Source organism: Panicum virgatum, chromosome 9N (assembly GCF_016808335.1).
Source record: "Panicum virgatum strain AP13 chromosome 9N, P.virgatum_v5, whole genome shotgun sequence".
NCBI classification, from domain to species: domain Eukaryota; kingdom Viridiplantae; phylum Streptophyta; class Magnoliopsida; order Poales; family Poaceae; genus Panicum; species Panicum virgatum.
In genome coordinates, this window is record NC_053153.1 from 22,256,805 (window position 1) to 22,400,983 (window position 144,179).

The 144,179-nt window shown below is 46.2% G+C and overlaps 6 protein-coding genes, 1 long non-coding RNA gene, 1 other non-coding gene and 2 pseudogenes across 8 annotated transcripts; 5 read left to right on the forward strand and 5 right to left on the reverse strand.

The window, feature by feature from the left end:
• Positions 1 to 34,977: 34,977 nt before the first annotated feature.
• Positions 34,978 to 36,098, reverse strand: LOC120691529. Its single transcript, XR_005682275.1, has 2 exons — positions 35,890 to 36,098; positions 34,978 to 35,395 (listed from the first exon to the last, which is right to left on the reverse strand). It is a non-coding gene; the product is annotated as an uncharacterized LOC120691529 (long non-coding RNA).
• Positions 36,099 to 41,924: 5,826 nt separating this feature from the next.
• Positions 41,925 to 42,689, forward strand: LOC120688857 (putative F-box protein At3g52320). Its single transcript, XM_039971217.1, has one exon. It carries the CDS (start codon positions 41,925 to 41,927, stop codon positions 42,687 to 42,689), a length of 765 nt encoding a protein of 254 aa, XP_039827151.1.
• A 12,145-nt stretch (positions 42,690 to 54,834) lies between these two features.
• Positions 54,835 to 56,003, forward strand: LOC120692931 (putative GEM-like protein 8). Its single transcript, XM_039976316.1, has 4 exons — positions 54,835 to 55,049; positions 55,142 to 55,222; positions 55,321 to 55,595; positions 55,718 to 56,003. Exons 1-4 carry the CDS (start codon positions 54,938 to 54,940, stop codon positions 55,892 to 55,894), a joined length of 645 nt encoding a protein of 214 aa, XP_039832250.1. The 5' UTR covers positions 54,835 to 54,937; the 3' UTR covers positions 55,895 to 56,003.
• Positions 56,004 to 58,493: 2,490 nt separating this feature from the next.
• Positions 58,494 to 58,880, reverse strand: LOC120688858 (uncharacterized mitochondrial protein AtMg00810-like). The gene has a single exon (XM_039971218.1). The coding sequence runs from the start codon at positions 58,878 to 58,880 to the stop codon at positions 58,494 to 58,496; it is 387 nt and encodes a 128-aa protein (XP_039827152.1).
• A 2,906-nt stretch (positions 58,881 to 61,786) lies between these two features.
• LOC120688859 lies at positions 61,787 to 62,524 on the reverse strand. Its single transcript, XM_039971219.1, has 2 exons — positions 62,480 to 62,524; positions 61,787 to 62,335 (listed from the first exon to the last, which is right to left on the reverse strand). The coding sequence occupies exons 1-2, from the start codon at positions 62,522 to 62,524 to the stop codon at positions 61,787 to 61,789; spliced, it is 594 nt and encodes a 197-aa protein (XP_039827153.1).
• Positions 62,525 to 66,989: 4,465 nt separating this feature from the next.
• LOC120692932 lies at positions 66,990 to 68,996 on the forward strand (annotated as a pseudogene).
• Positions 68,997 to 92,765: 23,769 nt separating this feature from the next.
• Positions 92,766 to 94,984, forward strand: LOC120692742 (hexokinase-7-like). Its single transcript, XM_039976125.1, has 8 exons — positions 92,766 to 92,941; positions 93,137 to 93,284; positions 93,379 to 93,558; positions 93,668 to 93,742; positions 93,854 to 94,009; positions 94,114 to 94,212; positions 94,308 to 94,438; positions 94,585 to 94,984. The coding sequence occupies exons 1-8, from the start codon at positions 92,766 to 92,768 to the stop codon at positions 94,982 to 94,984; spliced, it is 1,365 nt and encodes a 454-aa protein (XP_039832059.1).
• Positions 94,985 to 96,022: 1,038 nt separating this feature from the next.
• LOC120688861 lies at positions 96,023 to 102,138 on the reverse strand (annotated as a pseudogene).
• Positions 102,139 to 103,528: 1,390 nt separating this feature from the next.
• On the reverse strand, positions 103,529 to 115,238 carry LOC120693311 (myosin-1-like). The gene is given in 24 exon segments (XM_039976735.1): positions 103,529 to 104,442; positions 104,564 to 104,643; positions 104,740 to 104,886; positions 104,996 to 105,125; positions 105,345 to 105,480; positions 105,555 to 105,760; positions 105,855 to 106,058; positions 106,159 to 106,317; positions 107,351 to 107,428; positions 107,710 to 107,799; positions 107,878 to 108,030; positions 108,123 to 108,241; positions 112,204 to 112,342; positions 112,437 to 112,540; positions 112,715 to 112,799; positions 112,889 to 112,902; positions 113,006 to 113,069; positions 113,142 to 113,307; positions 113,410 to 113,437; positions 113,518 to 113,668; positions 113,746 to 113,889; positions 113,970 to 114,071; positions 114,832 to 115,067; positions 115,070 to 115,238. Coding segments are annotated over 24 exon segments (3,564 nt in total). The 3' UTR covers positions 103,529 to 103,782.
• A 15,071-nt stretch (positions 115,239 to 130,309) lies between these two features.
• TRNAA-AGC lies at positions 130,310 to 130,382 on the forward strand. Its single transcript has one exon. It is a non-coding gene; the product is annotated as a tRNA-Ala (tRNA).
• Positions 130,383 to 144,179: the final 13,797 nt, after the last annotated feature.

Genomic DNA, 144,179 nt, shown 5'->3' on the forward strand with positions numbered 1-144,179 from the left:
TGTTGCTGTTTGTTCCTTTTGTGGAAAATTTGTGTCCCGGTGTGGTTGCCTGTTCACTACTCCAAAGCTTCCCGGAGCAAGGTGGAGTGGCGGAGGCGTAGGGTTCCCAACGGCAACTGATCCCGGAGTCCGGAGACCAAGCAGGGAGTCGGAGTTGGTCGGGAAGAGCCTGTGAGCCCGAGCAGCCAATGTGCTGAACCGACTGGGAGCGTCCTTCTTTCATGACGCTAGGCGTCCCACACGCCAAGACACAAAAATTTTCAATTTGCAGGGAATTCAAAACATGCTTATCATAAATAGGAACATAGGTAGGAGGGAGCCCCCAGGTTGCTTGGTCCTTATGCCAGAGCGTAGAGACTCTCCCCTATCTACGGGTAGAACTTACGTACTGATAGCGAGCCGCTCTCTGCGTCGCTTGGCAATGAAGTTCCTCCAGATCGAGCACACCTTATTGGCATCATTGATCCTGATATTCTTCCTGGTTAGCCCGTACGTGCGGACTTCCCAGGTTACTTTGACAGGGAGGACTGCTTCGGAGCCATGTGCGAGAAAGAGCGGCGTAGGAAGCTCCTCGCGGCAACTTCATGTGTCTGGGTTCATCACATGTGATGTGTACATTCCAGAAAAAACCATAAAGTTCTCCTTTTTTGGGATTCTGGGATCCCGGTCTCATTCGACCTTCCTTGTTGGTGGAAAACTTTATTTGTGGCCGTTGTTTCCTATGTGGAAGATTTGTGTCCCGGGGTGGTAGCCTGTGCACTACTCCGGAGCTTCCCAGCGTGAGGACTGGTGTGGGCGTAGGGTTGCCGATGGGTAACTGGTCCCGGGGTCCGGAGACCAAGTAGGGAGTCGAAGTTGGCCGGGAAGAGCCTGTGAGCCCCGCAACCGATATGTTGGCCCGGCCGAGAGCGTCCTTTTTTCATGATGCTGGGAGTCCCACATGCTGAGACACAAAAAAGTTGTTGAATTTGCAAGGAATTCAAAATGTTTATGGAGAAAGTGCATAGATAGGAGGGAGCCCCTGGGCCAAGCTTCCCGAGGTGATCTCGGGTTGCTGGGTCCTTATTCTAGAGCATACAAACTCTCCCCTATCTACATATAGAACTTACAGAAATGCTCGATGTTCCAGACATTGGGTACCTGTCAGACCCGGGCCCACAGGACTGTGCACACTGCATAGATGTGAGGCCGGGACTGTGTACACTACAGATAGAACTTACAGAAATGCTCGATGTTCCAGACATTGGCTACCTGCCTCCCATCCTCGTCAGTGAGCCTAAGCGCGTTGGGCCGGTATTTGTTCCGTTATACGGATGGGACTTTCTCATGCGGGCAAAAGTTTGTTCGTCCCTTCGCGTGTTTGGAAATGGCGCAGTGCTAGGTCCCCGATTCGGAGGGATCTTGGTAGTATGTCACACTGCGTCTCCTTTATGAGATGATGCGCAGGTTGCTGAAGGTTTCCGACAGATCTCGCAAGAAGGTTTCCTGCTGCCGGGTCTCGACCACAATGTCATCGACGTATGCCTCGACATTACGGGATTGCAAGTCTTGTAGAGTGATGCGCATGGTCCGCTGGAAAGTCAGACTAGCATTTTTTAGCCCGAAGGGCATGCAGACGTAGCAGTACGTTCCCACCGGGGTGGTGAATGATGTTTTCTCCTCGTCCTCCTTCGCCATATTGATCTGGTGGTACCCAGAGTACGCGTCCAGAAAGCAAAGGAGGTCGCATCCCACCATGGAATCGACAACTTGTTCGATGTGGGGTACCGGAAAAGGATCTTTTGGGTAGGCCTTGTTGAGGTTGGTGTAGTCGACGCACATGCAGTGTTTGCCATTGGCCTTCGGGACGACGACCGGGTTAGCCAGCCACTCGGTGTGGATGACCTACCGGATGAAGCCGGCCTCTAGAATCCTCCACACCCAGTCGCGGATGAAGTCTTGCCTCTCTAGGGCCTGGCGCCGGATCTTCTGTTGAACTGGCCGTGCACCGTGGTGCCCGACGAGATGGTGCTCGACCACCTCCCTGGGGACCCCGGGCATGTCCGATGGTTTCCACGCAAACACGTCGACATTCGCCCAGAGGAAGGTGATGGGCGTGCTTTCCTATTTCTCCCCCAGCTCGGCCCCTATGGTGATGGTCTTCTCAGGATCATCTCCGAGACGGACTATCTCGGTGAGGGCGGAGCTGTTGGGAGAAAGGCGTTGCTTCGCCAACAAATGGGCAGACAACTCGGGGCGTTCCACATCGTCAAAGAACGCGGTCGCCACTACCTCATAGAGTCGCTCAGCACGGTGTACCGAGCCCTTCACGTTGGCCTTGATGGAGATGACCCCGGTTGGGCCATGGAGCTTGAGGGTGTTGTAGGCGTAGGGGACTGCAGCCATGAACTTAGCGAGCACTGGGCGCCCAAGTATGGCGTTGTAGGGGAGGTCAAAGTGCGCCACGTCGAACGTGATGTTCTCCATGCGGAAGTTGTCCCTTCCTCTGAATGTGATGGGCAGCTCGATCTGAACCAACGGGATGGTCTTCCCGTTGGTCACTCCGCAGAACGGGGCAGAAGGAGTGAGATTACGCTCCCCGATCTGCATCCTGCGGAACACTTCCGGCGACAGCAGGTTGAGTCCTGCTCCACCGTCCACTAGGGTTCTGCCGACCTTGATGTTGCAGATGGTGGGCGTCATGACAACCGGGAGAAGGCCCACCCCCGCCGTGTTGGAGGGGTGGTCACTCCGGTCGAACGTGACGGGGGTGCTCGACCACTTGAGAGGCTGGGAGCCCCTGGGTGCCGGGGACGCCGCACAGACCTCCCTCCAGAGGAGCTTGACCCTCCTCCAGGACAGTGGTACACTCGCCCCACCGAAGATGGTGGCGACCGCGTGCTGCGGCCCCTGGAAGCCCAGGCCTGCCCCTCCTGGGCCAGCCTGGTCGCGATCGTCGTGGCGATGGTTGCGGCGGACCCGCTGGCATTCCGCCGTGAGGTCCTTGACGAGACGGCACTCGGTGAGGTCATGCCGGTCCCGATGGGGAGGAGAGGGGTTCCTTTCGCAACCCATAGGGTTCCCCCTGGGAGGTGGTTTCGGGCACCCCTCCATAGCCAGTACATCAGCAGCCTTCTTGTCACAAAACAGTCCAAATAATACCGATCAAGTGCACTAATTAACCATTTAACTTAATCCTCCGATACTGCACTTCACCAGTACACCCAGACTGCCTGCTATAACCAGGATCGATTACATGGGAACTCTCGCCAAAAGACGAGCACAGGTGATTACAAACAACAAAAGTTTTCAAACTTACCTTACAACCAGAGTTAAACAAAAGTCTCCAAATTAACTTACAATAAAGTTTTATAAGTCAGGGTTACATATTGTATACAGAGTTCAAACGCAGCGGAAAATACAACCAGTTTGAAACAAGCTTCAAAATACAGTATGGTAGGTAATGTCGATGACAAAGGAAGAGCTTCACATCTTGCCCACTGATGTGAGGCTCACCTGCCTGCACTTCACGGAGAAGACGGAACCCACTCGACCGTCCAACCTGGAGGAAGAGGCTGACCAATCCGGGACACACCGATTTCCTCGAAGTCTTCCGGAATACAGCCTGCTCAGAAGGGTTACAACCAAACCCTGAGTACTCTAATACTCAGCAAGGCTTACCAGACTATTGGTATATACTTAGCCGACTCCTAAATATGCACGGCTTTTGGCTCTGGAGTTCTTTTGCTTTAAAGCTACTAATACTGGATTCTTACTTTCAATATTTTAGCTCCAATTGTGTTGATAGCTAGAAACTAGGTTTGCCTAGTTCTCTAGAGCATACATGGTTAATCATATTATCTTCTCAAGAACATCAACATAAATCCATCTTTTCTCTTTCTGTCCTTTCAATCCTTACTACGATGAGACGCATTGACCAAGGCTCTCATATCCACGAGTCACGGCGAATCGATCCGATTTAACCTTGCAAGGTGGACCTAACTCACACGACACGTGAAAACCCCGTCGGGCCACACACGTCAACTGTTCCCATAATTACCCCGAAGTCTGAATCAAGCCCGCAAACACCCAGATGATGAGCACCGCACGTGCGAACACCCGGTGAACCCGTGGGCCACTTCACCATCCGTCAACCCTACCCAGCACCGCAGGTCGAGACTCAGATTCCGACGCAATTTAGGTAATTAGTTTACCGGTTTCGACTACCTCCTATTTCCGGCATGTGGTTAGTACTATTCAATCCTCAGTCAAAGGGCCAACAACAGAACGGTCCTCAATCGACACAGGCGGAGACTCAACTTTCTTTACTCAATAATCATGTCCAACTTTCCCTTCGCCCGGTCTCCAATTCCCTTCTCATTGCATTATTTCTCATAACACTGCCTGAAGTAACAACCCTATATCTCGCGGGTGATAGGAAATCACCCGTCTTCTACCGAGTTTACTTAAGCATTGCGGTGCTAGCGATAACTGCACTAGTAAAGACACTGGGTATTCAAGATTATGCATCTATGGTTCCAATCAATTCCTTGAACGTAAATGCACAATACTTTAAATATAACATGGAGTAATTAAAATAAGGGTTATGCTCCGGGGCTTGTCTTGCAGGTCAGCAGGGTTAGTGGCTTCTTCGGGAGCTTGATCAATGACTTCTCCTGGTTGCGGTTCTCCTGCGGAAGGCTCCGGGACCGGCTCGGCAATCAGCTTGTATGCGACTTCGGTTTCCACGTCTATACGATTAAAATATGCCATGCATGAGACTCATGAAATGATGCAAGGCAATGCAGTAAACATACAAGAATGCATGGATAAAACGATAACAACAGCCCTAACTATGGTTCAAAAGGGATGGTTCAGTGCTGAGATGATATCCGGGTCCAAATGTCTTTTAGCCTGAAGTGTTTCCTATCAAGCAAAAGTTACTAAACTCGCTTCGAAGTATTAATTACAACCCTAGAACAACATGGATCAATTAACCAGGGGCTTGTTTGGTTGCAAAAACACATGCATGAAAGAATTAATTACCACAATTATAAAAGAAACAAGCCTAGCTAGGAACAAAATAAAAGCAAGCACCTAACTTGTAGATATGGTCAAGCCACAAGAATTGTTAGAATAACATGATTTTGATAAACCATGCCACATAAATTCTCCAACATTTATTGATGACCGAAACCATTTATTTTAACCCTAGAAAAGAAATCAAACAACGATAGATCCACAAATATGCACATAGGCTATGCACCTGAAAATTTTTCAGTGAACTACACATACAAAGTGTAGCTTACCATAAAATTTTCAGGATTTTTAGACAAACAGAACAACCGATACAAAATGAATTAGCTTAAACGCAAACCATAAATTTAGCAGGGGCAAAAGTGACATTTCACAATCATAAGTATTTTTTCTCTGAATATCTGGACTTAAGAAACCCAACAAAATTTATTTTGCATTTTTGGCATTTTTCCTTGATGTTATACGAATTTTGCAAATCTCACTCAAATCAAACAAAAACAAAACAAAACTACCCCTACCCCCCTGACCAGCGGGCCCCACCCTCAGTGGAACAGAGGGAGCCGGGCTGCTTTGCTTTGCCCGCCTGCCCTGGTCGCTCACGCCGGCGGCCGGCCGGCTAGCGGAGTAGCGCGGTGGGCAGCGGTAGCCCGCGCACAGGGAGGCCCGCGCGCTTGCGGCCCGTGCAGGGGCAGCGCGAGGGCGGAGCCCGGTGGCGGCGTTGGCACGGCGGCGGTGGCTTGCGGTGGCGCGCGGCGTTCCGGCGGCGGGGAAGCAGGGCGGCCGTGGGAGGGAGCGGCACGACGTTGAGGGGAGCTCGGCGGCCTCGAGGCGCGCGATGGTGGCCCGCGAGCTCGCGCCAGGGTAGCCCGCGGCGGCACAGGCGGCGATGCAAGGCGGCCACGGCAGCGCGACAGCACATCAGTGGGGACAGCACTGGAATCGAAAGGGAAAAGGCTCGGGGAACACGAGTGGGTCGCAAGGGAGCTCACCGGGGGCTCGATTTGAGCGGATGGAGGCTGGAAGATGGAGCTCGACGGGAGGGGGGCGGAGCTCGGGCGGCAACAATGGCGGACGGCGGTCTGAAGCTTGATTCGGCCGGCGGAGGGCTCAACCGAGCATGAGATGGAGCGAAGGAGGTGGAGGGCGAGGTTGCGCGACTTGAGGCGCGGGGAATCGAGGCACGGCGGCGAGGGGTGGCCAGAATCGGCACCGGCGGCAGCTCTGCGCGAGCTCAGCTCCGCTGCGTGCTCCGCACGGGCGAGGAAAGGGGAACGGGGAGGTGAAACTGGACTTGGCATCCGACTCGGCAGCGGGGGCGCTTAAGCGGCGATGGGCTCACCGGCGTGACGCGTGGCGATGCCGACGTCGAGATCGGTGGGGTACTGTCAAAATAGGGGAGGCATAGTGACCATTCAAATGTATTTGAGCTATTTTTGACCATCCAAAACTTGAAATTTCAAATAAGCACTTGAAATTTGACCAAAATAAAAGTTGTAGAGGACGAGATGATCTACAACTTTGTTTTTGGGCACAAGTTGATTTGAAGATCAGATTAGAGACAAAAACACGATCGAACTGGCTAATTCGACATTTACCGCGCGAACTCGATTAATGCTAATAACAAGATTAAACTCCTAATTAGCAAATCTAAGCTCATGATTAGTGCCGAGCTTGTTTGCCTTGGCGCCGAGCTTTGGGCCGTCGCGCGCCAGGGGATCCTCAGGGGCGCCACGACGCTTGACCCTGGTGTACGCCTCGGCCTCCCAAGTGTATTTGTCCGCCAGAGCGAATAGCTCGAAGACGGTTTCCACATTGTGGGTCTCTAGCTTACCCACCAACCGCTTGTTGGTGACGCCCTTTTCTGAACGCCATGATGACGATGATCGACGAGATACGGGGGATGGTGTTACGTACCTAGCGGAAATGTTGGATGTACTGTCGCAGTGTTTCGCCCTTGCGTTGTCGGACGACAAGGAGGTCGTCGCGGGTTCCGGGTCGGGTGAATGACCCAGAGAAGTTGGTGACGAACTGGTCGCACAGCTCCCCCCAGGACCCGACAGATCCCGACAGGAGATTCATTAGCCATGATCAAGCGGTGCCTCGAAGGGCAACGTGGAAGTAGTTGGCCATGACATTGGGGCCTCCCCCGTAGCCTGGATGGTGGTGGTGTAAATCTGGAGAAATTCGTCCGAGTCGATGGTGCCGTCATACTTTTCGGGCAGGTCCGGTTGGAACTTGGTGGTCCAATTGACCCACCTCAAGTTTGCCATGAAAGCCTGGTAGCCGGCCCCATACGGGCCGATATCGCCATCGGAGGTGGTGCCGTTGCCCGTGGGCAAGCCAGACGACGCATATTCGTCGGTGGCTTGGCGCCGCCTCTCCCGCGCTCTCTCCCGCATGGTGCAGGCGTCCTCACTAGCTCTCACCTCGTTGAGGTGAGATCGGAGGTCAGGGGTTTCCCTGATGTAGGTAGCAGATCGATGGTGCTGTGCCGTGGGCTCCCCACGGGTGGTGCTAGAGCTTTGTGCCTTGGGTCCTGGCGCGGCCTTGCGCACCATGCTAGCCAGCTCGTCGATCCATTCACCCTCAGGGGTGCCCGCTCCTGCCCACAATGGAGGGTGGTGAAGCAAAGCACGGGCCACGGCAAGCGCCTCCCCAGGGGGAATGCTTCTGCGGCTGAGGCGGCTGCGGGCCGGAGGACCTCGCCGTGCCGCTTGGCCCCGTGCTTCGTCCCAGAACCTGGCAACACGGGCGTTGGCCGATGTTGTTCCGCCGGACTCGGCCTTGGGGGCATCTGTAGCGAAAATGGCCTCTCATGCCATATTTCAATATAATGTTTTGGTGATTGATATAGACAACACAACACTTGGACTAATATGATTATTAAGATGACCATTCTCAGGCTTTTAGGTTCAAGTGATGACAAAGAGAAGATAGGAGTAGCTAGGCCCGTAGGGCCGCCCCTACGGTGGTTCCGCTAACCGATTAGCAGACGGGGGTTGAGGGGGAGGCGCCCTTCTTCAGTCCAAGGGACAAGAATTGAAGAGACCGTGAAGAAATCCAAGTCGAAAAGATCAAGACGAAGACAATTTGCTATCACCGGTTAAACCGATGATGAGCAAATTGCACTCATCGGTGCAATGAACTTGGCACCGGATTAACCGACGTTGGGTGTTTTACACTCACCGGTGTAATGGACTTGGAGGCCGAAGAGACAGCAGGAGTTTTACAGGCACCGGTTAAACCGACGATCAAGGCAAAGTGAGCGTTGGTGCAGTTGTCCAGAGACTCCATTTTTTGGGTGGTTTCTGAGCTTCCGCTCACCGGTTAAACCGACGATAATTTCAAGAGCGTCGGTGCAATTGATCAAGTAGCCGTTGGAGCAGTAACGGCTAAGTTGCTGGGAAAATACACTCACCGGTTAAACCAGTGATGACAAAAACTGAGCGTCGAATCAACCAGCGTTAAGGGATTTCGTCAGCCTTTTCCCAACGGCTAGTTTGAAGGGTTGGGCTATATATATGCCACCCCACGCCTCATTTGTGTGTGCTGGAGTTGCTGAAGCCTACTATATTTGAAGAACACCTCCAACCACCATAGAGCATCATTGTACATCATAGAGGCTTAAGCACACTTGTGAGAGTGCTTAGTGCTTGTAATAGGGATTAGTTCTTGCGAGAGCTCCCTTGAGAGAAGCCTTGCTGCGGCAAGCAATCATTGTACTCGTCGTGTGACCCTCCGACTTGGTGTGGAGTGGCAACGACACTTTGTGCGGGGAAGGAGACCCCTCTTGGTGAGAAGCTCCGATATTGAAGACTTGGTGTCCTAACCGAACCACGTTAAATCGTGTGTCTTGGTGTCTTCACGGGAGTATGTATATTCTCTCCCTTACCTCTTTACTTACCGTATTACGTTTCCGCATTTACTCTATCTTGCGTGCCTTTACTTTCCTAGTTAGTTTGATTAGGATTGGCTATATATTGCAAGTCTTTTAGGGGTAAGTAGAGAGTAGCATAGATAAATCTTAGTCATAACTAGCATGTGTAGGACGTGTTAGGTTTATCTCATGCAAATAGATTGAGCCCTAGGATAGAAAGCGATTAGCGACCCTATTCACCCCCTCCCCCTCTAGGGTCGGACACCCCGGTGATCCTTACAATTAGTATCAGAGCTTGGTCTCACACCTTTTACGAGGATTAGCCAATTCTTTTGGTAAATTTGTGAGAAAGCTCGTAGGAGACCCGTCGACTTCGCCGTCGAGTGAGTATCATGTCCGAGGAAGGGATGAGTACCGATAGGGCTCCGTTTTTCGATGGCACGGGTTTTCCATGATGGAAAGTGCTTATGCAAGCACATCTCCAAGCCCGTGGGCTTGATATTTGGCGTGTCACCGAATTAGGCTTGAAAAATGAGAATAAGGCCGAGAGACAATATGATGCCATTGCTAAATCAATTTTATTGTTCTCGTTATGTTTTTGCTAATGAAAATGCTCATAAGCTATGGAAGCAAATTGTCGAGAATCATGAGGGCACAAAAAATGTTGCCAATCAAAAATATCATATTCTCGGCGAGGAGCTTAGTAGCTTTAAGTAACTTCCCAATAAAAATGCTCATGACATGTACTCATGATTAGACACTCTTATCAATGAAATTAATGCCTTAGGTCTCAATCAAGTTAAAGATGAAGAAATCAACCGCAAGATTCTCCGAAACCTTCGCAAGCCCGACTACGACATCATCAACACACTCTTGCAAAAAGAAGACTTGGTCAAGCTTACACCCAACCAAGTCATCAATCAAATCATTGCCCATGAGTATAGTATGGGAATGACAAAGAAGAAAGAGCAAGAGTCCAACTCTTCTTCAAGCAAAAAGAGTCTCGCCGCCAAGCACTCATGCAAGCACCAACCAAGGCGACAAGACTCATCAAGCTCAAGTGAAGAAGAAGAAGAGGATGATGAAGATAGTGATGATGAATCAAGTTTAAGTGATGAAGAATATCCAAGTGCCGTGCTATACCACCACCGCAAGATTGCCGAGCATGTACATGAGCTCTATGAGCTTGGGTACAAAACACTAATTAGAGGGAGTGCGGTTGGGATGGAGAAGATGGTGAAGAAAAAGAACAAGTCAAGATCCCAAGCTCTCTCCGCCATCTACAAGCCCAAGAAAAGTGGTGAAAGCTTAAGTCACAAGAAAAATTCCAAGAGCTCCACCACCCATCGCCCTCGGAGATTATCACCACCACCCATGTGTCTTATGGCACTAGGTAATAATGATGTAAGTGATGACTCCTCCTCAAATGATGAATCCGATGTTGAAACCGATGAAATTAGTGAGATGATGACACTCCTCCATAATCAACAAGAATATCTCACTAAACAAAATGAAGAAATCAAAACTCTCAAGGCTAAAGAAAAACTTCATGCTTCATTTGTCTCAAGATATGAGAACTTGCTAAACAAATACAATTTGTTAGACAATGAGCATGAAGAGCTTAAAATGAAATATGAGAGTCTTGAATCTAAAAGTGAATCATCATCGGATAAATCTTTTCCTTGCAATATTCCTTGTGCTATTCCTATCATCAAGGTAGATGCGTCTACCTCTTGTGATCTAACCCCATGCAATGAGGATGTGATTGTAGAAACATGTGATGATCTCATTGCTAAGAAAAATGATGAGATCAAACAAGAGGTAGAAAGGCTAATGGCGGACTTGAGGCGGCTCAAAGGAAAGTACACTCAAGAGCAAGTCCAACCTTCTCAAGATAACACCTCCGCGGGCGTGAAGAAGTTTGAAAAGGGAGAAACCGTGACTTGCTTAAAGTGTCACAAAAAAGGCCACAAGTCCTACCAATGCAAGGAAAAAGAGGGCCAAGCAAAGGGCAAAGAAAATGGCAAGCCCAAGAACTTGAACAAAAGCAAGAAGGGACACAAGAAGGCTAAGGAGATCAAGAAAAACACATCTCCATACTTGAAGGCTTCATACATATACACCAAGCCCACCCACAAGAACCAGCAAAAGAGCAACCACTACATACTTGAAAAGAAGAAAAATGGCAAGGTGGTAGCTCATGTCATGGGGTGGAGAACATATGGATGGAACCGGTCTATTTGGGTGCCCAAGGATATTATTCATACCATGGATGGCTCTCAAAAGGTTTGGATCCCTAAGACTTAGGCGCCAAACAAGGTGTTGACGTTCACTAACGCCCCCGATTTGTATACCGCAAGCGCACGGTTTGTGGTAGCTTTTCCCTTAGAGTATTCCCCCAAGGTTTATCAATCCGTGGATCGACAATGAACTTACTAGGGTTTTCCATCTAATCTAACGGATTTATCCTAACATGAAGCATTAATTGCATATAAAAGGTGAACCTTTGATAAATATGAGTGATGTACGAAGGTTGATCTCATCCATGAACATCGGTAAGGATAAAGCATGACCGAAGGCATGACTAAACCTATCACACGCATTCTAGTTGTAGTTCTAGCTAAACGAGTAAGATCAACATGCATCTCATCCAAAGCCTCTTTAAATCAAAACCTCCAATCCGATCCCTCGATACCAACCTACTTAGTGGCAACGGCCTGTCACGACGCCACCCCTTTCAACGGGATACCCTGAAGCAAGTCGAACCCCCTTTGGGTAGATCCGGTATGAACTCCTAGCCACCATAGCTACAAGAATACCCCATGCAATCTATCTCGAGAATAGATCTAGGAATAAGCGCACCCAAAGCAAGAACGAAATCGAAAGAGGAGAGACATGATCGCTAAATAGATCGGATGACATGAAGACATTACTCACATAATAGATTCGTTTGGATCGCCACCACCGCGTATACACCATTGACGACTCCAACTAGCTCATGAACTCCACCATGACACAACCACGCAGGGAGGCCATGGCGGCTAGGGATGGCCTAAGCCATCTCCTAAATAACTTCGAAGACTTGCGGCGGCCGTCGTCTCCCTCCGGTCTTGGCCCTAGGTTTTCGTCGAGTTCTGGTTGGATGGATGTTTCGAGTTGAATAAGGTGCGAGCTATTTATAAGCCGAGGAAGCCACCGGTCGAAGGGGAAGGCAAACCGCCTCAGAAAAGGGCTGGGCCGGCCGGCCCCATGGGCCTAGGCCGGCCGGCCTACCCCTTTTCGGGCTCGCCTCGGTCTCATTTTTGGCGTGTAGACTCCTCGCATCTTCTAGAGTTTCTGTCCTTCACGATTGCACCCCTTTGGACGTTGTTATCTTGGAGATATCTTCGAGGAAAGGATAGGATAGGGAATCCTTCCTTAAATCTTCATTTGCTTTGCTTAATCCCGAAGTATCTTGATCTCATCTTCGTGGGCTTGGTTCTTTGGGCTCCCTTGGAGGATGGATGTGCATGAATGTGCTTCGAATCAACATGGGCTTTGGTCCTTCCTTTGGGCTTTGGCCTTCGTCTTTCTCCGTGTTAGCGCTCGATCACGGGCCTCGTCATTTCATGCTCCAAAATAGGCCAAAAACCTGCAAAAAACGAAGTTCCTCCAAAATATATGTGCATATGTGAAAATGACCAATAATTAGGCCGGGGTTAGGACAGTTAGTGATTTTGATATTGAATTCATGCCATTATCAAGGATAAACAAGGGATAAAACGGGTACTTAAGGAGCGCCAACACAAGGTGAAGGGGAATTTGGAGGCTTGACAAGGTTTGTGATGCATGAGTAGGGATGCATCATGCAAAGTTGAATTAAAGCCAAGTTATGGATTAAAGATTAGTAACCCAAATTCCCCTCCCCTACATATGAGGTAATGAGCAAGGTAAAAGGATGATCTCAATTTCATTTGATATCCTTCATGCATCATTGTAGCTCAATGCCTCTCTAGGAATGCATGATCTTATCTTTACTATTGGTATCTTTCATTTAGTATGCAATCCTAGACTATCATATGGTAGTTTGCTTGTACTAATAATTATTCTTGAAGCATTCTACATGAGCTTAATCTTGGTGTGAAATACACCACTCTTGCATGGCACATGTACTTCAAAATGGTACCACCTTCCACAAATAAAATCTTACAAGTGATATCTCAAATTCAATAAAGGTATGTTGTTTCAATTGGTGCCATGTTTTTCAAGTTGTAGAGTTTGATCCCCACTATGTGAAATACAAGTACATACATTTGGTTAGGTGATTCTAACACTATTGCACACATTTAGGGGGAGCTAACTCTATAGCTTGTATTTTTGTGACTAACATGTGTTCAAAGTGATATTTGTTGTAGTCACACTCCCTTAGTCCATATGATAATACACTCAATCCTTCGATATCAAGATGATGCACATTGCAGTTAACCTTACAATTGGTATCAATTGATCAAGAAAGATTGGACAAGGGAAGAAGACCAAGCCATAGCTCCCAAAGGTTAAAGAGATAAATGATATAGGGAGGCATGGCTAGGTAAAACACCTTTCACCTAGTTAATTCATTTTGCTACTAATGCTCCTTGTTGCTAGTGGTTATGAAGCTTTTAGGTGTTTGATGACAAAGGGGGAGAAATGTACCCTAAAAGCAAGCAAATAGTTTGGAGTAAATGATGCCATTAGCAAGGGGGAGGAATGGAAAAGGAAATGCAAAAGGATGCATGGTGATAGGGGGAGGTACTTAGTCAATGTGGGGGAGAAGTGCAATTTGATGATCCCATGGACTAAGGTACAAAAATTTTCATTGCTCATATGGTTCAAACCACACAATTGTCTTATATTGGCCACAAGCCATTGTTTCACAATTGCTATCAAGCCGGAAGCATTTCGTCCTATGGGCTAATCAAATGCTGGTGGCTTTTTAAATGAGCATTGAAATGTCATCCAAGCAAGCTAAGTAGTTTCTAACTTTTCAAATTGGTATCAATTTCATATTCTTGCAATTCATCTTGCATGCTTTGGTTGTGTTGTCATCAACCACCAAAAAGGGGGAGATTGTAGCGAAAATGGCCTCTCATGCCATATTTCAATATAATGTTTTGGTGATTGATATAGACAACACAACACTTGGACTAATATGATTATTAAGATGACCATTCTCAGGCTTTTAGGTTCAAGTGATGACAAAGAGAAGATAGGAGTAGCTAGGCCCGCAGGGCCGCCCCTACGGTGGTTCCACTAACCGATTAGCAGACGGGGGTCGAGGGGGAGCCGCCCTTCTTCAGTCCAAGGGACAAGAATTGAAGAGACCGTGAAGAAATCTAAGTCGAAAAGATCAAGACGAAGACAATTTGCTATCACCGGTTAAACCGATGATGAGCAAATTGTACTCATCGGTGCAATAAACTTGGCACCGGATTAACCGACGTTGGGTGTTTTACACTCACCGGTGTAATGGACTTGGAGGCCGAAGAGACAGCAGGAGTTTTATAGGCACCGGTTAAACCGACGATCAAGGCAAAGTGAGCGTCGGTGCAGTTGTCCAGAGACTCCATTTTTCGGGTGGTTTCTGAGCTTCCGCTCACCGGTTAAACCGACGATAATTTCAAGAGCGTCGGTGCAATTGATCAAGTAGCCGTTGGAGCAGTAACGGCTAAGTTGCTGAGAAAATACACTCACCGGTTAAACCGGTGATGACAAAAACTGAGCGTCGGATCAACCTGCATTAAGGGATTTCGTCAGCCTTTTCCCAACGGCTAGTTTGAAGGGTTGGGCTATATATATGCCACCCCACGCCTCATTTGTGTGTGCTGGAGTTGCTGAAGCCTACTACACTTGAAGAACACCTCCAACCACCATAGAGCATCATTGTACATCATAGAGGCTTAAGCACACTTGTGAGAGTGCTTAGTGCTTGTAATAGGGATTAGTTCTTGCAAGAGAAGCCTTGCTGTGGCAAGCATCTTGTGTACTCGTCGTGTGACCCTCCGACTTGGTGTGGAGAGGCAACGACACTTTGTGCGGGGAAGGAGACCCCTCTTGGTGAGAAGCTCCGATAATGAAGACGGTGCCGTGGGTGACGCTTCGAGAGAGACGGTGGCGGTGGCCTTGTCTTGGTGACTTGGGGTCACTTAGCCTTTGCTTGTCGAGAGCCTTGGTGGCGAACGCAAGACGGTGATCAAGAGGAGAGACTCGGCATCACATTTGTTCGTGTTGGACAAGTGGCCGTGGACGTAGGGAGGGACTTGGTGTCCTAACCGAACCACGTTAAATCATGTGTCTTGGTGTCTTCACGGGAGTTTGCATATTCTCTCCCTTATCTCTTTACTTACCGTATTACGTTTCCGCATTTACTCTATCTTGCGTGCCTTTACTTTCCTAGTTAATTTGATTAGGATTGGCTATAGGTTGCAAGTCTTTTAGGGATAAGTAGAGAGTAGCATAGATAAACATTAGTCATAACTAGCATGTGTAGGACGTGTTAGGTTTATCTCATGCAAATAGATTGAGCCCTAGGATAGAAAGCGATTAGCGACCCTATTCACCCCCTCCCCCTCTAGGGTCGGACACCCCGGTGATCCTTACAGCATCGAGCCGCGGCGGCGCAGTGACATGCGATACCGCCCGTCGGACGGGCAGAATCGTAGTTGATGAGCCCCCAGTCCCCAGACGAGGAGGGGCGCTGGAGATCCATGGTGCGGTTGCGCGCATTCGTTACTGCTCTCGCCGTCAGAACGGTCGGAGCGGTCCGCCATGGATTCTACGAGGTGGAGCTTCGCAGAAAGGAAATCTTACGCGCTATACCCGCTACCTGGCATGCCAGCTGACGGTGGGTGATTACCATGAGCAGGGATTCGTGGGAACCCCCATTTAGATATTCGGCCAAGGGTATAAACCGCACAAGAATCTCCCATAAGGAAACGGGTTGAGACAGTGGTTTTTAGATAGGTTCAAGCCGCCCGGAGGCATAATACCCTACGTCCTGTGTGTGTTGTGATTGGTTCTTTGGCCATCCCGAGTTGGGGAGCCCAAGCCCGGAATGTCTGTATGAGTTTTGGTACTGAAAGACCCGGTCTCTTTACATGTCCTGGGACCTTTCTATTTATGGACTATGTCTGCCTTCTCTGTTGCTTCTCTAACTAGTGTGAACACCCTCTTGGCATGGTAAGCGCCATCTTCCAGGCTGCCCTACCTCTATCAGGCGGGCAGACGTCTCGTCGGGCCCACCGTAGTAGGCTTCTGGGGTCCTGCCAGTGTCAGAGGCGTCCCGAGGTGATCCTCGGGGCATCCCGGGATGGCCGTAGACATTGACCGATGGGTCTTCTCATCCCGGGGTGATCCGGGGCAGCTTGGCCGGTCCTTGCGCTCCCGGGGTGTCCAAGGGATGTTCGGGGTGGTGTGATGCGGCCATGTGGCAACTTCCGCGGTCATTCCGTGGACCCTCCTGGTCCGGGGTGACCCCAGTCAACCCCGAGGTGTTGCCCGGGGTGGATTTGGTTTTTACCGTGGTGGAGGTGCGGTAAATGGTGGTGAGTCCCGGCCACCATCTATCTTCTAGCCGATGGGACGGGTAGCTCAGGGATAAGCTATCCGCCGCCTATTGTCTTATCTTGTGAGCGCACGGCACCCCCGTAATCATGATGTTCTTACGGGGAAGCCGCGCACCCCCTCGGGCTCTGCATGGAGTCCGGCGGCGAGGCACCATAACCGCCTAGTAAAGATCTTTTTAACGGGCGAGTGTCTTTGTGGGCAAGGAAACGTCCCCCCGGGCTTCACGTGCTGGGTCATGCCCGGCTCGCTCCAGTCGGGTGCCCACCTCCGTGGGCGGATGTCCCTGGCGGGGGCCCACGGCTGCGCTCGGCTGACGTCGTCGGCTGACGCAGCTGGTGGGTCCCATCTTCCTTAATCGCACATGAACCCGGGGTTATGGGGACCCATTCCTATTACGCTGATAGTAGGCTAGCAGGCTGAAGTGGCCGGGCGATTAGCGCCATGAAGCCCAGGCGAGGCGCAGGCATTAGCGGGTTGTGGTGGAAGCTGGGTTAGCAGGCTGGGTCGGGTTTAGGGTAGGATAATGGGTAGGGTAGAGGTCTAGGATCAGGGCTGGATCAGGTTAGGGTCGGATTGGTTTTGGGTAGGGCTAAGCTCGTGTAGCTGTTAAGGCTGGGTTTAGGGTTTTGGTGGGGGCCATGTAGGGTAGTTGGTTAGGTTGGATTAGCTTTTGAATTTAGATTTGAAGGGCACTCTTCAGATCTAAATTCCACACAATTTTGAGAAACTAATAAATAAATCATATACGAAATCGAATAAACAGGCTATAAATAAAATCCGAATACAATCACACTAGAAATAATTTTCTTAGTTCATTTTCACGTTTTTAATTACCAAGAATTTTAGAAGTGTAGATTTCACACTTAAATGTATTTAACTATAACATTACCGCAAAAAAATTTTGGAACTCACATTTTTCAACTTAATACATTCATCCTGGATGTTACAAACATATCCCATCCGCAAAATTGTGTTACGCCTATTCAGAGTTGGCTCTGTCTATAAGAAGGATATTACACTTCAAAACACTAATAATGTTCATAGGACCATGAGCAGCCTCAATTAAGTCCAGGTGTACTCAATCTTACTGACACCATTCTTGAGCATCACTATCTTTTCCATCAATCCGAGAATGGAGGGGCGGGAGTAGAGGTGGATGTCGAGATGGCTTGGCTTGTTATTTAAACGAGCAAAAAGTGCTGCTTGGCTCGTCGATAGCTCGAGCCAACTCGTTTTGGCTCACGAGCTAGGAAAGAGAGTGTGTACCGCCACCACACATGAGGTCAGCAGGCTGCTGCAAGTGGATGTAGTGCAGCATAGGGACCGACAAGGTGATGCAGAAGTGTTCGCATGAATCTAGCACAAGCAGCAGGATTCAACAGACAGCCGCCAAAAGAAATTTTCCATTCGAGAAGAGATTGTAATTTCTGAGAGCAAGTTCACACACCTGGAACTGAACCTTACAAAAACATCTCTTATTGAATCTCGCGATTGGATCAACAACAAAAGGAAAAGCATGAAGAATAGATATCCCAGCCAACAAGAAAGATAAATTTCAAGCCCCTCATGATCCGGCCTGTCCAGATGCAACTTTGAGGCCCCTAGACATACCCTTGTAGACGAATTCTGAGCGCGGAAGCACATTGCAACACCCACATCCTCAATGATGTTGTTGGCCTATTGCAAACAACATGAATTTTTTTGATCCTATGGCCTGCCTTGTCCCACGAGATCAAAATCCTTGTGCAGCGAGCAAGCAATGTAGAGAGCAGAGAGGACTTGTAGTCGGCCTACGGCAGTAGAGGAAAGGGAAGGTGATGGGATGCACGGCAGTAGATGTTTGCTGCAAGCTCAGACGGCTAGGGTTCTCAAGGATTGGGTCAACGGGTGGATTTGTATTCAGTGGAGAGCTAGTAATTGGGATGGGCTATTGGCTGTTGGGCCACTAGTTGTGCTTGAGCTTGTAGAACTCATGAGCTGCTCGTGATCCAGCTCGAACAGGCTCGTTTTACAAACAAACAAAAAAGTTAGCTCAGCTCGCTTGAAAAACGCAATGAGCTGAGCCCAGCCGAGTCAGTTACAATCCAAGCGAGTTAACGAGCCATGAGCTTTTCATCCAGCCATGCGGGAGTGCGAAGTAAAGAGCATCATTGGATCGGATCTCGTGAAATGGGCAGCTAAAGGAGAAGCAGTACGAGCCTAGAGGCTGGCGAGATCATTGGGTTGTCTTGCTTTTATTTATTTGGCCCAGTCAGGCATTTGGACTATCTGGATAATTTGGCCCACAATCCACAACTGATGGCATCGGGCTGGATTTTGCCTCAAGGGGGCTAGTTGAGGGGCGTTTGATAGAAAATGAATCATTCTAATTATTGTGAGTGACTAGACAATACACGAGTAATTTTTATTTGTGTATCAATCAAAATTTTCAACATATATAATTATGCCATGTAGCAACATTGGGAGGAAAATCCGAGTGATTAGTAAACAAATTTCAATTGATTTTATGCACACGGATGGAGAAAAGTTAGATTCAAAAGCAAACCACCATCAACCTGAAAATAAGTGTCAAAGACCTTCATGTATATATTTAAATTTGTTTTCATTAATTTCCTAATCCGCATTTGTTCCAGGGACATTGATGTGAATTTTTAGTGATGCAGATTTTGAAGATAGAGCATGACTAGATTATATAGGTCATGAGTTATGTCAATTGTATTGTGTTAAGAAATCATCACCCTAAGCTTAATACCAATTTTCGAGTAACGATACCAAAATTGTGGTACCACTATTGTAACTTGATATAACATAAGATTTTTGTATTTTTTATGGGGCTATCCTATCACGATACAATAACACTATATGCCTATCTTCCGTATTATCTTCTACTTGAGACTTTTTATGACATAGTATAGCAAGAGAGAAGGGGAGCACCTCTAGTTATATGTGCTCATGATTGTTGTAATATTACCATGTGGTAACTTTCACACCATTCTTTACAAAATACCTAACTCTAGAATTTTCTCTTATTCACTACTATATCTTAATATAATAAAAGACTGTACTTTTTATGTGGTTATCCTATCATAATACAATAGCACTACATGGCTAACATACCATCTTCTACTTGAGACTTCGTATAACATGATATAGCAAGTGGGAAGGGGGGAGCACCTCTATTTATAGGTGCTAATGGTTGTTGTAATATTACCATGTGACAACTTTCACACAATTCTTTACAAAATATCTAACTCTAGAATTTTCTCTTATCCTAATCCAACCATACTAAATATCTAATTTTGTACTAGTAACCCATAGTCTAGTTTATCACTATCGGTTGCATGACCGGGTAAAAGTTCCTTTACCAACCGGAACCAAAGCGTAAAATGTTAAAAAAAATATCTGAATTCGGGAGAAGGTCTGCACATGCGCGATGTCCAAAGTCCAAGTCACACAAATTTTAACATGAAATACACGCGCTTGCGGTGCTCAGGATTCAAACTTAGGCTCTCTTGCCTCACACGTACCGGACTTACTATCTCACCTACTCAATAATTGTGATTGGAAGAGATACTTTTCTTTTGAACTAATCCATGAAGGAATCTTTAGTACCACGTAGTAACACCAACCTATACTAATACGGGTGTAGGCATTAGTACTAGATGGTAACATCAACCGGTACAATATGGACCCTTAGTACCGGTTGACGTTACCACCTAGTACTAAAGTGCTCCTTATCCTTTGTTAACGCAGAAATCCGCAGATTGGGTCTCTACATCAGGACACACGAGGCCTTGGGAGACCCACTTGATGCCGTGATGGTGCTAGGCATGCAATCAATTTGACCTGCAAATGACAATGGAGGGTAAACGTCAAATTCTGAAACATATCGGCCAGGACCGAATCGCTCCACCAGGGTATCAACTATGCAGCCGATATGAGTAAGAAGGGCAATTGGCTGGGGAACGGCCGATTCAGCGGATAACGTGTAACTAATTGCTTAGCGACATGTGGTCAACACCTAGATCCAAACTCGATCAGCTCTAGTGATAAGATCACATCAAGAAGCCGATGAACGTAATAGACCTAAACTGAATAACTTGTGATAAATGCTAAAAATGAACTAGATTAAATGGATTAACCGCAAATCCTCTGTCTGGGCTACCTTTGATGAGGTGTTTGAGGAGTCAATGGTAAGCGTACTTGCACTAAAGCTAGGTGTAAAATCTGCAAGGGTACTTTGAGTGCCAGATCAACTGGTGGCACTGGCCATTTGCTTAGGCATAAGAAATCCTGCGTTGCTAAGGTTGATCGAGCTGCTAAGGTTCAGGCTAGGCTCCTTTGGGTGTTGGTGAGACACATGCCTGGGAAGAGTACATTGTTCGTGCTCATAACCCCAGGTTTGCTAAGGCATCTAGGCAAAGTACTACTAGAGATCTTGGTAAGCTTTTCAATGAACGTCGTGATATTCTTAAGAAATATGTGTTGCCTGTTGCTTCCTCTATTGTTTTGACTTCAGACATTTGGTCTGGTGATGCAAAAGAGGACTACATTTCTGTTGTTTCTCACTATATGAATGCTGATTGGGAGTTATAGAAAAAGGTTATAGGACTTAGGTTGATTGAGGTGAAACATACTGGTGAAAATATTGCTGAAAGAATTGCTACTGTTGTTGAGGAGTTTGGTCTAATTGATAAGATTTTCTCTGTCACTCTAGACAATGCTTCATCTAATTCTAAGGCTATGAATGAATTGACACCAATATTTGCTGGTTACTTGGGTCCTGATCCTTCACCTGAACCTCAAGATCCAAGTAACCGTACTTATAGTCTTGTGCATCAAAGGTGTGCTTGTCATATCATTAATCTGATTGTGAAATCTGGTTTATAAAGATTGAACCCTTTTTTGGAGTATTTCAGAACTGCAATCAATTTCTTAAATTCCTCTAATCAAAGAATTGCTATGTTTAAAAACTATTGTAAAGCTCAAGGTGTTAGGCCTAGAAAGTTTGGCTTGGCTATGAATGTCAGGTGGAATTCTACATACCTTACGCTTAAACACTTGCTTCCTTATAAACAAGTGCTTACTGTGTTCATTAACTCCAAATTATGGTTCATCTTTGTTGAGTGCTAATCACTGGTATGTTGCTGGTAAGATATTGTAGTTTCTGGAATTATTTCATGACTCTACTGTTGTTCTATCTGGTGTTTACTATCCAACAAGTTCATTAATTATGCACCATATTCTTGCATGCATGTGAAAGAGATCAGAATCTAAGAAATATTGTATATCCTATGATGCTTAAATTCCTTAAATATTGGCACTACATACCACTGTTATATTCATACTCCCTCTACGCTCGTAAAAGAAGTCGTTTAGGACAATCACACGGTCTCCAAAAAATAACTTTGACCCCTTGTTATTATAAAAATATTTATAAAAAAGTGAGATATGTATACTTTTATGAAAGTATTTTTCAAGAAAAATCTATTCATATAATTCTCACATTTGCAAACTCAACAATTTAAAAGTTATTGATGATTTATATTCCCAATGTTTGACCCAAAACATGTCCAAAACGACTTCTTTTACCAATACCGAGGGAGTATGCATTCATTCTTGATCCAAGAGCTAAGATGAGGGGTTTCTTTAAAGTGTTGCAATTACTTAGTGAATGCACTAGCACTGATTACATGTCATATTATGCTGATGTCGAAACTGAGTTGTATAAATTGTTTAACAAATATGAGAGGAAGTTTGGTGCAGCTAGGTCTCAAAGGGTACCACAACCAGCAAGTCATACAGGTAAGAAAAAGCAGGTATGGGATAAAATCTTTGGAGGCTGTGGTTCAGGTGTTGTTGGCCCTTCTCCTTCCCTTGTCTCTGCTTCCCCTTCAGCTGGTTCTGTTTGTGAGCTGTTAGCTTACTTAGGCAGTGACAATGTTACTACTTATGAGGATGATTTTGACATACTTCTCTGGTGGTATGACCACAGGCTAACCTTTCCAATTCTGTCTATAATGGCAAGATATGTCATGTCTGTTCCTGTCTACTGGCTGCTCCGAGTCTTGTTTCAGTTTAACAGGTACAATCATTGAAGAGCGGCGGCGGCGCTTGTTACCGGAGACTGTCGAGATGCTAGTGCTGATCAAGGATTGGGAGTTAGAAGAAACAAGGCAACAACATGTGTTGACAACCCAGAGTTGGGGGAGGCCTTTGAGAATCTCTACCTTGATGAAGAAGGAAGCATTGTTGGGACTTAGTGTGCTGGTGTAGTGACTGTGAGTGTGAGACAGAGAGAGTGACTGAGTGACTGTGAGTTGTGCTTGTGCACTTGTGGTGCTATCTGTGTTGGACTAGGGTTTCTAAGACACTAGACTATGGTTTGTAAGACTTAATTTAAGAGTTGGCTACACTCTTTTTTTTTCCTTTGTAGGGTTTCTCACGAGGATGAGTTTTACCTACAAAGATTTTTAATGAGCCAGCATTGTACAAACAGCTCATATTCTATCTAAATTCTGTCACTTATGAATGTTGTGAACTTGTGATCTTTGATATGTTCGAATGGAGTTGTAAATTTCCGCCACTTTGATCTGTTAAAACTAGTATGATATTGGTATTTTTTCATATATGTGAAATTTAAATTTGAGATTGATTTTTTGTGTGTGGCGGGCTATGGGTCAGCACAGCCCGGTACCTAGGGCCGGGCTTCCCGAGCTGGCCCGGCCCGGCACGGAAAACGGCCTATAGTGCCAGGCCTAGGCTGACCTTGGGGCACGTGGCCCTAAGTGGCATGGCACCTAGTGCCGTGCCAACATGACCCCCATCAAGCCGGGCCAAGCACGGCTCGGGCCGGCCGGATCGGGCGGTTGGACATCTATAATGAACCTTCGCTAGCCTACTAATATTTTATGTATGGAAATCACCAGCAAGCAGCAGTTTTGCCACCAGAACAGCAGCTGCATGCCAACTGGCCCGCATGGCAGAGGCTAAGATAATCAAGTAGTATGCCATCTTTTTATTCTTATTTTAAACTATACTAGTAATATATTATCCTCCTAAATATTTTGTGGCTAAACTCAAAATATTAAATGGATATTATCAATATTTTTAAATATTAGATGCAACATTTATTATAACATATTTTTACATTTCTAATAATCTAATTCAACATTTTACGTGAATGTTAAAGTATTGTATCAAAGATGTTGAACATGCACATTAAAATGTTGAATTAGTACACTTCGAATATTGATTTTAAAAAATAAAAATAAATTATCTATATCGGATATTTTTTTGTTGTATAAATGGTAAATAATACGATTATGCAAACGGAGCACAAAACACATTTATATTTGAAAAAAGATGGAATCAAAGCTTCAAATCCAATGAAATCCCTTCCGTCAACCTCCACACATCCAAGAAAGCTCACACGTGTCCCCTCCTTCCCATACAAATTATAGCTGGTGCTTTTCATCAAATCCATTCATCTAGTTTTGCACGATGAACAAGGAAATATCTTTCCGAAGATACATAGGTTTCCCGCGTTTTAAATGTTTAATAGAAGTTGCTAAGCGGGCTCCTTCTGGCCCATCGATCGAACACCTCGCTTGGCAGCTTAGCTTCAATCCCCGTTTCGCCTGCACGCAGCGCCAACCGCTGAACCGCCACGCCGCAAACGGCAATCCCAGTTCTGGCCATGTCGTTGATGTATAAAGTCTCGTCTCCCTCCTTCCTCGTCGTCGCAGCCCCTCCCATTCCTTCTTGTTCTCGCGCTTCCTTGAACACCTCGTCTGGGCCTGCCGTTGATCACAAGCAGAGGTCTTCGGAGAAGCAAAGAAGGTGTTCGAGAGAGTTCCGACCGATTGCAAGGCCTCGGTGAGAGGAATCCGAGGGGGACGAGATGGGCGACCAGGACCCCAAGCACGGCAAGGGCAAGCGGAAGGCGGACAAGTACGAGGACGGCGAGTCGTCGGCTGCTGCCCGAGGGCGGTGCGGAGGTGTCAGGGCAGTCCGGCGGCAGAGACGGCATCCCGGGACACGGTGATCCGAGCCCGCCTTGTTTCTTGGCTTCTTGCTTCGCTCTTCTTGCGGTTTTGAAGCTCTGGTTTTTCTTCTCGTTTTGCAGGGAACCTTGGCCAGGAGCCAGGAGTCCAGGACGCCCCCGCTCCTCGTCAACTAGCCGCACGGCCACCTGATGGGGCCGCAGTCTCCGGCGTCGCTCCTGGAGCGAGCACTTCCGGGCTTCCGGCCGGTTGGATAGTGCGGTGTAGCACCAACTCGGGCAGGCCGCGGCCTTAGCCGGGACAGCAGGCGCGTCCAGTGCTCCCCGCCGACCAGCCGGTGGGACTCCGTCGCCAGACCGCACCCCCTCGTACGTCCTCATCAACACCCGCGACCTCCTCCACCTGTCGGTGCCGGCGCGCAGCAGTCCCAGAACCAGCTCGCAGTCGCCATCCGCCCGGTGGGACAGCACGGACGGTCCGCCTTCCAACCCTGGAATCCTGGCCTTCAGCAACCACCGCAAGCGCATCCCTGTGCCCGCTCGTGGTGGTGGTGCCATGGGGGTGAGGCGCGACGGGAGGGACTCTTCGTTCCCCTCCCCGAGCACCTTAGGTGCCCGTTTTGCCGCACCTTACCTATCCGGGATGGTTGGACTCGCTCGCCTCCGCAATATCTGCCGCTTCTACGGCGTTGTGTGCCAGGTTTGCGCTTGCGCCTCCTCGCAAGGAGGCGTCTAGACCTGCTCGTCGCCAAGGCCGTCGGATTCAGTGAGAACGATTGTGTCTTCTCTGATGAGTTTTCTGGAACAGATTAAGCAGTTGTAGGCTTGTAGCGTTTGTTCAGCAATTGGCTCTTTGTGATGGGGTGTTTTAGGATTGTAGCAGAGATAGATGTTTGTGCTGCAGCATGTGGTGGATAATGCAGTAATTTTGATGCATATTGCTACTAAGTGATGCTGTGAGAGTAATTTGACTCAGCTGCATCCTCCGTTTTGACATATCTTTGTGACTGTGAAGTATTTTGTTGCTGCATTCTTTGATGATATATCTTTGTGATTGTGTACTATCCTGGAATGATGGTTTATTTTCTTGTAACTGAACTGTATATGGTGTTGGATTGTCTTATTATCTGTTTTTCCACAGAAAGGAGGAGCACGATAATTTTATTTGCCATGTTGTTATACTGGAACCTGCATAAACGGTATTTTGGTTGTTTGTCTCGGCCTCTGAAAAGAGAGGCACATACAATACAACTACCATACTTTCCTTTTTATGTCAGCGTAACTGTATAACTGAAATTTGAGGTCCTACAATCACATTTCATACTCCTATGTGAATGTGCCAAAGAAAATATATGCTAGTATAAAGAATGGTCGAATTCCTGAAGAACTTTCCTTTCTATTAGTGACATAATTTGAATTGAAAAACCTCTGTCAAATATCCTTTTCCTCATACGACGGATGGGCATTGAGTTCCCATTCAGACTCCTGTGCAAACTAATGGTTCTTTGTGATCGGGTTTTTAGGCTTCTGTCATAGTTTGTTCGTTTGCAATGTATTAGCATTTTGGTTAGTACAGCAGCTAGGCGACTTTGATACATGTAACTGTCTCGTTCAGATTCTTTGTTTGGACATAAATCATCATCAGTCAATGCTGGTCTCTGTCTGTAATGCTATATGTGTGTGATTTTGAATTTGTGAATTCTGGTCAGCTAATGTCCTTGTGAATGCGTAGCTGAGTTCACTTACTGTCAGTTTGTCACTGAAAAGAGAAGCACATTTGTTATAAATTTTTGCCACGTTATGTCAGTGTAACTGCGCTGCTGATGTGCAACTGGTATCTGTTTGTTTGCCTGAACGTAATTTTTTGTTTGTTTTGGATTGGAGGTGAGGAAGTCCTATAATATCATCTTATGTTTGTTAGCAGAGTTAAGACGTTTTGTTCTGTAGGAGTAGATAATGCAGTTGTTTTGATGCATACATACTACTAACAATTGTGATGCTGTGAGAATAGTTGAGGCGGCGTTTAGTTCCCTAAAAAGTGACTACAGTACCCGTCACATCGAATTTTTGGACACATACATGGAGCATTAAATGTAGTTGAAAAAATAACTAATTACACAGTTTAACTGATTAGAACGAGATGAATCTTTTAAGCCCAATTAATCCATGATTAGACATTAATTATTAAATAACAACGAAAATGTGCTACAGTAGCCAACCCCTAACTTTTCCACCAACTAAACACCGCCTGACTCATTTGTATCCTCTGTTTTGACATGAGCATATCTTGCAGATGCTGGTTTGAGGAGTAATGGTTCATGCAGGCTTATGATGCTACTGTCGGTGTTTGTGATTTCTGAATGCGTTGGTTAATTTCCTTTTGGTGATCGAACTGCAAATGGTGTCCGATTTAAGACATGAACATTGCAGACCTATCCAGCAACAGCTAACCTACAATCTCACGATCTGACTTTGCATGGGAAGCCCATAAATCGGAATGCGAAAATTTATTTGTTTCTTGTGAGAAGTCAGCAAAGGACAAATTCTACAAAATTCGTTTGTTCTGAATATGCCACAGTAAGCAACTGCATGAATATTTCAAAATGTCCTTGTATGATTCTTGTGGGCAAACATTTTAATTTCTGCCATTAAGATTATATCTAAAGAAACACACATGGACGATTCTTGGAATCGCAGCGCCAGCGCCAACCGCCAAGCCGTAGCCGGCAAGCCCAGCGCCGGCCTTCTATATAGCTTCGTCCCCCTCGTCGGGGCAAAGCCAAAACCCCCCTCTCCCCCACCCACCCCTTCCCCTTCTCGCCCTTGCCTCCTTGAGCGCCGCCCTCGACGAGCACACGAGGTGTTCGACTGATTGCTCGGCCCCCAGCTCGGTCGTTCGGCAAGGAGAGGATGGGCGATCGGAAGGGGAAGGGTATCATGCAGTACTGGGTCGACGACGACCCGGCTTGCCAGAGTGTCGGGAGCACGTCGGCCAGGGCGGCGCCGGCGGGGACGTCTGGCGGCGAGGACGGCAGCAGCTCTACCTCCACGAGGACCACGAGCGCGTCCGAGGGCTCGCCCATCCGAGGTGGGTGTCCAAGACGCGCGCCTTGTTCTTGCTTCTTCCCTCTTGTTGCGAAGCTTTAGCGTTCTTCTGGCTCATTTCTTGGTTTCTGCCGCAGTCAACCGCTGCCGGAACGCCTGGCTCTCCACCTCGCGACACGGGGGAGCAGAGACGTACGACGACGAGGACGTCGGCAGCTCCACCTCCAGGAGCGCGCTCGAGACCCCGCGCTCCATCAAAATCGACGCGCGCCGCGTTCTTGTTTCCCTCTTTCTTGACGCAGTTTATGGAGTTCTGGCTTGGTTTGCTGCAGCCAACCCCGGCCAGAACGCGCGGCGCTCCGCCCCGGTCGCCGACGAGCCGCGCGCCCGCCCGGAAGGACTACAGCACGGCGTCGTGTTCGGATGCAGGCCCAAGGCGTGCCCGAGGTGCCGCCACACCGTCTTCTACAACCACGTCTGCAGGTACTGCAAGAACCAGGCGTTTATCGCCCGTGGGGAGCCGGCGCTCAAGAGGTCGCGTCTCGACCTTGAGGGCCTCGACAGCACCGGCGATCCCCTCCACCCGTCGGCGCCGGCGTGCTGCCGGCGGGACGGCGCGGTGCGGCGCCCGGCCGACTCGGGCGACACGGCCTCCAGCCGCGACAGCAATGCCACCGGATGCCCGATCACCTTTGTTCGCGATACAGGTTAGTGTCGGTCTGATTCCACCCAGTTCTTCCTCCCTCTCGGAATTCCTCCTGAGCAACGAACAACGCTCATCGTTTTCTTCTGTCGATCAATTTTTCTGTGTTGGTTCCAGTTCCACCACCTTCCCGGTTTGCAGTCCATGGGAGCACCGATTGCTATTTTGCGGCCCATCATTTTTTTTTTGCGTGGGAAAGAAAGGAGGGAGGATGCCGTTGTGCTGCTTGGTTGGGCCGGGACGTGTAGATTGGCCTTGTTCGTACGGAAACGTGTCTGGGTAGCCTGCTAGTGCTCGTGATTTGGTGAAGTCGAACTAAAAAAGGGCGGTTTTTTTATTTTTTTATTTATTTTTTTAAAAAATATATTTTCGATTTGGAAATTTATAGGAATATACCCCGGCCGCCCCGCTGCCGGGCGGTTGGGACCTGGCCGCCCGACAGCAGGGCGGCAGTGGCATTTCTGAAAAAAATTTCGTGAAGAAAATTGCGCACAGGTCCCTGGGGGCCGGTCGCCCGGCAACGGGGCGGCCGGACCCCCAGGCCGCCCGGCTGCGGGGCGACCGGCCGTAATTTTTGCAATTTAGCTCTTTTCGCGAAAGAATTTCACATGTGGTCTTTTCGTAACTTTTTTGTAGAAATAGACCCTGGGGTCGGCGCCGTAATATGTGGCGCTCAGATAACACGTCTTGGCGCCACAGATCACGGCGCTGAGGTGCCACGCACGCACAAGCAATCTAGTGAATCTTCGAACTTGCCTTTAATATTTTCGGACCTTTTCAGGAGACTAGAATACTGTGAACCACACATCAAATATAACGGTAAGAATTAAGAACTAAAAATTGCAATACACAATGTAAATCATAGTAATTACATCATAATACAATGTTAATGAAACACACATCAGACATGCAGTGACATGGCAGAACCCGTTGCAACTACGGTAAACAGATTCTTAACTAAGCTAACATGCCTTAGGTAATTTAAAAAAAATACAACAAACACAACGATTCAACATGTCACAACCACTAGGTAGTCCTAGTAGCCGTACCCCCACGTAGCAAACTGCATTGAGCCTTCTCCGCAGTATCCACCCATTGCAGGTGGTGCAGACGGTGGTGCCGGAGGGGCAGGGCTCTTTTTCTTGTGACAAGGGCAGTTGCAGTAAGGAATAGTGCATGGTTCATCCTGTGAAGCGGCAGCATTGCTGGTATCATCATCTTCGTCGTCTTTGTTACCCTCGCTCACTTCCTCGTAATGGTTCACCTTGCATTCCAGATCAAAAATCTTTATCTGGAGGTACTCGATGAACTCCTGAACTGAATCAATTGGTGCACGATCGACCCACCTGGTAAAACCACAGTTTTCTGGAGCATCTAAAGACTGCAAAATAAATTTCATATAAGGTGTCTCAATAAGGATAAAGAAACAAAAACAACCGAGTATTACCCATGCGTGTGGGCATTTGAAGAAACGCCGACCGCCATCCATCCCGTCGGTGCACATCTGCACTAAGCAGTCCTCACCATGTCTGCATTTTGGCCACGGTTCTCTATGATTATCGTATTGTCGAAGAGGAGTTTCATTGGTAAATTCACTCTTGTGCTGTGGCGGAAACTCAAACACTAGTTCCGGAAAGGAATCAAGTCCAAGAGGCCCCTCCCATATTATGGGGTCTCCCTTTCTCGCCCCCTCCCCCCTTTTCCTTTCCCAAAACCGTAGTAATTCTTCCCGCTAGACCCACCTCCAGACATTGGGTATACAATGAGCTTTGGTATTTGAGTGCTGCTGGGAGTTCACAAACTTCGGAGTATTTATAGGCGCACAAAGTTCTGATACCCGGAGTGTGGAGTGTAAATGCACCTGAAAAGCCTACATGACAACACAGTGAAGAGGCTAGCTGACCGAACACTGAAAAGGCTAGATTCAATTCTCGAACTGACTACTCAATGCATCTCTGTGCATGCAGAGCATCTAAAGTGCATGCAGACTCATAGCACTGCATCGCTGCCGCTCGGTCGATCGTGCCTAGATGCCGCCTTCCCCACTACACGCCACAGACCTTCGCTGTAGAATGACAGTTCCGTCGTCCTCGCCCGAGAGACTGCTTTGAAGGTGAGCTGGGGTGGTTGCCGTGTTGTCACATCTTTTTGAAATGGTGAAAGGGCACTGCTATTGGGCTGTCGTCTTTTGTCACGTTTATCTGGGCAAACAATGCGACATATGGGAAACCCGTGATCGCCGTGCTGAGCAGTGGCAACCTGTGATCTCGTACTCGCAGCTAGATACACTATGGTCTCTATTTTGAGCTATACGAGCATGTTACGAAGTTTACGCTGTATGCGGTAGTCGTCATCATCGTCGGCGAGATCTCGGCCGCTAACTCCTCCCGCACCTAACTTGTCCTTCATTAAATCACGGAAAAAATTCGCAAGAACTTCCCTTATTTCACGAGCATTATGGAACCCACAAACATAACAAGTTCACATCAATAATATCTATAGAAACAAATGACAAGTAAACTACCACAATCATAAACAACCATAATCCGAACAGTCGAAACAGTCCATAATAACAATAGAGAAACAAGTGTCAACAACTAACCACCCATACCATTCCGACCTCTCTTACGTTGTGCGTGTACGTGATTTGTAGGGTAGCTATGACGCTCCGGTGGCCCAACATCTCTGGCAGGACGGCGTAACAAAGCCACAGGTGTATGCAAGCTGGGATCATCATCTTGGGCAGGCGTAGCAAACAACCGTGTAAAGTCGTCGAAGGAGACCGCGTCGTTGTCTTCAGACCACCCTACAGATCACAAAAAATTTTTAAGCAACATTCAATAGGTGAATGCAATTCCGTACAAATTATACTACGTACCCTGTGTTTCAGGTGGTGGTGGTGGATAGGAAGAAGCTCCGGTGAACTGTCGTGATCCTGAGTATAAATAATAACGTATGAGCCTTCGACCATAAAACATAAGCAAATAAAATTATGCACCACATATTTACCTAAAGTCCCTCCAGCTGGTGGCATAGAGGTAAACTGGGTTCCTTGAAATTGAGCCCCTTGCGAGGCACCTGGCCCACCATAGGGCTGAGAACCGGGGTACCTGTACCCTGTGTGGAGTCGTATTTAAATACTGCATATAAACATACAGATCGGTAAATAGCAAACCATACCTTCGTACTGTCGGTGGTATAAGGGAGGCTGCTGCCATGCGGGACCACAAGGAACCGACGTCGACGCTTGCGACGATCCGTAGGAATCCTCGTACTCCGTCCGCGTACCAAAGGCCTGAAGGATGCCTCGGGCTCTATCACGTTGAGTGGTCCAGGCCTCGAGTTGTGCCGGCATGCTCATCGTAGACCCGCCATGAATCCTCATTACATTCAGTGAGCAATCTAATTCAAGCAACCTACAGGCCTCGAACTGCAACAAAAAAAACTTAGTATACAAATCTTAAAAGATCGAAAATGCCGTCAACATTTACTCACCGCCCCAGCTAATGCCTCTTCCCTGTGTCGTGCATAGCGATCCTGTGAAGTCGCAACATGCGGCTGTGGATGCATGTCAACATACGTCAAACGGCAACGAGTCTTCGGTTCGTACTAGGTCAGGTACGCCCGAAACGAAGGCTCAGTGTGTGGACCGGTATCCTCAGCCAACTGCTCGCCTGCATCATCCCACGCATCCACCCATGGTTGTAATCTAGTGACCCACATTGTCGAGAAAGGATGTCCAACCCTTGATAAACTGCACGTTAAATAGAAATTAGTTTCATGTTATTAGTACATTGGGACTTATACATTTTTGTTACCTATGATCGTGGCGCTGAACACGATCCAACGCTGAAGACATAGGGAAAGACTGGCGTCGACCGAACTGCCTCATGACTCTATCAGGGCAGTGGGCCTCAACTGCAACGTCGTACACCAAAGCTGCAGTAGTCATCCATAGGCACTGGTCCTGTGTGCACACCGAAGATATCCCAAGTGGTGCACGTGCGGCTATAGCCGAAGGACTGTATGGCTTCCACACAATGTCTTCTGGGGTCAATCGATCAAATTCGGCAACAAACACAGGATAAGACCGCCGGGTCTGTACATGTGCCCATGTTTTCTGCAAAAATAAAAATTATGTGTCCATAAGAAAGGTATTGAGGGAACAATGTATGACCATAGTATGCATAGAATATAAATTTTTATCGGGTCCATACCTGTCGAGAGTACTAGAGAGTCCCCATGGTGGGTCTGTCGTCCTCCGTGTCACCGTACATATCCGGCTTGTACGGTGACTGGTCAATCATGGGACGACCGATAGCAATCCTCTCGTAAGACCAAAGCTGTAGCAGAATTGGGCACCCCGTTAGGATAGCATTCCTATCATTCTGCCGTGATGCCTTGCAGAGTCCACGATATGTGCATGCAAGAACCGCTGAACCCCAACTATATAAGGGTATGGCATCCTCATCTGCATCGGCGGTCTCCTGTGCGTAGGACAGAAGCACCCTATCCACACAGTGGCGGTGTGAGTTGTTGAACATGATGTACCCAAACAACCACAGCAGGTATGCCTCGAGTGATCTAGTCACGCTGTACTCATCAGCATCGGCTGCCAACAGATCCGGCTGCAATGAAGTACGAATATTGAGAATAAGAAACACATGAGGTATTTCAAAGCCATAAAATACATAAACACATCGTTTTGTATGAAATTGTACCTGAAACTGTAGGAGCCATGACTTGGAAGGGCCTTTCGACTGTGGGTGCTCATTGAAATCTTCAGGATCAATCGTGGTGGCAACACCTGCAAAACGTTCCTCAAGATCCTCCAGCCACGTAGAAGGTACCACGCGGGGCCCGACAGCGTCTCCGGTGATAGAAAGACCAAGCAGCATCGTAACGTCCTGCAGGGTCGGTGCCATCTCCCCACAAGGGAGGTGGAACGTGTGTGTCTCAGGTCTCCATCTGTCAACGAGAGCTGAAAGTAGAGACCTGTCTAGCTTCACCAAAGCACTCTCAGCAAGACGAGCCACAGTGAGAAGACCTGCCTCGCTCAGCCTGCATCATACAGTGCACAAATGTTAATACATTATATAACAAAATGTAAAACGGATAAAAACAGAAAATAGACGACATATCACCTGGGCACCCATCGTGGGTCTACAGGAACCAACTCTGCAGGTGGACGTGGACGCAGCACGTTTAGTTCTTGGTGCTGAACCTTCGCAAGGAAGGACCGGTGACCCGAGTCTATTGTTGGGTCCAGCAACGCAGGAGTAACCCCGGCCATACCTACCACGTAAGATCAAAACAATACAATACAATCACACACATCTAAATATTTCCTAAATAATTTCTAAGATTGTCTAACAATTTATAATAATTTCTAATATTTTCTAACATTTTATAAATTTTCTAATATTATCTTGCAATTTTTAAGACTTTCTAATACTTCTCTAACAATTTTCTAGTACTTTCTAATATTTAATCTAGCAATAATCACTACTAACATTAATTAATTAGATTGCTAATGTACTATATCAATGCTAATCACTACAAGTAACTACACCTAAATGTACCACTAATTAGTCCTAATAATAATTAAACTGATTGCTAATCTACTGTTTCAACAAAATAGTTTCTATAATTTTCTACAATTTTCTAACATTCTCTACAATTTTCTAACATTTTCTATAATTTTCTACAATTTTCTAATATTATCTTGCAATTTTTTTGATTTTCTAATACTTCTCTAACAATTTTTTTGTATTTTCTAATACTAAATCTAACACTAAATGTACTATATCAACGCTAATCATTACAAGTAACTGCACCTAAATGTACCACTAATCACTCCTAACAATAATTGAACTGATTGCTAATCTACTGTTTTAAAAAATAATTACAACATAATCTATTTATAAAATGTAGAAAATTTTAGTTATCTACAGTCGCCGGAATGAAAATCCGACAGGGCTTCGCCGCTTTGCCTCTCCCTCCCTCCCTCTCTTTTCTTTTTTTCTGGATTTTTAGTAAGGCAAATGAGGAGGTGAGGGGCAGCCAACACCTTATATAGGGTTGGGGGACCGGTCGCCCTGCAGGAGGGCGGCCAGGGCCCGCCACCCCGCTGCCGGGCGGCCGGTCCTCCAGGGACCTCGGCGCAATTTTTTGTCGATTTTTTTTGCAGATAAGCCCCTGCCGCCCCGGCCGCCCGGCAGCGGGGCGGCCAGGGTATATTCATGTAAATTTCGAACACGAAAATATATTTTTGTAAAAAACAAAAATAAAAAATAAAAAACCGCCTAAAAAAGGGCTATGCTGGGCTTGCTTGATAGTTTCGACCAAGCAAGTGGTCAGGTTGTAATATATTTATCTCTCATTAATTGTATTTGAGATACTGATATTTGAGTATTCTTTGTCAATATATTTGTCTGTCTCATTAATTGTAATATATTCTTTTCATTTGTTGTACTTTTCATGCAAGGTGTATATGATTAAAGAAAATTTTCTCAGTATTAGAACCAGTAAACAACTGACACAATCAATCTGTATTCCCCTCACAAGTCTCTGCAAAGAAACAATTGATATAGCTCGAGTTTTACTATAAAAGTAGTATTAGTCTCAGATTAGTACTCAGTGTTAAGTGAACAATATTTATGCTAAGAAAACTATATGCTAAATACCTGTGCTTGTGGTGAGTACGGCACTAGTGCTAGAGTCCTTATTTCAGAATACAAGTACTAGTATGTGAAAAATTCTTAGCATTTAGTAACGTACAACTTTTACATATAATATGTTTCATCATATTTTTCCACATGGGCCCGCACGTAAAACAAAGAATCAGGCATTTAGAAGTACAACAAGAATAAGAGAAATAAATACTACTTGCATATTAATGTAGAGAAACGAGTGTAGAATACTAGAATTGTATATTACTGCACTAATTCATGTCATTAGTGCTACAAGGAACATTGTTCATTGTTGCGTCCAGAAGACCTGAAAACTCAAATGGTTGTGTTGAACAAGGATAATTCAGACCACCGAAGCTGTGAGATTAAGGCTTAATTCCACAGTTGAGGACCATCATGCACCACTAGGATGGGGTGGCCGGCGGAAGATGGCAGCATGCCGAAGATGGACATGACGGAGACAATCGTGTCCCCTGAAAATAGAGCAGAGACAGAGCATGTAAGTGGCGTGCGGCAGCATATCCGTTGGGATGGAGATGCGAGTGGACGGCGGCAAAGGAGGAGGAAGCCAGTGGCCGTCGGCGGCGGAGGATGCGAGTGGCCACGGCGGCGGGGACGGCCCGCAGGTGGGGAATTCAATCCACTCGTATACTATCGATGCTGCGTGGATGGCATCGATGGCAGGAGGTGCGGCGGGGGAGCTGGGGTCAAAAGGGACCAGAGGGCTTCGACGGGGGTGGAGGCAGCGTACGCCTGGCGGAGGGGAAAAAAATGTATTGCAGGAGGGTAGGCTTGCCGCAGCGAGAGCAGCAGAGCGGCGACTCCGAGGCCCCCTTCTCCATCCCGGAAGCTAGGGTTCAGGCGGCGCGTGCGGCGAACGCGGGGAGGCAAGGGGAGGGGGAGGCAACGAGTTCGCCGCCCGTGAGGAAGAAGGTCGCCGGGGAAGAGAAGAGGGATGGGAGCTCACCGCCGGTACAATGGCTTTGCTCGCCGGCGGAGACGAAGAAACGAGGTAGCAGGGGAAGTATAGAGGAGAGAGGAGAGAGGAGAGGAACAAAGAGGAATAGATATAGGAACAAAGGAAATAATACGCAAAGAAAAAAATGGAAATACAAGAGGAATACAACCCCGGTGGAGTGGCGCACAGATCCAGAGAGCAGATTGAATGGTTTATGGATAAACAACTCTTTACGTTGGGGAAATCATTTTTGGGCCAGCCCTCCGCGTTGCCTTGCCTGCCTAGTATAGAATTCCAAATGGGCTAGAATTCCAAATGGGCCAGGCACGATGGGCGGACCGAAGCACGACACTAAAAAGCACGACACTAGTCCGGCTCTAGGCACAATCCATCGGGCCGCAGACTGCCCCAACACGATATGGTGTTAGTACTTGAGCCGCCACACTAGTCCATAGTGCCGGGCCGATAATGGCCGGCCCGATAGTGGCCCGTGTCATTCAATGGCCCAGTAGCTCACCTCCCCTTCTCTCTTCTCCCCCACATATAAAATCATCAAATCCTAATTTTTCCACCCCCACCCCAGCCACCCTCACTCTCCTCCAACCCAACGCCACTCGCGCTGGCCGCTACCGACCGCCCGACCCCGGTCCAGCCCCTGCGGCGGCCGCCGCCGACCCCGGCCGCCTTCGCCCCGGCCGCCGCCGACCCGCCCGCCCCGGCCGCCGCCGCCGCCTCGGCCATCGCCAACCCGCCTGCCTCGGCCGCCTCCCCAGGCCTCAGCGCACCAAATGGGTTGCCAGAGCCCGATGGGCCAATCGGGCCGCCGTGCCAGCCCGGCACTATAAAAAGACCTTAGTGTCGGGTTTGGGCCACCAGTTCAACCCGATGGCCGGCATGGCACTATCAGGCCTGATGGTCTGATAGTGCCGGGCCACTTTAGGCCGGGCCACATCGGACTAGGGCGGGGCGGCCCATTTGGAAATCTAGGTGCGCGGAGCGAAGTCGCGCAGAAGCTGCTCTGCACGCGCCCGCGCTGCTCCGCGTGGGCCCTCCGTCCGAGCCACTTCACCCCCACCGCGCTGCCCGCCTGCCCGCGTGCAGCAGGGGAGGGGAGGGGGCCCCGCGCCACCCGCGGCCCCATCCGCCTGCGCCGCCGCGACTGCGCGCGCGAGCTCACGCCGCCGCAGAGGGAGGAGCGGGGAGAGGTGGGGGCGCACCGAGCTGCCGCATCCCCGCGCGAGCTCGAACTCCGTGCCGCCTGTGACACCCCAGGTGTTCAATTAGATGAACCAGAGTCATTAGCACCAAATCATACATCCTTAACCAAGAAACATTGAAATGGATGTGTATGTATGTATGTCTAGATGTATTTGTGCATAGGTCGAAAACCTTAAATAGTTTTTAAACTGATGCAAGTTTGCTTGTGAAATTTCCTAGGCATCTCACTAAAATCATAATAAACCATAGTCCAGTTGAAGCCATGGGAAAAAAGTGAGTTTTTGCACATGAAATGATAAGTCGATCCACAGTACATCTTCTCCCATAATTAATTTTAGAAAATGCTGAAAAGATCCGAAAATACAAAGTGCAAACCATAGCTTAAATTAATTTTTGCCCAAAACAAAAGTTGTAGAGTTTCATATAACAAACAACTTTCATGTTCACAGTTTTTCAAGTTAGCACACAAAATTTGGAGAAAAATTCGAAAAAAAATAATGTGTTTAGGGTAATTTTCTTTTGCATTTAATTTGAATTCTTAACTTTCAAACGGAGCTTCAAATGAAAATGTGCCTGAAATGAAAGTTGTAGGATTTTGAATTTTAAACAACTTTTGTAATCAAACTTTTTCGAGATTCCATTGAAAATTTTGAGAACATTTAAAGTCAACTCTCTGACTTTTCTCTCTTTCTCTCTCTTCTCTCTCTCCCTCGCTCTCCCTGGCTTCTCTGCTCACGCCAAGCTACTCGAGCGCACACGCCCGCGCGCGCTGCGCCGCTGCCGCCCGCTCGCTGCGCCGGCTGCCGCTGCGTGCTGCCTCGCTGCGCCGCTGCACCGCCGCACTCGCTGCCTTGCTGCCATCCTGCTGCTGCCGCTTGCTGCGCCACGGCCCGGCCATGAGTCCTCCCCGCACGCCACTGCAGGCCACAAGAGCCGGACAAGCGCTCGGCGACGCGCACTCGACGCCGCCGGCCACCAATGCGGAGCGCCGCGGTCGACGCGCCTGCCCTGGCCTTCAATGTCGAGCCTACATCGTCGCTGACGCCGAGATCAGCGAGCAGGCTGCACCCGACGCCCGCCACACAACGCACCGCTGCTGCCACCAGCCGCACGCGCGCCTCCGACCAAGTCCGGGCTGCTGCCCGCCTGCCCGAGCTGTCCGGCCTCCCCAGCACCACCTCCCCTCCCTCGTGCGCCTATTTAAGGCCGAGCTGGGACCCTGCACGCGCGCGCCCAGAGCTGCCGCCGCCATTGTTGCCGCGGAGCACGGGCTCGCCGCGGAGCCCCCTCCTCCACCCTTCCTCGCGCCCAAACGACCCTGTAGCTAGCTTCCTTGGCCTCCACCGGTGCTCCCCGAACCGCTTGCCACCGCCCAAAGCCACCAGACCACTGCCGCCGCGGCACCCCATGGCCGCAGTCGCCCTACTTCCGCGGAGCTCCCACCTCCGGTCTCCCTTCGTCCAAACTGAGCCCGGGAATCGCTCCACGACCTTCCCCTGAAGCTCACCGACCCCTCCACCGCTCGCCCTCACCCACCGGAACGTCGCAGTGCCGGAGCAGACCGCCGCTGTCCGCCGGCGCCTGTGGAGCCGACGCCTCGGACCTTATCCCCGCGAACCAAGGACACCCAGAGGTGCGGCTCAGTCCCCTCTCTCCTTTCCCCAACTTTCCCCTCGCCCCCAGGGCCGAACCTCGCCGGAAACCAGGCCAAAATCCCTCCTCTGTTCTCCAATGTCCGCCAGGGACCTCCAGTTAGAAGAACCAAAACTTCCAGGGGCCTATATGCAAAAGTTCGTTTCCTTTTTATTTTGTTTTGAAAAACAGCAAACTTGTAAATTCATTTAAAAATCGTAGAAAAATCATAAAATTGCAAGGTCAACTGTTTTGGAATCTTTGCAAAGAGATCTACGACTTTTGTTACATACACTTTTTCATTTGCTCAATAGTTTTTATTTCATTTAAAATACAAAGAAAATATACTTTATATTAGACCTCAATTTACAAGCATGAGATATTATCCATTTTTGGTCAGTGGATTACATGTTAGATGTATAACCTTGTGTAAAAGTTTCATAGACTTTTGACATGCCTAGCTATCGGTTTATTTAAATCTTGCTTTATGCCTTGTTTAAATTAGTTTGTTTGTACATGCTGTTTAACTTGGTTTACTGAGCTCAAACTTTTACAGTGCCTTTAACTTGATATTTAGTTGCTTTACAAAAATTTTGAGAAATTTTAGAGAGGTGGAACCAGTCCAACTAATTAATAGTATAGATATTTACACTAAGTCAAGAAAAATAGTTTCTTTGCATAGAAAAATCTGATAATTTTTCTAGGGGATTAAATTTAGGTTATAGCCATGTTGGTAAAAGATGAGGCTCTGTAACTTGCTATAATAGTCTGTGGAAGTTAATTTTGATCCATGCAGCAATACTTTGTACTATTTTTCATACCCTGTACAATGCTTGTTTAATGGTGAAAAATTTATGGCAGACTCATCTTTAGGTAGAAAACATTCATTTAAAATTTCATTACCAGTACTTGCATAGTTTGACCCATAAAATTCATTTTTGCTTCTAGCAGTAGCTGGTTCTTTTATTTTTAATGGTTAATGGGCTGCATGAAATAGGCTAAAAATTTCACAGTAGGCATTTTACTCAGAGGTGTATCTTGCATAAAAATTTCAAACCCAGAATCTCGGTTTAACATTATTTGTGATAAGGACATGCGTAACCTAGTAATAAATGAGAAAAATCCTTTCTTTTGCTGCATAAGGATAAAAGGTATAATCCACCCTAGTTACCTTGTGGAGTCAGTTATAATGATTATTACTCTATAAAGGATTGTCCAAAATGAGGTAACATAATCCTTTGCAAATCATCTTGAGTTTGTGTTGGATTACAACTCTTTAGTGAAGAATTGATTAAATCGTATCACTAAAATAACTCACACATATGCATTTCATATAGATTCGACTACTCTCCCTGACGGTACGTACGAGTTGGTGCCGGAGTCCGAGAGTGAGCAGCGTGAAGCTCAAGTGAATCTAACTGAAGCCACTGAAGACCTGAACCCGAGTTCAGAAGAGCCCAAGGCTAGCTCCGCTCAGGAAGGCAAGCCCCGGAGCATGTCCTACCTATTTTAATTTATGCAACTATTTGTATTCCTGTTTATTGTGCATTTAAGTTGCAGGAATTGTTTGGAACCTTAGTTGCATGATCCTAGGTACCTATGCTTGAACACTAGTATGTGTAGGTCGCTAGTTGGCTATGCTAATGGTTCGGTAGAAGTCGAGTGATTTCCTGTCACTCGCGAGCTCATAGGAGTTGAATGCTTACTACACACTACAATATAAGGTTTACGGGCGGGGTTGTTGTACTTGTGATACCCCGTCTGTTTAGTCAAAATGGATAAGGCCGCGGTGTGTGGTAGTGGTGTTTAAGCGTTTGAACGTACTAACCACATGCCGAGAATATGGTAATCGGTAAGCTTAAGTACCTGATGGAACCGGCCGTGGAACATACTCCCCACTGTCTGGTCTATGGTCACGCACGGGTGCAGGGCACCCTAGGACGGTGGGCCTGTTTCATGCCCGGGGAAAAAGGGGAAAAGTCGCGTGGGTGATTGCATTTCCCATGCGTGTGTTTAGGTCTGCCTGGCCAGGTTAACAAATTCGATTCGAATCGTCCGTCTCTCACGGATATTGAGACTGCTTAACCCTTTTGCCACATAGAGTAAGAAGTGGAACAATGATGATGAGAAATATGGTTGAATGATGAAAAATAATTATTTTTCCACCATGTATGCTATTGGATAGATGCTAATGTAGAATGGTTAATCAAACTAGAACTTGAAAGCTAAAATCGGGAAATAAGGACTTACTCTTTATTGCTTGCGGCAAAAAAACAAACCCCTCAAGCCAAAAGCCTTGCATGTCTTGTTAGAGGGCTAGCTATATCCTAGTCGGGTAAGCCTTGCGGAGTATTAGTATACTCAGCCTTGCTTGTGGCTCCACTTTGTTTCAGGTGATACATTTGAAGATCAGATAGCTAGTTTGACTTGGCCGTGTGTTTTACCTCCTGGTTGGTCGGTGGAGTGGGATACGACTCCGGCCAACGATGGCAATGCCGAGTGATGTCATGTACGGGCTTCATCATGACATCATGTATCGTCGTTTAGAATTCGTTTATTTCCGCTGCAGTGAACTCTGAACTACTTTAAATTCGAACTTCAATTACCTTTCGGTGTTTCGAACTTGGTTTGTAATAATTAAGTTAAGACTCTGTAATGTAATGTATCTGTGAAATGTTGTACTCTCTGCACTCACCTTCGTGTGGGTTGCATGTAAGCTTTGGGTTCGATCGACGCTCAGGTGGATTCTTCGGGACTTTACCCGATAGCACTGCCGAATTACTCCGTTTGAAGTGCGGGTTAGCCGGGATTATCCTTAAGATGATGGTTAGCGCACTTGAGCCGGATTAATTAGGGCGGTACTGCCACACCGCCTCCACAGAGGGAGCAGCGGGGAGAGGTGGGCCGCGCCGCGCAGAGGGAGGAGGGGAGCAGACTGCGACGGGAGGAGGGAGGAGGCTACGGTGGGGAATGGAGAGAGGAGGCAGCGACGGCAATGGATGTATATGGAATTTCTCCGTTCCGATTCCGACTACTCGTGCTCGGACGACAACGAAACCTGAGTTCGATTCCGACTAATCGTTGCTTTGCTATTTATATAGCCAAGAGGGGACGTACGTTCACGCCGCCGCACGCCATCAATCAAACTAGTAAGAACAATAACTAGTCAAGGATCGGAGCACGCACGCCTCGCCATGGACATCTCCAAGAGGATCAAGGTCGAGCAGCAGGGTGCCTCAGGCTGCCCGGTACTGCCGGAGGAGATCGTCCAAGACATCCTCTCCCGCCTGCCGGCCAAATCGCTGTGCCGGTTCCGGTGCGTGTCGCGGTCCTTTGATGCGGTGATCTCGTCGCACGCGTTCCAGGACGCCCACTACCAGCGGAACAGCGGCGGTCGCAGGCTATTCATCAGGCCGGCCGGGGTTCGCGAGCCCTTGTACGCTTGGCATCCCGGCGGCGGCCCGGCTGAAACGATCATGAGCACCCGTCGCCTGCCGCAGGGCTCCATCTTACCGGTCTCCAAGTCCTGCCGTGGCCTCATCCTCCTCAAGAACACCCACCGCTACGCACACCATGTCTGGAATCCTTCCACCGGCGAGATCTTGACTCTTCCCGACAGAATACCTCTCAGGGCGCGCTGGAGCTGGCAGTTCGTGCCCTACGGCCTGTGCTACTGCTCGGACACCCGGCGACACAAGGTCGTGCGCATCTACGATGCTTACACTAGTAGTGGCGGTGAATACTACGGGGGAGCTACACCTACTGCCACCGTCTGCGAGGTCTTCACGCTCAACGAGTCGGCGTACTGGAGGCCTGCTGCTGCACACAACCGCCCCCATGCCATCCCCGGGAAAACTGGCGGCAAGGCGGCGTCTTCTGCAACGGCAACCTCTACTTCCTCGGCCACTACGGTGGAATCACCGTCTTCAACGTCAAAGATGAGACTTTTGGCACGCTAAGTCCCCCTCCGGAGCTGCAACGCTGGTCCAACTTCGAGCTAACAGAGCTGGGGGGCAGTCTATGCATCTATGCCATCGTTGAAAAGCTGTGGGCCGGTCAGGAGCCCAAACGCCTTGTCGCATGGCTGCTAAAAGACTACACGGCAGCTGCAAAGTGGGAGAAACTCTGCTGCATTGACGGCGTTGACGAGCACGAACCAATGCTCAACTCATATTGGATCGCGCCGACAGTGGCGATGGCGGCAATCAGAAGATTAAGATCGTGTTCGGCACGGATCCTTGCAACCTATTCATCGTTGACGTTGACCCTAGCATTGGCACAACCAAGCTTGCGTTCTCATCATCCAGCAAGGGCATCACGGGCATCGGTGAATGCCGCGTGATCGCCCAACCCCCATCCATGGGATTTTCTGAGGAAAGCCTTGCACGAGTGGGCACCTCGGGCGAGAACGCAGTCTTGGCGTCGTCGCCGTCGATGCGGGCTTGGTCCAAGGTCCTCTCGCGGCTTACCGCACGCACGGTATCGTCTTTCTGCTACTACATCTCTGGACACGCCCACAACGACGATGTTCACTGGTCGTCTAGGCCTTGGGTACGAACAAGAGTCGTCGAGGCATGTCTTGGTGCGGCTGGCATACGTGGAGAGAAATCTGGCAACACGAGGCTACAAAATGGTGTGCAGCATGAGGTACGTTGAAGACATGGTCTGGGATGAGGTAGATCCTCCTCCGAGACCGATAGCCAATACGCCCCCCGCCCAAGTGAGCGGCAAACTTTACTGGATGGTGGACAGCGAGCTTGGACGACAGACATCTCCACCACCAGCAGGACTTGAAATCATCGAGCTAGATGTTAGCGAGCGCAAGTTTGAGGTCTTGGAAGGGCCACCATGTGCTAGTCCTGACAATAATGGTGATGAACAGATGTCCATGATTGAGCTACAAGGCATTGTTTGCGTGACAAGCTTGCCCCGGATGACCGCGGGGATCATCAGGATATGGGCAATGGAAGACATTGGAATGTGGTCCGTCAAGTTTTTTTTTTGAAAAATAGGCAGGAGCACTGCCAAATCATATAAGAAGGAGAAGCAGAGGTTCAAACAAAGCTAGTTAACTATTACATAAATCTGAAAAACTCAAGCTCACTGAAACTAAAACTGAAAAAAGAAAACTACTGGAGTACTCAACGGAGACGACGATGCCGCTAGACGTAGATCCCAAGGATGGGAGGATCTCGCTCAGCCGCACGGGGAGGGCAATGGGTTACTACGACCCCACAACTAGGGAACTGGAGACGATTTACAGTCTAGGAGAGCACGCAAAAGGAATGAAGTTCGTTCCCGTTTTATTCCAAGAAAGCTTGGTCAATCCATGTCATAGTTCAGTTTAGCAAAATTGTAAGTTCCCTTTAATTTTTGGTGGTTGTACTTGCACTGCTGGAAAACTGCACATTCGTCCTAGGCCCTAAGTACCGGGCATTGATTCGGACGGTACAAATCCTCACATTTAGTACCAGTCCGAAGCAACAGTGTCCCTGGAAGCTTTTTAGTACCGGCTGGAGGCACCATCCGGCACTAGAGTGTGCCACCGACACCGGCGCGCAACGGCTAACGACCATTTAGTACTGGCTGAAGCCACCAGCCGGTACTAGATGGTGCCCAAAAATTTGGTACCGGTACTAAATGGGGAGCATTAATACCGTCTGGTACTAATGCTCCCACTATATATTGGGCCTTCTTCCTCCCCGAGCCGAGCCAGCTCCATTTCACCAGAGAACTAGCTCGAGCTCGGTTCTTCTCTCATATTAGAGTGGTGCCGCAATTTGAACCTTTTTTGTGATATTTGCACTCATCCAAGTGCGCCAAAGATTTGCAACTTCATCCTTTCTTCATTGATGACCTTCATGCTTCGTTTTATGCTCCATAGGTAGAGAAATTTGTGACTTTAGAAATAGTGAGAATAAGCATGATTTCTTTGATGTATTCATTGATTTGAGGTAAATAGAACCCATGACTTCAATTTGAGCAAAGCTTTTATGGCTAGTTTGAATGTGGATAATTTATAGAGATATTTTTCAATCATTTTCTATATATTAGAAATGACCGTATTATGTTTTTTGATTTTTCGAATGAGATGAGTATATGTGGACAGTGAAAATTTCTAGAATGAGTTTAAAGAGTTCATGTGATTTACTTGTATATATGACCATATATGAAAAGTAATTTTTTATACTAAATTATTGAAAGAAGTATAATAGAATTTTTTGTATTATGAATGGATTATTTGACACTCTAGTGATGTTTTTATTCAGGCTCACATTGAAACCATCTAGAAGCTTAAAAAATCTTTATTTTGAAACAAGTATACGTCGTTAATCTCCATTCAACGGTGATGACACTATATTTCGGGGATACACGATGCGCTATAAGGACGTCGTCAATGGGCTGGTCGCAACACCAGCACTTGCAGTTAATACGAACACAGCATTTGGCGCAGTCAGCGTGGTCGTTGTTGCACTGAGAGCATATCAACGAGCATACTGTCTGTGCCAAGTGTTGTGTTCCTATCAACCGTAAATGTTGGTGTTGCGACCGGCCTATTGGTGACGTACTTGTACCGCACCGTGTCCTTCCGAAAGGCAGTGTCATCACCGCAGGGTCGAGGTTACCGACATATACATTTTCCGAAATAATTTTTTTTCTTCTAGATGGTTTCTAGATATTGAAAAGAGTGTTCTCCTGGAACTGAAGGGTGTCAAAATAATTAGGAGTTATAGAGATTTATTTCAATTAATTAGAGATTTCTTTCAATTAATTAGAGATTTATTTCAAATGTTGTTTTTATATATATATATATACTTGTTACCACCAAGTGTGAACTGTAAACGAATTAGTGTTATTATTGGGGCATTAGTCAAATCGTGCCTGTAATGTCGCAACTTTTTCTAGATCCTTCATTATGTAGATAGGGTGAGGCCAGGAGCGATGAAGAATAAGGGTTTAGGCAGAGCTGCGACATTGCAAGGCACACAATGATGACTAATGCCTCAATAGCAACTCTAATTTATTTATATTTCAGACTTGGTGGTAACAAATGTACACTTTAATTGTAATTGTGAGATCAATTATTGAGATTTATTTCAATTAATTAGAGATTTATTTTAAATAATTTATTCAGGTTATTCTGAATGAGAGTTAATGTGATTTTGCATTGTAGATCATAGACACTTACCAGCAAGTGTGAAATGTAAACGAATTAGTGTTGCAATTGAGGTATTAGTCATCATTGTGTGGGTCCCGGCCCAAGCCTCCTAGCGACGGGCCTCCGCTCCGCTCCGTCGGAAGTTAGCTTTTTCTTGTACAATAAATTTGGATCACAATATAACAACCCACTCACTCAAAGACATGATAAGAAAATAGAGTACGCTACACCCAGTAGACAACCGCCTTCGGCTTTCCCCATTCTTAGTTAAGTACTTAAGTCGACCGACGATGCAGTCGTTACACACTTGCAATGTGTCAGGTGATCCAGGCACCGCACGGATAACAGCATCAAGCAATTCGTCATGTGGTCCCTAGTGACTTCCGTTCCCTTGTATTTCAGGCTTTCGTCACTCTCTCCTGCAGATCACAGCTTTAGGAAGTTAAGGATTCAGTATATGAAGTAAATGAGAACATTGTAGGATACTTGCAAATTAATGCAGAATAATGTCTACAGATGATTTGAGCAGGAATATGTGAGCCACTGGCAACTAAAACCCAGACCCTAGTAGCATCTAACAACAACAACAACATAGTCTTTTATCCCAAGTGAGTTGGGATAGACTAGAGATGAAACCCAAAAGACACAAAGGTCATGGTTCAGGCACGTTGATAGCTAGTCTCCAAGCGCTGCTATCCAAAACTAACTCTTCAGAGATATCCCAATCTTTAAGGTCTCTCTTAACCGACTCGTCCCAAGTCAGTTTAGGTCTACCTCTACCCCCTTTACCTTATCAACACGCTTTAGCACCCCACTACGCATCGGCGCTTCCGGAGGCCTCCGTTGGACATGTCCAAACCATCTCAACTGATGTTGAATAAGTTTCTCCTCAATTGGTGCCACCCATACCCTTTCCCGAATAGCTTTGTTCCGGACTCTGTTCCTCCTTGTGTGCCCGCAAAACCACCGTAACATCCGCATTTCTGCTACACTCAGTTGCTGGACATGTCATATTTTTGTAGGCCAACATTCAGCACCATATAACATCGCCGGGCGAATCGCTGTCCTATAGAACTTATCTTTTACCTTTTGTGGCACCCTCCTGTCACAGAGGACACCAGAAGCTTGACGCCATTTCAACCAGTCGGCTGAGATTCTATGCCTAACATCTTCATCAATATCGCCATCCTTTTGTAGCATCGAACCTAAATACCGAAAAGTGTCCTTATAGGCCACAGACCCTAGTAGCATCTGTTGAATCAAATTTATTATAGCATGTCAAGGCGACACAATCTTTATTCAGCTTCTATGCACTATTTCTAGTATTTACAATTGGCTGAGGCCAATGAGCCCTTGTATTTCTGGACATCAGTTCTGGATCAGCAATGGCAGGTCAATGAATGAGCCAAAATTTACTCCATTCCTTAGGGAGAGGCAAATGCACCTTTTCTACACCAACATAACACGATGTAGCAGCCCAATAAAGGAAGTGACAGTGAAAGGGGTTCAAAAGTTCATCTAGTCACATGCCAAGTCTTCTTTATTTTCATTCCAGAGCATGAAAGGAAGTTTTATGCAATCGGTTACATTCACCAGGATAACAAGTTCTATCAAAAAATTCAGGCAATAATTAGGGAAAAAGATACATAACAAAATAGTTCATGGGTTAATTAATGATAGGGGACAGAGAGGGGCCAATATTATACGCTTTACACAGCAGTTCAAGAAATTGTCATGATCAAACTGCAGTGTTTTAATACTTGTTTGTCAGTTTTTCTACCTATCAAAAGGGATACTGGGGTACACAGCACAAGAACTGGTTTAAAGAAAACAGTTTTCACAAGAAAACAATTCTTACAATAAGAGGCAAAGAGCAAATGGTACCTCTCCTTTCAGTTCCCAATTATAATGATTGTTAGTGACTACACAAAAGGGAGGTCGTATTAACTTCCATCAACCTTAGAAACAATAGAGCCATGTTACCCTGTTCCACTCCCAATGAATTATGCAGTATACATATTTGATAAGGATTGGACACTGATCTGTTTTTTTTTCCGAATCGAGGCATTTCCCCATTTCCATTAGCACAACGGAAATACATGTGTTCATATCCAGAGGGAGACACACAAGGAGAAAAGGGGACAGCTAGCAAAAGAACATAAGCCCCACCTGGCTTGATTCAAGCCCAGGTAAACTAGACACCAAGCGAGAGACCCAGGATTCCTAGGCTCCCCCCTGCAGAAAGAGTTTAGAGCAGAACAGGTATTGCAAGTTTAAGTTCTGGGAAACAAGACAAACGACATCACAGTCACCACAGACATCGCTAAGAAGCTAAACGCGCACACAACAGAAAACTAATTCTTCCATATCCAAAAGACTCGATCATCCAGCTTCTTCAATCTTCAACGTCATCGTCATCACGAGTATCTGACGGAGCAAGCAGTTGTGCGAGGACTCGGTGGGCGCAGGATAGAAGAACCTTCACTCAAGCAGTTTCTCTTGGAACTCCGCATTGTAGAGTCCTGCCCAATAATTCATGAGCACACGCTTGTAATAGAATTTCAACAGGGTTCTTGATCATTTTGTTGTCAAAACATGCCATGTTCCGGCATTTCCATATAGCCCAGCATATTGCTCCAAAGCCAAAGGTGTGGACTTTTCCACCCTCTGGCAGCCAATTCTTGATCCATCCACACTGATCTGTTTTAGACTCAAGGGTTTCTTATTTGACATGCTCAAGACAAAAGGAAAAGCATGCATGAAACATTCAATGGCATGTAAGATATAGATTGACACAGTGAATTTCTAACATTCTGTGTACCTCAAATTATTTACCTATCTTAGGAGAATGAAACACTTCAAATAATGACTCTTTTTAATTAACTTGGGGCTGAACGTTTCATTAAGAATTGGCATTTGGCAAGCAAATACCTGTTTATTGGGATGGCCTTGCACCTTTTACTTTTCCAAATAGTGTTTTAGTTACAATTTGTCTGCAACACAAAATGTTATATTCCACGCAGTGGCACTGTTTAAATGTTCAGTGTTGCCCTGTTCGAAATGTGTAACAAGAAGTGTTCTATAATCTGTGAAATGCTCATTATAGATATAAAGTCAGCAACTCTGCGCGCGCGTGCGCGTGTGTGTTGGGTGGGGCAACTGTTCGAAATGTTGGGTGGGGCTGGGGGCAACTGCTTAAGAACTAACATGCACATTATGACCCAAATTGTCAATTACTAGACATAAAGATGCTATAATAACCCTTCTCCTCGACGCCGGTGCCGTGCAGGGAGAACCGCGACGGTGATGTAGTCGATCGGGGTTGCCGGCGTGAGGGAGCTCCGGCGGCGGCGTTCTCCTCCTCGCGGCGCTCCCCTTCTCCTCCTTGTCTGCCTCTGCGTCCGGCTGTGGCGGCGGCGGAACAGGGGAAGGAATTCCTCGGGCACTCTAGGGTTTGGGGCGCGGCCGATCGTGGCTATATAGGTGGTGCTCTAGGGTTTGGGAGTGCGTCCGCTGCCGGCACAGACGCTGTCGGTGTTGATGGGACGCGCGGGGCGACATGGACGCGTGGCAGCATCATGGGGCGTGGTGCTAGGGCTCACGAGACGTGCGCGCGCCCGAAAATCGCGCGAGGCCGGAGTGACGTCGGCGGGCGAGGGCCCGGCCGTTTTGCTGCATTGTCGTGGCGTGGAGGCGGAACGGGAGAGCATGGAGGCGGCGGAGCAGAGCAGGGTGGAAAGCAGAGAGTGGTGGGGGAAAATAGAGAGAGAGGTGATGGGGAAAGCTGTCGTGCGGGGCCGGGCTGTCAGCCACTGCGAGAGAGAGACGGGGGTGACGGAGTTGAGCCGGCGAGCGGGGTGGCGTAGCGGGCTGTCGCGCGCGGAACAGGCCGGCTAATAGGACTAGCAAACGAGGTGGAGGCGGCGTCGGGTCGGGCCGGCGAGCGCGCACGGGTTGGGCTGCGCGTGGAGGAACGGCTTAGGTGGCCGGGTCCAGTTGCCAGTAGCTGCAACCGGCTGGCGCGGCGGTTTGTGGGCTGCGGGAGCAGGCCGGATTTGGCCTTAGGTTTGGGTCGTTCCCAAGTTCGGGTTAGAGTTTGAAATTTAATTCAAATGCTACAATTCAAATTAAATTCCTCATGAGGTAGTTAGCGTTAGAAAACGAATTCAAAGGGCACACTTCGAATTTGTTTTCCTCACAATTTTGAGCAACGAAAATAATCCCAATTCGAATTCGAATAAAACAAGGTAGAGCGAATTGATTTCGAATAACTCCAAATATATTCACCCTATCAAATAATAATTCTTAATTTAACTCAAAATTTTAATTACAAGGAGTTCTGGAAGAAAGAAAATCTACTTAAATGGATTTATTATAGCACCACCATGAATTTTTTTTGAAATTCACAATTTTTGACTTTATAATATTTTGGAAAAATCCGAGATGTTACAAGGTCCTTCGATGAGGTGAAGGTGGATATGCTTTCGAGATCTCCCCTTTGGTTGAGGACCGTACCGGTGTGCACAAGCGGATGAGCAAAGAAGTTTGCCAGTGCGTTAGAGGCTGATTTCGCTCAATTGATTGGAACCATTTCCAGCCTTGGTAATATCTGGAGTTTCTTTGCTTTGCACCTTGTGTATTGTTATAAATAAACAATGTATGCTTTAATTTTTGCCACCTTGTGTAAGGAAAAGGAAGGCTCCATCATGGTACACGAGATCCTCTACCTCGAGAAAAAGGAAGACTCTTTCATGGTTAGACCTGATCACGGGCCACCCGACCCGATAAACCCGACCCAACCCGCCCGAAAAAAACCCGACCCGAAAAAGTGACGGGTCAGGTATGGGCCGAAATTTTTGACCCGAAACTCAAAAAAACCCGATCCAACCCGAAAATTACACATAAAATTGCGGGCCAACCCGACCCAACCCAAACCTGACCCGACCCGACCATGTCATGGGCCGGATATGGGCCAATATTTTTTGACCCAAAATCCGAAGTGACCCGACCCGAATCCGACCCGACCCGACAGATGATCAGGTCTAGTCATGGTACTCAAGATCCTCTATCTCGAGAGAGGCGGGCATACGTCATCTGTATAATTCAATGTCATTGCAGTAGAATCCTCTATGCGAGAGAAGGCCACCTGCCACTGGTCGACAATGAGCTGCAACTCTATGACAATGACAGCATCGATGCAGTTCTGGTGGTTGGGCGGGGACAAGAGGATGGCAGCGAGGATAACTATGTTACACTACACTGATGTTCGCCACATAGCAAAGGTTGCGGTAGATCTCGCAGACAGCGTCATCCTGCAAGTTCTCCATCGATCCAGAAATGGAGGGGGGAGGGAGCTTTAGAAGCGAAGAACATTGTATCTCGCGAGATGGGTGGCGGAAGGAGAGCCAATGCAGCCTAGACCCTAGAGGGATCATCGGGTTGTCCTACTTTCATTTATTTGGGCTGGTAAGGCATTTGAGCTATCTGAATAGTTTGGGAATGAGTGGAAACCCATGGTCCATTATTTGGGTCGAGCTGGATTTTGGCCCACGGGGCTAGTTGGGGTTGTGCGAGAAAATCCATTGTTTCCTTTTTGCTAAATAGGATTTCAGGCAGCAGCAGTAGAGCCTAATTCTATTCTCTGTACAACAACAGTTGCCAAAAATTAAAGCAACTGATCTATATGCGTATATAATTGTAGGTTTGAATTTATTATGTATTCTTTTCGTTTTGAATTGTAGGTTGTTTTGACGAATCTATATGCATATATAATTTTTGCTATTTATCCATACATAATATATTTCTAGATGCACATCAAAAGTGATGTATTTGAATTTGCTAAAACGACATACAATTTGAAATGGAGTACAATGGACTTGCCACTTGTCACCCGGATAGGAGTGGCAAATAAAGTGGAGATACAATATCTCTACTATAATCTCATTATTCACCGATCAAGCGAATATTAAATTAAACATATAATTTCATTATTCACCAATCAGGACAATATTAAACCAACATGGGATCTCGCAAGACAGCTAACAGCCTATGGGTTTTTTCTCAGAAAGATCGCCATTTTTGCTAACAGAATTTCAGGAAGCCACAGTGGAGCCAAATTCTATTTTCTATACCGCCATCAGTTGGCGAAAAATCAATATATTTACATATATATATATATATATATATATATATATATATATTGCTCACCACATCACGAACGATTTGACACATGGATGAAAAGAATGCAGAGTCAATATTAATGTACAATGAACTTGCCACTTGTCATTAGGACAAGAGTGACAAATAAAGTGGAGATATAATGTCTCTACCATAATATCATCATTCACCAATAAAGAGAATATTAATCAAACATATAGTCTCATTATTCACCAATCAGGACAATATTAAATCAAACAGGGGATCTCGCAAGCTAAGACAGCTAACACTGATGGCCTTCTCTGAGCAAGATCGCCTTTTCTGACGGGTCCTGCATAGGTTCCACGTATGTCAGGTCAACACCTGGCATGGAAAATGGGCTGGAGACCAGGGTTATGATATCATTAAACCAGGTCCGGATTAGCGGAAAGCGAGCGGTTTTACACATCAGATTAGTTCCACCCCGTACCCATTCACAAGTCCGAGCCCATCACCCGGTGGGTCACCATGTTCCTGAACCATGCATGAATCTGGCAGGGAAACAGTTTTCTAAGTTTTGCTTAAGATTCTGAATGATTCTAAGCACAAGGTTGTGGCCCACAGGTACAACTGAAACGCACAAAGCCAATTCAGAGCCACAGCTAAAAGGGAGATCTTAAGCCGAAAGGCTAAGCATAATGATGATTCTTTTGTTCTGCTTTGATCTGTTAAGGAATACTAGTAAATTACTAGAAACAACTCCAAGATTTAAATAGAGAAACCGATTAGCTAATCAAGGAGGCAAGCAGCAAGCATGGCGTTATTGCCGTTATGAAGCAGCCAAGAATGCCAGGTAGCTAGTCAACTTCTCATGCCGTGGACCAACAAGGATATGCGGGGATGAAAAAAGAAGTATGATTAGCGTATTAGCAGGACTGAAGATATGAAAGCACTTGCGCATTTCCTTCTGAACCTAATTGCACGAACACGTAATGGCGAGAACACAGCAGAGAACATCTTTTTATTTAGGGAAATTTTGCTCATGGACATTGCTTAAAGGTCAAATATGCTGCTGGACACCGCCAACGTCGAAATTTGCTGGTGGACATTACAAATTTTTGGTTCTTTGCTCAATGACACCGGACCGATTATTTTATTCATTTTTCAGTTTTGAAGAGAGAGAAGGTGGGAGAAATGTCTAAGCTGCCCTCGTCTTCAAGCTCTGGTCGTTCACTAGTTATTTGCCGTGACAGACCGTCGGCGCACCATGGCTGCCGATTTGGTGGGGGTCCTTCGGTCCGCGCTACGGCAGACGGCAGCCACGGCCTGGGGCGGGAGCGGCCTTCGCCGGGGACGGGAGGTGGTCAGGATGGGGAATCATGAGCTCGGGTGAGGGTCCATTAATGGCGGCGGCGGTGCCGATTGAGGGCTCTGCGGCGAGGGAGAGGACAGAGGGAGGGGATAGGTGGATGCAGCGTGCTCCTGCGGAGTCAAGGCCTTTCTTTTATAGGAGGAGATGGGGAGGACGGCTGGGCCGCGGAGCTCGCTTCCATGCCGGCTATGGCGGCTGGGATGCGCACGCACAAGATGGAGAGGGGGGAGGCTGGGTCCTTGCAGTGGCGCGGGGAGAAGGCATGGTCCGTACCGGGCGGCGACGTCATGGGGTGCGCAACCTCGCTGTCACAGGCAACCATGACCTGTGGCAGGTGTGGCCTCGCCGGGGCCTCGCGACCTCGCCAGGGGAGGTGCGGCCTTGTCGGGGGCGCGGCCACGGCATGGGGCGGCCGCTGTCGTGCTGCCGGCTGGAGCCGCCCCAAACCCCCCTCGCCTCCTCCCACACCCACGCGCACAGCTCTCAGACATGGATAGAGGGCACGGCTCTCAGCCATGGACAAAGGTGGAAGATGACTCCGAGGGGCAATTTGGTCTATTCACCATCCATTCTCTTTCCTGAACCACGAAAATGAATATTTCAGTAACAACAGTGTCCAGCGGCAAAGAATCAAGATTTCATAATGGTACTGGGCATATTTTGGAGTTGGCGGTGTCCAACAGCATATTACAAGTTTTTACAATGTCCATGAGCAAAATTTCCCCTTTTATTTTTTGTTACTGGTCTATTCCATATTTAGCATCAGATTCATCACAACCACATCTTCTCCAGACAGGTGCCAATAATCTTGCCATGTGTGCACATTTTCTAGATTGCTCTGTGACTCCTGACAACATTATCCACAAAAACGTGACTCAAATATGCGTGGAAAGCAGACATCACACATGTGCCTGAAGCAAATGCATACCGGTAGTTTGGTCTGAAGTTTGAACAAACCACCACGTGTTTGTTTCACTTTTTTTATTTTTTGAATGGTGTGTTCGTTTTACTTTCCTCTCCACCCTCCACGAAACCATTTCCCACAAGGGGAAAACTAAAAGAATCAGTTCTGCACTACGTGTCATAAACTACATGGAGTTCATCATTATAAGTAGCAAAGCCTACATGCTCTCCCATCAGCACCTTTTAAAGCTAGCCATAAGCATGTCATCAACTACCTCAACAACAACTCGTACAAATTAAAGCGACATAGGAAGTGCAGTAGGAAGGCAAAGCATCGGTAGCTCCTCATTAGCTGGGTTGAAAGCTCCAAGTGTTCTGCTCGTGCCCATTCCTTTAGTCAAGAAAGCAGGCCGCGCCTTTGTTCCTGATGAGGCGACGGCGAGTATGCAGCACCATGTGCTGATTCGGTTACACCACATTGTTCCCTGGAATAAAGTTGCCTTTTTGGTAGCTTCACCCTATAAAAGGCCCATACGTGGTTCAGACTCCGAACACTAGCAGGCATCGAGTTCTCACAGGCAGGCAAAGAGAAACTCCCAGCATCCAAAGCAGAACTGCAGATAGAGCTGCTCCAAACAATGGAGAGTTTTGCCCAGGAGCATGTCATCGGAATTCCTTTGGCTTCGTTTGCATATGCCCAAGAGGAAACGAAAGGGAAACCTTCCTGTTCTGCCTTGCTTAATAAGAAGAGTAAGAATCTCACAGCTGCTTTCTCAGTTCTCCCTTGGCAACAACTTTACTTTGTAAATCAAAACTGATTTTTCATCCCTTGTATAATACAGATAAGAAGGGTTCCTTCATTTACCGGATGAGCAAATTGAGCCAGAAAACAGATAGCTACATGCAAGGGTTCAAAGAACACTGTAAGAATCCAACCATTCTCCTTTTTTTAAAAGATGAAAGTTGTGCTATGTTAAATATTTAAAAGTTCTCATCACTGATAAATCTTTTTTCTTTGCAGTAACCCTGGGACCAAAATTTTCAGAAACTATCAAAGGGAAAGTTAGCTTCGGAGCAAAGGTTCTACAAGCTGGCAGCATTGATAAAGTCTTCAGGGAATACTTTGAAGTCGAGAAAGATGAGAAATTATTGAAGGCTTTCCAGTGTTATCTTTCAACCACAGCTGGTCCAATAGCTGGAATGCTTTTCATCTCAACTGAGAAGATAGCATTCCATAGTGATAGGCCTCTGAGTATAGCGTGTTCCAAAGGAGGCAAGACAAGGGTGCCCTACAAGGTAATTAAAGCAAATTCATCATCGCAATAGAGTAGCTGGAATTTATCAGACAAAAAATGAAGTTCAAAGATATTTGCATGTACACATGAAGTTAAAGCTAATGAAATTTCTACTTTCTGCAGGTGTTGATCCCCACAGAAAGGATAAAGAGTGCTTCAGTGAGAGAAAATATGTACAATCCTGACGAGAAGTATATTGATGTAGTTACTGTTGATGGCTTTGATTTTTGGTTTATGGGTTTTATTAGCTACGAGAAGTCCTTCAGATATCTTCAGAATGTAATTTCGGAGTTGAGATGATACACGTAGTTCTGTAGTCTGAAACATACTGCATACCATGCTGATATGGTATATGTACATTAAAACACAGAATTGATAAATCAAATTGAATTGAAAACAAATTTTTTCAGTGATGTTCTTGAAGGATAATCATTTTCAAATACACCTTTTTTTATGACAACACCAGGGGAGGACCATACTAAAAATATTTATTCATATAAACTCTAATATAAGGTTGTTTACGTACAGAAGTTGACAGGACCAAACTACCGATTCAAATACATTGCTTGTGTGTGTGTGGGTGGGTGGGTGTTGGGGGGGGGGGGGGGGGGTTCTCATACAGGATGAGATTTGAGGCACGGACTCCTATTCTATACCATCTACGACTCCTATTCTATACCATCATTAGTAGCAGACAAATGATTACTAATTGCCTATATATATTGCCCAACGCATCATAATTCGTTTGATTGATATGGATTATTTGAACTAGTCTATCAACCCGTGCTCCCGCACTGGCTAGTTAGAGATATCTAATAATTATTTATGTCACGCTCTCTTTAACCAATTAAATATTCAACTCCAGTATACATATTTATCATTATGTAATTGTAATAAATGTGATAGGTTTAGTTACTAACATTTTTTTCTCACTTTGCATAATACCTCCATATATGTTTGATATGTACTTAATCGAACACTTTGTTTGAGCTATGTGAACAACATGAAAATTGGTATTCTTATCTCTTCTCTTATATATGAATATATGGTGATACACACATTACGGTTAGTATTTTTATATAAATAATATATTAATAATAATATATTAATAATGATAGAAATAGTAATTTTGAATCTTAAGATTTTATTATAATAATATAATTTTGATTGAGATTTGGGGTTTATTTTAACTTTTTACTATGATATCTTTGGATAATATATATAAAAATTTAGGGGGTTATTTGATATTAATTTATAATGGTATAAGTGGGTAATTTATATGAAGATTAGGGGGTTACTTTATATTATTTTTTATAATGACAGATGTGGGTAATTTAGATACATGTGTAGGAGTTACTTTAGTCTATTTTCATAATGTCAAAGGTGAGTAATTTATTAGAAAAAGATAATAGATCCAATGACTATTATGATTAGAGTTGCTGAATGATGGCTGGATGTTTCTGATTTTTGTGAGAATTTGTAGGATTTCTCTGTTCTTTTAGATTGTCCACCTAGGATCCTAGGTGGCTTCACCTGGAGACTTCAAAAGAAACCTCCAATTAATAATAGTAAGATGCACAGATGACTTAGCTTGACTTGCCACATGTTGGACCAAAAATGACAAGTGTAGATACAATACTCTAAGATAATATTCACTATAAACCACTCATCAATATTACAACTAAAATAGAGATGTCGCAAGACATCTCATACCAATGTCTTTATCGAGAAGATCACCTTTCTGACATAGTCCTGCATAAGGTCCACGTATGCCAGGTCAATACCTGGCATGGAAAATGGAGTTGAAATCTGGAACAAAGCACGATTTATGCTATACTGGAATTAAGTCAAGATTAGCAGAAAGCAACTAATTTTACACATCAGACTAGTCGTATTCCACATCATTCACAAGTCCGAGCCCATCGCCTTGACCACCATGTTCTTGAACCATGAATCTGGCAACGCAATGTTTTTATAAGTTTGTTTAAGATCCTGAATGATTCTAAAACACAAGGCCGTGCCCCACAAGTGAAAAAGCACATCCACAATGTGGAGCCACAACTGAAAGAAGTCTTCTGCTGAAAGGCTCAGAATAAAAGTATTCTTTTGTCAATTTAGTCAGCAGTATACTCGGTCATTCAAAAATTGAAATGGTATTTAGCGCATTTGCAGAAATGAAAAAACTAAAGCATTTCTGCATTTCCTTCCCCTAGTGTCAGTAAATACAGTTTGATTCTTGTAGAATGAGATGGAGATGAAGCTCAAGTGTTCATTGATCATCTCTAGTGATACATATACAAGGCGAGGAGCCAACGGGCTCCGAGCATGCCGGGTGTGAGAGCGAGACGCGGGCGAGCGCGAGCGGCCAGACGTGAGCGCAAGGCGCGGGCGAGTGCGAGCGACAGGCAACGTGCACGCAAGAGACGTGGGATGGCGCGAGGGACTCGGTCTACAGCATCTAAGCTAACCCGGTACAGATGAAGACTTAGCCACTTTGACACCCCACCCCACCCCCCCCCCCGGAGTTTGTACGTCGTCCTCGATGCACAAACTGGATCAAAAGTCAATGAACAGCGCTGTAGGAAGTCCTTTAGTCATGATGTCCGCAAGTTGGTGCCATGTTGGAACGTGGAGAACGCGCACATCACCGAGCGCTACCTTCTCGCACACAAAGTGGACGTCAAGCTCCACATGCTTGGTGCGCCCATGGTGAACGGGGGTTCTTGGTGAGGTAGACGACAGACACGTTGTCGCAGTAGATGAACGTTGCCTTGTTCACGGGTACCTGCAACTCAGCGAGCAGCTGACGAAGCCAACAGCATTCAGCAGCCACATTGGCCACGCCGCGGTACTCCGCTTCCACGCTGGAGCGTGACACAATCGGCTGGTGCTTTGACGACTAGGAGATGAGTGAGGCGCCGAGGAAGACGCAGAACCCCGAGGTGGACCGGCGCGTGTCTGGGCAGCCGGCCCAGTCAGCATCCGAGTACGCCACCAGCTCGTGCGAGCTGGATCGGCAAAGCTGCAAGCCCTTGGCCAGAGTGCCATGGACATACCGAAGGATCCGTTTGACGAGCACCCAGTGAACATCGTGTGGCGAGTGCATGTGCAAGCACACCTGCTGCACGGCATACGCAATGTCTGGCCTGGTTAGGGTCAGATATTGGAGTGCACCCACAATGTTGCAGTAGGTGCTAGCGTTTGCCGCGGACAGTGCCTCCCCGGCGTGGGCGGACACCTTCGAATGAGTGTCGATCGGCGTGGAAGCGGACTTGTAGTTGAGCATCCCGACGCGCTGGAGAACATCCGCGGCATACTGCTGCTACGACAGGAAGAAGCCATCTGTGGTCCGGTGCACTTGAATGCCGAGAAAGAAGTGCACCGGCCCAAGATCCTTCATGGCGAACTCCTTTTGCAACATGATGATGCGATGCAGCAGCACCGGCGATGAGGCAGTGAGCACAATGTCGTCGACGTATAGGAGAAGATGCGCGGTGTCGGTGCCATGCGTGAGGACAAACAGCGACGAGTCGGACAAGGACACCTTGAAGCCGAGCCCATGAATGTGCGTGGCGAAGCGATGGAACCACGCGCGCTGCGCCTGCTTGAGCCCATAGAGGGATTTGCGCAGGAGACACACGTGGTTCGGATGCTCGGGGTCGACGAATCCAGTCGGTTGATTGGAGTAAATCGGTTGATTGGAGTAAACCGTCACGTGGAGATCGCCGTGGAGGAAGGCATTCTTCACGTCGAGTTGGTGGACAGGCCAGTCGCGTGAGGCAGCAAGATGAAGCACCATGCGAATGGTCGCCGGCTTGACCACCGGTGAGAAGGTTTCGTCGAAGTTGATGCCAGGGCATTGCTTGAACCCACGGACAACCCAGCGCGCCTTGCGACTCTCCAATGTGCCATCGGCATGGTACTTGTTGCGGAAGACCCATTTGCCGGTGACAACATTGGCGCTAGGCGGGTGAGGCACCAGTTCCCAAGTGCCATGTTGTCGGAGCGAGCCGTACTCATCACGCATGGCGGCGTGCCATTCTGGATCTCGAAGAGCTGCACGTACAGACAGTGGAATAGATGTTTCAACTGCAACATTGTTGAGATAACGCTAATTGGGCACCACTGTCCCAACGCGACCACGCGTGATCATCGGATGGCGCGGTGGAGGCGGCGGCGATGGTGGAGGTGGTGGCGACGTTGGCGTGATGGGTGATGCCAGCACGGTCGGTGTCGGCTCACGTGATGTCGATGCAGAAGCCGGCGCTGATGCAATGCCAGACGGCGATGATGGCGACGCGGATGCAACCGGGGAGCTTGCCACGGACGGTGATTGCACAGGCTCGCCTGAGCCGACGCGTTGTCCGGCAGGACGGTTGACGGCGAGTCCGGAGGCGGCGTGGTTGGCGAGGCAGCAGCTCGCGGGGCAGGAGCAGCCGCTGGCGCAGATGGGACCGGCACGAACACAGGTTCTGGTTCTGGTGTTGGGGAGGACGATACCTGCGCCGGCGGTGTAGCATCATGGAACCGGAACGTGAGCTCATCAAACTGCACGTGGCGTGAAGTGATTACACGACGCTTCGCTCGATTGTAGCACTGGTAGCCTTTGACGTTGTCGGGGTAGCCGATGAAGACGCACTCAGCAGAGCACGGACACACGCAGATGCGAGTAATCGGGTTGAACACCGAACAACAGTGACTACGGCGTGGCGTGAAGTCGAGGCGCGCAGGGACGGCGGTTGATCAGATGAGTCACAGTGCTGAGCGCGTCTGGCCAGAACGTCGGCGGCATGGACGCATGAATGAGCATCGCCCAAACACAACCGTTGAGGGTCTGGAGGATGCGCTCGGTGCACCCATTCTGTGATGACGTGTATGGGCAGGTGAGCCGGAGCACAGAGTCGCGATCTGCAAGAAGGGATCGAAAGGCGGCATTGTCGAATTCTTTGCCTTGTCAGTCTGAAAGCTCAGGATGGATCGACCAAACTGAGTATGAGCAAAGGCATAGAACTGAACTAGAGTGGGGAACACATCGGATTTGCAACGAAGAGGGAAGGTCCATGCGTAGTGAGAGTAGTCATCCAGGAGAACGAGATAAAATTGAAAACCCGAAGAGCTGGTGACCGGAGAGGTCCACAAATCACAATGCACTGGACAGAAAGGGGCTGTTGAAATCGTGTTTGAGTCTGAAAAAGGAAGTCGTACATGTTTGGCGACACGGCAGGCATGGCAACTATGCTTATTTGATGGTTTACAAGTGAAATCAAAGGTGCCTAGAATGCGAGACAGGGCAGGGCGTCCAGGGTGCCCCAAGCGAGCATGCCATAGATCAATTGTTGCATGAAGAATGACATCAGTCGAAGTTGTGGCCACGCAGAGGGGGTACAGATCGCCCTTGCTGTTACTACGGAGAAGCACCGTCTGGGTTGGAAAATCCTTGATGGAGAAACCAAATGGGTCAAATTCCACAGAGACAGAATTATAACGAGTAAGAGATCGAACAAAAATAAGATTGTTGATGAGAGCAGGAGAAACAAGCACATTGTTCAAGCGAAGCGGGGAGGAAGCAGTGGGGATGAAGGCAGTCCGGGCGCACTGGACGGCAAGGTCAACACCATTGCCAACAACAATGCGAGAATTGGAGGGATGAATAGTAGAGAGCATACAGGAGTTCGAGGTCATGTGGGACGAAGCACCGGTGTCGAAGAGCCAGTCAAAGGCGCTCGGCGGAGTGGAAGTGACGGACAGGCCCTGCAGTGCATGTGGTAGAGCGCCGGAGGCAGCGCACCGGTGGCATTGGACTGCTGCGCCGACAAGTTGATCTGCGGCTGCTGAGGCTGAACGCCGGGACGAGCGCCGATGATACCCTGAGCCTGCTGAGGAAGCTGGCCGATGGGCCAGGCTTGAACCACGCTGGTCCAGAGGTTGACCTAGAAAGCAAGTTGTGGAGCGCGAGGAGCAGTACCCTGACCCACCAGAGGGAGCCGCACTCTGGCGAGTCCGACTATCCTGCTTCTTGCGCTCCTTGGGGTGATCGGAGCGGCCACCAGAGGTGGAGTCGGTGGAGACGGCTGGCGGGTGCACGGATCCTCCGGCAGGTGCGGATGGCGCGGTGGAGTTGCCAGCGATGGCCTTGGCGAGGAGAGCGGTGGACGTGGCCAACCGAGAGGAGTTGGCAAGCCAGCTTTCTTCCTACAGGAGAAAGCGGCGAGCCTGCTGGTAGGTCATCGGCGGGTGCGCAACGTTCACCGTGGTGACGACGTGGCCGTACTTGGGGTTGAGGCCACAGAGCATGTTGATCACCATGCCGGAGTTGGTGACTGGTTTGCCGACATCGCGCAGCGTGTCGGCGAGACGCTTGAGCTGAGAGTAGTACTCCGAGATGAAGAGATCGCCCTGAGCGAGGCTGTGGAACTCCGGTTGCGCCTGAGTCGCCCGATGACGAGCGTTGCCGAGGAACTCCTCCTTGATGGAGGTCCATGCCCCGTACACAGAATCGCGAGGCTTGATGATGGCCTGAAGAACGTCGGTGGAGATCATGGCATAAAGCCAGGAGACGATAGATGCATCGATTTGCAGCCAGGCAACGTCGTCGTGCTTGAGTTGGATGTCGACGGTGCCATCGACGTGGTCCAGGAGGCCGAACTTGTGGAACGCAATGTCGAAGAAGGTACTCCATGCGGTGTAGTTCGGGGAATCAAAATCAAGAACCACGGGAACATGGGTCTTGATGTTGATGAGCTGAGAGGTGGCGGCGGAGATCGATTCCGGTTCAGGAGCACGAAGGGATTGGTGAGATCGGAGCCGGTGGGCGACGCCATGAGGAAGGAGGAGAGGAGCAGCGGAATTTGGAGGAGAGGCTCAGAACTGTGCGGTAACTGATACCATGTAGAATGAGATGGAGATGAAGCTCATGTGTTCATTGATCATCTCTAGTGATACATATACAAATACAAGGCGAGGAGCCTACGGGCTCCGAGCATGCCGGGCGTGAGCGCGAGACGTGGGTGAGCGCGAGCGGCCAGACGTGAGCACAAGGCGCGGGCGAGCGCGGGCGACAGGCAACGTGCACGCGAGAGACGCGGAACGGCGCGAGGGACTCGGTCTACAGCATCTAAGGTAACCCGGTACAGATGAAGACTTAGCCACTTTGACAATTCTGATTTATGAACTTAATTAAGCAAACACGTGATGGTGAGTACACAACAGAAGCAACTTTCAGTTTGTGTTAATCTTTTGTTCCATTATAAGCACTAGATTTATCAAAGCCACATCTTCATCAGACAAGTGCCAAAGATCTTGTTTATGTAAACTTGACATGTGCTGATGTGCAGACTTTTATAGATCGGTCAAGATTCCTAACAATGTTCTCCATAGAAACTTGACATGAAAGGAATACATGTACATGAATCAAATGTGTACGTGTAGTTTCGATCGAACCAGCCACATTGTTTTACTTTCCTCTCCATTCTCCATGAACCCATTTCCTAAAACGGAAAAAGAATCAGTTCTACGTGTCATAAACTATTAGAGTTCATCATCATAGGTAGCAAAAACTTCATGTTCTCCAGTCCACACCTTATAAAGCCCACAATAAGCCTATCATGAACTTGTGGTAGGCAATACAAAGTGCAGTAGGAAATGAAAGCATCGGTAATCTTCAGCTCCTCATCAGCTGGGTTGAAAGCTCCAAGTTTTGTGCCCGTGCCCAATGCCTATTCTTTTAGTCAAGAAAAGAATCCCAAACATGAGTTGCATTTGGTGCAGGTACAAATTTCTCATATCTAAGCAAAGAGGACTCCCAAGCAGAATAGCAGAGAGTTCCGCCTAGGAGCATGTCGTTGGAGTTCCTTTGGTTTCGTTTGCATATGCTGACGAGAAAACACAAGGAAAAACTTTCCTGCTCTGCCTTGATTTAGAAGAGGAGTAAGAATCTCACAACCTACTTCCAAGTTTCCTATTCGGAACCACTATACTTTGCATGTCAATACAAACTTGTATCATCTCCATGATACAGATAAGAAAGCGTTCCTTCACCGGATGGGTAAACTTGTATCTTTAGAATGTAATTTCAGATGATGTTATACACGTGTTCCGCAGTCTGGAACATACTGCATGCTATATGGTAAAGATAGAATTCATTAATCACATTGAATGGGAAGAATTTTTTTCAGTAATTTTCTTGAAGGATACATTATTTTTCAGTAACCATAGTGGACCATAATCCTATACCACCATCACTTGTCATTTGTCAACAAACTGTTACTGTTTACCTATATATATTGGCATATTGCTCGCATAGTTGCATCACATTTCATTGAAAACATCTAGGCCGTTGGATGCTAAATGGTAAGTTTCGGTGATTAGTGACAATCATACGTGACTAACGTGTGTTTTGAAGGAATTATCTTTTAACCATTAAGTCGCAAATGAAAGGAGACCCCCTCAAAATTCATGTTCAACAACACAGACTCAAATCTTCAAGATTAAGGACCTTTCTAGACTCAAGTGTCACAAGGAGATGAAGAAAACTTGATTTAGTTCAGGTTTTATAGTTTTTAGTTCGTGACCGTACTATAAAGAGGGGTTCTTGAGTTAGTAGCTTGACCAAAGATGAGATGGCCGTAGATTTCATGCACACTCGCTCAAGTTCAGCTCAAGACAGGCTATGGAACTCAAAAAAACACTTGGAAGAAGAAAGAATCGAAGAACAAATCAAATCCAAATCAGAAAAGAAGAAAACAGAAAAACACAGAAGGACCGGATTATCCGACGGGCCGTCGGACTATCCAATGCCCCCACTGTCGGACTAATCGACAGCATACGATCGGATTAATTCTGACAGGTTCTGACTACTACTGAAAATTCCAGTGCGACCGGATGATCCGACATGTGCTAATGGACCCCGTCAGACTAATAGTCGGAACATTCTTCAGAGAGCATGTTTCTCAGGATTTGAAAACGCCTTCAGGACCGGATGATCCGACGCCCGTCGAACTAATGGTCGAAGCAATGATCAGAGAGAATGTTTTGGGGTTCAGATTTCTGTCTTCAGAACTGGATGATCCGACACCCCCCGTCAGACTAACACGTCGGATCAATTGCGTCAACATGTGACTTTTCAGAGTGTAATGGCTACCGTTTGGTCTGTGAGAGACTGGATGATCCGGCGCACTTGGTCGGATGATCCGACACCCCTAGTCGGATGATCCGACGCCTACTAACTTTTTCTAGAAAGTTAGTAACGGCTAGGGGATGAGCTCTAGCCTATATAAGGTGGTACCCCGGGTCATTTGAACTGCCTTTGGACACATTGAACACCTGAGGTCACCCTTGTGCTGAGAGAACAAACCAAAACCTTGAGATCAATCAATTGCATCAAGAATTCAACCTTTGAGAGAGTTGCAAGTGTGCTAGAGCTTAGGGCCGATTTAATGATAGTCAAGTGAAGGATTAGGACTTGTTACTCTTGGTATTTGACGGCACCTAGACGGTCTTGGTGATCGGAGGCTCTTGGTGAGCTCTTGGAGTTTGTGGGAGCCCCAGGAAGAAGACTTGTACATGGTGTGAAGCTCGCCGTTCCGGAGATGGAGAAAGAGCATTTTTAGTGATCACTTGCTCTTCGTGATGCAAGGGAGCTCAACCCTTTGCGGGTGCTCCAACATGGACTAGGGGGAGCGTCAACTCCTCGACACCACGGGAAAAAATCCGGTTATCTCATGTGCTCACTCTTTTCATTCAAGCAATTTACTTAAGTTTGTTTTTTTTGTTGCTCTTGGTTTGCTTGTTTGATAACTAGAGCTTGTTCTTGGTAGTGTGCTTACCTTGCATAGCTTTTGCTTGTTAGTGTGATCTCCACTAGGATGATGGATATGTTAGTGTGTTTTCCTACCTAGAATCCACTTGTTAGTGCGCTTTAGATGATAGGCTTTGAACTTTAGGCTTGGGCAACACTAAAAGTAGGTTAAGGACAATTAGAGTTTGAAAAAGTCTCAATTCAACCCCCTTCTTGGGCCACGATCTTTACATTCATCTGACACATCACACATGTAAGACTAGAATGCAGAACTGGGTAGCTTGAATGGGTCTTAGCCAATATTCGTGCACAAAAGACTTGCCACATATCAGATCGATCGAGTGATAAAGTGCGGATGAAATATCAGCAGCTATAAATATCACCAATTTTGAAACTAAACAAAGGATGCCACAAGACAGCTAATACCAGTGGCTTTATCGAGCAAGACGACTTTTTCGAGGGGTTCTGTATAGGTTCCACGCATGTCAGGTCAACACCTGGCATGGAAAATGGAGCGCAGACCTGGAACAAAGCAAGATTATGATATCTTTAAGTCCATATCTGCAGAAAGTGACTAGTTTACATATCGGATTAGTCCATTCCACATCATTCACAAGTCCGAGCCCATCACCTGGGCCACCTTGTTCTTGAACCATCAATCTGGCAGGGAAATGTTTGTCTAAGATTCTAAATTATTTGTACCTCTTATTTGTAAGGACAATGCTGTGGCCCGCAGGTGCAAGGGAAAAAGGCACACTAATGTGGAGTCACAGCTAAAGATCTTTAAGCCAAAAGTCTCATTAGAATATTATTTTGTTTTGTGTTAATTGGCAGGTACTAAGGGATACTAGTTACTAAATTATTACAAACAGCTTCAAAATTTTAATGAAAGAAAGTCATAAGGTAACGAGGCAGGATGGCGTCATAAGGTAACCTTCTTATATCATGGGTGAACAAGCTATACTTAACTCAATGAAAACATTAAAGCATTTGTGCAGATCCTTCCTCCTGGTTTCAGTAAGTATGGTTTGATTCTAAACTTAATTACACAAATATGTGACAGTAAGTACACACTACACAAAACAAAACATCTTTTAGTTTCTGTTACTCTTCTGTTCCATACTAAGTGTCAGATTCATGATAAAGCACATCTTCAACACACAGGTGACAGGTGGCATCAATCTTGCCAGCTAAATTTACCATGTGCAAACTTTTCTAGATTGTTCGAGATTCCAGACATTCTTCACGACAACGTGGCTTGTATGTGTGAAAAGGGAGACTTACCTGAACCAAGCATATGCCAGTAGTTTGGCTTCAGGTTTGAACCAACCATGTGTATGTTTCACTTTCCTCTCCACTCTCCATGAACCTATTTCCTGAAATGGGAAGAACAATCAGATATGCGCTACGTGTCATTGACTAATTAGAGTTCATTATATCTAAATAGCAAAACCTATATGTGCTCCCGTCAGAACCTAATAAAATCAACTAAAAGATTGTCATCAACCGACTCATCAACACCTTGTGGTAAGCAATAGAAGGAGTAGGAAAGGAAAGCATATGGGTACCTCTCCATCTGTTCTGCTCATGCCCATTTCTTTAATCAAGAAAGCAGGCCTTGCTTTTGTTCCTGATGAGACGATGGTGAGTATGCATCATAAAGTGCTGATTCAATTACACTACATTGTCCCCTGGAATAAAGTTGCCTTTTCAGTAGCTTCACCATATAAATGCACACATATGGCTCAGACTCTGAGCGCTAGCAGGCATCAAATTCTCACAGGCAAAGACCAAATACCAGCATCCAAGCAGAATTGTAGATAGAGCTTCTCCAAGCAATGGAAAGTTTCATCCAGGAGCATGTCGTTGGAATTCCGTTGGTTTCGATTGCATATGCCGATGAGGAAATAAAAGGAACACCTTCCTGTTCTGCTTGATTCATAAAAAGAGTAAGAATCTCACAACCTGCTTCCCCAGTTCTCCCTGTCCCTCTGCAATAACTTTACGCTGTATGCCCAAACTGATTTGATATTCTTTCCATGATACAGATAAGAAGAGTTCCTTCATTTATCGGATGAGCAAATTGAGCCAGAAAAAAGATAACTACATGCAAGGGTTCAAAGAACACTGTAAGAATTCAACCATTGTCCTAATTTCACAAATGAAAGTTCTGTTACATTGATAAAATAAAATTCTCATCACTGATACAATCTTTTTTTTTTGCAGTATATCTGGGACCAAAAATTTCAGAAACTATCAAAGGGAAACTAAGCTTCGGTGCAAAGGTTCTCCAAGCTGGTGGTATTGACAAAGTCTTCAGAGAATACTTTGCCGTCGAGAAAGATGAGAAACTAGTGAAAGCATTCCAATGCCAGGGCCGGCTCTAGGGGGTGGGCAGCAGGTGCGACCGCCGGGGGCCCACGAGGCTAAGGGGCCCAAGATCATATATATGTAACTAGCAGTATTAGTAGATATAATAACCCTTTAATTGAAAGCCTATTAGGCCAAATCACCTGTCCAGGAGATCAGGTCCAGCCCATAATGTAAGGGTGAGGCTGCTCTGAGGCTTGCAGTTGTAGAGTAGCGGCGCTTCGTTTTTTGCTGCCGCCGGCCGCCATGAGACACGATCGCGACTTGCAAGTTGCCCTGCTGCCCTGCATGCTGCCCCGCCATGAGTCGCAGGCAGGCTGCGACGAGCCAATGGACGATCTGCTGGTCTGATTGAGAGTAGGGGCCGGAGAGGAGTAGATGACTAGAGGAGACGACGCTGCGATCTGATTTGCTCCACACCAATCACGGCGAGCAGCAACCAGCAAGACAGCAACGCGATCACAGTAAGCAACACTATTGTTAGTTTTTAATTACACTATTGTTATATTTTAACCGAGCTATACATATATTGCAAAATAATTTTATTATTCATACTATATATTGTGGTTTTGACACTAAAAATTAATTCAACGGGCCCTTATCTTCTTTCTCGCCCAAATGCCCTTAAAATTATAGAGCCGGCTCTGTCCAATGCTATCTTTCAACCACAGCAGGTCCAATAGCTGGAATGCTTTTCATCTCAACTGAGAAAATTGCTTTCCACAGTGATAGGACTTTGAATTTAGCATCTCCCAAAGGAGGCAGTACAAGGGTTCCTTACAAGGTAATATACAGTAGTTTATCAGATAGAAAATGCAATGCAAAGATATTTGGACATACTCAAAGTTAAGCAAATAAAATTTGTACATTCTGCAGGTGTTGATCCCCACAAAGAGGATAAAGAGTGCTTCAGTGCGGGAAAATTTATACGATCCAGATGAGAAGTATATTGATGTAGTTACTCATGATGGTTTTGATTTTGGTTCATGGGTTTTGTCAACTACGAGAAGTCATTCATATATCTTCAGCATGTAATTCAGGAGCTGAGATGATGTGTGTAGTTCTTTAATCTGAATTCTGAAACATACTACATACCATGTTGATATGGTATATGTACATTGAACACATAGCGTTGATCAATCATTTGATTGGAAAGCAAAGTTTTCTAATGATGTCTTTGAGGGATTCAGTATTGTCAAAAACACTGACCAATCTATCGAATGAACTGATTGATCAGATCCTGTCAGCACCCTTTTTTCTTTTGTAACCAAAAGGTTATATTGGAGAGGCTCAGCTCTCACCAGAAGCTTCCATTTGAAAAGTATTACCGGGAAGGGATTATCCTGAACAAAAGATCTCACCCAAAGTAAATGTATGCATACAGTTGTTCTAATTCTTCTAACTAAAAGAAGAAGAGCTACTTTCCTCACATTGATTAGCTAGATCGTCTATTGTAATTTGGCATTCTTTTCCTCTTTCATTTCTTTTTCTTGTTCTTTGGTTGTTCTTCCTGTACAGTTTTCCCATCTTTTAATTTGTAGCCAGTAGGGGTGCCCCTCCATTTTTCTAAAAAAATAAAATTCATTCTTTTGTGAAATTCTTAAATTTATAGCCATCACAAACTAGTGTATGCTCCATGTGCATGTGATAGCGGATTATCATGTTCCATGCACCTCTTGCCTTTTATGTTATTTATTTATTTATTTATTTATTTTTTCTCTGGTATATCAGATGTGTTATGGGGTTGCTTCTAGGATTCAGTAGATTAAAGGGTATTAGGCATTCAAACACAAAAACAGAACAGAAGGGTCAAAACTGTTAACGAGTGTAAAAAAATGGGTAATAGCCAATGCTCTCCACATTGTAGCTAAATGTTGACAGATAGATGCACTGAAAATGTACATTACACTATCTGGATAACCTCTTGGTTACACTCAGCCCTGGGGGCTGTTTGGGCATGTGTGTGCGCGCGTGCGTTATATGAGTCATGTTGGACTCTCCTCTTCTTCTTAATATAATGGCACATGCAGTTCTCCTTCACGTTCGAGGAAAAAAACTGATAGCCTACACTGTATTGTCTGTGTAAAAAGCAATCAAGTGCCACACTAAGTGGTTTCCTGCGGATGGTGTACAATGTCATAAATTCAGTTTTACACATGCTAGTTGACACTTGGCATGTAATGTAACATGCAAAACAAAGAGGTAATTAGGTGACCACCACTACTAGAAAATAGGCTTAAGGCACCGGTTGCAAGGAGCCTTTGGCAACCGGTGCCTAAGCCATCAAAATTCACGCAAAATATTCTCTTTGGTTGGGACTTGAACTCGCAACCTCTAGCCTCGCACGTTGCTCCTTTACTATCTCAGCTGCACAGTTGTTCTGATTGAGAAGGAGATATTTTCCTTTTAAAGTAACCAATGGATGAGCCTAAGGTACCGGTTGGTGGTACCACCCGGTACCTAAGGCTCCTAAGGTACCGGTTGGTAATACCAACCGGTACCTAAGGCTCGTCTATAGGTATCGGTTGATGGTACCACCCGGTACTAATATAAAAGTTACCACCCGGTACCTACGGAGAGCTTTAGGTACCAGTTGATAATACCAACCGGCACCTAAGGCTCATTCATAAATTCTATCCACTCCAAAAGTACCGGTATGAAGATGAACCGTCTCCATACCGGTACTTTTGGGATCAACCTAAGGCTTGTTTTCTAGTATGTGTTGACTAAATCTCAGATTTTTAAGTGAAAAAAGACCCTCATTTGCACAGCATATAGGTCTCTTAAATGACTTGCTAGGTAGCTATTCTAACAGCTCCCTGTGATGTTTAACTAATTTTGTTTTGAAAGCTACGTTTAACTAAATTTATCTCAGGTTTAAATAACATCCGACAAAGTTCAAGGTGAAGTAGTATACAATTGAATATCACTTTTCTACTGAAGTTAATAAAGTATTTCACCATTGCATATTTATGATCCTGATGACCAGATGATGACTCCGCAACAAAGTGCTGACTTGCAAGGTGATGACAGTGCAGGGAGAAAGTGCTGAGTTATACTGCTTTATTCTATCTATACCTGATCATGGGCCGCCCGACCCGACAAACCCGAACCGACCCGCCCGGAAAAAAAACCCGACCCAAACCGACCTGAAAGATGCACGGGCCGGGCATGGGCCAATATTTTTAACCCGAGCAGAAATTCGGGTCAGGCTTGGGCCACAATTTTAGCCCACGGGTCGGCCCGACAACCCGAAAAAAGCCTCTTGATTCTGCGTATCCTATCAAATTCCAGCGCCCACCCCAACAACAAACCATATAAATCTAGGATTCTAGGCCATCTAACAGACCAACCCTAATTCCCCAGCCCAGCCGCCACAAACCAGATTCACGGGCGTGCACCCACGCAGGCAGCCAACAGCTTGCAAGCCGCCCCTTCTCTTTGGACTCTGCCCCGCGAAGGGCCCTCCCTGTCCCTACCCCTGTTCCAACGGCAGTCTGCACAGGCCGGCGGAGGTGCCGAGCAACTCGCACAAGCTGCTGGCACGACGGCTAGGTGGTGCGGCGGCTCGTGGCGGCGTGGCTGCCAGGCGGTGCGGCGGCCAAGCAGCTCACGGTGGCACGGCTGCGCAGCAGCCCAGGCGACACAGCAGCAGGGTGGTGCGATGGTCAGCAGCTCAGCGACGCGGTAGCTAGTCGCCGGCGGAGCCCTCCAACGAGATCTGATCTGAATATTCTCGGGCCACCGTCTGGCCCGCGGGTCGTCGGACCACACGTCGGGCGGGCACAAGTCAGGTTTTTTAGCCCGATGCTCAGGTCGGGTCGGGTTCGGGCTAGCAGAAAAACACATTGGGTTTCTTTTGGCCGGCCCGAACCCGGCCCGACCCGAGATTTGATCAGGCCTAATTCTATCAAACAAAGCCACATATGAATTTTTAGGCCGTCTCACCTTATTTTAATGGGCAGTAGCAGAGATCATTTCTTACAAGGAAAGGAACCTTACACAGAAATATAGCCAGGTATCAACCAGGAAAGTGGTACATGCAGTAAAAGAAGAGGCATCTAGCTTTTTCTTTCTTGTAAAATACCCACATGTAACTTTCACTAGTTGGAGTACTGGACCACTGAAAACATGACTTGGTGAAAATTGATCCCAAAAATGTAAACTTAGTGAGGACAAAGCTGATATAAAGCCACAGGCAAATATTATAGCACGGAGCAACTTTTCTGTACAAAATTGTATAAATCATATAACAATACCAACCAAGTTTTCTTTCCATTCAAGATCATGAAAAGAAGTTGCAGCTCGAAGCCTTCTTCGCTTAACCCAAAAAAAAAGAGAAGAAGAACACCTCTGCAATTAACCTGCTGGTACCAGATTTCCATGTTCTGGCAAAAAGTTTAGTTGATAATTAAGAGGAAAGATACAGAAGGAAATATACATATACATGAGTGAAACAATGATAGGGCCCCAATATTATCATCTTTACACAACAGTTAAAGGAATTCAAGCTCTCAAAATCACAAACATGATTATCACACTGCAGATGATTTAACGAATTCTTTTGTTGCAAAGCATAGTATACCAATTAATCTAAGCTGTCATATTCCTTTGAATGTTTTCTTGTTTGGTTCTTCTAAGCACAAGAGCAGTTTTGAGGAGCGCAATTTTCATGTGAAAACAATTGTTAGGGTAATAGGCAAAAAGAAAAATTGTGTCTCTCCCTTTAGTTCTTCCCTACTATAATTTTTGAATACTCATAAGGAAGGTCATTTAAATTTCATTTCCTATTTTGCATCCTTAAGAAAAAAGAAAAGCCTGCATGAAACATAAAATGGCATCCTGCATGAAACATAAAATGGCATGAAATAGATGAAGACTGAATACCTGACGTTCTGTGTGCCTCGAATTATTGGCATACCTTAGGAGAATGAAACACTTCAAATGATGACTCTTTTTAATTAACTTGGTATTGAATCTTTCATTTACTAAGAACTGCCAAGCAAGTCACTGTTTATTGCGATAGAATCACACCTTTTCTTTTTTCTAAATAATGTTTCAATTACATTTTGTCTGAAACATCAAAATTGTTATATCTGTTAACTGTACACTATAGTTGTCAAACGTGCAGCATGGCACGACCCGGCACTAACACGGGTTTGGCACAACACGAACTGGCACGGCACATTTAGCACGACAGCTTAGTCGTGCCATGTCGTGCTGGCACTACGTGCTGACCAATCGGCCCAGGCACGACACTATAGGCACTTAACGGTGCCGTGTCGTGCCGGCGGCACAGCCAACATGTCGTGACAGTGCCGGCCGAAGCACTATCACCACAAAAATACTCAAAACACTAAGAATTGAAAGACAATTTCAAATTTCTGGACAAAAAGATAAAATCTGATCAAACTCATATCAAAATATACAATCGGACCAAATTCATATGAACATATGATCTCAGAACCTTTTATCAAACCACAAGTACAAATAGACGGACAAATTTGTAAAGTTTGAGTCGGTGCAATGGCTACCTCATTAAAAACCTATCTAGGTAAAACTCAATCCCCGTGAGAAACCTAGATAGGAAAAGAGTATAGCCCAGCTCAATCAATACTTCACTACTAGAATTCACCTGTTTCCCTAGGGTTGTTTTTTGTCCCTAGGAAATCTTGAGGAATCTTAGGGAAAGATTATTTCCCTAGAACCGTAGATCAAATTCCTAGGGAAATCTGAATTTGCTGCGATGTGCTGGCTAGCCAAGGACACGTTGGTGGCCAGATGGCAGATTTCCCTAGGAAACATTGTAGTTTCTAGGGAATATCTCCCCCATCCCGCCCACGAATCGACTAAAATTTCCTCCCCCGCGCCAACTCTGCAGCCCAAAACCTAATCCCGCCCTCCCTCCCTCTCCAACCGCGCCGCCGCCCAACCCTACGGCCGCCCTTGCACCTCTGCCTCCCTATCCAAACGCGACTAAAATTTCCTCCCTCTCCAACCTTGTGCGCCGCCGCCCCTCTCTCCCTCCCTCCGCTCCCTCTAGCCCCTAGTGAAGCGCCGCCGACGCCTCCATTTGCTCTCTTCCTCCCTCTCCAACCCATGGAGCGTCGCCGCCCCTGCATATTTGTTTGGATACACTAAGTTGTTGCTGGTATGCATATATTTTGGGGAGAAATTGGTATGGATATTTGCTACCTGTTCTCTTTTGGACATGTCCATGTTGGACTTTTATATGTAATTTTGAGATAATATCTGCAGCAATGATGAATATGATTTTTGTCCCTGTGTATGTATTGTGACTTAAAAATTTGGATTCAAATTTCAAATTCGAATTTATGCTTATGTTGTATTTGAATGCAATATATGATTCAAACTATTTCTCTAGGAGAAATAAAACGTAGGGATAGTAGCTATGCTGGCAGCTCATGCAGTTTCCCTAGGAAACTTGAACCCTAGGGTAACAAACTTTTCATGTAGGATGCTGGTCCATGTCATCATGTTTCCCTAGGAATAGGGAATTTGGCTTTCCCTAGGAAAAATCGTAGGGCACTGGCTATTTCCCGTCGAAAATCTCCCTAGGCATATTTCCCTACCAAACTTCCTAGGGAGCATTGTTCCCTACCATTTATTGGACCTTTCCCTAGGATTTTAACCCTAGGGAAACGAGCAGACTCCAGTAGTGCTTAAAACGTTCATTATTACATATTACATAGTTCAAATTCAGCACACAGCCATACACACATTACAGAATTACAGTTCATCCATCAATTATGAGCAGCTAAAAGAGATCGATAACTGGTAGATAAACTAGGCGTAACTACAACGATATGCCGATAATTAAAGTTTAGCGAATCTTATAAGACAATACTTACGAGCAAATCGGATATTGGACATAATCGATGCAGCCCTGCTCACCGAAGAATAGGTCGAGTTCTATTCTACTCGTACTCCTAAGGTTTGGCGTGATGCCGAAAAGGAAGTTGTATCGATGTGTTGATTGTTTTTTACAAAATCCTAAAGTCTGCTATTTATAACTTGATGGTAAACTCCTAACGCAACACGACTTTAGTAGACTTGACAAAAAGAAAACAACTAAATCTACTATATTTACAAAAACTTTCCAAAACAATCGGACAACTAGACTCTCCAATGACGTCATCCTCTGGTCCGACTTGTAGCTTGTTGCTGCGCTGCCTTTGACCACCTCCAGACTGAGCTTTGACTCTGCTAGCACCAGCTTCGCCAGGCCTACAAATCGTCCTGGACCGAACGAGCCATCAACCTTTATGAGAAATTCCCCATCGGCTCAATTCTGTTCGTCAAAGCTATAATAGCAAAATTTTAGCATCAACACATAACCCTAAATTTTGGAATAAAAATAATTTTGTTCCGAAATTACTGCATGTCATGATGATCTCTTTCCCCAAGTCGAAACCGAACAGACTTCTGATCTCCACCACATCAATCGGTCTTTTCGAATTGCTTTACCAACTCCATGATTCTCGGAATATCAACCTACGCACTTATCCTTCCACGACGCTCCAATTTCCTCAAGTGATAGGCTGATAGCCGATTCACCTTCCTTCTGCAGCTATAAATATATGCCCTTGAACAAACCAGAAAATCTAAACGGCAACCTCTGCCTTTGCTATTCCCTCTTCCCCATCTCTCCAAGTCACCCCTAGATCAAGATCATGGCCAGCAACAAACGTCCTGCGGAGGGTCCTTCAGGGGCTAACCAACCACTCCGGTTTCACCTCTCCGCCGCCAAGGGTGAGAAAATACTCGCCTTGCACAGCTCTATTTCTTGTGATACTGACCCCCTCAACTACACAGAGCTGTCTCGATGGCCGGCCGGAGAGGCTTCCTGTGCGATCCGCGGCACGACGCCCAGTTCCTCCATCGGCTCCGCTGACTCCTATATTGGAGATGACGCCCAGCGCTTCCTCCGTCAGAGGAATGAAACTCGCGACCTCTATTCGGAGGCAACTCGCGAGAACGGACGTCTTGAGCTTTGCTTAGCCAGCCAAGCAGATCTATTTGGCAGGTAGGGTTCCTATTCCTGACAGACTTTTTCCTTTTCTGATGACCCCCTACCTTTTGTCACCTTCTCTTCTCTTCTACAGCCTTGCATTGGAGGCCCAACTCCAGACGCTCCAAGAAGTGGCAATCACCGCTACCACCGCAGTGAATGCCAGGGGTTGCTTGCAGATCGTCTGCAAGACATCCCCAACCGCGCCCGGGAGATCGCCGGCCATGGTGTCCGCCAGGGTGGTGTTGGAGCCGCCTAAGATCATCAGCTTGGACTCCGGCAAGAACTCACAGAGACGCACACACGCGAGAGAGAAGCAGCACACACAGAGAAGCTAACTCTGGAAGCGGAGACACACGAACACAGACTCTTGCGGGGACGAACACCCCGGCCGGCTAACGGCCTGTATGTTGGCCTCTGTATTCAACTCACCCAACAAGCAAATGATTACATGATCTTATAGACCCAGGCCACAACGTGACGCACCCATCGAGCAACGTCCTGACTCCACTAACTGTTGCATGCTGTGCCTCCACGATCTGCATGAGACGTGTGACCCTATCCTGATGTAGCTAACAACATGAAGACTAACTCCACTAACAGTTACATGCACATACACGTTAGCCAAGCTAACAGGCTAATAATTCTATGTGCATGCGACTCCCTGGCCACACACGATACGCTTCCGGCTACAAGCTAATGCAAACGCGTCTAACACATGACGTGATTAGAACATATCTATCATACATGCAAGACTCAAAACTAATTCAAGTCATGATTATTTCCAACAGGGGGCGCAACTGCACTGGCCACAGTGCAAACAGGACATGAGCGTCCTTCCTAAGAGCGGCGATTGAGCAGGAAGAGCTCGTTCACGCGCTTGATGAAGCCGCTGAGGCTATCGGCGCTGAAGTCGACGTCAAGAGTGTAGTCAATAGGGGTTTCCTTGGTGATTAAACTGTATCTGAAAGACAATGTACAAACAATTTCATCATATGAATATATCTGTCTTCCAGAATTCCCTCTGTATCTTCTATTCTCTCACTAACACGTAGAACAATATTTTTATGACATTGGTCGTTTTCTTTCGTACGTGCTTTCCATGGCCAATATTGACAAACGGGGTGATATAATTTTTTGCCCTTAAGGTGACACATAACGTGTCGGCTATTTCTCAGTCGATGTTTCCATCAGTTTTTAACCATTGCAGTCACAACGGAATTTGGTAATCTGAAAGTCATGAATAACCTTTCTTGTAGCCGGATGACCCTAGAACACTTGAATAAGTCTGTGATGCAACACATCCTAGTTCATCAGCTATGGTAGAATTGTATGCGAGCTTGTCTTCATCTTCATCTTTGATATCTTGACTCATTAATACAAGCTGTCAGAGCCGACTGCTTGGATTGGCTTTAGTCCCCAGTCGGAGACTTGCAGAAACTTGTCTTCCCAGACTTTTCCAGAAAGATACTCCATGCCTTCAACTTCCCACATGGGCATATCAGCCACAACAATGCTGATTGAAGTATCAGCCGATACCACCTAGCTCGACATCATCCCCCACCACTGGATTAGACATTGATGCATAGTAGAGGGAACGCATCAGTTGGCATGGATCCAGTCATGCCTGAGGAGCAAGCTGTAAGACCGTTTCCTATCAATAACAAAGAAAATAGCAAGCAAAGTCTTACTGCCGATAGTGAGCTCCGCATTCAAAATCCCCCTAGCTTGCGAGGGATTTCCACCAAAGTCCTTGAGTGTCATATCAGTCTTGATCAGATCTTCAAGGGTCTTCCCAAGCTTCTGATATGTGGTGTATGACATGAGGTTGACTGAACCGCCACCATCCACCAGCATCTTGGTCATCGGCATGTCGTCGATGAAGCACTTCATGTACAATGGCTTGAGATGACGATGTTTCTCTTCTTCTGGCTTCTAGAACACGGCTGGCTGTGGATGAAGTACCAGATGTGCAGCCATCTCCTCATCATCTTCATCCTCCTGGTAGGCATATTCTGCATGTAAGATGAACACCATGTTTATATCGGGCGATGCTCCGAGCTGATCGGCCTTTCGCTTAGGCCGCCAAATCTTGGCGGCCTCTGCTTCCTCAAGCTATTTCTGATGCCTGAGACTTTGTACTCTCCTCTTTTGTGAGCTGGTCAAACCTCCAGGACACCACTACGTGTCATCTTCTGGCATGTACTTGTGACGGTACGCAGGCTCATCGGATTCTTCAAATCGGCTATGGCTCGCCGATCCTTCCTCTGGAAAGCTTAGCCTCTCGTGTACCATAATTCTTTTTTGTGGTCGATCATGACGATCGTGTGCATCAGATCGTCTGTTGCGCATTGGCCTTTCTCCTTCCTGGAATCGGTAATCAATCCGATCGTGGACGGAGCCATGCTACCTGTCATGATCGTGGGGACCCCCACGACCATTGTTGCATTCTTAGTAGTCTCGGACCAAAGGCAGTCTCAAGTCTTCATTCCAACAGTGCATGAAGAATGGGCAATGCCAATGACATTTGTGTTCCCTATCTCGCTGACGTCTTTGCTCCCTCTCTTGCTGCTTCTGGTACTTCCTAAGCAACATCTGTGATGTCACTCATCTGTGTTGACCGCCACCAGACCGTTGCTCGTATCGGCTATCATCGTGAGCCTGACGAGCAGATTCCTAACATCATCCTCCAAAATCTGGACCCTTGGATCAACCTATGTCACACCCTGAAATTTTCAAATTTCAGGATGTGACTAAAAGAAAATAATAAAGCAACGATTTTCTCTTAGTTTTAAAATTTTGCAACATTTTTTTCTACACAGGGAATTTAGTAAAAAAATAAATAAAAATTGGTTGTTTTTTTTCTAAATCTAAATGAGGTTGTCTGTTTGCATTCATGCAGCTTTGCATTGTTTTATTGCTTGTGGTTTGATTTGAATTTGAATTCGTGGAGTTTAAATTCAAATCAAATTTGTTGAATCTTTTTGTAAAAAGGAAAATAGGAAAAACCTTTTCGGCCCAAACCAGCAGTCCGGCCTGTTTCTTTCCTTGACATGCAATCCAAGAATCCCCTCTCCATCCCTATATAAGCACCGCCCCCCTGCTCATTTTTTCTCTACGCAGAGCACAAGCAGCCGCCGGCCCTAGGCCCCTCCCTTTTTCCTCCTGCGCCGCCCTGCACCTGTCGCCGGCCCTGCCCTTGCGTTGCTGCCTGCGCTGCTGCCTGCATTGCTCCCTGCGCCAGCACCTCTGTTCCCTGTCGCTTGGTGCCCTCCCTGCGCTGCTCCTCCCTGCCTCCCTATGACGCCCTGCTGCCTGCCCTGACTGCCGCATGTGCAGGAGCCTGCACCTCCCTGTCGCAGGTGCTGAAGAGGGCCAGAGCCCAGCCATGCATGCATACGCCCCTTGGTGTTCAGCGCTGCTTCCAAAAGCTCACCAATCAAACAGATCGCTGCCACCATGGTCTCGCGGGAACAGACCACCGGCTCCTTCTTCCGGTTTCGATTCCCACAGCTACGATTCATCTATACCATGGATAAGCGGTAAAACGGTTTTCCCTCGATTTCACCGTTTTAGATTCCCGAGTCACCGTTTATCTCATAGAATCACCGTTTTAGTTCCGTTTTCCGCGTTTCTTGTGCTCTCGTAACCGTAGCAGCGAGCCCTATTCTTTAGTGCATTCTTTTAAAGCTTTTATCTTGTTTGGTGTATTGTTCTTAGATGTATCTTGTTGTTTGCTTTGTATGGTTGCTCGTTGATTGCTCCGAGTAGAAGGATCGTTGTTTGAAGATTGAAGATCAAGAGTTCCAAGTGAGCAAAAGCTGAAGAGCAGTAAGAGTAGCTTTTCGTTGGAGAAAGGCAAGTGACCCTAACCATCTTTCTATCTATGCTTATATACAAGAGTACTTGATTTAATTGGAACATGGAGAACCACCCAAGAAAACCGTACAACCACAATACTATATGGCTCTGGTCTTGGCTGATTAATTAGAGACTCTAGCTTGTGACAATCTTACCGAAAGGGCAAGAGGGGATGCATCGACGGGGTATAGCTCGGTCCTCTTGGGGCAATTGGTATTGTTTAATGGTCCTTTGGCAAGGTACCACCTCATTAGGACAGTGTTATGACCGCTTTGGCTTGAAACCTTAGCAGATTGTTATGGGTTAGGGAATCTTTGTAAAGGCCTCGTAGCGTCCCTATGCAATCACACCTCGGAAGTGTGGTATTGTGCCTGATCAGCACATATGCGTGGTTGGGTTCAAAGTTCTTCGGAACTTTTACGCGAATTGTGGTGAAAGTGTACAACCTCTGCAGAGTTAAAACTAACCGGTTAGCCGTGCTCACGGTCAAGAGCGGCTTGGACCCTCACATGATTAATAAACTTAAAGATGGAATTAAATCATTTTCTGGTTATTTCTTGTGGCCTTGCTGAGTACCAACCATAAGTGTACTCACTCTTGCTTATTGCTGCTCAGAAGGAGAAAGTTGTGGTGAAGTCTTTTGAAGATGTTGCTGAGTTCTAGGCGTACGCAACCCCCAGTCGATTGCCTGTGAAGTTTGAAGCCTTCGTTTCCAGGATAAGCTGTATAACTCTGATAGTCTTTTATTTATTTTATTTCTCTTTTTCGTGATACTGTTACTGATTATTCACTTATGATGTCTCTATATGTATGAAACTTGATCCTGGCATACATATAGCTATGCATTCAGTTTTGTCCTTAAAACCGGGTGTGACAACCTATATAGAGTGTCTTGCTCGATGATGTCAGCACCTTAGGTTTCTAATTCCCAAAGTCCACCATGTTGACGGATGCACTTGGGAAAGGATGCCCGTCGATCTTCAACAGCTTCTTGTCACCTTCAATCTAGATCCTCCCTTGCTCAATAGCTGATTGAATCTGTTGACGGAACACCCAACACTCGTTTGTGCTATGAGACATGGAGTTGTGCCACATGCAGTACTTTTTATTCTTTAACTCCTCGGTAGATGGTATGCTGTGATTCAGAGATAGCTGGGTCGGTTTCTCCTTGCACAGGAAGTCACAGATCTTATCTGATTTATTGACGTCGAAACTATATCTCTCCGTGCTAGGTTTTATCCACGGACAGGATACGGGCTTCTTATTCTTAGTCTATTCTGCAAGGCTAATATTGGTTTTGTCCACAGAATCATATCCTTGGGCTTCAACATGTGACACGTGCTTCTGATATCTTGTCCTCCGAGGATCTTGATAACGGCTTTCAAGAGCCAATATCTTCTGGATTATGTGGCCAAGACTTTCAAATTCCTGTGCAGGCAAAAGTCCCTGGAACGCCAACTCAACAAGCTGGCCATTGGTCAAGTTGAGACTGAAACATTGGCTCCTGATGTAACGGAATCTTTGAATGTACTCCGGAACCGATTCATCATTCCTTTGCCGGATAACAACTAGTTCTGCTAGGTGTGTCTCTTGGATTCCAAAAGAAGTACTTACGGAACTACTTCTCCAAATAGGCCCAACTGTTGATGGAGTTGGGTGGTAATGATGCGAACCATGTGAAGGCTGATCCGGACAAAGATAGCGGAAATAATCTGACTCTATGTACTTCTTCGGCCGCTGCTTCCCCACATTGAGCCAAGAATCGGCTAGTGTGCTCTATGGTTGATACATTGTCCTGCCAAGAGAACTTGGAGAAATCTGGAATCATTTACCTGTTGGGCAAAGGGACACGGTCAAAGTACTCGGGGTAAGAGTGCCGATACATGAACGACGGCTACTTTGGCTTCAAGCCGAACTGATTCTTGATCACTTTGGCTATCCAGGTAGCTAAGGTCTTGTTTAGATCCTGTAAAATTTTGGATGAAATTTACTATAGCAATTTTCAACCAAATATTAGAGGGACTAAACATGATCTAATTATGAAACTAAGTACACGGATGGACGGGAAATCGCGAGACAAATATATTAAGCTTAATGAATCCGTCATTAGAGGTTGTTTACTATAGCACAACATTATCTAATTATGGTTCAATTAGGCTTAAAAGATTGGTCTCGCAATTACATCCGGAAGTTATGGAATAGATTTTGTCAGTTATCCATATTTAATACTCCTAATTAGTGGTCAAATGTTCGAAGTTACTTTAGCGTTGAAATTTTTTTGAGATCTAAACAAGGCCTAAGACAATGCTCTATTGCCCCCCTAGCTGAGCAGTGCTGCATCGGCCGTTGATTAGCCGATGTATACATCTGGTGCAGGTCGGCAATTCCTCCATAGTCTGACACTGCGTGATAACCCTGAGGAAACAAGCCGGGGAGTATGTTGCCTTGTGGTGGGTAGCCAGCTGCTTGGAAGTATGCGTCGGGTACATCTCTGGCATTCATCTAACCTCCACCCATTTGGCCGAACTGCCCTACCGACTGGTTGCCTAAGGTGGTGCCATCTGCTGACGACCTTTCTCTGTCATCGGCATCTCATACAAAGGCGTGCTCATCCGCGGCTGTTGCAGAAAGTAAGGGATCTGGAATTCTGGTGGCACCTCCTTGCCCTTTTTGTTCGATGTTGACGCACCTGCGTTGATGTAGATGTGTCCTCATGGTGGTCCTAGGTTGTAACCCCCGGCAACCTGCCTGATCAGATTTGACAACATGTTAACCAAGACCTCTAATTGATTGATCAATGTGGTGGAGAGCCTGGTTAACTGCTTCTTGGACATTTTGGGCACCGGCCTCTTCGGCCGATGGATCCACCATATTCCTTGTGACCGAAGGAGTCAGCAAGCTGGTCTTATGTACCACCTTGTTCCTGGTTTTGCTGAAGGAATCCAGGCGCAGCTTCTGGAAAGCCTCCATATTGTCCCGAGCCAGCTTCTTCTGTATGTTGTTAAGGTCCTCCATCTTGACCTCAATCATGTTCTCCGTGCTACCATTTTCTGGCATGCTAATGAAGTTGTTGTTGTGTCCCACCGGGCGTGCCAAAAAGGGTGTTGCTAAAAAATTTGGCACGATGAATCTTATGGAGCACGACACACTAAGGCCTGGGAGCCTTGCTTATCTCAAGTGCAGGTCCTGCTCTTTAGGTTCAAGGCATGCTAGTTAATTTGACGTGTAACTCACAAGGGAGAGAAATTTAATCAGTAATTAACAGAGAACCTATAGGCTAGTTTTCTGAATAGTTATATAAAATCGATATCAGCCATATAGTCCGATATGCCAGCAAGATCATCGGCTATAGAGCCCATTCTCATAAAATAGCTAGAACTAAGAACAAGTTCCATCTTAAAGAAACGCATCTAGCTTATCAAACTCAATATACCATCACCATTAGTCGGATCGGACCTAACCAAGACAACGCTAATAGACAGGGTGATAAATTAAATTCAACTCAGAGATGAATATAATTACGAGAAAACTTATCCTGAATTCATAAATGTGATCGACTAAGATAGTCGATTGACAATTCAAGCCAGAACAGATCGAATCGAACCAGTAAGCCTAATTTAATCATGTTACCCAAAGATCGAACCTAACCGAGACAATCAGAGATGACGAGACTAAATTACACGAATCGGCAGATAAGATTAACTACGATAAGGTGTAAGATTTGATCAAAGAATTATGAAGAACGTGGTTCACTGGGTCTATCGGCTTAAAGATCTGCAGTAAAGTGTTAGATGATAGCTGAAAGGTTGCTGATCAGTGTTGGATAAATTGTGAAATATAATAACAACTCATAAAAGATCGAATCTACCCGAGACAGTCTTACAAGCAGCAAAAAGAGATTGATAAGTAGTAGATAAACAAGATGCAACATCAGAGATATGCTGGTAATTAAAGTATAGCAAATCTGATAAAAATGATACTTACAAGAAAAACCAGAGGTCGGACCTAACTGATGCATCCCTACTCACCGGAGAATACATCGAGTTCTACTCTACTCCTACTCCTAGGATTAGGGTTTGGCATGATGCCAAAAAGAAGTTGTATTGATGTGTTGATTGTTTTTTTTACAAAACCCTAAGGTATGCTATTTATAACCTGATGGTAAACTCCTAAACACGACTTTAGCAAACTTGACCAAAAGAAAAGAAACTAAATCTACTATATTTACAAAGATCTACCAAAACAATCGGACACCTAGATTCTTCGATGATGTCATCCTCTCGTCCCACTTGTAGCTTGTTGTTGGGCCGCCTTTGACCAGCTCTGTATAGAGCTCTGATTCTGCTAGCACCAGCTTTGACCTGGCCTAAAAACTATCTTGGGCCGAATGGGCCATTGGCCTTTCTGAGAAATTCCCCATCAGCTCAATTCTCTTCACCAAAATTATAATTGCAAAATTTTGGCATCAACAATAGTATTTTTATTGAATTCTATGACAGGGTTACATTAACCAGAAATTAGGACAACAATTGTGCCAACTAGCTGAATCATTAATTATCAATCCAAAATACCAAACCAGGACAACATTTGTGCCAGCTAGCTGAAATAATACTATGTAAGAATTGCCCTATAGTGACGCGCACAAATGTGACGTGTCTTTGTTGCGTGTCACCCATATACGTAAGATGACGAGCACAGATGAGGCGCGCCACCTTTTATTCTCCTAAAGGCTCCCGACAAAAAGTGGTCTATCACCTTTGACAAAGGAAAGGTGACGCGGCTCATGAAACCCGTCACCTATATTAAGGTGACGGGCTATATGTGGAGCCTATCATCTGTAATCATGTCATAGGTGACGGGCGTTGTTCTCATAGGTACAGGTGAGGGTCCTCCATGAAGCCAGTCACTTTTCTAGAGCACACAGGTGGCGGGTCTAATTGATGGCCATCACCTTTGAGCCTGACCTACTATTTCCCATCTGGAAACCTCCGCTGGGGCAGGCAGTTCCCAGTGGGCGGCGGCTGCGGGCGGCAGCGGCCATTTTGGGCGAATTTGAGGTCGTGCAAGGTTAGAACTCCAAATTGGTCCGCCATTCCCTCTTCTTCCTCTCCTCCCCCTCCTCTTCAATTAATTGTTGAAAAATCTTGTGTTCTTACGGATGTAGATGGAGGATAAAAGTTGGATGGGCCTTCCTGGCCATTGTTGTCCGCAGTACTTGAGAGGGTCGAAGTCTTTCGTGGAGATTGCGAGGGCCGACATGGAAGCGAGGTCCAAAACAACAATCTATTGTCCGTGCCTCGATTGCAGAAATGATAAGTAATACTCTGACTTAGAAGTAGTATATGCGCACTTGATCGTTCGTGGATTTCTACCAAATTACAATTGTTGGAATAACATGGAGACGAAGGGCCTAATGAAAGGGGGGAATGGGTCGCCGATCATCAAGAAGGGCTGAATTGTAGGGAAAGGCAGGACGGTGATTAGGATGGGGAAGAAGGCAATGGTGCTGATGGTCAGGCTTATGATGACATCAGTGAGGAGTGCATTTTGGAGTGCAATGATGACCAGTTTGATGTGTTGGTCAACAATGTTGAAGACATGATTCGTGATGTAAGGGGAGAAGAAGATGAGATGACGGAAGCTGAGCTCCGTAAGTACCTGTAATTTGTTGAAGATTCCAAAAAATCTCTTTATCCCCTTTGTGAGAAGTACTTTGCAACTAAAGGCTGCTCATGGTTGGATGGACAAGAGTTTCAAAGCATTGCTTCTTCTCCTGAAGGATATGCTGCCAAAGAGAAACTTGCTCTCGGATGCTGTGTACGAGGCAGAGCAGATTGTTTGTCTAGTGGGATTGAAAATTGATAAAATCCATGCATGCTATCATAATTGTGTCCTATTTCGTGGAGAGAATGAAGATCTAGACCATTGCCCTGAATGTGGAGCAACGAGGTACAAGCGTCGAAAGGATGGTGGTGATAATGGAGAGGACAACAATGAGAGGAAGAAGGTGAGTCCTAGGAAAGTTGCATGGTACTTTCCTCTGATTTCTTGACTGCAGCAGATGTTCGCAAACAAGAAGGAGGCAAAGTTGTTGCGTTGGCATGAGGAGGGTCGTAACAAAGACACAATGCTACATCATCCTGCATATTGTGCTCAATGGAGACATATTGATAACACCTATGGCTGGTTCAGGGATGATCCTAGGAATATCATGTTTGCTCTGAGCATAGATGGAATGAATCCCTATGGAAACATGAGTACCTCACATAGCAAGTGGCCTGTTCTATTGTCAATCATGAATCTCCCGCCATGGCTTTGCAATAAATACAAGTATATCATGATGTCAACATTGGTGTCTGGACCGAAACAACCCGGTGATAGAATTGATGTGTTCCTCCGGCCCCTCAGAGATGATCTCCAGCTCCTTTGGAAAGGTGTGGTCATTAGGGATGCTGTTGTCAATGACCGCTTCACTTTACATGCTATGTTGATGACCACCATCAGTGATAATCCGGCTCATCGTAATTTGTCCGGGCAGAGCAAAAGGAAGGGTCAAGGTTGCTCCCACTTCTTGTCAGAGACATGATCCTTGTGGCTGCAGCATTCGAACAAATTTGCATACATGGGCCACAGGCGATGGCTGCCAAGGAATCACATGTGCCGAAGCATGGACAGACAGATTGATGGTACAAGGGAGTCACAAACTCATCCACCACATTTATTAGGGAGTGATTAAGGATGTCCCTCCCATTCTTGGCAAGCAGAAATGTGGAGTTCCTGAAAATGACGAAGGGATGTGAAATAAGAAATCCATACTATGGGAGTTAGAGTATTGGCACCTCTTAGCAGTCCAACATTCAATTGATACCATGCATTTAAAGAAAAATATTTGTGAGAGCCTTGTCGGCACATTGATGAACACGAAGGGTGAAGGAAAGGACCACAAGAATGCCAGAGCTAATTTGGAAGAAATGGGCATTCATCCTAAGCTTTACGTCCAAGAAGCGAAAAATGGAAAAGACCTTTCTGTAGCCGCCACCACAATGTCCAAAAAGGAGAAGAAAGAATTATGCAAATTCTTGCATAGCGTAAAATTTTCCTCAGAATACGGTTACAACTTTGCCAGGCTTGTCAACATGAGAAACCATTTTAAGTTGTCTTGTATATGCAAGTCTATGCCGGTTCATTACCCAATGCTCCCATGCTCGGTTTTCATAAATTTTTCGAGAATTGCATGCATTTGACTCCACGCGTAGGCTTGAACAGCCCCTGGCGCAAAAGATTGGGCATTCCTGTATATATCCATCATTATGCATCTTTCGTTGGCCTCAAAATGATCCTAATTTGGGCCTACAAGTTAGTAGCTACATACAGGCCCTTCAGCGTGCCCTACTTGTCCACCCCTCTGTGTATATCTCTCTCCCTTCTTTCGTATCTAGGACTTCAGGCCGTGTGTTGGTTAGGGTGTGAAAAAAATTTGGTGAAATTTTTCGCAACTTTGACTACTAAATAGAGGTATTAAATAAAGTCTAATTACAAAACTACCTCCGCAACTATGGTACTGTAGCAGTTATTGTATCTAATAAGGTCTTTGACCGTATGATTAGAGGATGATTAGAAAATGGTTACTGTAGTATTACTGTATCTAATCAAGGTTAAATTAGCCTCATTAGATTCGGCTCGCAAATTTACAAATATGTCATGCATGCAAGATTCCTTGGTAAAAAAATCGCGGGTTGTAACCAAACACAGCCTCAAAACTCTTGTTATATATTACGACTTCGATAACAGAGAAGGGGAAGTCATTTCTCAGTTGCTATTTAGAATCCCACGCATTCGAAGCCCATGTGACCAGGGAGGTGATCATGACTTCGACGAGAAAGAGAAGTCATTTTTTTAATGAGACTTCAACACTGACAGAATGATCATCATATAATACTACAGTGAGTGTACGTGAGGCGCCATACGCTTCCTTCTATATTTATGATCAAATTGGGATAATATAGAATTAATCATGAAAAGGCTAAAAATATAGTGTTGTTCTGTTGACATTTATTTATTTAGTTATTTATTTATTATTATCAGCGCGCGAGATGCCCTTGAAGCCATACATACCAGAAACCGGCTCTTTACCGTGTGCCCGGTAGTTTGTCGTGCGTTTTCTATTGGACACATGGCAAAAAAATCTTTTTGCCGTGTGTAGACACGGCGAAGATATAGCACACGGTGAAAACATACTTTGCCGTGTGATTTTTTTGGCACACGCAAAGCCATTCATTGCCATGTGTTTTTTCTAGCACACGGCAAAGTCATATTTTTGTCGTGCATTTTATTTTGGCGCATGGTAAAATAATATTTTTTCTCTTCTCACCTTGAAACTTTTTTGCAATTTTGTCATGTGTTTCGAAAGTAAAAAAACTGTTTTGAACACGCTTTGTCATGTGCCAAATCAGGACACACGGCAAATAACTAGACTTTGTCGTGTGCCCTAGATCTGGCACACGGAAAAGTAAGATTTAAATTTTGTAAACGACCTCGGATGGGAAAACGGCCAAAATGAAAGTAGTAGATCTCAAAAAGTTATGAAACTTTGTAGCTGACAACTTTTTTATTTGAATTCGTTTAGGGTCTCAAACAAGCAATTTACACTCGATTTAGTATAATATATGGGGGGAAAAATTTGAGTACAGACACAAGTGAGTGTGTGGTGCAGTGGTAGATGAGGTTACATGCGAGGGGAAGGTCGCGGGTTCGAATCCCGCCAGCGCGTAATGTGCGAAAAATGTTGTGACTTGCAACTTCCTTGGAGAGGGAGGGTGGCTAGGCAGTGGGGTCTTCCCCGAATTAAAATAATTTTTTTTGTTGTTTTTAAAATCAATTTTCTTGTTTTTCTGAAAAGTTATTTGCCAAGTGTTTTTTGACACACGGCAAAAAACCTCTTTGCCGACAAAGCCTTTGCCGTATGGATTTCGGCCTTTGCCGTACGCCTTTGGCACACGCCAGGCGATTCCCGTAGAGGCTGAACTATTAGTTTCCTGGCTTTTGGAGCGCAGAGTGGCCATAGGAGTGTGTTATAAACTATAGTCATGCATACAAGAGATACGAAAAATACATTATAGTAAGTATAATAATTAGCTCTTATGCAAGTACCAAACTAGACATGGAAGCATAAGTATGTGGTGGGCGATGCATTAAGTGAATATGAGGACTAGAAAGATGGAACACGGAATAAAAAAGTTTCTTATAGACAAATAAGAGACCACTTGGCTCTTACAACTATAGTCATATTAGAAATACGGAGATATAGTATAGTTTGATTGTGGCACATGAAGTAAAGAATCTAACCATGCATTAATTGTAGTTGATACTTCTATCGAAGTCAATGCCCGCTCACACTCAGGGTATTGGTACGAGGGCGGATGAGATACTACAAATTCTCCTGTGGCGTACAGCACGCAGCTTTAATTTCCATTATCCTAATAAAACTAAGAATAGACGACTCCTCGCCTCTTGTTATTTTGGACTTCCATAGCAGTCAAGTTCTCACATATATACAATACAGATAAAGATGGTAACTATGCTAGTAGGAAAAACAATTATAAACAGCCATCTCTCAATTGATGCTTAGAATCCCCGCTAGCGAGATGCCCGGATCGGACTCAGCCTGAAGCACATGCTAGAGGCCGCGGTATTAGTTTGACGGCTTCTTAAGCGCATGACAGTCGTAGGAGTATATTATAAACTATAGCCATACTAGAACGAAAAATTCAATATAGTCTGATCATGGCACATGAAGTATAGAATCTTGACAACCAAGCATTAATCGTTAGAGGATGCGGCACCTAGGCGAGCGGGGGAAAGGGGCGATATTATGTGACTCGCCACTAACGAGACGTGACTATGCGAGTCTAGACCTGCTTGGTTACTTAGGCTTAAAACCTCTCACATAAAGAGGCTTATAATAAGCTCAAATAGATCTTTGGTTGTATGAGCTTATAATAACCTTCTAATAATCTTTGTGCGCCTGCTTTGTAGGGGCAAAATCGATAGGGTTGTGGAGGGGGTAGAGGGTTGGAAAGTGTTATTTTCTTGGTGGGATCTACAGGAAATAAACCTCATAAACAACTTTAAAGGAGCTTATGGGTTTATGGAGAGCCTGCTCACACTTAGTTGTCCATCCAGCTGTGCTCAATCGGTAAGCACTAGGTGTTGTTGTATAATTTGGAATTTTTATATTTTGTTTTTTATATATTTTTATTCCTTAAAATATATATTTTAAAAAAGATGCAGGTCTATCATCCTAATCCGGCAGCGGAAGCGGTTTACGGCTGGTTCAACTGGCGGAATAAACAAAAAAATCGTCAGATGAACAGATGGGTCCAAATATCGCTGGTTGCACTGGTGAAAGCTGGGCCGCGTACTGGGTCAGGCTAGGCCGGCGCGTACCGCCGGTCTTCCGGTGGAAGGCTGTCGGCGTCGCCGGCCCACAGACCTTCCTCCGGACCATCCGGCGGTAACGGCTTCTGCCAGTTGAAATGGCGAGATTTAACTATTACCGGCAGATGTGTTTGTTGTTTGCATTAATTACCTAAGGTATGTTAGTTTTAGTCTAGGATCTCTATACCTTAGTTTGGTATAGGTCCGCACATGCTAGTTCATGTAGTATGTGTATTTGTGTATTCATTTACGTAGTGCACTACTTGGTCAGTCTTCAATTCTAGTACGTGAGTCGTTGATTGCCTCTGCAATATTGAAATGAATATTATGACCAAAACGATTGAAACAACAGCATTCTAGTCGTCTAGAAGATGCAATAAAATTCAGTCGGTTCGTTAAGGGCTCATCTCCACTCGGCTCGTCTGCCACTATTTTTATATGTATTATTAAAAAAATTAATATTTATTTCCAAACCCCATATATTTTTATCCTAATTATTTAATCTCACATTTATTTTTCATCAAATCTATTTTTAAAATACTTATTTAATTCCATCAATATTTAATCGACTCAATCCAAAAATATATTTTGTAAAAATATGCCTCACATGTTTTCTAACTCACTCCAATTAAATTAGCATATATGAAATATATTTTTTGCAAAATAAAATAGTAATAATTATTGTTTTTAGTAAATATACAAGTAATCACCGGTTGAAACGGCTATAGCCGATTCATCCGCTAGGAAGAAACTTAAAAGTTGTACTATACGCTTGCTATACGGCTATAACCGGCTGTAGCACGGTGGTAACTCCTACCGCCAGTTCATCTGGCGGAAAGGCCTTACCGCCAAATGAACTGGTGGTAGGTTCTATGGGCCGTGGTCTAGATCTGTTACCGTCAGTTGGTGGTAAGCACCTTCCGCCGGTTGAACTAACGACAGGAGGTTAGATCTGCAAAAAAAATCTTCAAATATATATTTTTGAAAAATTGAAAAATAGATAATATAAAAATAAAAAATTCAATAATTTGAAGATTAGCCACAGATCCGGTGGGTTGGATATATTTTTCTTCTTCTATTTTTAGCTAGAAGAGGTGAAGCTAGTATTTTTAGCTCCTACGTAGTGTAAGCCATTTTCAGCTTCACGATGTGCTTTATACATGAAGCAGTTTGCAAAATGCCACTTTGGTATAGCTTCAGGTCAAGCCGTTGGTAAAGCTATTACAAGAAGCTATGGTAAGGGAACCATATGTTGGGTTAAAGGCAATAACAATGCACTAATTAATTTCTCATCTTGTAATTACCATTGAGGAGAACATCTATCAACAGATATGCAGCGGAATGATAATAATCACATGCACAAAAGATACACCGATTTACGTCGGAAAACCTCTTCAAGGTGAGGAGTAAAAACCCATGGGACCAAATCGGTCCACTCCAAACTTCCACTATAATAATATTACAAGAAGTCTTCTCTAGGACTTCTGAGGATTACACCTGCAACAACACATTCACCGTGATGCAAATTTGGTATCAACAATAACAACCACAACTATATAATAAGAGGTACGACAAACAGAGAAGTCACAGCTTCTGTCCCCTTCGATAAAAAATTTATATCTTGCAAACCACAAGTCCATTGTGCATAAATTTTGTTAGGAAAATAGATCTACACGAGTCTTCTGACTACTGACAAAATTTCAGCTCAATCTGACACCGTTTCACCACCTAAACTAATCGTCCAATGAAACTGCTCATTGCTGAAACTGCAATCATCCCAACTGACAAAACCCTATCAAATCTGATGCTCTGCTCATCCAATCCTCAAACCAACCAACCATCAAATCTGATGCTCTACTCATCCAATCCTCAAACCAACAGACTAGATTGAAGTACTCTAAGTGTAGAATAAGCTCACAAAATTTGGCGCAAATCTAAACACGTTTGAGCCTCCAATCACTGACTCAAAGCAGACCGGTTCAGAGTCACCAAATTTTGGTAGACCTCCTCCTTCTTCTTGCTCTCTTCTCTCACGTTGTTACGTGTGTTCTCCTCTCCCTTCCAAAAGTGATGTCGCGAGCTGGGGATGGAGCTAAGGATTTTCTTATGCCTTCGTACTTCCTTTCGAAGTGTTCTCATTGGATCAAGCACCAAATCAACGGTGCACAAAAGTACTGAGCATGTGGGCTATTTTGCTGAACTCTAAATCATCCTTCATGTACTTCATGTAGAGGGATAGCTCCAAGCCTCCAACACCATAGTCCCCGTACCCCCCGGGAGACTGCTCGCGCCCACTATACTGCTAAAAGCCTAAAAATCACCCGTCCGTCTCGCTCTCGCGTTATCTTCCCTCGCCAGCGCGCGGGCGGGCGGAGGCTATAAATAAACCTCGCGGCGCGGGCCGCAGCCACAACCCAAATCCTCCTCCACGGATTGCGCACCAAGCCTCCGCAAATTCGCACGTGGATAAAAGAATTTCCTCCTCTCTGTTCCTTGCTGTGGCCCGACAGCCCGAGGAAAGCAGTCGCCAGCGAACTCCCTTCTTGCGTCGGCCTCTTCAAGTTCTCGCGCCGCAAGATCGCAGCTTTCGTTAGCTTCCTGCCAGCCGCGGTCGCCGGCTGCTGCGTAGGGGCGTGTTCGGTGGTCGGCCGGTTGATCGGTGGAATCGATCGACGATGGTGGCGGCGGCGGAGCGGGTGGTGGTGGAGCTCCGGGAGGCGTGCGCGGCGCCGGCGGCGCGGCTGAACGAGGTGGCCGCGGCCATGGAGGCGGAGATGCGGGCCGGGCTGCGCGAGGAGGGCGGCAGCAAGATCAAGATGATCATCTCCCACGTCGAAAACCTCCCCACCGGGTAATCACCACCTCCTCCTACCATTGTTAATCGCTGACGCGCAATTTGCCAAGTTTACTTCACTCTAGTCCAAGAACAGCGAGAAAGGAAAAAAATCCTTTCATTTTAACCGCTTGTTCATGTTCCTTATTGTATGTACGCCTCTGATTCTGAAGTCAATTTGCTTACAAGTTGTTACTACTATACGGAATTCAGGAATGAGGAGGGGTTCTTCTACGCCCTGGATCTCGGGGGAACCAACTTCCGCGTCCTTCGCGTGCAGCTCGCGGGCAAAGAGAAGCCCGTCGCCAAGCGCGAGTCCAAGGTCTCCATCCCTCCCCGCATCATGTCAGGCAACGCCTCAGTAAGCGCAGCATAATTTCAGTATTTCACAGCTTCACTGAACTGTCCATATACGTTCCCATCTCATCCATTTTGTTCCTCGCTGAATCCCACAGGAGCTGTTCGGCTTCATTGCTTCTGCGCTAGCCAGCTTCGTCGCGGACGAAGGGCGCAGCAATGTGTTTGAGGACAAGCAAAGGGAGCTGGGGTTCACGTTCTCGTTCCCCGTGAGAAAGACATCCATTGCGTCGGGCACCCTTTCCTATTGGACCAAGGGTTTCAAGATCGATGATGCTGTAAGTATTCACTCTGTTGCCAGCCATTCCAATTGGTGCCCTCTGTCATATGCAAAATCCTACCAGAATTGTTTGGTTCTTACGCTGATGCATTTCTGAAACTTTTCAGGTGGGCAAAGATGTTGTCGCTGAACTGCAGACGGCCATGGAGAAACATGGCGTCGAAATGCGTGTGGCTGCATTGGTTAGTTCTTAGTTTGTTATCTGATTAATTTTGGCTCAATTCTTATACAAACAGTCTTTTCCAATGGTAGGAATAGGATCACACCTTAACATAAAGTTTTTCATGGTTCAGATCAACGATGCTGTTGGGACACTGGCTGCAGGTAGATACAACGATGAGGATGTCGTCATTGGTGTCATACTAGGTACCGGCTCGAATGCCGCCTATGTCGAAGAGGCAAGTGCAATACCGAAGTTTGAGGGCGAGTTGCCTAAATCAGGAAACACGGTACGGCTGAATTCTCACTTCAAGTATCTTGCCCATAATAGTGACATAATAATTATGTCTCATTTTTTTACAAACTTCTCAACATGCTTTCTTCTGTATTTTAGGTGATCAATACGGAATGGGGTAACTTCTCCTCATCCTGCCTCCCAATCACAGAATATGATCAGGCATTAGATAAGGAGAGTTTAAACCCAGGAGAGCAGGTAGTTTTGCCTATAAATTGCCCAAGGATATCATTCACGCTAACCAAAAACACCCTGATGCATATGCAGTTCTACTGTGACTTTTTGTTTTTCAGATCTTCGAGAAGATGATTTCAGGAATGTACCTTGGTGAAATTGTGAGGAGGGTGCTTCTTAAAATCGCTTCACAGTCTACACTCTTCGGCGAAATCAACCAGACTAAGCTCGAAACCCGAGACATTTTGGGGTATAATAATTAACAAAGCGCCTGGCAGTACTTTATTCTACTGTAATAACTATTTTTAGGAAACGAGGATTCTACTATAATCTGTAATTAGCCTCATGAAGGACGCAAGAAGAGGCCAACTAAGCATATGCTGACCAAATTTGCAGGACTGATAATATCTCCGCGTTGCACCACGACGACACGCCTGATCTGAGAATCGTGGCCGAGAAACTGGCAGACAACCTCAAGATCAAGGACACATCCTTGGAGACGAGGAAGATGGTCGTGGAGATCTGCGACATCGTCACCACCAGGTCTGCACGGTTGGCCGCGGCAGGGATCGTCGGCATCCTCAGGAAGATCGGTAGGGCTGTCCCCGGCGACCAGCGGCGGTCGGTCGTCGCCATCGACGGCAGCTTGTTTGACCACTATGCTGAGTTCAGGCAGTGCCTAGAGCGCACGCTGGTGGAGCTGCTGGGGGAGGAAGCGTCCAGGTCGGTGGCGGTGAAACTCACCAAGGACGGGTCCGGACTCGGAGCCGCCCTGATCGCGGCTGCTCACTCCTAGCACTGAACGGCTGCGCCAAAAGTGCCCTGATCGCTTCGAGCGGATGCTTTACTGTCATTGTTGGGTTGATCAGGTGAATGCTTTGCCATCTTTATTATGTTATCTGAGCGGATGTTTTGCCGCTATGTTTCTATCGTTTGGGTGGATGCTTTGCCACCTTTGTTGTAGGTCTTGTGTGCCCTTGGCGATGTGGTATCCTATAGCAGGTTCGGTTGCGTGGTCGTGTCTAGATTTGTGGGTTTGAGTGTGTTTCCTCCCATGTTTTTCTTGCTGCTCTTGTTTGTTGAGATCGTCCGCCAATAGCATGGTGGTGCTGTGTAACCGCCTTAATAGCCTCTGCCTATTAAGATTTGTAATGGTCGTTCTGCTTTCTTCTTAATAAAGCACGTGCTCAGGCACGTTTGTAAAAAAAATTATAGGCTCCTCCTCTGGCATCTTGATGTATTTGTAGTGAATTCATATGTTTTCGAACGAAGTTTGTTAGGAATCTAGCAAACGAATGTTCGGAATGCAGAAGTCTTCCCGTGCGTGTTGTTCAGCTCTAGTTCCATGCTTCAGAAATCTTGGGCCTACCGTGGGAGGATGGGTCGCGGTAGAGGTGCAAGTGGCTGCCCTTTAAGGTATGCATTGCTCCTCTTTATTTAAAAATTTGTACTAATTTGTCAAAATGAGTTTTTACTTTGAAAAACTAGTGCAAACTTTTAAACTAAAAAGGAACTGTTTGATACCTTTAGGGGCACCTATTTGCACCTTTAGAATGCGGCCCAAAAAACATGAATTCGGCAGTTGATGACTTGAGCGAGAGCTCGCAGCCCCCGCACGTTGTGAAAGATAGTACCTCGGAGGTGCGGCACGACCTTACTTGAATGGAATCTGTTCTACAGGCTCATACAGCTGTATCCTGACTAATATACGGAGGCAAGCACTTACTTGGTTGATGACGCATGATCTGTGGGTTAGAGCGTGAATTAGCTGATGCTCTCTCCGGACCTGCCTGGTGTAGGCGGCCTACAGCTTATATGATGAACTCCTTTGCTTTTATTCCCTGCTTAGCTGTTGCTCCTGCTGTGGGTGTAACCAATCCTCAGATCCAAAAACATGTGTTTGCTTGTTAGCATCAACCCAGCTAAAACCGGGCAGCTTCTTAACCCTACTATCCCTCATCAACTTCCTGACCGCCTTCACATCTTCCCATTGGCCCAATGACGCGTATATCCAGAAAGGGATACATGAATACCAGTGTTATCTGGCTCAAGCTTCATAAGATTTTGCGCAGCAATCTCTCCCAGCTCCTTGTTTCCTCGCATCCTGCAAGCTCCAAGCAAGGAGCACCAACCATGTGCACTAGAAAGATTGCGCGGCATTGCCGCGTCTGAGGGCCCCCTTCCTCGAACTTTTTATATGAAATGTTGATAATAAAAGATTGCCTGTTAAGAAGAATAGTCATTGCACATCACAAGTACTATATGCTACATTTATGAGTAAACAGTATATGAAGGTTAAATGGTTAATTCATGATGCTCTTTGCTTTTTATAGTTGTGGTTTTTTAAATAGTATCATGCATGATACAAATAAGAAATAACTAACCTTTGTTCAGAAAACACAAATTTAACAAAACCAAGCAACTGTACAAAAATATAGTTTGTACCACTCAAATGCAATCAAGTGGTGGCTGCAATGGTCCATATCCGCGTATATGTTTCAGGTTCAAAGTGAGCAATTATCCCATAGAGCATAGAGGCAAAATATCAAGCACTTGCTGTGCATATGTGCTCTTAATAGAGAGAGGTGTGTACGATTTACATGGGTACGACTAAGGACTGGGCAACTATAAATTACCGATACTCCAAAATGGATGCCGTATCTGTATCCAATACGGTGTGATACGGTGATACGGTTCGATATATGTATCGAGAAGTATTGAGAAATTATGATTTAAAAATAAAAAAATTTGATTCCCGATACGTCATCCGATACTGCGTCCGACACTTTTGGGCCAATAACATCTCGTTCGAAAGAGTATCGAGAGTCCACCAACGTAGGCACATACTAGTTGAACTAATCATTTAGCTATTCCTGGTTGAACATTTGCTACGTATGTTGGCCCTTTGAAAACGTAATGTTTATTATCTATTTCGTTCTCTAGAATTATTTGGCAGTTTTCCATCCGTTCGGCTCGCTGATAAGCCAGCGCTGGCTGGTACTGTAGCTACAGGTAATCGAGTCTTTACAAGAAGTATCCGCTACAATAATCAGCCGCTACAGTGATCAACCCATCCAAATCCACCAGCCGAACAGGCCGTACATTTTTAGAAGTACTTGTCGGCGTATCCTTATATTTTTTGGAAATCGCTGTATCATCGTACCGCCGTACCCGTACCCATATATCGACGTATCGCGTATCGATTATATTTAGCTGGGCAAGCGGCAAGACAGGTGAGAATTGTAGCGTGGTCGCAGGGAGCGCAGTGGAGGCCGAGATGCGTTGCGGGGCGCTGGTTCTCATGCTCCTGGCGTCGCGCCACTGCACTCTCACCCTGGGCCGCCGCATGCGCCGATGGAGTCGAGCTCGTGCGACAGCAGCCGCGGGGAAGGGGAGAAGGAGACGCCACCGGCCGGCCAAGCTCCGCGCGCCTGTGAGCCGGCCGCTGGGCGCCTGCAGCCAAAGGGAAGGGGAGTCGGGCTGGTGAGGCTCCGCTTTCACGACCTGGCTGTGGCTGGCGATTAGCGGAGAGGGCAGCAGGCGGCGTAGGGAGGCGACGTCTTATACATCCTTATGACGCGGCTGGAGAAGAGAGGGAGCAGCAGGGTCGAGAAGATTCGGCGGACTCGTGACTCTTCTACTGGTCGGGGTCGGGAGGCAACCCATTCCCGTGGCCGTTGGATGGCCCAATCAGCCGGCCGATTGTTTTTGGGGCGACGTGGCGTGAGGACATGCCAGAGAATGGCCAGATGACGGACGCACTTTCGTGTTTGGAGATACCATGTTCATCCTTCATGGAGTAAAAATATTTTAGTCCTTCATCCACTAATCCAGCATGACTGCATGCTGTCAGCAGGCTGACAAACGTAATGTGATTTGGCCTGATACCACTCGAGGTCATCCTGTCAAAAGCTTGGGCTGCTTCCCAACCATAACCGTGCTGTGCATATACATTAATTACTGCATTCCTGGCAATCTCAGTGTGGAATCCAATCTCATTAAATAATTGAATGGACAAACTTATGAGGCCACATTTTCCATACACATCCACAAGTAAGGATGTAAATGGTACGGATATTTTCCGACTGTATTCGAATTCGATCCGGTCTGGAAGGGTTTTTATCCGTCTATATCCGATTCCGAGTATTCAATATCAATAACCGATCTGTATCTGAATACTCAAAAGTTACATTTTTATGATGTCGACATCTATTGCAATCTTATCCGGCAAAAACTAGCGCTATCCGTATTCGACTCCGTATTCGAACAAAAATATGAAAACAAATACGATATCAGTAATATCTGTCCGTATCCGATCCGTTTACATCCCTATCCACAAGGGTGGAAGCAACAAAAGAGTCACCGATCCAACTTGTCTTGATCAATTGAGCATGCAGCTGAGTACCTTGTTCGAGCAGAGCTTGCATGGCACAGCCCTTGATCAGGCTTGAGAAAGTGAATTCATTGGGCTCAACACCTTGCCTCCACAGTTCAGTATATGTTTCAAGGGCCTCCTCAACACGATTGGTTTCAATATAACCATCGATCAGTGAGGTGCCAGACACAACATTCCAACCTCCAGGATCAATCTTCACCACACGAGAGGCATTCTCCAAATCCCCAGACTTAGCATACACTAGAAACCTGGCGCGCCGTTGGCGCTCCCCACCTTATGACCCCTTCATTTGAGCAATGGGTTAAGAATGCTTCGATTAATTCACCTAATCATAATAATGAAGTCATGCAATTACATTAGTACTTGACAATATGCAATTCTTGTCTTATTGATAATCTTTTGGGGAATATGTGCATACATATACATGGCATAGAAAGCTATTCATTGTTAGTTAGAGACCGTGGATCATAACATGCCGTAAAAAACACTTGCTACAATATGAACTTGGTGCTTAGAAGTGTACAACAATTTCAGAATTGATGTGCGCAAATAAAAAAGGGCACAACCTGATTGCAGTGAGTTGGGTATCTCAAATATAAAATGGCATATATAACCTGATTCATTTTAGTTGGACATCCACCAAGTAAATTAGTTGGTTTGATCTTCAAATTGACACCACTGAACAATTGAACCTCCAGGAGTTATACAGGTTGCTTTCCTCCACAGTGTAAATCTTCAGGTAGTTAAACACATGCCTAATGCAAGGTCGAAAGGTGAAAAGTAGATGATATTAAGCAATAAGCAAGTATAAGCATGGCAAAAATAGCAAATATATAGTTTTAGGCAATGTGTAGTTCAATCACGGTCATCATATGATATTTTCAGTAATGGATAAATAGAATGCAAATGACTGCTACTGCCTTTCCAGTGAACAAATATTTGCAAAAATATAATGGTACTTTCGCCGGGCTGTTTCTACTCATACCATGAAGTTCGATGAGTTGACTTTTCAGTTGTGAGAGAATGTCATGCTTTGAAATTTTATTCTTTTTTATCCTTAAGTCGTAAACATAGATGTATTTCATTCGAGGTGGGAGAATGTTCACCAAAGGTCCTATTCTAGATAATAGCAAAAAGAATGAACAATAACAGATTAATATTTCATTTTAGAAACACCATTCCTATATTCTCCAAGGTGGAAGTTGCCAAATCTTTTGTTGGTTTAGAAACCAAACACAAAAGTCTATTTAGTTTTTCTTGGATTAGGACAGAACAAATTGCATTGTTTTTATAATTTTCTGGATAGAACATTGCTTTTTCTTATCTCATCTCCAAATTTTCAATAGAGTGCATAGGAATCCATAATTTTGGGGCATGGAAACAAATGGATTAAGAAGTCGCTAAATATTTTGTATGTTTGCTGAAAAGAAACTGCATTTAATTTCCCTCATTATCACCAATGGAGTTCAGCAGACTACAATTTGGAAAATATTAGGAACAAAGATTCCAAGTTTAAGGCTCACAAAGATCAACCAAGGCTAAATTACATAGTCTGAACATGGTATGAGCTGATGGAAACTCTGCCTGCCATCCTCCTAGAAAATATGACGACAGAGTATTACCTTTCTTGTTCTATATGTTGTAGATGCGGGGAGCCGAAGGCGGAGTCAATCACACAGAAAGCTAGATGTAGCACCAGCTAGCGGAGTGCAGAGATAAATTATTAGACAAAAGATGGATCAATCTATGAAGCCTTTCTACCTGCAAATTTCAAACAACTGAAATAGAAGAAGTTTGTCTATTAAACTTGTCAGTTTGGCATTGTCTCCCTAGTAGCCCAATATACAATATGGATACAGAAGCAACAAAGTAAAGGTCATCTGTGTAGCAAAATTGTGACCTAAAAATAGTGCTGGCCTCAAAAGAGTGGGGACCCGTTAACTCAAGGAATTGAATCAATAACATTTAATCTTGAATTACAAAACAAGCAGATTGTAATCCATAGACTTCATTATGGGTCTGAATGTGGAGATCTGATGGCTTCATTTGCTATGTATTTAGGATCTGTGCACACGACAAAAAGGAAAGGACGAAGATCCGATATAACATGTGCAGTTATTGGGAGGGATATTGAAAGACACGGTTGCAGCTGGATTTTCCTATCGTTGCCTGGAGATGCTGGTGAAGCCAAGTGACGATATCAAGGTCAGGTGTGGCTGCAGGGTGGGGAGAGTGAACAGCATGCTATCATAGATTGTTGCTAAAAGATCTTAATAAAAAATACATGGATGTAGAATTGGTAAGCTTCTACGTTGGTGGTATACAACATGGTTGGTGAGCATACCGTTCTAGAGGCTGAACATTTTGCCAAACACCTTGCAGGCAGCTGAGGCAACGTTGGCTACAGGCTACAACAGCTTCATCCTGGGGAAGGGGCGGCGTCGGACAGTGCCAGTAACCTAGGAGGTGACGGAGCCCGTGTCGCCACCATGATTTCAGCCCGCTGTCGTCTTGAGGCCGCCCGCCGCCGGCGCCCAACATGGCAAGTCTGTCTACCACCATCTTCAGCCAAGGTTCTCCATGAGCCCACCACTTGTAGTCCAACGACAAGAAACTTGATTCTGAACTCGATTTATATTGCGGTGAGGCTACAGCAGGGAGAGCTAGCAGCGGCAACCCGTCGGGCGAGAGCGGATCGGTGGCGTCGAGGGCGATGTAAGTGCTAAGCCAGCACAACGGATGACGCAGGAGAAGCATGCCGCGGGAGGTTTGGGTGACTGCGGCAAGGGAAGTGGAGTTGACATCATCAGACCGACGAAATCACTGGCAGGCAGGCGGCAAAGGGGCGCTCCTGTGTTGCAGGCGGAAGGAGGCGCGGCGTAGCAGGTGTAGAGCAGAGGGCAGCAGAGGGGACAGCGGGTTCGCGAGGACTCGCGAGTGCTCTGATTGGTGGATTAACGGGCGACAGACCCGCTCCATCCTGTATCGGACGGTTGATATCGCGAGTTCGTTGGATCCAACAGCTAGCAGGTTACCGGGCGACGTGGACCGATCCACCACCCGCGAAATAACCCAGCTTTCGATTCTTAGAGATGTCCAGTAGCGCATTCCTCACAGCAGTCTCCAGTTCAAAGTCCAAACCATGCCTTAACTATACAACAATGCACGATACGTCCAAGCCATCCATCCTTGAGCCCTCCTGCTGCACTCAATGCACTGCAGAAGACATGCTAGTCAGCTCCAACCAGTCCCTCACATTTCATATCCCGGAAAGCCAGTACAGCTGCCTGGAAGCTCCCGTTCTTGGCATAGCCGTCAATCATGGCAGTCCAGGCGACAGCATCCTTGTGCGGCATTTGGTCAAACACCCTGCACGCCTCACGCAGGAGACCGCACTAGGAATACATGTCCGCGAGGTTGCTCGCGACGAAGAGCTCGGTGTCGAAGCCGAGCCTGACGCCGACGCAGTGCAGCTGCGCGCCGGGGCGCGGGGCCGCCAGGTCGGCTGCGGCGCGCGCGGCGCTGGAGAGCACGAACTGCGTGGGCGCGACGTCCGCGCGTGCACACGTTAAGACTGACTCCGCTGTGGCACTGTGCATCACCGAATGGAGATCCAACAGAATAGTCAAAGGAGTAGGCATTTTGCATTGTGAGGAAAAAGGAGAGGTAAAAAGAGATCCAACAGAATAGGCAAAGGAGTATGCATTTTGCATTGTGAGGAGAAAGGAGAGGTAAAAATAAATCATCTCTCTCCTGCTATGCATTTCGCCGGGTGATGCATCTGCTTTTGTCTCTGCCTATTGGAGATGAGGATTTTTGCGTGGGTGATGTATCTACTGTGTACAAGGCAAATGGAGCAATGTCTCTCCCATTTTGCATCTCCTTGTTGGACTCAGTCTAACAGGTTTCATATTTCTATTGCGCCTTAGAGCTAGGGCCCGCTTGTCAGTCACTCAAACGACTTGACTTCCACCCCTTTTAAGCTATGTCACTCAAACATGACTTCCAACATGTTAGGATCGTATATGTTAGTATGTTACAGTACTGTTTATTTAGCTCAAAGGCTGAGAAGAATAATATATCAAATTTATGATACAAGAATGATAAACATTAACTCAATTCGAAAGTACTTTATTCAATCTGTTCGGCTGGCTGTGGTTGGTGGCTGATGCTGATTTATTGTGAGAAAAAAGTACTACTGGTTGGCTAGTGGCTTGTACTGATTTAGTGTGAGAGAAAAGGAAAAAAAATATATTCATCGCTCGTGCTCGAGCTGTCGCAGAAGCCCCTCCACCCTCTGTTCATCTTGAGGAGGGGCGTCAACCGGCGAGCTAGGGGAGGGAAGAGGGGGAGGGGGTGGCTGACAATGGGTGATTGGTGGGGGAGCGGCTGCCGACGAGGTTGACGGCGGTCGAGGCATGCAGTGGAGGGCGGCCGGACCTTATTGTCCCAGGGTTGTTGGGTGGGGGCGGCTCCATAGCCACCGGACCTGAAGGAGGGGTCGGCGGCAGCCCGACAATGGTGGCGGTTTAGCCGGCGGCGGAGGCGGGGTTGGACCTCCGATGAGCTATGGCCAGCGGTGGGGCAAGAAGGGTGTGCTGGGCAGGCGCCAGGCGGTGCAGCGGTGGGTGGTGCATGGGCGGGTGGCGCAGCGACGAGAGTCGCCGACTAGGGCAAAGGTCAAGAGGGCAGGGCAGAGGACGGACGGACGGGTAGAGAAAGGAGGAAGATGACTGGCCGAAGCCTTCTGCGATTGAATCAGTAGAAATCGCTTAAAGTGATAAATAGACGGCAGCAGCCTGAGAGAGAAGCATTGCTGATTGGTTGATTGACAAACCAGCTGAAGAGTGAATACATATGCTTTTCAAAAGCCCAAATCAAACCATACATTGTATTTTGAAATGGGACGTGTATATTATTTACGCAGGCCGCAGATGAGAACAGTGGAGCAAAGTGCAACCTCGCAATCTTCCCTTCAACAACTATTTCAGCAAGTAATTACATCACAACTTAGTGGTCCTTGACCTCTCAAAGGAAGCCCTCGTGGAAAAACTATACAACTCGCCCTCCATGGATCACAAATCCAGCACAACACACTGGATTTTCACAGCACCCGTAGAATAGAAACTGTAGGCCGCTACAAACCGCGCTGGCGTGTAAAATACCGGCGCATCTACACATCGCATTCATATATAAATTCACGAAAACTTGGAGGTGTTCAACCTACCCCACCATTTCCGCTTCACGGAATTGGGCGACGAATCATTGCCAGTACCAAGTTTGTTCAAGATCACCTTCGTCTCCCTGATGCGGCTGCCGAAGTCTTTCTTCCATGAGTCGAAGTTCTGCTTCAGCCTACGGAGCTCCATGTCCGGGTTCAGGCTGGCATCTGCTTGCCCGGACTTGACCTCAACTAGGAACGTGGCATCATCAGCAAAGACCTGGCTCCGCTGCTCGAATTCCTCTGCTAGGCGGTTGATGACGCTAAGGCCTGCATTCATTTCCCGCCCGGCGGTGCGCGGCACCAGCTGAGATCCACTTCCAGCATGTGTCCCATTGATCTCCCAGCTCTGATCCACCGATGAGTCCGACATCCTAGGGGTCTCATCCAGAGCAAGGCTCTTCTTCGCTACTGAAAGGCTTGATTGCAATGACCGCATTTGCTTCTGCCACATTTCCTCCATAGCTTTCATTTTCTGCTCGTACTCTAACCATCGGTTTTCGTATTGCTGAAGCCGCTGATGAAGCATCTCATTCTCTTCATCCTTCTCTCGAACTGTGGCCTCAGCTTTCAATATCCGCCTCTGTAACTCAGCAAGGACTGATGCCTTGATCAAAATTTGGTCACCCTCTGCCTCCTGAAACAATAATAATAATGTAAACATTCATGCGGTTCTGAATTAAATGAGATGGATCAATAGTAACACTACAGATCATAGGACTGCCAGCAGCACAATATAAGGCACCCATTTGCAATACCTGTTTTGATTCAAACTCTTTTAACACGTTTATCAGATCAATATTGCCGTTACATCTTCGAACAAGATTACCACGAATACCTGCATCAGGAACATAGGAAGAAACATTAACAGTGTGTCAGATTACCACTTCCGTTCGATGAACTTGTATAGAATAGGAGGGTCGAGTCTACATACCAGACTGTATTACCAATGAGGCCCTCCGGATATTTGTGAAATACCTTCTTGCAAGCCAACATCTCACATTTCTCTGCAGAATAGTTGCTGCCCTATGTTTCCTCAACAGACAGGAATAAATGTGACGCGCATTCTCACCGCAAATGACTGCAAGCAAGAGTGGATCCGATCCATACAGTAAACTTAAAGAGGAAAATGCACAAAAATAACAAAGTCAAATATGCAATATGTAAAGACAGTAATTTGGGAGAATTACATGATTGAAGAGCCAAAACTCCTCTTATTCGTTCTCTAGCATGATGACGTGCTTGATGCCCTCTGAAACAACTTTGAACCCTTAAAATACCATGCAGAGTACGATTCCGAGTATCTTCAAGTTTGCCGATCTTCAGTTCACAAAATCAAAACGAAATAGTAGCACAAGATTATTTTTACTAAACACTTTATGTAAAAGGTAATGCGTTCATATATACATGAGACATACCAACAGCAACATGTGCTCCGAATCAAGTACAAGACATGGCTTGTGAACATGTACTGAAGACAACAGCTTTACATTCTAATGTAGTTATTATACAGCAAATTGGATAAATAGAATCACTGACCTGACCAGTTCGGAAAAATAATTTTGTGTAGCCAACTTGATACATCTCAGGCAAAATGTTGAACTGATGAAGAATTGCAACTGAAACACTAAGTGGGTCTTGAGATGCAACATCCTCAAGAAGAAGAAAGCCATACCTGATCAAAATCAAGCATTAACTTTAAAACAAGTTGGCAGAAATTTAAAGCAGCTGCTAAGAGATTCCACTTACCGCCGAGCAAACTTCTGATGAGTCATTCTAGTTGGATATCCAGATCTTGAAATCCGGACAACCTCAAGAACTCCACAGCATTTTAGTTGTTGAAGCACAAGACCTTGTTCGTAAATTGCTGGAAGCTGTAGATTATTTGGTTTAATGCAGCGAATAAAGTGTGGTGTTGTACTTTCCAGTCTCTGCATAAGTTGGAATAGTTGTCCCTACAAAAATTGCACATGTGTGGTCAATTAAGAATTGTTCTGATTCATTCAAGGCCTAGCAAAGAGGATACTCTTGTAGTACAAAAAGCTGCACCTTAAACTTCATAGCAACACTTAGCTTTTGAGAATCGGCAGCACTGGATCTATATGGAACAGATATAGAATTATCCGATTGAGCTAGCATCTTAGATGCAAACGTTTGTGGCAGAGAAGATTTGCATTTGGCAAGGAGCTGTATGGAGTCCATGTGCAACAAATCTCTATTTTTCTCCAGAAACCCCGAAGAATCATAAACCACCTGATTATCAAGAATCAGAACTAATGTTGACAAATGGTAAAACAGAGATTGAAGAAATCATATATTCTAAAGTCTAAACAACATATTTTCAGTACGATACCTCTCCTGCGTAGTGACGGACAGCGAATGCCTTGCCTCTTTCTCCTCTGAAGCAAGAGTTCGAGTTAAGATGTTGCTTAAGCTTGTTTGCAAAAGTAAGATCTGTGGCGTTGGGGAAAGTTGATTCCTCATCCAGCAGAGACAATAACCCCAGTGGTTTCTGTATTAAGAACATTAGACAGAAAGCACATATATGTTACTATATATTATTTCAGGTCAAGTTTGCAAGATATACAAAGCAAGGCAAGTTGAGATGTTATCCTTTACCAAGTTTTCAAATGATAATAGAAAATATGTGTATGAAATCATGAAGCCTAATAAGAAAAAAGCCACAAACACAATGAATTGTCTAAATGCTATTGAACTATTTAGAATCCATGGAATATTAACCCAATCTCTTCCCTGGATAAGAAACATAGGATCTAATGGCTCTAAGCATAACCTTGTTTTATCAATTATCATCATGGTTTGATAAACCAAAACATAGGTCAGGTCTATGAATGGCAATCCAAATTTTTTTGACAATGCTCTGTAGAACCAACACTAATTTACATGCATCTAACAATGAAAATATCTGCATAGTCGCATATTCTGGAATTCATAGACTTAGCTTTCAGCCCTTTGGACACATATTACCAAATTTTCAATTTTGACTAGTATTATTTTAGTCAGACAAATCTTTACTTTGTACACAATATTGGATGACTAGGTACAATAAAGTTCAAGTCTTCTTCTGACATTACCATACTTTTCAACCAGGAGAAAACAGAAAAGACAGAGAAAACGTCTCCTTTTTCTACATCAATAAATAATGGACTAGAATCCTAGTAGGTAGTAGCACCCACACTCAGCTTTGCTTATTGTCAAATAAAGTAGGAAAACTTTTTTTTCTCCTAACCGAGTATTGCAGATTTTTTTTCCCAGAAAGAATTGGTACATGAGAACCAAGCATCCATAGAGCCCCCATAGAGGGAATGCCCACCTGGGTTAGAACCCTTCGAATCTGGTTTCAGGTGATCCTGGACGACCAGGTTTCGGTACTCTCATACCTAAATAAATTCAAAGCCTGGGAATATCTCCCATGTGGTTGAGGGGAAATTAAACAAACTGCTGCTTAATGACTTTCCAGAATTTGTGGGCTAATATAATCGTTTGCAAGGGACAATGGGTGAAAAGAATGTAGTGGCTCATACTTTCTCAAAGAGATTCAAACAGTCTTGATTGTCCTCAAAATCAACCTTTGCCCAGTCAATGCCATCCTCAACATATTCCTGCTCACAGAAATAATTTTTTTCTTAGAGAAATGTTGACAGTATTTTTTAAAAAATGGACAGAATGAGTAACATTTCAAGTTCATTCACCACTTTCCACTTAGATAACACAATTCTAGAACCATGACTCACTAGTCACTACGCAGACTTAATAATAGGAATATAGGATGGATATTACATTACAAGAAAGAAACAAAGCTATTTTGAGAATCGAAAACTTGATAACAGAATTGTGACCTGACATCAGACTTTGCAAGCTAAAACATAAAAAAGTAATTCACCTCTTGTTCAAGCTTAAACAAATGACGATTGAAATGTTGTTGTAGCCTCTCATTGGCATAATTGATGCAGAACTGTTCGAAACTGTTCTTCTGAAAACGCGGTCATGTCATGAGTAACCATTTGCAAGTTAATATATGATGACTTTAGGTCAAAAGGAGGTGCATTACATCAAATGATTCAAAGCCGTAGATATCAAGAATACTGATTGATCTCCCAGTTCGACGCTTGCCAACTGAGAGAGACTTATTAATTTGTTCTACAAGCCACTCAAACAAACTGGCATAGACTGATTTGGCCAGAGCGTCTCTTGTGTCAGTAGCCTGAAATAAAATGGGTGGACGCATCAGATATGCAAAATTATTAGTACTTTCAATAACTACGGTTGTTACCGCATTAGTTGAGAAAAACCAACCTGGGCAAGTGTAAGTTTCTGGACAATGTTTTCATTATTGACTTTCATGTGGCGCTTTGACAAAGCCAAATTAAGATCTTCAATACTGCAGCCAAGAAGCTCTGCAACTGTTTCGGAAGCTGCAATTGCAGGACACCTTTGTTAATAAAATATAGTAGCAATTGCTAGTTTGTGTTCAAAATTTTAAAACAGCATCAAGCAGATTCCTTGAAACCAATAGGTAAGTTTTATTTACATGCCTTCTGTTACAGGAAAGCTTATACTGTCAAAGATAAGACAATCCTGATCATTTGTCAACAGTTCCATATTGAGGCTAGACCAGGCCAAACATATGGACTAACAGTCTATCATCACCAAACTTGTGGCTACCATTTTTTCCCTAGTAAATAATCTATGTCTTCTTCATAAAAGACTAATAAAAAAATACTCTGACCACGGGAGAAGGCATCCCCTGGAGGCTTTGCCTTAAAAAAGGGGGTACAAAACCCTTTGTGAAGGTATTCACAGGACCTGCAGGCTCCTGGGTTCAAGCTCTGGTGGGCAGTCTCTCAACTGGAGGCTCTACCAACCAAGCTATCGCTCAGTTCCTGACCATATCAAATAATCAGGATAGCTTTTAAGCACAGGACATGAGACCTCATAGCTCTAGACTACAGTACAAAGTTCCATACAAAAGGTACTATTCAAAATGTTGCTAGCATTGCTATGTACTAAAAAAAGAAACTAAAGCAAACTCCCTGAGATGAATATTAGGAAAATGACAGCCAACAAAATTAGTACAATGAGGGGCAAAATTCAAACACTAAACTATTGAGCGAAGATCAAACTATTAGAGATATATTGTTGTATTTCCTTGTATTGAGTTTACTTGTACTCCAAGCCATACGGCAATATATAATAGAGGTCACCATGGTCGGCTGCAGCAGCATCAACAGATTGCATCTACAACAATCTGTTGATGTCCTGTGTCACCAACGACGGTGACACCCTCGACGACAGTGACTCTCTCCTCGACGGCATCTCCTCCCTCTTCGTCGACGACACCCAGCCGCCGCCGATCCCCATGGCTGCGTACGCTGCCGTCTCCATCCAGGCGCATGTCCCAATCAAGCTGGAACTCCGCTCCTCCAACTACACCAAGTGGAGCAGCTTCTTCGAGGCCATGTGCGGCAAGTTCGGCCTCCTTAGCCACATCAACAGCGCCCCTCCCCCTGATCCGCGCACTGATGCATGGAACGAGGCCGACTGTGCCGTCCGCAGCTGGCTCTATGACTCCGTCACCGAGGACAGTCCTCGACTTCACCATGGCCGCCAACCAGACAGCACGGGACCTTTGGGTCGCCATCTCCAACCACTTCCAGACGAACAAAGCTCCTCGTGCCATCTTCTTGAGTCATGCGTTCCACGCAATAACTCAAGGGGATATGTCTGTCCACGAGTATGCCCAAACCCTCAAGAAGGCCGCTGATGCTCTTCGCGACGTCGACAAGCCTGTTGCCGATTCTGAGATGGTTCTCGCCCTTCTCGCTGGGGCTGATTCTCGTTACAGCACCACTTGAGAGATCATCGCAGGAGACGCGACCATGACCTTCTCCAGGGCTGTAGATCGGCTTGCCCTCCAGGAGCTCCGCCTAGCAAATCAGTCAAAGGTGGCTGCCTCCTCCTCCATGATCGCCTCCTCCTCGGCTGGATGCGGCTCCTACCAATCTGCATCATCTTCGACCTCCGCCCAGCAGCAGCAGCAGCAGCAGCAGTTGCCTCGCACACCTAACCCTAGCGGTCCTTGGGTCTGCATCAACCCATGGGCTGCTTTCCAGGGTGCGCAAGGCAGCAGCAATGGCGCACAATTCCAGCGCGGCGGTCAAGGCATTCTGGGCGCCCCTCCTCAGGCTCGCGGCGATCACCTCCCCTCAGGCGCCAACTCAGTCCCCTTCGTGGGATCAGGCTGGCTTGATCGCTGCTCTCCAGCAGATGGCGCTCGAAGGCAATGCATGGGTGATGGATACTGGAGCTTCCACTCACATGCACTGCTCGGAAGGTATACTTCTCACTCGCCGACCAGCTGCTGCTACTGCTACTACATCTGTTCCTAGACGCTTCGGTCGAGTGTACAGCCGCCGACCAGCTGCTGCTATGGTGCCCTCTTCGCAGCCTGGTCGCCCTTCTTCGCGAGCTCCCTCTACCGCAGCTGCAGGGCCACTACCTAGGCCCTCTTCCGGCGCGGTCTTCAGAAGCTCCTCCTAGAGAGCTTCCTCCACTTGAGCCTCCCCGACGTCCGATGAGTGGTTCTCCTCCACCGCCGGTCCTTCGCCGCATTACTCGACTCCAGTCTAGTACAATTCAGCCAGTTAGTTACAAAAATTTGTCTGCTGATCATGTTGTTGCTTCTCCCGTTCCGGCCAATTATCGCAGTGCACTTGCGGATCCTAATTGGCGAGCAGCTATGGCAGATGAGTTTCAGGCTCTGGTTGATAATGGTACTTGGCGCCTTGTTCCTCGGCCTCCTGGAGCCAATGTGGTTACTAGCAAGTGGATTTTCAAGCATAAGTTTCATTCAGATGGCTCTCTTGCACATCATAAAGCTAGATAGGTTGTCCGTGGATTTTCTCAGTAGCATGGCATAGGTTATGATGAGACTTCCAGTCCTGTGGTCAAGCCTGCCACCATTCGTACTGTTCTTAGCCTTGCTGTATCTCGTCATTGGCCTATTCGTCAGCTCGATGTGAAGAATGCCTTTCTGCATGGACATCTAGATGAGAAGTGTACTGCCAGCAGCCTCCTGGTTTTGCTGATCCTTCACATCCAGATTATGTTTGTCTTCTGCAGAAGTCGCTTTATGGGTTGAAGCAAGCTCTTCGTGCATGGTACCAGCGATTTGCTACATATATTCGTCAGTTGGGGTTTGTTCCGTCAGTCTCCGACACTTCCTTGTTTGTTTACAAGGATGGCGCCAGCACTTCTTACCTGCTTCTCTATGTCGATGACATTGTTCTCACTGCCTCGTCGACAGATTTGCTTCTCTCCATTATTGGTCGCCTTCATGCAGAGTTTGCTATGACTGATCTGGGTGATCTACATCACTTTTTGGGGATTTCTGTCACCCGTACTTCAGAGGGTTTATTCTTGTCCCAGCGACAGTACGCCTCGGATCTGCTACAACGTGCCGGTATGAGCGAGTGTCACTCTACCTTGACGCCAGTTGATAGCAAGTCCAAGCTGTCTGCCACAGATGGTCCTCCGGTTGCGGATCCTTCAGAGTACAGGAGTATTGTTGGTGCAATGCAGTATCTCACTTTGACTCGTCCTGATTTGGCTTATGCTGTTCAGCAAGTCTGCTTGTTTATGCATGATCCGAGGGAACCACATCTTGCACTCGTCAAGCGGATTTTGCGTTATGTCAGGGGCACTCTGGACGCTAGTCTTTCTTTGGGAGTTGGCTCTGTCGACACACTCACCGCATATTATGATGCTGATTGGGCTAGATGTCCTGATTCCCGACGATCCACCTCAGGCTACTGTGTCTATCTTGGAGATAATCTGGTGTCTTGGTCCTTTAAACGCCAAACTACAGTTTCTCATTCCAGTGCTGAGGCTGAGTACCGGGCAGTGGTGCACGTTGTTGCTGAGTGTTGTTGGCTCCGACAGTTGCTTCAGGAGCTTCATGTTCCCCTCGCCAAGGCTACCGTTGTTTATTGCGACAACGTTAGTGCTGTATATATGACTGCTAATCCCGTCCATCATCGTCGCACAAAGCACATCGAGATTGATATTCATTTTGTTCGCGAGAAGGTGGCTTTGGGAGAGATTCGGGTCTTGCATGTCCCGTCTTCTCATCAGTATGCTGACATCATGACTAAAGGACTTCCTGTCCAGTTGTACACTGATTTTAGGACTAGTCTTGGTCTTCGTTTAGCTCCGCCTACGACTACGGGCGGGTATTAGAGATATATTGTTGTATTTCCTTGTATTGAGTTTACTTGTACTCCAAGCCATACGGCAATATATAATAGAGGTCACCCCCCCCCCCCCTCCTTTGGGTGTGTGGTGTTTCCCAAATCTCTACACAAGCGTCTTAGTTTACCTTCATCTACAATGATTTCAACATGATTTTCATTATCAATGACAGTGAACGAGACATCCCCAAGCCAAAGGACCGCAGAGACCATTGCAAAAACACTCTCTTGGTCTTCTTTGCTGATATGGACAATGTTCATAGCTTCCTAAAACAGAAAGAAGTCAGCAAATGCAAAAGGAGGAAACAGCAAACACAATAAAGGGTTTGTTCCATGTAATGAGGTATAGAAAACAACATACCGTCACAGTTCGAAACATTTGGGCATCATCCACACCAGCAATTGAATAGCAACAGCTCTGCTTAAGATATTTGAACTCATCCACCTTTTTCAAATTCAATTTCTCTGTATCCAAAAAATTATAAAGAAATTTATGTAACTAAATCCTGGTTTGTGCAGAGAAACAGAGAGCAGTATGGAGTTGTCATTGAGATGTGAAGGACAAGTGGGAATGTGTTAAAGGACATAATCAGATGTCATCACCTTAATTATGTCTAGATGAATCGATAGATTATGTACCTCTAAGAGAAGCAGGTGCACCAGCACATAGCTGATAAAATATATGGTAGGATCGCTCACCAACAGCACATTGTACTACTCTGGACTGTCATGGTGAAAATATGGCACATTAGACTATTTATTGTGAAATGCTACAGTTGTTTTTTTTAGGACAACCATGAGATTAGAAGTTACCTTCTCGAGTAAAACTGTCCATGCAACGGATAATCAGAAAAATTCAGTAACCATAGTTAGAAATTTAATATGCAAAAGCTAATGATATTGAGAAGAGGACTCAGTGGATCTGCATACATGTTTGAATCATGGCACCACATATTCTTCCAGTTGTACTGAAATGAATTTCAATAAGCTTTCCCTGCAATTGAGAATAAGGATTAGTCTTTGTTCCAAACTGCAGTAAAGTGATGCCCAAAAGAATAAAACTTACGAAACGACTTGAGTTATCATTTCTCAATGTCTTTGCATTTCCAAAAGCTTCGAGTATTGGATTGGTCTGTAGAATCTCATACTCAATGCCACTTCCACCTCCAAGAGAAGCCAGGTACTGCATAGCAATTTTCGCAGTTTCTGTTTTCCCTGCTCCACTCTCACCACTGTATCAGAAGAAGAAAAATGGCATCATCTATTCACATTATTGGTAATGGTGCTATTAGAAATTTAGAATACCTCAAGGTGAAAAAAGAAAGCTAACCCACCTTATAATTATAGACTGGTTAACTTCATCTGAAAAATGAATAAACACTTAGTTAGGCATAATGTAGATGTAGAAACAAGATTTGATGTATCAAAATTTGTGGACTGACCTCGTTTCATTTCACGAAGAGCTGCATCTGCTATTGCATAAACATGTGGGCTGTCCATTGTTTTATTTCTATATGCATCAATGTACTCAGTACCATATAGTGAAACATTCTTGAAAGGGTTGACAGCCACCAAAACTGGGCCTGCTTTAGTCTACAATATAATAAATATAAATAATTAAAGCCATTAATTCAACCCCACAAAAAGGCAACCCTCACATAAATTCTTACATAAATCATGTCTTGGGAGTATCTGTACTGCAAATTGTACAGTACTGATGGTTCACTTAGATAACTTAGCTGCATAAGATCATCCACTCCATCAAGAATTTCAGGATTTGCAGGTTGAAGACTCTCTGTTTTTAACCTCAGGACCTTAAAATTGGAAGAACGGGGTCAAATGGTCATGCTTCCAAGCAATAATATTGTCTCTTAGAAAGAAATCTGAAACTTACTTTTCCTTCAGAAACCTTTAGGACCGACTCGTCACCAGAGGTTGTAAGGACAGTGCATAATGCCCAATCACCATTCGGAAGCTGACAAAAAACTCTATGCTTCTGCAACAGGGATAGCATAGAATTGGAATTGTCATTGTACTCCAAGTCCAAGTTGTTAAGACATACTCCTAAGTACGTAAACTAGATGCTATGTTTCTTGTACAATATTAGCAGGTGAATGTTCAAACAAGCATACCTGAATTTTGAAATCATATATGTACAGGCTAGAAATAAACTGGCTGAAATCTAAATAACCAACCCAGATGCTTCTCTTAGTTTTGACATGCTACAGTTACCAAGGTTTTTCTTACTAAACTCCACTAGGAAACAAAGGTTTTAACTCTTTGGCAGATGGAAGGCAAAAGGTTGCTTTGAACTAAATTGTAGAACTACCTGGTCACAAGTCACAACAAAGATTCAAAGAAGATCATGTCACATTTATGCAATTGAAATTGCTAGGAGAAAGGTTTATGAAAGAATGTGTTGCACTAACAATCTACAATGATAGCATTAAAGAAATAAAATTCAGATCTAAAGGTAAAAAATGAAAATACCAAAACTCTCGGTCAACTGTAGCATCTTAGTACTTAGCAATGCTCTGCAAACCTAAAGCGCACAAATATCACACCTTTGCATGTGCCCCAAAAAAAAAATGGTACTAATTGGCATAGCTCATTCTAGTGCTTGGTTTCACATAATACTGGAAAACTATTTGCATGGTTTTACCAAATTAAGCTCCCAAATGTCTGGAACTCCCAAGTCCCAATCTGTTGTTCGTCACATTCCGAAAGCTTCATGAATGAAAAGGAAAACACCTCACCTTCTTAGCGCCGTACGAGCTGGTGTCACCCCACCTGGCGTCGTCTTGGGTGGGGCTCGTAGCAGCCGTGGGCGACAGCCGCCTCGGCGTTGCCGCAGCTGCGGAATCCACCTCCCCGCCGCCTCCACCCCTCTCCCCCACCTCCTCCTCAGCTGTTTCCGCCTTGGAGCTGTACGGCGAGTCCGCGTCGTCACCCTCCAACCACACCACCTCCCCTTCCTTCTCCTCCTCTCCAACTCCGCGGCGGCAGGTCGACGGCCGCCGCCGTTCGCCGCCCGGGCGCCGCCTGGCCCGTTTGCCGCTGCCGAGTACCTGTAGTCGAGCGGCATGGACCGCGTCGGCTGCAGCTTGCTGGGCCCGTTGCGCGCCCGCAGCGCCGTGGACTTCCGCACGGAGACCGACGCCATCGCCTCGCCGGCCGGCCGGCAGGCACAGCGACCGGAATCACCTCACGGGCCGCAGCGAAACCGCGGCTCCCCGCGGGATCCCCGCCCCGGCAGCCTCAAATCGGCCCCCACACACCTCCGCCCGACGCGAATCCACGCTCGCGCCTAGCAAAACACATCCCAAAAACCGCCGGAGAGAAAAACACAGAAAAAAACTGCCGATCTCGCGGGCAGCCCCACCCGGCCGCGCCACTCCAGAAATGGCGAGCGCGGCGCCGCTAGCCCGACCCCCTCCGGGCTCCGGCACGCGAATCGCGCGGCCGCGGCTCCCCGCCTCCACCAGCCAGCTCCCGTCGCGAACGCTTCTCCTCTGCCTCGCTCCTCTCCCTGTCCCTGTCTCTGTCGCTGGAAGAGAGAGAGAAGGAAGGAAGGAAGCAGCGGGCTGGGTCGGGAGAAATAATAATAATTTAATAATGGAATTAAGGTGGCCTGCGAATTTCGTGGGGGGTAGGTTTAAAAATGTTTAAATTTAAATGGGGGGCAGCGGTGGGTGGAGGTCTATCGCATCGGGAAGGTTTTGAAGGTTTTGAATCCGCCACATGGCGCACGTAATTCGGCCGCCTCGTGTCTCAGATCCAGAAAAAAAGCGAGTGGGAGCAGCAGCACCAGTCAGGAACGGGTGGCTAACGGCCGCCGGGCTCCGCGTTAACGGCGCTAACGGCTACGCCGGAGTGCGCGCCCGCCGCCCGTGCTGCACTGCTGCTGCAACCGTGCCTGTGAATCAAAATGGCAGGTTTACCCCGGGAGTTCGCCGGATTTGCAAAATGCAGTGATTTGGTGGAAAATGCTGCGAAACTGATATTTTCTTTTTTTATTTTATTTGTGGGGAAAATGCTGCCAAACTGATATTTGCTTTTTTATTTTATTTGAGGGGAAAATACTGCGAAACTGATATTTTTGCCCCTTCGATCTAATTATAAGCCACTTAGTTTTACTCTTTTTTCAGGCTTTTTAAAATATTTTACAACATTAGATATGATGATAATGTAAGATTGATTGTATTAAATCTATCAAAATAATGTACTTTCGGAACATATGATTCATTTTATCTTAAACACCATATTTTCATGTTGAAATGGACTTGAATTTCTTGTGTGGTGGACCAATGCTGACACGTTAATTACCTGGCCTGGAACCAACAATACCTTTTGGGGATGAGTCCTGGTAAACAGTAGAACAGCGAGTAGGCCATAATAAGCTCCTGCTCTAGACATTGAATGATTGTTAGGACGTAGATTTAGCTCTCACATACGAAGGGTCCTAGGTTGGTCCTGATTAACCAGGTACCAAGTACGAAGCCCATTGCTTAGGATCAAAATGATCTCTAGAATCCACTCTGTTGTCACCGTGTGTTTGGTTGCGGGATCAGTGGGTTGGGTTGGATCCGACCCTCATTTTGAGAACGGAGTCAACCCATCCATTGTTTGGTTGCAGCTCTGATTTTAGGGACGGAGTCAACCCAACACATATTTGGTTGAGGGAATTGGAAATATGGGTTGGATGACAACACACTCCGTTAGTGGGCCCCACATGTCAGTCTACTCTCTCTCCATCTCCTTTCTTCTCCCTACTGCCGGACCGCCCCCAGCGCCCCGCTCCCGCCGCTACCGCCCCGCGCCGCTCTCAAGCACAGAGGCGCGAACGTCAGCGCGCCGGAGCCCACAACCTTGAACGGCAAGAAAGCGCCGGCGCCGGAGCCGCCACGGGACTTAGCCTCCGGCGAGCTCCTTCCCTTGTCTTGCTTCTGCGACGGCCGGCGCGTCCCTGACCTGTCGGACGGCATTGGAGGCGAAGTACCTCAGATCCAGGCTCAAATCGGAGCCCATCCCGATCTCCGAGACGTCGAGCCCCATCGGAATGGATGGATTGAATTGAATCTACGTTGTCCTGTGTGGTGGAAGGGGGAGGTGTGAGGCGGATGGGAACAGAAGGTGAGCTCGAGCTCGCCATCGCGCCGTTCCTGGCCGGGGCTCGAGCTCACCCGCTGCGGCCTCCTGCCCGCCAGGTCCGCTCCTGGCTTCTGGCGCCCGCTGCGGCTTGCTGCCCGCCGGCGCGGTCGCTCACGGCGCTCTCGACGGAAGAAAAGGGGGTTCGCTCCGTCCGCCAGATTTCAGCGGACGGAGCCGACCCGCATCTCAAGCGAATATTCATTTCTGGGTTCAACCCAACCCACCTCGGATTCAATCCAAACAGCTGTAGGGACGGGTCCAACCCAACCTAGTTCGCTCCAACCCCCAACCAAACACACGGTCAGAGTACGGGCGGCTGGTGTGATCACTCATCACTTCCGCAATTACCAGACCAGCCAAAGGGCTTTTCCGTCATCACCGCACAACACTTTTTGCAGGCCACACCACGCCCACCACGGGCATCGGGCAGAGGAAAGCGGATTTTACGTGCCGCGACGCACCTTTACGCCCGTACCGTTCTACCAATGACACATGGGCCCACTAGTCAAAATTCTGTCAGCTGGCACGGAGCGGGGTACTGTAGCAACCAAACACCCCGCTTGCACGTGAGCCGGTTAACGGCTCCGGCGAAATGACGGGGAAGCCCCTGCTTTTTTAGCAGTGACTAGGGATGGCACCCGCGGATGTGGGTGCGGGTTTAGCAAAAACCCGCCCGCAGGCAAACCCGCCCGCAGTTAGACCCGCGGGTGCATTTCTGCACCCGCACCCGTCGGGTTTCGGGCGAGTTTCGGGTATGCGCGGATTTGACAATAGCTATAATAAGAATCACAATTCAGCATAGTAATAAGATGAAGCTAACAATAAATCACAATTCAGCATAGTAATGAGATGAACTAAATCAGTACATAAGACTATCTGAATTAATCAATCAAGTGGCGAGGGAGGGGGAGGGTCTCTGGTGAGGGCGGGGGGCACCACCTTCTTGCTGTCTGCTGCCTGCGCGCCTACCGAGGGCCGCCTGACCTCCTGGGCGCCGGCGGAGTGCGGAGTGCCCCCTGGGCGCTTGCATCCTGGAGCCTTGGTGCCTCCGCGCCTGCCGATAGCGCCGCCTGGACCACCGGCGGCCGGCCGCCGGGACCAGGAGCCGGGATAGGGAGGGGCGGGGCGGCGGGCGGCTGCGGGGTGCGGCTGCGGCCGTGCGCCGGCACACGGTGCGCCCGTGCGGGCGGCCTGCCTGGCGGCTGAGATGGGTGGGGTCGGGGGAATGGGGATTGGAAATTGGGAGCTAGAGTTACAACCAGTTATATATGTGTTGGGTAAATGGGCTGGGCCTAAAGATTATCTAGGCCAGAATTTATGTATGGTGCGGGTTCATCCGCGGATGAAATTCTAAACCCACACCTGCATATTGCGGGTGCGGGTGCACCCGTGGGTTGAATTTGAAATCCGCACCCGCACCCACCGGGTCTGAAATCCGCGGGTACCCGCATCCAAGGATCAACTGCCATCTCTAGCTGTGACCGCTGAGACCAGGGGCTAGACCGTCACTTGACGCGCTCCGCAACCCACGCGAATTGTACCTGTACCTCTCCACCAGGATTTTTTTTTGCAGCCTCTCCACCAGGATTTCGGAGGTGGCCGAATATACTCTGCAGCGGTCGGTACACAAATCCTACCCGGCCTCTGACTGGGTAGCGGTCCAACGTCTCGCTCGCGCTTTGAATCGCAGCCGCCGGATGGCCATCCGATGGACCAAAAGGATACGGCGGTTACCTTTTCTTTTCTTTTTTTTTCATTTTGCCGTTTCGGCGGTGGAGATACGGCGGCTACAGAGAAGTGGCGCTGTGCGCCTCGGCCTCTCGGGCGAACGACGAACGAGCACCCCCCACCGTTTTGCCACGTGGCGGCAGGGCAGTGGTCGGGTTGCCTGCGAGCCATTTAACAATGGCAGTGGCCGTGTCGTCCAAAATGGTCGGTTTTGTTCTGGTTCGAAGGGTGGTGGCGCTTCGTGTTCGATCGGGGATAGCAGAAGAGACGCGGAAGATGCTTGCGTTTGTTTAACCCTTTGTTTTTTCAAGTGTCAGCTTTTCCCTTCCTTATCGGATTGGCGAAAATGCCCACACACCTTGCTTTCTACGACAAGATATACTAGTAGTAATCAATTACTAGACGTCATGTGCCAAACTGAGCAGCAAATTATGAGGGGTGAACTAGCCAACGCCTAAAGTGCTAGACCTTGTTACAGCTTTGAATTTCCATCGCCACAGGAAGAAAAAAAAAGCATTTAATTTCTAGTAAACGCAAGAAAGAATTTGATGCTCATGCTCCCCAACTCGCAAGTAAATAGCCAGCTTGCATTGCATTTCATTGATAGGGAGGATCAATAATTGAAGCTATGCATGTCTGGCGTTACCATGTTGCATCACACACTTGGATTCATATATCTGGTTGGCTTGGCTTGTGGTTAGTTGTGGAGTCAGTTAAGGACCTGGGGTTTGGGCATGGTCCACCGTCATAATTGAAAGATATCTTCTCACTTGCGCTTGCTTGCTTGACGCTTGTTCTTCCGTGTCTATAATTGAGGCCCTGTTAAACAGATCTTCACCTGTAAACCCCATAAACACAAAAAAAACATCACATCGAATATTTTGACATATGCATGAAGTAGTAAATGAAGTCTATTTACAAAACTTTTTGCATGGATGGGCTGTAAATCGTGAGATGAATCTAATGAGCCTACTTAATCTATGATTTGCAACATTGATGCTACAGTAACCATCTGCTAATTATGAATTAATTAGTATCATTAGATTCGTCTCGCGATTTACAACCCATCTGTGCAAAAAATTTTGTAAATAGACTTCATTTAGTACTTCAAATTAGTAAGATTTCTTTGTAAAAATTTTACACGTAAACAACTAAACACGGTCTGAAAGCAATATTGCATTATTTTATGCTGCCAGGAACTTGACGGTGAGAGAAGTCAAAAGCCAACACGATTTCAGGAACAAACCTAGCCTGTCTACTGCGGCTTCTCGGTCCTGATTACTTGCGAATATAATATTCCTCACTACCAACTCGACAAGCTTTTTTTGTTTCCCGTGATGTGTTCAATTGACTACTCTTTTCCTCTATCCTGATGAAACTCCTTCATATATCAACAAATGAATCCATTGAGAAACGTGGAGGAAACGCCATATACAAAAGTGCACTGAACCCACAACCACATGCATAGTCCCAACTGACTCCCAAACCCCAACTGGGCCTATACATGTGTGTGTGCACTAGTTCAGGACCACAGTTCAGAAAATCACAGGCAATGCAAAAAGGCAGTACCATTTCGAGCAAAACACTTTTCCTGTTCTGCCTATGAGAGTACGAGTGCGTTGGTCCCAATCCCAAAAGCTCCTAACAGTATGAGATAAACAGGGACGTTACACCTAATAATATAATAACACTCACGATTATTCTGGCATGCATTAAGTTTGTTCTCAGCACAAGTACACTACATACAGATTCCTCCCGCTTCTCCTTTTTAATATAATTGGCACCTCTCATGTCGATTCGTTTAAAAAAAAGTACACTAGTTACCCCATCATATGAAATTCACAAAATTCACAATCGGTATCCTACTACCAATCTTAAAATATTCTTTTTAAAATTTGTGCATTCCCGGCCCCTCAAAAGCACATCGGCAGATCGGCTCATATATAAAGAGTTTAGCCTACCGGCACATGCCAATGTCGAATATTTGTCATGTTGACCCCCCAAACCTCTTTTTCAGCACCGTGCAGTGCGTGCAGAGTTTAATATACTATACTACTTGTTGACACTCAAAATTGGCACAATGAAGGTTTTCTGGATAATCTGGGCAGGACCGGTCAGGCCTCTCCCTTGAACCGGTCAGACCGGTCTAGACAAGTTTGTCAAATTGCAAATTAGACTACACCATTGCGTAGATCGAAATGCATATATAGAACGTCTAATTCGGAGTCCGGATGAGGGAGTTATGCCTCCCAGAAGACCTGCACCCCGGTCAGACCGGTCCGAAACGCCCAGTCCGAGTTATGAGTTGTATTTTGACACGGGATTTGATAGGGTTCCGACTCCTAATGGGTACAGACCTCCCCACCCTATATATATGAAGGGCCACGGCCGATTGAGGGTAATCCCAATCGATTCACACAATTTATCCTTTACTTTTTACCTTCAAACCCTAACTTTTCCAATCTCATCTGCTGTTCTTCGCTCGTCTCTACGGCGTTCGAGGATGTTCTGAGTGGCCTGCCGACATCAGAGCAACCCTAGATCCACGAGCTCCGACGGGGTCCCCCCGAGCTTGAGGTTTTAGGTTTTCGCGGCATTCTCTGTAGAACCGGTCTGACCGGTCGCCGTAACCGGTCTGACCGGTCGGCGCGGGAAGCCCGTTGGTGAAGATCGTGTCGACGATCCGCGCGTTCTAGCGCTTTCGAGTGTGTTGGCGCAAATCTGTGTCAACACTACTACTACTGCCTTTCCCTTGGTGTGCCCACAGCATGATTCCCGACTCCCGAGTTAATCGAGTGTGTTGGCGCAAATCTGTGTCAACACACTTTTTGGCGACTCCGCTGGGGACCGATTAATCTGGTTATTCGAAACCGATCTAATCTACTCCCTAGAAAAGATGGGTGTCATCACCGACCTCGACGAAGGCAACATCCCCGCATCTATCGAGGATCTCAGTGAGGAGGAGCGCCAAGATTACTTGGTGGCCAGGGAGCACCTCAATGCACAATTCTTGAAGGGATTCAAGAAAGACAAAAAAGGCCAAGTCACGAAGGTTGAAGACTTCATGATACCCTCCTTCACGCTTAAGGATAAGCAAGTCGAGGTAATAAGCAATGTAAGCACTTCATCTTCCGACTTATTTAGCCAGTTATCATCTATTGTGGATTAGAAAATTGCCGATATGTATAAACCCACGAATGATTTGTTTAGTGATTTAAAGGGTCAAGTAGAAATTATGAAAAAAGGCAAATCTATAGATGATAATTGTGTTTTCCAAACTCCTTGCTTATCGGCTATGCCAGCATATTCTCAGCAACCACAATACGGCATACCGATAGATTATTTTGCAGGGCGAACACCACCTCCATCGGTCCATGCAGGACCGGTCAAACCGGTCCATGTGACCGGTCAGACCGGTCAAACAGGTGAGATGACCGATCTGAGCAATGCTTTGGTAGTTAGCCTGTCGATTGCGTCAACTCCTTGTTCGTCAGCTCCTAGACGAATGAATGAGTTGACAAATTCTGTGCCGCCATTGCTTTTACAAGAATCTGGTTCTCCACATGAACCGATTTTTGATAATATATATGAAAATTCTTTGGGGCGTGCACCGGTGAGTTCGATTCAGACGATGGAACAAGATGATCACATAGCACATCGTCTTAATTCCGTATCACAAGTATCCACGAGTGGTAGATGCGAAGCCGATCTTGCTAAATTAAAAGAAGATCTGGCTGGTCACAATGAAACTAAGTTTTCAGGTTTGACATCGGTTAGGCAAGGTCAGAATGAGTCTGTCTCGGATTATTTCCAAAGATTCAAAGCTATAAAAAAACCAATGCTTTAATTTGACAATTTCTGAAAAAGATTTGGCGAACTTGGCTTACAATGGTTTGCGTTCTTACTTAAAAGAAAAACTCAATGGTTTTGATTTTATTACTGTTAATCATTTGCAAATGAGAGCCATTGGTTTAGAATTTAAATTTAAGAATGCAAAAGATACTTTCAAAACTTATCAGTCCATGCATGTTGATTGTAAATTTGATTCGGACGATGAGAGAAAGGAAGTTGCTGAGTTTATATGGCCATCAGAAGCTAAGCCATACGCTTGTTCATCGCTTAAGCCGATTCCGAAGAATCGGCAAGAACAAGTTCGTTTTACATTTGATGTTTCTAAGTGTGATCGCATATTTGATGAATTACTTAAGAGAGGAAACATCAAGTGTTCTCATGTCATACCGCCGCTTGAGGAGCTGAAGCGGCAAGCATATTGCAAGTGGCATAATACTTTTTTCTCATGCAACTAATGATTGCAATGTCTTTCGTCGAAAAATCCAATCTGCTATTAATGAAGGACGATTGGTAATGCATGAGGTAAAAGATGACAAGGCGTCATTCCCTGTCCATACGATTGATTTGGATAATGTCGAGGTACTCATTCGACCGGAACAAGCCGAAGGAGCAAAAGGGAAAAATATTATCATTGGTGAGCCAAGGCCGAAAAATATCAATGACAAGATTCAGGCTAGGGAAGTGACGATGGAGAAGACTCCTGATGGAAAGGAGTCACTGAAGATCACTGTCAAAGCTTCAAGGCCCGGGGGGCAAGAAAGTTCCTCTCAAAAGACGAGTCAGCCTGCAACTCAGGCACGACCGGTCAGACTGGTCGCCTCAACCGGTCAGACCGGTCAGACAAAAGGCCAGCCCAGAACTTTCAAACCTAAGCGCCCGGAAGGAGGTACTCAGAAGGTTAATGAGTCAAAGGTGCAGGGGAGTTTTACAAAGCAGAAGCTCACCTTCGCTCAGCTACTGCACAAGTACACAAAGGCCGTTCCAAAAGATCGGCCACTAAAAAAAGAACCAAGTTCACCTCCGCGTCAAGGAAAGCGTTCTTCTCCTAGGGGAGGATCCAGCAAGCGTAGGGGTGATAGCACTACAATATTGCCTCCTCAGAAGGTGTATGCTGCTACGTCATGGGTCTCACCGGCATCGGGTTTTTCTTGTCCTACATGGGGGCATGAAGGAATTTGGATGTATTATTATCCGATGCTATACCCACCATCTCACCACAGGGAGGAGGATCACAGTAGGCCTGTGTTCGGCAAGGTTGCACGACCAGTGCATGACCGATTGAGATCCAACCAATCAGGTCAGAGGCGACAGCCTGCACCGGTCAGACCGGTCGCCGCTGACCGGTCAGACCGGTCTCATCAGAGGCTGAGCAAAGTTCATTCTCCAAGACAGGTTTACCGTGTCAAGGAGAAGAAAGAGAATGTACAACCCACTATTGATCTAGAGAAGGCTAAAGCTGATGATGTTGTGCAAATCAGCGATATCAAAGTGGTTGTCAATAATACGGGTACAAGACCGATGGTTTTTGATAAATCGGTCAATCCTTCTATCCAAAGGCTGATCATGGCTAATGATCATGAGGCCAGCAGCATTAGCTCAAAATCAAAGTACTTTCAACCAAGATGGTGTCCTCCAGGGTTGACTCGTACTCAAAGAAGGAAGCTGCAACGCCTACGTTCTCAGGAGAAGGAGTTCAAGAGGCCGAGGGACAAACAATTCAACCACAACAAACCAATGGTACCTCATGGCAAGGTATGGAGGGTTAAAGCAGTTGACCAGCCAGCACGACCGGTCGAACCGCCTCAGGCGACCGGTCTGACCGGTACAAGCGACCGGTCTGACCGCCCAGAGCAACCGGTCAGACCAGTTGAGGTTTCAGCAGAACAGAAAGCCGAATTGGCAATGCCCGTTTCGGTTCCTTGCGATGGAGAAACACCGCTAGCATTCTCGGTACAAGGCAATGAGGAGCTAGTGGATCATGAGGCTACACCAAAAGAGCAGCAATATGGAGCTCGATGACATTTAAGTGTTCGGGGGGCAAAATATTGGCAAATGATAATTTACCTCATGAAGTTTCTATGCAACAGATCATTTTGCAAGGGGCTCTCACGACTTTGATCAAGTATTTGAGGTCTTGAGCTGGTTGAAAATTGCAACATCAGCGGATAAAAGCCGAATTACAAGTTTTTTAATTCGAGCTAGAAAATTAGCAAACTATTTGTAATAAGGCATATTGATGCTCTTACTTCTATTCTTCGGTTAAAGAATGAAACCGAATTTACTTGGGGGGCAGAACAGCAAGAGGCTTTTGAAAATATCAAGGTTTATTTGTCTTCAACACTTGTGCTCAAGGCGCCTAGGAGAGGGGTTCCTTTCAGGCTTTATGTGGCTGTTGAAGATAATGTCATTATGACTGTTTTGACTCAAGAACCGAAGACAAGGAGTATGTCATCACTTATATAAGCCGATGACTTATTGATGCGGAGACAAGGTATACTCTTACTGAGAAGTTATGTTTGTCTCTCTATTATGCTTGTACCAAATTGAAGCATTATCTACTATCTAGTACTTGCATAAGACTCCCTCTATTCACTTTTGATAGCTATATTTCACTTTGACACAATGACCAAGAAAAATAACCTTACTTATCATATAATAAATGCAACACGGACTTTTTTGTTGGTCCTCCAATGCTTTAACTGGAAACTCCTCGTTATTAGTGCTATTTATTGCCACATCCCATGCCAATAGCAAATATAGCTATCATTTATGAACATTTGAGTTTTTGAAATATATCTATCAAAAGTGAATGGAGGGAGTAGTATGTCAAACCGATGTGCTCAAGCGTATGTTACAAAAGCCGATTTTAAGTGATAGAATCGGCGAGTGGGCTTATACTTTAGTTGAATATGATTTGGCTTATGAATCCTTAGAATCTATGAGAGGCCAAATCATAGCGGATTTCATTGTTGAGCATCGGATTAATGATAAGCATGCTTTGGAAATCGGCTATGTTACTTGCACACCATGGATTTATATTTCGATAGATCGGTTTGTGATGATGATCAAAGAATTGGTGCTGTCTTGATTTTTCCAAGTGGTGGTATTCTGAGTTCTCAAACCGATCAAAGGAGGATTGCATAAATAATCAAGTTGAGTATGAAGCCCTCTTATTTGGCTTGGAATTTTTGCAATTTACGGGCGTGAAACGTGTTGAAGCCTTTGGTGATTCACTTCTGATGGTGCAGCAAGTATTTGAGGTATGCTAATGATATAATGGATATTTAAATGCATATCTTGGCAAATACCTCGATATTATTTCTTCCTTCAATGAATTTGTTATAAGATATATACCAAGGGAAGAGAATGGGCAGGCTATTGCTATGGCTAAGCAATCATCTGGCTAATAAATTATGAAGAAATATTTTCATATTCGAAAGCCGATGCAAGCAAAAGCCAAGTTGCAGGATCTGGACGAACCGGTCCGACCGATCGATGCAACCAGTCTGACCGCCTAGACCGGTCTGACCGTCCAGACTGCTGGAGACACCAATTCGGCTATGAAAGGTGATTCACCACTAAAGCCGAAGATCGGGACTAGAGGGTTCCTGTAATCTCCTATCTAAAAATCTTGGTCGTGGTGCAAAAAAGGATATTTGGCAGATAACACTTAAAAATGTTTTAGTCAACGATAAGCTATATCGTTGAATAGCCGAATATTTATTTCTTAAATGTTTGAGCTCAGATCAGGCCAAAGTTGCCATGAGGAACGTTCATGAAAATATTTGTGGTATACATCAATCGGCTCCAAAGATGAAGTAGTTGTTTAAAAGAGCCGATTTGTACGAGCTTGCCATGATGTCTGATTCTTTCAAGCAGTATAAGGGGTGTGAAGAATGTCGGCGGTTTGCCTACTGTGTTGATACATCCTATTATCAAATCATGGTCGTTCCGAGGTTGAGAATTTGATTTTATTGTTAAAATTAGTCCTCTATCTTCAAAAAGACATTGCTTCGTGGTAGTTGCTATAGATTATTCTACTAAATGGATCGAAATGATTCTTTTGAAGAACATGATTCACAGCCGAGATAATTTATACTCAGGCTTATTCTACTTGCACAAGATGACATGGTCATATACACTATCGTCATTGAAAGCAAGACATGATTGGTGCGTAGGTGCTTCTCGTTGTTCAAGTGCATTTTTGGGCTTGGAGATATTGTTCTTGGTACGCAAGCTTTACCAAGAAATAGGGGGGGCATATGTTGACACTCAAAATTGGCACGATGAAAGTTTTCTGGACAATCTGGGCAGGACCGGTCAGACCTCTCCCTTAAACCGGTCAGACCGGTCTAGGCAAGTTTGTCAAATTGCAAATTGGACTGCACCATTGTGTAGATCTCGTCGAGACGATCGAAATGCATATATAGAACGTCTAATTCGGAGTTCGGATGAGGGAGTTATGCCTCTCAGAAGACCTGCACCCCGGTCAGACCGGTCCGAAACGCCCAGTCCGAGTTAGGAGTTGTATTTTGACACGGGATTTGATAGGGTTCCGACTCCTAACGGGTACAGACCTCCTCACCCTATATATATGAAGGGTCACGACCGATTGAGGGTAATCCCAATCGATTCACACAATTTATCCTTTACTTTTTACCTTCAAACCCTAACTTTTCCAATCTCATCTGCTGTTCTTCGCTCGTCTCTACGGCGTTCGAGGATGTTCTGAGTGGCCTGTCGACATCAGAGCAACCCTAGATCCACGAGCTCCGACGGGGTCCCCCCAGCTCGAGGTTTTAGGTTTTCGCGGCGTTCTCTGTAGAACCGGTCTGACCGGTCGGCGCGGGAAGCCCGTTGGTGAAGATCGTGTCGACGATCCGCGCGTTCTAGCGCTTTCGAGTGTGTTGGCGCAAATCTGTGTCAACACTACTACTACTGCCTTTCCCTGGGTGTGCCCACAGCATGATTCCCGACTCCCGAGTTAATCAGAGCTCGTGCATGGATGCGCCCCGATCGGCACTCGGCAGACGGCAGGCACGTGAGGTCGTGATGAGCTTTTCTCACGAGCTCCCTATGGTGAAGAGCATTTCATTTGTTTTAGAAGCTTTAGAGACCTTTATTTCTATCGTTTTGCGATTCGGGGTGTTTCCGGTCCTACTTGCATGTATAATAAGACTGTCGGTAACCGTGCTTAAGAGAATGTTGTATTATCACAAAATCCACGATTATGAAGCTAAGGCTTCCGGAAGTCCAGAGATCATCCTTGCACTACTGGAAACGTTGATCAAAATTGACGAAGTTTGATTTAGGACGAAACGGATATGATGGTGTAATTTGCCTACATTGAAATGAATGGTGTATTTGCTACTCCACATAGACCATAATCTACCTGGTGAGAAGGAAGAAAATGTACGAGGTCAACAGGTGTATCCGATTTCAAAAGGACAAAACAGCTAGCTATAGGAACTCTATATCAACATTTTTGCATATATCATAAAGCAAGAAAGGGAGATATAGTCAGCTAGATGGCCCCTCCATACATTTCTATTGAATATCAAAACAATCTCCAACACATAACTTTGGCTATCGGAGACTTGAACCTAGCTGGGCTTGTAGGTTCCACCACCGTGCCACAACCCACTAAGTAAATTAAGTTATACTTGTTAAAGTATTTTTCATAATGAATCTAGTAATGTACAAAACTTGTGTTCTCAATGACTCAATCTGTATAATATTCTAGATATTCATAATCAAAGATAAAAAAAAAGTCCGACTTGAAGCCATATTAAATTAGGAGTACTACATAAATACATTATTTTAAACAAAGAAAGTTCATTTATGCTGAATGTAATCTAGGGCAAATGATGTGATCATCTCCTAATAATTCAATTTGACCGTGTCAATCAGTGGTGACATTGTGCTAATAATTAAGAGATGGAAAGGAAAGGAAAACGATTGATGGTTCGTGGAAATTATGAGCGTTATAGCAGGATACAGGGAATGCACCACCGTACCTGAATGCATTGGCAGTGTTTATACTGTTATGCGTGCCGAGAAAAGAATATTCGCAGGGAAACTCTTCACGGAAAGATGTTTATGTTCTCGCACCCAGTCTCCGCCAATCGACGTCACGGGAATAATGAAGAGTGAGCCAAGTTGCCTTGTTTCTCAAGAAAAGAAAAGGACAAAATACCTTCTTCCGGTAGGTGGGAATGTTTTCATCTGGTGTCTCCGTGGTCAATCAATCATAATCATATTTTTTTCCTGCGACCGTGCCTTAGCATATTTTTCGTTAAGAGGGAAAAATCATAATCTTATGATGCAACCGATGCACTGTACAATCTCCTAAATGCAAGTTATTTTTCTACAATAATTTTGTCGCATTGGCCAAATATTGTCTTTTTTACAGGTCTTCAAAGTAGGAAAACTGCTGCGGAAGATGATGCGCTAGGGGAAAAAAAAGGAAATGATTGTTTAGTTGGCATGATGATACGTGTGGCGCGCTTTATGACGATCACGTGACCACAAAACTATATATTATTAAAGGTGGAGGGGCCACATCCGGCATGGACGACAGGCCCGTGGGCGGGTGCATGATGCGTCCGTGCGCGTGGATGGAGCGGCGCCGCGGCCACCCACCGGCGGCATTCACCAGGCATGCCACGCACATGATCGACATCTTCCCAGGCCCCGGCGCGGCACCGCTGATTTGGCGCGGGGGGCCGGGCCCGCCCGGTTTCTTCTTTCGATCTGTGGAGCGCGGGCTGGGCCGCGCCCGGCGACCTAACCGGCCGGTTGAGTGAGATGATCAGATGATGAATGGAGCAATCAGCAATGGACATGCATGGAGGTGAGGTGTGTGTGCAAAGGCGAGGAAGGGGATGACCGAATGAGCGCTGCTGGATGCGCAAGTACAACAGTAGAAGCTCTCACGCGGCCGGTGATCGACCTGGCGGCCTTCGCGCGGACCATTATTATTATTGCGGGATCACCGGGCCGGCGTGCGATCTGAGTCTCTGAGACGCTCTAGCTAGATAGCTACCTACATGCATGGGGCGATCCATCGATGGGGATCGATGGGTCGACATGACGAGGGCGGCTTTTGATCTTCCTGCTGGTTCCTCTCGCATGGATCAAGCTGGGGTGGTCCTCGTTCCAGCTCCTTCCTGACCCTGGATTGGATTGGATGGGTACGTTTCGGCGCATGCGTTCAAGTGTCGGCGTCGATGTCGTCTGCTCTGGCCGTCTGGCCCATGTTTTAGGGTGAAAGCGAGACGCTGACGCGGACATGAAGCTTTGATCGAACAGCGTCTCGATCGATCTGTCCAGTGGGCATGCAAAAGGTGGGTGCGTGGATCGGAGGTCGGAGCAGATCAGCAGAGGGGAGTAGCGGGGAGAAGGGGACGTGGCCTTCCCGGGGCGAACCCTCCCATGTGCTGATGTGCAGGAGCCCATACTTACATTGGTAATTAATCTTTTAATCACGGTAATAAACATCATGGGGATGTAGCTCAGATGGTAGAGCGCTCGCTTAGCATGCGAGAGGTACGGGGATCGATACCCCGCATCTCCATGTATATTGTCATGCATACACCGCACCGTAGGTGAAACGTGGTGTTTGATTCTTTTTTTTTTTTGAAAGATATGATTGATTCTTATTTCCACAGCCCAACTTTTAATGATCACCAGAAGTACAACGTACACTCTTGCAGCTGCGCATACCTTTCCTTTTTTTTTCTTGAATACACAAAAAAGCTGTGTATTTTTGAATTAAGGATCGGAGAATAGTTTCAGCTTACATCAACATGACACGCCCACCCCCAAGATTACAGAAAAGTCAGACCAGGGACTACATTAAGACAGAAAGGCTGCTACTCCTCGCATAAGAGACAACCTAAGTGCTCTGCAAACCGAAAGTGCGCACACCTTTCCTTTTGGAGGTCTACTACAGTAGGTACGTCACCGCATTAGTGCTCTGCAGTCCATTTTTGTGACGACCAGAAAACGTAAGTACGCCGTCGTCGGGCACTACCCGTAGCACACTCGTTTTTGGAGGTGTACCGTAGGAATACATGAATAATACTATTTTCTCCAGCTGCTGCTGCTACTAGCTAGTTCCGGGGATGCAAATGCAACTGCAATGCCACGTTGTGCGTCCCGCGGTACGAGCCACGGATGCGTGCGGCAACAGTGCCCCATCCCATGTTCGGCGAACGAATTCATCAAGCTCGCACAACGAATTCATCAAGCAGGACGGACTTTCCAAACCACGCACAGCTCGCCTCGCCTTTTTTCCCTTCTCCTCTGCTACAACAGTCAGGAGCGGCGGAAATAGGCGACCTCGGCCCGGAGTTCGATCTGATCGCTTCCCCCTCCCCTCCGGCGCCCTCGTCGGCGCCGGAGAGGGCGGGGAAACCGGATCTTCCGCGTGCTGTACATATTTAGTCCTAGTCTAGCTAGTCTAGGTGCTAAATAAGTTTCCCTATGGAGTAGTTCTTCCATGGGGCTGGTTTCTTCCCTACCGACGGCGGTGGCTGCTGTTTAGTCGGGCAGGTGAAGCTTTTGGTCCTCCGATGCGACGCCGGCGGATGTTTGCTCATCGATTACGGTGTTCAACTTGTGAGGTTTGGTTTCCTGTCTTATTGTGATGGGGTGGGTCTCCTTTTCCTTCTGTCGGCTGCTGTTGCTAGCGGCTTGGTGGAGTGGATTCTTGGGTTGCTGGATCTGGTTGTGCTGCTGTTGGAGATGTGTGCTGGAGTATCTTGGCTTCGATGGATCATCCATCAGTGAGGAGAGAGAGGAGATGATGCTGGATCGAGTAGACCGACGACTGATGCTCACGAACCGAGAATCTCTTGCAGTTTTCCAACATTTGGAGTCCGTCTTTCGATTTGGATCAGGAAGTTTGGTGGTTTGATGCTTGAGCATGCTTTCTGGCGAACAGTGGGAAGGAGTCGGCAGCTCAATCCTAGTAAGAAGAAAAACAGTAGGGACCTTTTTGTAATTTTAGGATTACTCAAGGTCTTTTCTGTAAGAATGGGATGTACTGTGCTCACCTTTATCCTTTAATATATGTTACATCCTGTTTTTCGCAAAAAAAAAATACAGGGGCGACGCCACGTTAAGTCTGTATGCATCAGGGTAAATTTTCATTTTTGCCACTAACTAAGCTTAAAATTATCATATAATTCTGAGAAGTTATTCGTTGCATTCGCTTGGCTGTGGTTGATGGCTGGTGCTGATTTGTTATGAGAGAATAGTATTCCTAACTGGTTGGTAGCTGGTGGCTGGTGTTGATTTAGTATGAGAGAACAGTACTGCTGGCTGGTTGGCTGACAAGCCAAACGAAAATAGTAATTGTAGTCCCTGGAGGAGGGCACCATGCTTAATTTGGAACTGGCTTCGCCCCTGATGGCATCCGAGGAGAAGCAGCCGGCGAGCTGGCGATATTATTGAATCCGGAACGGCAGGACCGCAGGGGAGTGTACGAGTACGAGCCGCCGCACCAAACGCGTGCACCGGCGCGATCAGCAAAAGGAGTGGGCACTAGCTCACTCGTAAGCAGCCTGCTGGTGTTAAATGCTCCACGCTCTAAGCAGAACAGAGCAGTTCCCTTCCTTCGCATGCAGCACTCTGTTTCAGAAAGAGAGAACCAAAAACTAAAAAGAGCCAACCTATCTCTCTCCTTCAGGTCGGTCGACACTGAGACCATTCGCAACGTTCAGTTTCGTTTTACTGTTTCCTTTATGCGATCGCGCCTAAGGCGGGATGAGGGTTTCGTACGTGCGAAATCATCTCGCTCTTTGTTTGTCACTGCAAAATGGATGCCGTTCCTTTTTCACCTGCTTGTCACTATAAAGCTTGGGACTCTCTGTTTTTTTTTTCATTTTTTTCTTTTCGAAACCAGCCAGGTGCGCATTATTGGAACAGTTTTCTTGCGTCACGGTGGAGATCGCCACAGCGTAATCTGACAGATTGCGTGGGGAAACTGAACAGTGAACACACCGAACTGAAAATCGGGGCCAGGGGACGAACGATCTGCAAAGATGGAAATGGAAGGAATTATGCACATGTTCATCATGTTGTCCGAACAGAATGAACATATATCACTGTGTTCGCTTGGCTTGTCAGCCAGCTAACCGGCAGTACTATTCTCTAGTACTAAATCAGCACCAGTCACTAGCTACCAACCAGTCAGCAATACTGTTCTCTCATAACAAATCAGCACCGACCATCAACCACATACTAAAATGGTAGAAAAAGTGTGCCGTGTAGTCTGCACCATGAATCCATGATGGATGGATAGCTCAACTTGAGAGACTATTTCGGTGAACACACGAGACCAGCCTCGCTTTGGACTCGACCCAAATTGAAATGGCGAAGTACCAAGCTACAAAGATGCTCGACGACCCAAATAGTATTGACTTCTTGATATATGGAGGCCCATGATGGCAATCTGACCATGCAGAAAACCCAGCCATGTGACCTCGAGAAATGGACATTTCCTAATCACGAATCAGGATGGCAACGGGGCGTGGGGACGGATCCCTGCGGGGACCCGCCCCATTAGCAGCGAGGACGGGCGCATTTTCTCCCCGCGGGGAGAACAGGGCGGGGCCCGAAATGGAGCGGGACGGGGACGGGAGTTGTTTTTAACCCGCGGGACCCATGGGGCCCGAAATAAAAAAAAAGTTGATGTTACTCGGCCCACAAAGGCCCATCTACCGAAACTCTACGCTGCGCTCATTCTTTCCCTCGGTCTATCCCTCAGCCGCTCCTCTCCTTTTCCCATGTACCGCCGCCGCCCGCCGCATCGGCAGCCTCTCCTCATCCGCGCTCGCCTCACCGGCGGCCATGGGTTGCTCGTAGACAGCACCACACCGGCACGCTGCCTGTCACCGACCTACCGTCTCCTCCTGTCCGTCTTCTTCGAGGCGCCGCCCCCGCCCGTCCGCCATACCCATCCCATCCGACACCGGTGCCACAGGAGCACGAGCCCGACCCCGCCCGTGCATCGTCTCCTCCAGCCCTCTGACACCGGTGTGCCCGACTCCGCCGTTCCAGCTGCTCCGGTGAGGCCATGGCTGAGGCCCCTGCTCCCAGCTCCACATCCGGTCCTCTGCTCCGGTGAGGCCATGGCGGCCAAGCCCCTGGTCCCCCGATCCTCTACTCCCCACGGGCCCAGTGGGGATCAGGGATCCGCAGGGGACGGGGACGAGGATCCATTTCGCCCCGTTAAACATTTCGGGGCCGAGGCGGGGAATGCCGATCGGGGATCGGGGCGGGGACAGGGATCGCTCCCCCAGCCCCGACCCGCCCCGTTGCCACCCTGAATCACGAACGCAATACAAAACGAAAACATTCAGAAACATGGTTCTTCATTTCTTCTTCGCAGAAAGGTCACGCGCAATGTACTCGTAGGCATGATTTGTCATTGTGATGTATCCGTTTGTTTCATCAAGTTGGATGGTAAATTCACCTGTGAACGTTCCTTCGCAAATTTGTATTTATTAAGTTGCCAGAAATCCATCTATCTATTATCTTACTATTACTAATTGGAGGCTCCACCTCCACATGAAGCCACCTAGGACCCTAGGTGGACACTCTAAAAAATTAGAGAAATTCTATAAATTCTCACAAAAATCAGAAATATCCAGCCATCAATCTAACAACTCTAATTATAATAACCAACAGATCTGTTATCTTTTCTAATAAATTACCCACATCTGCCACTATGAAAATAGACTAATATAACCCCCTAAACATATATCTAAATTACCCACCTCTGTCATTATAAACAAATCTAAAGTAACCCCCTAATCTTTGGGTAAATTACCCACACATGCCATTATTAAAATAATACAAATACCCCCTAAATTTGTATATAAATTATCCAATTATGTCATTACTATTACAAGTTAAATTACTCCTAAATCTAAATTTAAATTATATAATTATAATAAAATATTAAAGTGCACCAATATAAAATTTTAAATTACTATTTCTATCATTATTAGTATATTATTTATACTACTATATTTATATAAAAATACTACCCATGATATATGTTACCATATATTCATGTATGATGAAAGAGATAAGAGTACCAATTCACAAACAAATAATTCAACTAGATATATACCGAATACATATGGAGGTGTGATACAAGATAAAATCTATTGTAACTAGATAATAATAAATATATAACCCACCTCTGCCTTTATAAATAAATCTAAAGTAAGCCCATAATCTTTGTGTAAATTACCCGCACATGTCATTATTAAAATAATACAAATACCCCCTAAATTTGCATATAAATTATCTAATTATGTCATTACTATTACAAGTTAAATTACTCATAAATCTGAATTTAAATTATATAATTATAATAAAATATTAAATTACTATTTCTATCATTATTTATATATTATTTATACTACTATATTTATATAAAAATACTAACCCACGATATATGTCACCATATATGTATGATGAAAGAGATAAAAATACTAATTCACAAATAAATAATTCAACTAGATATATATCAAATACATATGGACTTGTGATACAAAATAATATTTATTGTAACTAGATAATAATAAATATATATAATAGAGTATGTGTTAGAATATTTAATAGATGAAAAATAGTGAGAGATAGATAATTATAATTATTAATCTCATTTTTATATTAATTCTAATTAGTCCATGCGGGAGCACGTGTTGATAGACTAGTATATATATAAGGGAGCGTTAAAAGAAACCACCATGTTTGCCGAGAGAATTTAAAAATTCTCCCATTAATCTAAAAAAGAGAAGAATTTGCACCATCCCTCACGAACAATGACTGATTGATTATTAAAAGCTGTTGTAACGATAATACTCCACATCATCAGTAGTAATCATAAAGTGGTAATTGAGGGGCAATAGTATGAACAGCCAAGCTTCATTCGCTAATTAGAGTAGGCGGTAATATTAATCTACATAAGCACATTCATCATCATACGCGCACTCAGAAATCAACACTCTCTTTTGTATACAGTACCCGCTGTTACTGTAGCTTCCTTTTTCTAATCTTAGGCCAAACGTAACTCACTCCAAATAGGTTATGTGAATAGTCAAATAGAATGCATTCAACGAGCTCTATGTGTCCGTGGGCACCAATAATCTATTTAAACAACAGATAAAAAAGTCAATTTTGCCTCTCTTATAAAGTGCCCACTCAACCTTATAACAATTTTTTGTATTAAATACCATAGTGTTAAAACAAGCCGTCGCGTTTGTCAAGAGAGACTTGAGTTTAAAATATTAAACTAGAAAAAAAATACACATCGTTGGGTTTTATTATGACCTAATAGTCATTTACTGTGACCTTTTATGGTGAATCATTTTTGCCCGTCTCGGTTAAGATTTTTTGTATGCACACACGTAGAGGAAAAAGAAAATAAACTGCAAACATGCAGGCAAGTGTCATACCATGCACGGAGAGAGGAAAGAAAACAAGACGCAAACATACATGTAAGTTGACATGTGTGGTATCATACCATGCACCGAGAGAGAAAGAAAACAAGCAAGTGGCCATGTATGATGTCAGACCATGCATGAGAGAGGAAAAGAGGAGCACAAAAGCGCGGGTGTCGAAACATGTACGAGAGGGAAACATGGGAGCCTATGCATGCATGCATGCACGTACGGTCCAATCCGAAATTACTCCCGTACCGAACCATCCAATTCTTATTGGGCTGAATAAGTAAACATATGGCTCAAAAGAGACTCGCGGAAGGTTTCCGACGATGGATTGCCGTGGATGATATATAGCCCTGGAGGTGATGGGAACCCTCCCTCCGCCACGAGGGGGTGGATCTTGGACGAGGCCTGCGGTGGAACTGGGGATTTTTTCGCTAGCAGGATTTGCTAGGGGCTAGCGATCAAGGATAAAGCAGGCGCACGGCACCGACCTCGCCCGCGTCCGCCGACTATGATTCGGGCAAAGCAGGCCCACAACACAGCGCAAGGAAATTCGTGCTTTCCATAATTGCTAGTCGCTCTAGCACCGAAAACCAAAACACACAACACAGGGCAAGTTATTGATGGAGGCCTATTGCTTTTTTTTTTTTAGATACGATGGAGGCCCATTGCTGACAACGTGAGCTTGCAAAGGCCCATGCATAATTAAGGCCATCGATGGAGGCCCATGCTGACAAGCTTGCAAAGGCCCGTACATACGACAACAATTTGAGCACGATCATTTCTCATGTGAGATTGCCATCTTCCTCTCTCTCTCTCTCTCAAAAAAAAGAAGTGATATTGCCCTCTACCAGTCCACCAGAGTTGTACTAAAAAATCCTAGCCATCACTAAATAATCCTCTCATTTTTCTGAATATGGATAAGTTCCGGCCTGGATCATTGAAATGTGAACACCCTAATTATCTCCTCTCGTAATCGATCACAGCACATCATCCGCTGCATCCCCGCCGGCACTGCCATCCTCCGGGCAGCTCTAATGAGAACCCCCACCCCCGCAAAGTCTATTTATCGCGCGCGCGATAAATCCGCGACGCGTCGCAGAAGCGGCCGGCGGCGCCCCATGTTCATCTTCTTCCTCGAGCAGGGGGTGGGGGGACGGCCGCCGGCAGGGGTTGCGAGCTAGGGAAGGGGAGAGTTCGCCGGGGAGGGGTGGTAGGTGGGCGGAGCGGCCGCCGGCGAGGTCGCCGGCGGCTGGGGTGGTGGAGGGCAGTGGCGGTTTTTAGGTTCCGGGTTGCTGGGGCTTCAATGGCCACTGGACCTAGAGGAGGGGTTCGGGGGCGGCGGCGGTCCAGCAGTGGTGGCGGGTTGGCCGGCGGAGGGTGAGGCGGCGCAGGAGGTGAGGCGGCGCAGGAGCGCCGCCGGCTGGCCGGGGTCGGACCCCCGGTGGGCGGTGCCGGCGGCAGGGGCGAGAAGAAGGCGGCGCGGCGGCGGCTTGACGACGCGACGCCGAGCTTGGTTAGCGTGTTGGCGGTGGAGGGCGGCGGCGGAGGCGGGGGCGGCGGGGGAGCAGAGGGTGGAGTGTAGCTGCGATGTAGTCGCTCCAAATCGCAGCTGCGATGTATAGACGCCCCCCCCCCCCCCCCCCCCCCCCCCCCCCCCCCCCTCCCCCACCCCCCTCCTCCTTGTAAACATGAAGTACACAGAAGCATGAAAAAAGCCATCGCTATCAAATAAAATCACACTGACGCCGGCGTCTGAATCGGCTCTGGTCTACACAAATCAGGCGGCCTAGCTTCCAGCTCGGCCAAACAGCACCGGCAATTTGCCCTAAACTATACACCATCCCTCGTTTTCAAGCCGCGGAGGACGCTGAAGAGCTTTCCAGGAAGGGAGGCAGCCCTTGTTTATTAATGGCTTCTAAACAAATGGTTCAGTTCAGGTCCGCCATGTTGCCGTTGTTTATTAATTGGTTGCTGATCCGATCACGCCCTCCAATCTGGCAGTTTGCATCGCCAGGTCACCTGCTAACTCCCTCAGTTAGTTGATCTTGGTCGAGGAGTTCAAATATCTTCTGGACGACGATTGATATTGGTAGAATGGTAGATGATATTTTGGTAGGGCTGGGCGTCAGCGACGTCATGCTGTTGTCGTCACTGTCACTGCCGCGCTGTATTTCGTCTTTGGATGCTGCACAAACTTTGTGAAATCCTGGACTGGTTTTATTTCAGAATGAAACAGTACCGTTCATGATCTGGCAGTAGTAGCATTCAAATGTCGAACAAAATCTTCTCCTTCGTATAAGGATACGCAGCTCTCCTGTGTATTCGAGAAAAAAAATGTCGAACAAAAGAGAACCATACACTACTGTTTCTTGGTGAAATGTCATATGGGTATCGACGCTTGATTCAGTCACTCAGAATGAGCTTCTCTTGCTTGACCTCATCCACGCAGGAAGCGCGCGGAACCAACAACCTGGAGCCGGTTAATAAGGCCTCCTCCAATGGCAGGCGATTTCGCCAGCTGATGGGGATGGTTTCTGACATGGTCGGAAGAAAAGTAGGAGAAAGAAGGATCACTAGTGGCAAAACAAGAGCCAGCCGATTTCACGAAAGCCAAGATAATACGTGAGAGAATGGTGGGACCGCTTGATTTGGGTGCAGGAGAGAGAAGGTAAACTACTGTTTCTTTCTCTCTCGTTGCCAACTCAGCTGGCGATGTCGCCGATTACGTTGAGGACGGCCTAACGCGCCGAAAAATGTAGCACTAGTTTGAACGTTTGATATGTAGTCAAGGACCAAAGACGCGGCAGGCAAAGACCAAGCAGTTGCAGGTTTTGAAACATGGCCTCATGAATCATGATGGGTGACGAGAAATCAGAGACTACGGTACTAGCTACCTGATGATCCGATCCGCCAACCAACTCTAGCGGCGGCAGAGCAGTAAACTCCGTCCAAGTGCCATGCAGTTCACTGCAGATAGCGTTGGTTGGTCTTCCACGTCGAGTACCCTGCAGTTTACCAAAGCAAAACGTCTCCTGCAGATTAATTGTACTCCTACTTGGTTTAGTCGCAGCCGTTCAGATTTGAGCGATGTGATGTGGACTAGCTATTCGAACGATGCAAATGCATCAGCACTTCAGCATCAGTATGTATGGACTATGGAGTGAGCCGTAGCAGGCTCCAAAAACCAGGCAGCTAATGAGGAAAATTTCCTCAGCAACAAGTAAAGCAGCTTGAAAATGCCATCGACACCAGGCTTGGGCACTCGATCGCCCTGTTGGCTGTTGCTATCGTCTGAAACGTGTTTGATTGTTTATGAACAAATCAAACAATCTAGCATAGCTTCTTCCCAGCTCGATCGTCCAAACAGCATCGACCGGCAATTCGCCATAAAATATACAGCTCGTTTTCAGGCAGCAGATGAGTTGAGGCTGTGTTTAGTTCCCTATTTTGGAGTCCCAAAATACATTGTAGCATTTTCGTTTGTATTTGATAATTATTGTCCAATCATTGACTAATTAGGTTCAAAATATTCGTTTCGCAAATTAGAACCAAACTGTACAATTAATTTTTAATTTTATCTATATTTAGTACTCCATACAAGTATCATAAGTTCGATATGATAGAGAATTTTTTTTAGATTTTAGACTTTGGAGCCAACTAAACACAGCCCGAGATTTTTGGGAGGGGAGGCAGGCAGGCAGCCCTGCCCCCACGGCTTTGTAAACAAATGTTTCAGGTCAAGCTGCTGTTGATTGATTGCTTGCTGCCGGCTCAATCACAGGTTATCATTACCCATTATTCAAGAACTTGAGTATCTACTCCGAATGAATGATTTGAGATGGTACAAGTACAAGTGTACAACATGCGAAATACACGCCAGCTATTTGCTTCATCATATATTCAGTATATATATTCGTTGTACGTTTGTTGCTGCGTACACAACTGGTCGCATGTTTATAGTAGGCACTGCATTATTTGACAGGCATACAGTACCTTGTTTATTTTGGTAGGGTTTATGGCAACATCAGCCAGTTCTTGCTATTTCGTCACTGCTGCGCTGCGCTGTGCTTATTCTCACTACAATACTATCATCTTTTCACTACCTTAGAATGTGTAAACGAGAAGCCGTATTACTGTTCGAGGCCTTGGCCTGCGCGTTTGAAGCAAGTGTCATGTAGAACAATCTTCTCTCACGTCTATTAACTATCGACCTAAGCCAAGAAAGGGATGGTTTTAAATGGAACTTAGACCAAACAGATGTTTTTTTTGGTAAAATCACATTATCTGGGATTAATCAACCAAAATACTCCTAACCTAAATAAGAGAATATGGAAATTAAAAGCCCCACTCAAGATAAAAATATTCCTCTGGTATTTTAGACAAGACGTTATTCTTACAAAGGATAATCTTGCAAAACGGAATTGGCAGAGGCAACAACAGTGCTGTTTCTGTTATGAAAATGAATCGATACAACATCCGTTTTTTGACTGCCGATTCACGAGAATGGTATGGGCTTCGGTCTATGCGGTCTGTGGCATACCAAAACCTCGTAATATGTTTAGTATGTTTGAGAGCCGGCTCAATGGAATTCCGAAAGAATATAAGCCACTAGTACTTCTGGGCGCGGCAGTCTTGTATTGGTCTGTTTGGCTATGCAGAAATGCTGTGGTGTTTGATAACAAAAAATATTCCTTTTTGCAGGTTATTTACCCAATTACGCACTGGCTCCGTTCGTGGGCTATTCTTCAGAAGTATATCTTGCAGGACAAGCTTGTAGTGGCATCTCATTTCTTGGCACATGTGGCTAAGGATTTTTTTTCCGGGCACATGGGTGGCGGTCTAGTCTTAGAATTGACAGTCATTAGTGTGGAAGGTTATTTTTCAAACTCTCTTAGTCTGTGTGCTGGTTATGTAGAGGTCGGGAACGTTTCAAGACGATGTATCATCTTAATGTATTGTGATTGAAATAATAAAATTTCACTTTTCTAAAAAAAAGTATTACGTGGGGTCTAGCCGTCTAGGTGTAAGCGTCTGAACTCTACGTCTCGTTTTCTGCTTCCTTTTTCTGCAACTCAAACTCTTGTATTTCCATTCTGGTTAATGGAAATGGGTGACACTCATCTTAAAAGAAATATGACGGTTCTTTTCCAATGGGTAGAGTGACAAGATTATTTTTCAGAAAGAAGATGAACAGTCTAGCCTATGAAAAATTCGTAGTTCTATTTTACTTGATTATATTTACTGTGTTCGGCTGGTCTACTCTCCTCCAGCGCTACAGTAATTTCCTCTCACACCACTCCAGCCACCGGCTCCAGCTCCAGCCAGCCCAACAGTATTTTTCTCTCACAGCATTCCAGCTCCAGCCACCAGCTCCAGCCTGCCGAACGCGGTTATTGAACATGATGTTCTCATTGATTGAGGAAAAATCGCCTAAAATTGACTGGAACAAACAAAGGCCTCGTTTAGTTGCCTGTGTAAAATTGTAAAAATCGAATCTTTACACATTTGAAATATTAAACATAGAGTAATCATAAAACTAATTACATAACTCAACTGTAAACTACAAGACGAATTTAATGAGCCTAATTAATTCATCATTAGAGCATGTGTATTGTTGCAATTACTGTAACAATTTAGTGCATAATCATAGCCTAATTATGCTCATTAGATTCGTCTCGCAATTTACAAGCAAACTATGCAATTCATGTTTTATTTCGTCTAAATTTAATACTTCATACATGTAAGATTCTCTTTCGATGTGATAGATTTGGAATTTTGAATTTTGAAATGTTGTTCAGATTATACATCATTGTTCAAGCGGATTTCCTTCCTTGCTTGACTTGTATAATAAATACATGAAATGAGTGAGATATACTATTCAGAGCAGTAAATAAGGCGCGTTGCCTTAATAATACAAGTTTCAGGTCAAGTCAAGGACGACACCTAAGGACATGGCACGAAAATACCAACTAATTTCAGGTTTGACTCCTGTAGTCCTGTGTGCCAACTGCCAACTGCTAGCTTATCGGCCAACCAACTCTAGTATATGCTCGCAACCAACTGCACCGAATTATGATGCAGCTCTATAACCCTACACCTCCCTTTTTTTTTGGGTAATTTTGCTCTGGGACAGTTTATAATGTTGATTTTTCTAGTGGACACTACTCAATTTTATCTTTGCTACTGGACACTCTTTAAATATGTATCTTTGCTACAAAACATTATAGTAATTAAAATAATAATTTTCTGATTTAGAGGATAGAGAGAACAAATAACATGACCAAAATACCCTTGCAATACCAGGTTGCTCACAGAACTCAAAAAAATCAACAGCCAAACACTATTTGACTTCCCTTTCTCTGACTCTCTCCTTTGTCTCTCCTCTGTTTCTTTCTCCCCGTGAGCAGAGCACGCCGGCAAACTAGGCATCGCACCGCGCCGCGAGCCTGATTAGTCAGGGCGCTCGACCGGCCACCGACCAACTGCGCCGCGCTCCTCCGCCCTGCACGCCAGCGCTCGCCCAGCACCCGCACGCCACGCGTGCGAGTATGCTCGGGCCCCGCCACTGCGGCCAGCGCACGAGAGCTCGAGCCCGCCACCGCGCCCGGCGCTTGCGAGCCGCGGTCTCCGCCCCCACGGCAGGAGGAGGGAAGAGGGACGATGGAGGTGCGGGGCGCATCGAAGCCGAGCTGAACTCGCCGCCCTCCGGGGCCGTCTTGGCCGCCGAGGCCGCCCGCCGGGGAAAGAGAGAGGGGTCCGGCCGCCGCCGTTGCAAATCGAGGGAGGAGGAGGGGGATCCGGCGCCACGGCCGCGCCTCCACCCCGCGCTGCGGCCGCCATGGCCAACGAGGGAAGGAACAGGGAGGATGGAGGGGAATCCGGCCGCCGCCGCTCACGAATCCGGCGCAGGAGGGGCGCGCCGGCCAGGGCTGAGGCCGACAAGGGAGGAGGATGGGCGCTGCAGACTCTGCTCCACAATGGCCCCACGCGGCCTTCACCGGAGCTCAAGGCCGCCTCCATGGCCAGAGCTCATGGCCGCCGTGCCGCGTGGGAGGAGGAGGAGCGCCACTTGCTGAAGCCGCCATGCGCGAGCCATCTCTGCTGCGGCCGGCGAGAAAGGCCAGGGAAGAGGGCCGCAGCCGGCCAGGGAGTCGGGAGTCCGGGCAGGAGGGCCGGCGGCGGCGGCATGGGGATGGGTTTGGCGAGGCGGACGGGTGGGAGGAGCTGGGAGGGATTTTTTTTACGGCATGGGAATCGGTACTGTGTTGAACAGATACGGTTAGGAGGAAGGGGTGTTTTGGGCATTTTGAATTTTTTCTCCCTCCTCCTTTCTAAAAATGAATATTATATTATCTAAAGTGTCTATGAGTAAATATGCAAACTTAAATAGTGTCCAACTGCAAATAGAAGATTGAGTAATGTCATGTGGCAAAAATCAACATTGTAGAATGTCCAGGAGCAAAATTACCCTTTTTTTTGTGGCTTCTTGTCTGTGGAGTTAGTTGTTAGTTTAGTGTTTGATCGGGAGAAAAAGGATCATCAGCAGATTCATTCTGTCGTGACAACTGTGTTCGATCAGTAGCTTAATTCAGTAGAGATTCAGCAGAGATAAGAGTCAGTTTTTAGTTGGTGTTTTGTCAGTAACTAAATCCACATCTGCTTGTTGAACTACCCCTGCAATCCCTCACACCTGCTTTCTCATTTCGTGCAACTTCAGGCTGTTAATGAAAACCAAACGCCTCCTTTATGCATAGCATAGGAGTGGGTAACATGCTCAGATGACAAATCGCAAATCAACTCGTGCAGATGATCGATGACGCCATTCTTGTGACGATCTTCAGATGACCTCAGAATGCATTTATTTTGGTGCCTCTGCTGACCTTTTGCAGGCGACTGAGCCG

Bases quoted from the DNA above. Each gene is read 5' to 3' on its own strand.
- LOC120688857 (XM_039971217.1), top strand. From the start codon at position 41,925: ATGGACATCTCCAAGAGGATCAAGGTCGAGCAGCAGGGTGCCTCAGGC.
- LOC120692931 (XM_039976316.1), top strand. From the start codon at position 54,938: ATGGAGAGTTTTGCCCAGGAGCATGTCATCGGAATTCCTTTGGCTTCG. The intron at 55,050-55,141 runs GTAAGAATCTCA...TGTATAATACAG, and splicing joins TGCCTTGCTTAATAAGAAGA to ATAAGAAGGGTTCCTTCATT. The intron at 55,596-55,717 runs GTAATTAAAGCA...TACTTTCTGCAG, and splicing joins AGACAAGGGTGCCCTACAAG to GTGTTGATCCCCACAGAAAG.
- LOC120688858 (XM_039971218.1), bottom strand. From the start codon at position 58,880: ATGCTCAACTACAAGTCCGCTTCCACGCCGATCGACACTCATTCGAAG.
- LOC120688859 (XM_039971219.1), bottom strand. From the start codon at position 62,524: ATGATCAATGAACACATGAGCTTCATCTCCATCTCATTCTACATG. The intron at 62,336-62,479 runs GTATCAGTTACC...GCCACCTCTCAG, and splicing joins TCTCCATCTCATTCTACATG to CTCATCAACATCAAGACCCA.
- LOC120692742 (XM_039976125.1), top strand. From the start codon at position 92,766: ATGGTGGCGGCGGCGGAGCGGGTGGTGGTGGAGCTCCGGGAGGCGTGC. The intron at 92,942-93,136 runs GTAATCACCACC...TACGGAATTCAG, and splicing joins GTCGAAAACCTCCCCACCGG to GAATGAGGAGGGGTTCTTCT. The intron at 94,010-94,113 runs GTACGGCTGAAT...TCTGTATTTTAG, and splicing joins TGCCTAAATCAGGAAACACG to GTGATCAATACGGAATGGGG.